General features: G+C 31.8%; 21 protein-coding genes across 31 annotated transcripts; 8 read left to right on the top strand and 13 right to left on the bottom strand.

The window, feature by feature from the left end:
* Nucleotides 1-6,723: 6,723 nt before the first annotated feature.
* On the top strand, nucleotides 6,724-11,860 carry LOC107432570 (plant intracellular Ras-group-related LRR protein 6). Its single transcript, XM_016043778.4, has 3 exons — nucleotides 6,724-7,123; nucleotides 7,970-8,139; nucleotides 10,659-11,860. Exons 1-3 carry the CDS (start codon nucleotides 6,896-6,898, stop codon nucleotides 11,341-11,343), a joined length of 1,083 nt encoding a protein of 360 aa, XP_015899264.2. The 5' UTR covers nucleotides 6,724-6,895; the 3' UTR covers nucleotides 11,344-11,860.
* Nucleotides 11,861-14,222: 2,362 nt separating this feature from the next.
* On the bottom strand, nucleotides 14,223-15,121 carry LOC107430952 (uncharacterized). Its single transcript, XM_048467549.2, has one exon. It carries the CDS (start codon nucleotides 14,934-14,936, stop codon nucleotides 14,409-14,411), a length of 528 nt encoding a protein of 175 aa, XP_048323506.1. The 5' UTR covers nucleotides 14,937-15,121; the 3' UTR covers nucleotides 14,223-14,408.
* Nucleotides 15,122-15,817: 696 nt separating this feature from the next.
* Nucleotides 15,818-21,039, bottom strand: LOC107431768 (pentatricopeptide repeat-containing protein At5g14770, mitochondrial). The gene is made up of 4 exons (XM_060812570.1): nucleotides 20,720-21,039; nucleotides 16,940-20,270; nucleotides 16,013-16,437; nucleotides 15,818-15,932 (listed from the first exon to the last, which is right to left on the bottom strand). The coding sequence occupies exon 2, from the start codon at nucleotides 20,185-20,187 to the stop codon at nucleotides 17,110-17,112; it is 3,078 nt and encodes a 1,025-aa protein (XP_060668553.1). The 5' UTR covers nucleotides 20,188-20,270; nucleotides 20,720-21,039; the 3' UTR covers nucleotides 15,818-15,932; nucleotides 16,013-16,437; nucleotides 16,940-17,109.
* A 1,401-nt stretch (nucleotides 21,040-22,440) lies between these two features.
* On the top strand, nucleotides 22,441-28,334 carry LOC107432184 (nucleotide-sugar uncharacterized transporter 1). Its single transcript, XM_025074095.3, has 8 exons — nucleotides 22,441-22,757; nucleotides 23,426-23,568; nucleotides 25,312-25,463; nucleotides 25,576-25,781; nucleotides 25,877-25,970; nucleotides 26,950-27,116; nucleotides 27,241-27,411; nucleotides 27,720-28,334. The coding sequence occupies exons 2-8, from the start codon at nucleotides 23,478-23,480 to the stop codon at nucleotides 27,991-27,993; spliced, it is 1,155 nt and encodes a 384-aa protein (XP_024929863.1). The 5' UTR covers nucleotides 22,441-22,757; nucleotides 23,426-23,477; the 3' UTR covers nucleotides 27,994-28,334.
* A 5,308-nt stretch (nucleotides 28,335-33,642) lies between these two features.
* Nucleotides 33,643-36,815, bottom strand: LOC107406783 (auxin efflux carrier component 2). The gene is made up of 6 exons (XM_048465449.2): nucleotides 35,411-36,815; nucleotides 34,875-35,169; nucleotides 34,642-34,727; nucleotides 34,381-34,538; nucleotides 34,153-34,229; nucleotides 33,643-34,064 (listed from the first exon to the last, which is right to left on the bottom strand). The coding sequence occupies exons 1-6, from the start codon at nucleotides 36,705-36,707 to the stop codon at nucleotides 33,998-34,000; spliced, it is 1,980 nt and encodes a 659-aa protein (XP_048321406.2). The 5' UTR covers nucleotides 36,708-36,815; the 3' UTR covers nucleotides 33,643-33,997.
* A 6,028-nt stretch (nucleotides 36,816-42,843) lies between these two features.
* Nucleotides 42,844-44,455, top strand: LOC107433611 (probable WRKY transcription factor 17). The gene is made up of 3 exons (XM_025066739.3): nucleotides 42,844-43,649; nucleotides 43,745-43,870; nucleotides 43,980-44,455. Exons 1-3 carry the CDS (start codon nucleotides 42,967-42,969, stop codon nucleotides 44,155-44,157), a joined length of 987 nt encoding a protein of 328 aa, XP_024922507.3. The 5' UTR covers nucleotides 42,844-42,966; the 3' UTR covers nucleotides 44,158-44,455.
* On the bottom strand, nucleotides 44,170-48,550 carry LOC112488953 (uncharacterized). The gene is made up of 5 exons (XM_048467292.2): nucleotides 48,083-48,550; nucleotides 47,263-47,646; nucleotides 47,014-47,139; nucleotides 46,710-46,913; nucleotides 44,170-46,612 (listed from the first exon to the last, which is right to left on the bottom strand). Exons 1-5 carry the CDS (start codon nucleotides 48,548-48,550, stop codon nucleotides 46,490-46,492), a joined length of 1,305 nt encoding a protein of 434 aa, XP_048323249.2. The 3' UTR covers nucleotides 44,170-46,489.
* Nucleotides 48,551-49,936: 1,386 nt separating this feature from the next.
* LOC107431048 (uncharacterized) lies at nucleotides 49,937-55,801 on the top strand. Of its 2 annotated transcripts, XM_048470351.2 has the most exons (13): nucleotides 49,939-50,227; nucleotides 50,932-51,044; nucleotides 51,399-51,470; nucleotides 51,549-51,662; nucleotides 52,598-52,651; nucleotides 52,730-52,792; nucleotides 52,941-53,003; nucleotides 53,700-53,864; nucleotides 53,937-54,092; nucleotides 54,730-54,798; nucleotides 54,924-54,985; nucleotides 55,112-55,203; nucleotides 55,475-55,801. In XM_048470351.2, exons 1-12 carry the CDS (start codon nucleotides 50,050-50,052, stop codon nucleotides 55,164-55,166), a joined length of 1,164 nt encoding a protein of 387 aa, XP_048326308.2. In that variant the 5' UTR covers nucleotides 49,939-50,049; the 3' UTR covers nucleotides 55,167-55,203; nucleotides 55,475-55,801. The 2 variants fall into 2 exon arrangements, with proteins under 2 accessions (XP_048326312.2, XP_048326308.2); XM_048470355.2 differs by lacking the exon at nucleotides 55,475-55,801 and having other exon boundaries at nucleotides 49,937-50,227; nucleotides 54,730-54,809; nucleotides 55,112-55,468.
* Nucleotides 55,802-62,579: 6,778 nt separating this feature from the next.
* On the top strand, nucleotides 62,580-70,014 carry LOC107433104 (glycosyltransferase BC10). Of its 4 annotated transcripts, XM_016044463.4 has the most exons (12): nucleotides 62,580-63,026; nucleotides 63,299-63,397; nucleotides 64,090-64,602; nucleotides 65,588-65,686; nucleotides 66,343-66,443; nucleotides 66,544-66,615; nucleotides 66,868-66,958; nucleotides 67,259-67,339; nucleotides 68,558-68,617; nucleotides 68,746-68,868; nucleotides 69,298-69,336; nucleotides 69,426-70,014. In XM_016044463.4, the coding sequence occupies exons 3-12, from the start codon at nucleotides 64,219-64,221 to the stop codon at nucleotides 69,552-69,554; spliced, it is 1,179 nt and encodes a 392-aa protein (XP_015899949.1). In that variant the 5' UTR covers nucleotides 62,580-63,026; nucleotides 63,299-63,397; nucleotides 64,090-64,218; the 3' UTR covers nucleotides 69,555-70,014. The 4 variants fall into 4 exon arrangements, with proteins under 4 accessions (XP_015899949.1, XP_015900088.1, XP_015899877.1 ...); XM_016044602.4 differs by lacking the exon at nucleotides 63,299-63,397 and having other exon boundaries at nucleotides 64,165-64,602; XM_016044391.4 differs by lacking the exon at nucleotides 63,299-63,397 and having other exon boundaries at nucleotides 62,581-63,026.
* A 2,776-nt stretch (nucleotides 70,015-72,790) lies between these two features.
* On the bottom strand, nucleotides 72,791-74,204 carry LOC107406936 (xyloglucan endotransglucosylase/hydrolase protein 22). The gene is made up of 3 exons (XM_048476244.2): nucleotides 73,766-74,204; nucleotides 73,463-73,656; nucleotides 72,791-73,319 (listed from the first exon to the last, which is right to left on the bottom strand). Exons 1-3 carry the CDS (start codon nucleotides 74,048-74,050, stop codon nucleotides 72,914-72,916), a joined length of 885 nt encoding a protein of 294 aa, XP_048332201.1. The 5' UTR covers nucleotides 74,051-74,204; the 3' UTR covers nucleotides 72,791-72,913.
* Nucleotides 74,205-76,405: 2,201 nt separating this feature from the next.
* LOC107432095 (probable xyloglucan endotransglucosylase/hydrolase protein 23) lies at nucleotides 76,406-77,822 on the bottom strand. Its single transcript, XM_060816099.1, has 3 exons — nucleotides 77,445-77,822; nucleotides 77,154-77,347; nucleotides 76,406-77,039 (listed from the first exon to the last, which is right to left on the bottom strand). The coding sequence occupies exons 1-3, from the start codon at nucleotides 77,658-77,660 to the stop codon at nucleotides 76,634-76,636; spliced, it is 816 nt and encodes a 271-aa protein (XP_060672082.1). The 5' UTR covers nucleotides 77,661-77,822; the 3' UTR covers nucleotides 76,406-76,633.
* Nucleotides 77,823-79,514: 1,692 nt separating this feature from the next.
* On the bottom strand, nucleotides 79,515-80,885 carry LOC107433023 (probable xyloglucan endotransglucosylase/hydrolase protein 23). The gene is made up of 3 exons (XM_016044294.3): nucleotides 80,520-80,885; nucleotides 80,210-80,403; nucleotides 79,515-80,095 (listed from the first exon to the last, which is right to left on the bottom strand). Exons 1-3 carry the CDS (start codon nucleotides 80,781-80,783, stop codon nucleotides 79,687-79,689), a joined length of 867 nt encoding a protein of 288 aa, XP_015899780.1. The 5' UTR covers nucleotides 80,784-80,885; the 3' UTR covers nucleotides 79,515-79,686.
* Nucleotides 80,886-82,434: 1,549 nt separating this feature from the next.
* LOC107432937 (probable xyloglucan endotransglucosylase/hydrolase protein 23) lies at nucleotides 82,435-84,022 on the bottom strand. Its single transcript, XM_016044197.4, has 3 exons — nucleotides 83,435-84,022; nucleotides 83,135-83,328; nucleotides 82,435-83,032 (listed from the first exon to the last, which is right to left on the bottom strand). The coding sequence occupies exons 1-3, from the start codon at nucleotides 83,705-83,707 to the stop codon at nucleotides 82,624-82,626; spliced, it is 876 nt and encodes a 291-aa protein (XP_015899683.3). The 5' UTR covers nucleotides 83,708-84,022; the 3' UTR covers nucleotides 82,435-82,623.
* A 1,165-nt stretch (nucleotides 84,023-85,187) lies between these two features.
* On the bottom strand, nucleotides 85,188-86,585 carry LOC107432789 (probable xyloglucan endotransglucosylase/hydrolase protein 23). The gene is made up of 3 exons (XM_016044017.4): nucleotides 86,191-86,585; nucleotides 85,901-86,094; nucleotides 85,188-85,796 (listed from the first exon to the last, which is right to left on the bottom strand). The coding sequence occupies exons 1-3, from the start codon at nucleotides 86,464-86,466 to the stop codon at nucleotides 85,388-85,390; spliced, it is 879 nt and encodes a 292-aa protein (XP_015899503.3). The 5' UTR covers nucleotides 86,467-86,585; the 3' UTR covers nucleotides 85,188-85,387.
* Nucleotides 86,586-88,278: 1,693 nt separating this feature from the next.
* LOC107431140 (aspartic proteinase nepenthesin-2) lies at nucleotides 88,279-89,671 on the top strand. The gene has a single exon (XM_048462569.2). The coding sequence runs from the start codon at nucleotides 88,402-88,404 to the stop codon at nucleotides 89,611-89,613; it is 1,212 nt and encodes a 403-aa protein (XP_048318526.2). The 5' UTR covers nucleotides 88,279-88,401; the 3' UTR covers nucleotides 89,614-89,671.
* Nucleotides 89,672-93,126: 3,455 nt separating this feature from the next.
* On the top strand, nucleotides 93,127-95,292 carry LOC112491717 (aspartic proteinase CDR1). The gene has a single exon (XM_025074081.3). The coding sequence runs from the start codon at nucleotides 93,311-93,313 to the stop codon at nucleotides 94,694-94,696; it is 1,386 nt and encodes a 461-aa protein (XP_024929849.2). The 5' UTR covers nucleotides 93,127-93,310; the 3' UTR covers nucleotides 94,697-95,292.
* A 3,600-nt stretch (nucleotides 95,293-98,892) lies between these two features.
* LOC112490182 (uncharacterized) lies at nucleotides 98,893-99,922 on the top strand. Its single transcript, XM_025069713.3, has one exon. The coding sequence runs from the start codon at nucleotides 99,055-99,057 to the stop codon at nucleotides 99,685-99,687; it is 633 nt and encodes a 210-aa protein (XP_024925481.3). The 5' UTR covers nucleotides 98,893-99,054; the 3' UTR covers nucleotides 99,688-99,922.
* A 2,444-nt stretch (nucleotides 99,923-102,366) lies between these two features.
* Nucleotides 102,367-108,367, bottom strand: LOC107408733 (oxysterol-binding protein-related protein 4C). The gene is made up of 7 exons (XM_048477065.2): nucleotides 108,131-108,367; nucleotides 105,002-105,157; nucleotides 103,696-103,941; nucleotides 103,454-103,550; nucleotides 103,017-103,308; nucleotides 102,815-102,917; nucleotides 102,367-102,691 (listed from the first exon to the last, which is right to left on the bottom strand). The coding sequence occupies exons 1-7, from the start codon at nucleotides 108,131-108,133 to the stop codon at nucleotides 102,437-102,439; spliced, it is 1,152 nt and encodes a 383-aa protein (XP_048333022.1). The 5' UTR covers nucleotides 108,134-108,367; the 3' UTR covers nucleotides 102,367-102,436.
* A 10,878-nt stretch (nucleotides 108,368-119,245) lies between these two features.
* Nucleotides 119,246-122,678, bottom strand: LOC125423367 (uncharacterized). The gene is made up of 7 exons (XM_048477157.2): nucleotides 122,376-122,678; nucleotides 121,886-121,952; nucleotides 121,267-121,386; nucleotides 121,103-121,181; nucleotides 120,690-120,776; nucleotides 119,891-119,953; nucleotides 119,246-119,654 (listed from the first exon to the last, which is right to left on the bottom strand). The coding sequence occupies exons 2-7, from the start codon at nucleotides 121,939-121,941 to the stop codon at nucleotides 119,577-119,579; spliced, it is 483 nt and encodes a 160-aa protein (XP_048333114.2). The 5' UTR covers nucleotides 121,942-121,952; nucleotides 122,376-122,678; the 3' UTR covers nucleotides 119,246-119,576.
* A 364-nt stretch (nucleotides 122,679-123,042) lies between these two features.
* Nucleotides 123,043-128,553, bottom strand: LOC125423365 (pentatricopeptide repeat-containing protein At5g57250, mitochondrial). 5 transcript variants are annotated; one of them, XM_048477140.2, is made up of 5 exons: nucleotides 125,141-128,553; nucleotides 124,470-124,748; nucleotides 123,954-124,048; nucleotides 123,786-123,859; nucleotides 123,043-123,430 (listed from the first exon to the last, which is right to left on the bottom strand). In XM_048477140.2, exon 1 carries the CDS (start codon nucleotides 128,453-128,455, stop codon nucleotides 125,207-125,209), a length of 3,249 nt encoding a protein of 1,082 aa, XP_048333097.2. In that variant the 5' UTR covers nucleotides 128,456-128,553; the 3' UTR covers nucleotides 123,043-123,430; nucleotides 123,786-123,859; nucleotides 123,954-124,048; nucleotides 124,470-124,748; nucleotides 125,141-125,206. The 5 variants fall into 5 exon arrangements, with proteins under 5 accessions (XP_048333097.2, XP_048333098.2, XP_048333109.2 ...); XM_048477141.2 differs by having other exon boundaries at nucleotides 124,515-124,748; XM_048477152.2 differs by lacking the exon at nucleotides 124,470-124,748 and having other exon boundaries at nucleotides 123,781-123,859.
* A 494-nt stretch (nucleotides 128,554-129,047) lies between these two features.
* LOC107427411 (subtilisin-like protease SBT2.6) lies at nucleotides 129,048-137,457 on the bottom strand. Of its 3 annotated transcripts, XM_048480669.2 has the most exons (12): nucleotides 137,146-137,457; nucleotides 136,474-136,526; nucleotides 136,032-136,258; nucleotides 134,789-134,933; nucleotides 134,292-134,686; nucleotides 133,459-133,554; nucleotides 133,291-133,363; nucleotides 132,589-132,874; nucleotides 131,332-131,657; nucleotides 130,658-130,925; nucleotides 130,081-130,362; nucleotides 129,048-129,674 (listed from the first exon to the last, which is right to left on the bottom strand). In XM_048480669.2, the coding sequence occupies exons 3-12, from the start codon at nucleotides 136,205-136,207 to the stop codon at nucleotides 129,268-129,270; spliced, it is 2,454 nt and encodes an 817-aa protein (XP_048336626.2). In that variant the 5' UTR covers nucleotides 136,208-136,258; nucleotides 136,474-136,526; nucleotides 137,146-137,457; the 3' UTR covers nucleotides 129,048-129,267. The 3 variants fall into 3 exon arrangements, with proteins under 3 accessions (XP_048336626.2, XP_048336611.2, XP_048336619.2); XM_048480654.2 differs by lacking the exon at nucleotides 136,474-136,526; XM_048480662.2 differs by lacking the exon at nucleotides 136,474-136,526 and having other exon boundaries at nucleotides 137,249-137,457.
* Nucleotides 137,458-139,152: the final 1,695 nt, after the last annotated feature.

Raw genomic sequence — 139,152 nt, 5'->3', positions numbered from 1 at the left:
AACGAAATAATGCTTGTGCCAGTGTCTTTCAATTAAGACCATTTTAATAACAACTTAAACTAATTTCATGTATGCAAAATATATATTTATAGCATCCAATAAAACTGATTCACTTGACAAATCACTTATACCTACCATTTGGAGCTAGAGGAAAAAGGAAAATTATTGTAAATGATAATATATATGTATAGTATGCATTACATTAATCAAATCCTAATAACTCAACGGCCATACAAACTTTTCTGTAACAACCAAGTAAAAGGCCTTATCTTTCAGAAAACAACTGAAAAGTTAAGCGCTCATTTTCTCTAGATAATGCCAGAGTTAATTCTCTACTAGGTTCTCAGATAATTTAGAGTTTAAAACCTTTAATATAATATTCCTCTTTGTTTGCACTAAGTCTTCTACCTTTGGATTGATTTTTATATACTTAATTGTCCTTCTATCATAGAGCTTTCCTCATCTCATTCATTTATTTATTATTATTATTATTATTATTATTTTTTGTTTTACTTGGAAATGTCATTTTCTAGAACAAAAATAAAGGGTCATAGACCTTAATCAACATACAAGTGGAAATTCTCCCATTTCTTTCTTGTCAATTTTATGTTCATATTAGTTTATACAGTGATATGAAGGACCTAAATGCATGAACTAGAAAAGAAATATTGGAGAGGCAAGAATTTCTTGAAAATGTAAATAATATATGTGACAAAGTTAATGTTTTCAAGTTCTAAATTTAAATCTCTATAGTTCTTATATCTTTTTTTTTATTATTATTATTAAAGTTACTAATCAAATTCAAAATCTCACATAAAAATGTACATTGTCATTAGATTATCTCTATAAAAATTAGGAAATCTCAACCTTATCCCGAATCTTTTTCCATTTTTCAAATCCAATTTCTTTTCTAATATTGTTGATAATGTTTTGTACTGTGAGGCGGCTTCCACCAGAAATCTAGCATAAGATTTTTTGTCTCTATGCGGAAGTAGGTTTCTGTTGACTTCATTTTTATTATTAACTATTTTTTATCTCATAATTTAATTCTTTCTTCCGTCTCTCTAAAATAAATGTTTATAGCATATACATCACGGACGAATAAAGTATAATAAGGGTGGCTGTAGGAGTTTTTTTATATATTATTTTCCTCTCTCTAATTGTGATTATTATCTTTGACTAATTAAGCATATTCTATGGTTAATATGTGTAAAGAAATTGACAAACTTTTCTTAAATTTCACCACGAAGAAAGATATGTCGATGGTGGGTGTATTTATATACATAATTTTTCAGTACCATCTCTGTACTATACAATATTATAAACAAAATTGGAAGAGAGAGTTGTTTGCACTTAATTGGGGTAATTATATGGAACTAATTTGATGAACTTTGAATCTTATATAGTATAGTATATTTGAAGAGTCAGTTTCTTTTTTCCCTTTTTTTTTTTTTCTTTTTTTTGAAGGGGAACAGTCAGTTTCTTAAAACAGTACCAACAATTCTTTGACTTGTAACCGTACGTCTTGCACGGACGAGACAATATTAATCTGACTTAATTAATCCTTATATATTTTATGATTTTAATTATATATTAATGGAACTTGGTTGTTTAGTTACGGCAGGTTTAATAAATATAACCTTAAATTAAAACATTGACTTATATTACAACTTGTACATGGCTGGTCAAACACTCTAAGAAATTATATGACCTCACTAATTGAAAGTAGAGACAAAATAAAATAAAATAAAAAATGAGACGATGAAAAAGAAGAGAGGAAGAAGGAATGGGTTCTTACTTTGATCACGTGGAATGTAGTTAAATAAAAATGGGAATTCTTGTTAATTCGTGTTTACCAACAAATCGATAAACCTTGTAATATAATATCTCTCATATTTAATATTAGTTTTGAAAGAGTTAATATCTTTGTCTCATTGTCTATCTATCGTTTTACCAATATCTATCTTAGAACGCGTAAGCAACAGTACCAAATACATTCTATATATCATATACTCAGGTAGGTACTAACTACTCAGTATATGCTTTTGATATCTAATATTGAATATATGTTTAAAATAGTTATATGCAAGTCTAAATTATATAATATATTAAAATAAGTAAAGGAAATTCAGATAATAAACTTATACGAGAATAATTTATACTTCTAGTTGCAAATAACAATATCCCTAGGACTTTAGGTAGGTTTGGTTTCATATTATTCTAAAAATAAAATATAGAAAACGTTGTCTTAAGGTATATCCCTGGCATACACCATTTTTTTGCTATCGGTGCAGATCAGCTTTTGCGTTCAATGCAAACACCCACACAACGCGTAATTCGTCACAAATATTATGGGTCCTAAATTTTATTATTATTATTATTTTATATCTTTAAACAATTTTAATGTGACTAGAGCTATGCCTTAAGAGCACAGAGCAAATTTTATTTTATTTTTTTGACAATATTATATTCATTATAAATGACAACATCCTGAACTTGGAAGGATATTTTCAATGATTTTATGACTACTACTTTTTTCTTTTTCTTTTTTTTTTTGTTTTTTTGTTTTTTTTTTTTTTTTGTTTTCAATATTAGGATTAGAGAATGGAAACAAAAGTTGGGGTGGTTCAAAGTCTGAATTTTTGTCCAAAAAATAATATTAGCTTTTGTCACTAGCTGTTAGACAACACAATTAGCGGCAATTTTAGAATAATCATGCTTACAAGATACGGTTTATTCGGCCGCATGCAATAAGTTTTTATTTTTTTCTTGGGACTTTTAAAACTCAATTTTCAGCCTAGCTAGCTACTTGAGTCTTGACACTTAAACCACCCTTTCCTAGGCTCTATACATTTTAAACTTTTTAGTTTACTTCAATTCAATTAATTCAAGTTTGAGTTAGTTTAACTTTTTAATTAGAATATGCTCCTTAACTTTGTCAGCAAGTACCAAACACTTAACATTTTGGCCTCGGATTTACTTAGCTGTGGCCTTGTTTTGTAAGCCTCTTTGCTGGAGGTTCTGTTTTTGTGTTTTTTCTCTCAATGAATGATCCTTTTACCAAAAAAAGAAAAGTACCAAACACTTAACACTAGAGCATTAATGTGTACATAATAAATATCATGCAACTTGCGAGCGTACGTCATGCGCACTAATCAAAGTTTACAAACAATTGCAAATACCGTCCAACAAAAATTTTGATTAACTCTACTAATTAGTTAAATGTTTTTTTTTTTTTTTTGTTATTCTTATTCAATTGTATAATTTTTCATGTTTTATAGATTTACATATAAAGAAAAGGAAAATTTTAATTTTTTTTTTCCCCCTTTTATCATCTTCAATTAAAGGTAATGATGGCCGGTTTGTCAAACTCATTTATCAAGGACATTGTCATTAAAGTATGGATGAATGAAGATCCATATATTTTAAAGTATCAAAGCATTTTAGAGGACGTTTCCTAGAAGCTCTTCACCGGTTCAACTTGACTTTCAACAATTAATTAATTAATATTTGATGATAACTTAACAAAAATTAATGACAAAAAATTAATTTATTAGATTTAAGGAACTTGATAAGATTTAAGATTAAACACCAAGTAATAATTTTTTATATTGTGTACTACAATAAATATCTTGAGAGATAGAATTAATAGAAAATATTGGTGTATACGTTAAAGATTGTGAGAGACCTTAGAATTTTTAAATGGTTTTATTTTTTTTTTAATCAAATTTGAAAGGGGTGACCTCATGGCTAGGTCTATAATAATAATTTTATTAGACGGACAAAATTATAAGAGACTGACAGATTAATATAATAATGGAATATCACTATTACAAGAAAAAGATCTTTCTTCACGATTAATAGTCATGAAAGAAGCCGCTGTTAATTTGAACATGCACAAATATGACATAAAGCATATATGTTAACTTGTCCAGTTTCTTGGGCAATTTATCTGAAGGAATCTTACAATATGACGCATCTAGCTGGTGCCTTATTAATCGTTATCAAATTACATAGCTAACTAACCTGAATTCTGTCTTATTCAAAATCAATGGTTCTTTTCAAGGTTCTTTTCTGAAGAAGTAAAAATCAATTAGTGAACAAATTTCCATCTTAAATTCTCTGTCTGGTATTATTTTTTAATTTGTTCTTATTTTTTTCTTTTATTTTCAAATATGAAATAATATTTTATCCCCAATTAAAAAATGACAAGTTACAAAAAATATATAGCATAGAACATAAAATACACAAACAATCATTGACCATTGACTAATATACCTTACAAGCAGACAACAAGCAATAGCTAGCCTATATATATTCCTGACGATCGACCCTCTATAATACAGCTATATATGCATGCATATATATATATATATATAAAACATGTTTTATATATTTCATTATAAGTCATTTGTCTTGTCTCTCAGCCTCTCAGGATACATACGTATAATATATGTATATAACCAAATCATCTAGATCTAGCATGTGCACTTGGAGTTTACGGGAGAATAGTATATCTCTCTTGTTAGACAACAAAATTTAATGTACGGCCTAACGAAACCATGTGCCATGTGCCATTGTGCCATTCGATTTGTTTTATTTTAATCTCTTACTTGAAAAAACGGGTTTCCTTTATTTGTTTGATGGAAAAAATATTAATATATAAGAAGATGCCGTTCATTATATTAATATATTATACGAACGACATGTCCTTATGTTTTTGGTAAATGTTTCGAATTATGTGTTTTGAGGGGAAAAAAACAAACAGAAAACAAATTATGATCAAATGTATAACATATAAAGATATAAGAGATACAAAGGTTGGATTAATCTAAAGTCTAGACAAAGTTGTGAAAGGAAAAGTCATTTTGATTTGGCAGGTTAACCTATATACATACACACATATATATATATATATATATGTTAAAAAAAAAAAAATCTGTTTTTAGTTTTGTTTGGGTTATATGATGTGTCCGGTTGGGCATGTTCTTTTATTTGATAGTAGGTAATGTCCCGACCAAAAAAGAGGTATAATTACGTACTGTCGGATTCTGATATTCTGAAATTTGAAAATCACTACCCTATTACCTTTCTTATGTTTCACTACCCTATTACCTTTCTTATATAAATCTGATATATATAACTAGGTTGCATATGTTTCACATAAACTGGACGTCCTCAGCCAGATAATGGCATTTTGACGAAGTAATAAAATGTGGTTATACAATTTATGAACAGACTTGTTAGCATTTTCGAACTAGTTTTGTAACAAGCACTTTATTTACATAATCTATAAGCTTGATTTTAGCTGTCCCTCAGAAACAGCCCAGTAAATTTCTCAAACAGTGCAGTCGAGTTCATGTGTTGTGTATGAATATGCAATTTCTAGCACATAATGTTTATAAGAAAGAAAGGATATATACCTTTTTAAGGATCACGCCTAAATCTTCTAGACTTTTTTTTTTTTTTTGGCCCTTTTTGAAACATTAATCTTCTATATATATATATATATATATATTTTGTTTTTCTCTTTTTATTTTATGGGAATTCAAACTTAAAATTATTATTTGAGAAGACAGTTGGAAATGACCATATGAAGGATTCGAAACAGGTAGGGAAATGAATTGTTATTCATTTTAACTATTAAAATGGATAATTCACATAATTTCAAAAGGTCTATTTTTTATATATTAAAAAAAAAATATTTGTGTTTTCTTTTGGCAAGAAATTATACTCTTATATTTGCGGTCTATTTAATTAATTTTGATGAGTCGAATAAATTAACTTAAGTAATAAAATCTGTTATGGAACCAAATTGTTTAGCCACATGCACTATGAAGAAACAAAGTATTGGCCACAACAAAAATTAGTGGTTAAAGATTTATATTTGATGGGTAAATGTTTTTGGTTATAATTAAAGCTGTTATCAGATTGTGCCCAATAACTCCTTTGTTTAAAAGTATTTTGTCACAATATCTTGTGGCTAAAAGTTTTTAACCCTACTCTCAGCAATAACAATCTTTACAGTTAAAATTAGTTAAAATTAATTGTTGTGGCTAAAAACTATTTATTTTGCCAAAAGTATTTTTAGCCATAACAATTCATATAGGGACTGAAAATCCCATGGCTAATGCTCCTTTTTGTTGTTGTGATGTTATGAAAAAGAACTGATGCTCAGAAGACTTTAATATATAATATATAGTTAAGTATATTCATACGATATTATCATAAATCCATTGGAAAATAATTAAGTCGAGCTTTAATCACAGTGTAGCGTAGATAGATCAATCAATTTATGGCCCTTACTTCTCAAAATTATAATTTATAGCCTTTTAGTGCATGAAATTAAATTGAAATACAAGGAATAGAATAAAAATTAGTTAGTCAATGAACCAAATCATGTAAATAAAAGAAAAAATCCCAAGTTTATAAAAAATAAAAAAATCCCAAGTTGGATTTGGTCCAACACCCAAATAATTAGAGAGAGGAGCGAGATTCGCGGTTGGCCGATGATATTCAACTGATAATGTGGGAGGGAGTTGACTTTCTCAAAGTTGGAGACTGGGCCACGCAACCCACCAAAGCATACGGCCTTGTACTTTTACGTAGTCCACGTCACACACACGTGTCACGTACCCACCAGCTTTTCCCATCCGTACGTCCTTGCTATCTCCGTGGATATATTTACGCTCTTTCTTTCTTTTTCTTTCCGAGTCCCAAACACCCACTTTCACACACAAACTATTTTTTCCTTTCTCTTTCTTTTTCTCTCTTTCATTTTCTGTTTGCTGGAACTTTTTTTTTTTTTTCTCCTCTCTCGTTTTTCCATATTGATTTCTCTATTTGGGAAAAAAAAAATTATTATTATTATTATTAATCTGGTGATTAATTCGAGATGATGTACGAGCATCAACAACAGCAGCAGCAGCTTCAACCTCAGCTTTTGATGAGAAAGAAAAAAGGTGTTAATAATAATGATAATGGTCATGAAAGAAGAAAATCCATTGAAGAAGAGAGGTTTGAAATTGTGGATTTGAGTGGCATGTCTTTGGAATGCCTTCCTAATCCTTCTCTTAATTTGGCAACTGTTTGTAAGCTCGATCTTTCCAACAACAATCTTCAGGTATATATTTAATTTCTTCTTTTTAATATCATTTTGACCCTTAATTGAACTAATTATTTCATCTTTGCTATGCAATTTTTTTTTTTTTAAATATTGATTTTAAAGTGAGAAAATTTACTACTCGACTAATGGAGGTTGTTAATCTAAGGATATATAGTAAAAATTCCTCTCCATTTTCCTTCATTTTCTCAACTACCATATGAGGTTTCAACTTTCAAGGAAAGAGAGAGATGGAGATACTGGCAAACGGATTTGCAATATTAGTATTATATTATTTCTTTCTTTATTTTTACAGAACCAAAAGAAAAGGAGAGCCTCAAAATCCTGATAACATTTTGTCCCTTATTCAGCTAAATGCAATTTCAGTCAAACCACAACCTAATATTATCACCTGGGCTAGCTTTATCAGATTGTGTATGGTTGGCTCCTTTTTTCTCATCTCACAAAAATACTTTATATCATATGGTTTTCTTATTCAGGAAAAAAATAAAATAAAAAAAATTCAATTCTCTTACTCATTTTTTGGGTATCTATTTCATAGTGGGATAAGCATCGTTAAGTATAAAATTTTATACCCATCATTGTCATCTTCTCGTTATCAGTACCATATTAAATGTTTTAGTTATTGCTATTTAGTCTTCCCTTGGCTTACCTGTCCCTTTACAGAATGCAAAGGCAAATTTAGCTGTTGCTAAATCTCCTATACATTTAAAAAAAAAAAAAAATCCCTTGTAAACAAAATTTGAATATTGCTAATAAATATTAATTTTGTTCAGATTGATTAATTAATAATAAATTAATATTCTTCTAAATTATGTTTATTTTTATTGTTAATTAAATCCACAGAGCATACCAGAGTCGTTGACAGCAAGATTACTAAATGTGGTAGTGTTGGACGTGCGCTCCAATCAGCTTAAATTCCTCCCAAACTCCATTGGCTGTCTCTCCAAGCTCAAGATTTTGAATGTTTCTGGGAATCTTCTGGAGTCCCTCCCCAAAACTATTGAAAATTGCAGGTTTTTAATTTCTTCTCACCCACTTTTATTCACATGCATGCACATACTACCGATTTTAGATTGATAAAGAAATATCACTGACCAAAAGAACCAAAAAAAAAACAAAAAAAAACAAAAAAAAAACATTGGTATAGAATTAGAATTCCATGTTTTTTGAGTTGTATATTGCTAATTAAAATCTGTGAATGAATAATTCATGGGATCTACTTTCGATCTGTGTATTATTATAGTATATTGTATATATTTATGTATCTATCACTAGCTAGAAATCCCATGACCTTGCAGAAGTTGAAAAGGATAGAAAACATTGAAATACATATATAGTTGATAACCCCATTCTTCATAAATAAATAAAATGGTCTTCCTCGAGTTAATTAATTCTAACAAGAAATAGTTAATATATAATATTATAGAGTGGGTTTGTGAATATAGAGCCCTTGAAAAATAAAAAAAAATAAAAAATAAAAAAAAAGAGTCTGGCCTCCTGTGAAATGGTACTAGTAAAATGGCAAACAAAATGATTTCAAACATATTTGTATAATCCTTTAATTAGTTAATAGGATCAAACCGCCATCATGATTTGATGTGACACTTTTGTGCATACTTTTTTTAAGGGAAAAAAGGAGATTGTATCGTTTTGAAAGAAATCAATATGTTAGGAAAAAACCAGCAAAAATCCACGGACTGGTTATATATAAATAATTTGAGAACTCATACGAGGCATATAATTTTCCAGATTCCAAATAGAACACGAAATGCATAAATTATAAGATATGAAAAAGAAAAAAAAAAAAAAAATATATATATATATATATATATAAATATATATAGATATATATATATATATATATATATATATATATATATATATATTACATGAAATAAGTTTTCAAGAACATAACATTTAAAAAAAGTATAAAAAAAAATTGCATGCTATCGTCAAAAATAGGATGGGGTGACCAGCTAGTTTTATATATAATCTTTTTGGTGTGCAAGTTTCTGAAAGTATGAGTCCTTAACATTTACAACGATGAAATATGAAATTGAGTTAACTGATTACTTATCTTTTTTTACTTGATGCATATATTTTATCTGAAAAATCTTTAAAACTTGATATGATGATTATTTTTCTCAATAAGATTATATATAAATATATATATATATATATATACTATTTTGCTAAAAAAATCAGATTCACTTTATAAAATAAAAATTTAACTTCAAATGTTATTTTTAAATAGTCAATTTTATTACAGAATAAATAATCTATGATGTAACATGTTTATAGAATAAATATGTTTATTTTAAAATGAAACGAATTTTTTTCGAAATAATGTTTGATATTAAATTTGTACCTTATAAAATAAATTCAATCTCTTTTGAGCAAGATTATATATGAAAATGCTTTTGTAATTCTATAGTTCATTAAACAACTTGCAATAGGGCAGTGGTGTAATTCTATTCGAGTTTAGTCAATTAGGTATAATAATTGTAGTTTGAATGCAAAAATTGAATGGGAGAAGGAAATAAATGGAATATAGATAAAAGTAAAAAATGTATTGAATGTATGAATAACCCCCCTTTATATGAAAAAAGTAAAGCACGCATGCAAATTGAACAAAGAAACGGCTGACTTTGAGCATCCCAAAGACTGTTTATTATCTCCAAGATAGACGAAACCCACTTTAAATTAGGTCAGCCTAGCTTTTCGTTGAGATAGTCTCAACGTTATTAATTGCTCATCTGCATATATATGCGCCTTTCTTTTTCCACAAAATGGTTCCAGTCACAAAACACCGCATTAATTCCTCATTTTTATTCAGTTATCTATGTGATCTGATCTTTTTCAAATTTTTATTTAAAAAAAAAAAATCAATAAACACATTAGATAATTCAATAAAAGCTGAGAACATCTCAAGGGATTTTTTTATTTTAAAAATCATCTTTTATATAATAAAAAATATTTTTAAATATAACAAATAGAATTTTTAAAACTTGTTCAACAATACTTTTTATATCATATTTTTTATTTTTATTTTGTTAATAGATATTTATTGTTATATTTATTTCTTTTCTTTTTTGTTTTTTGTTTTTAACCATAAATATTTTTAAATTATATTAATATAATATAATAATTTTGGAATTTGATAAACATTAAATAATATTAATATAATATTAAAAATAAAAATTATTTCTGGTTCTTTAAATTTGGAAAACTAAACCAATTCTATATTTTAAAAAATCAAAATATAGAATAGGTTGAAGTTTATTTTTAAAAATTGATTCTTAAAGAATATATAATGAACAAAAATCATCTTAGAAATGCTCTACTTTAAAACTGCAGACTTGAGCCTTTTTATATTTTTAAAACTACCTCTAAAACTTTTAACAAATAATATTAAATACTGTTTGAGCAACATTTATTATTTTTTAGTCGTTAAAACAGTATTATCAATTTTAGACAATAAATTGCTTTTTATTATTATTATAGTTTCATTTATAAATTGCAATGCATGCAGATCCTTAGAAGAGCTAAATGCCAACTTCAACAAGCTGAGCAAACTACCAGATACCATTGGTTTCGAGCTCACAAATCTCAAGAAACTCTCCGTAAACTCCAACAAACTCGTATTCTTACCGCGCTCTCTGAGCCACCTGACGGCTCTGAGAGTATTAGATGTCCGCCTCAACTGCCTCCGATCACTTCCGGAAGACCTCGAAAACCTTATCAACCTCGAAGTTCTCAACGTCAGCCAAAATTTCCAATACCTCGGCACCCTACCATACTCCATAGGTCTCCTCCTTTCCCTTGTAGAACTAGACGTGAGCTATAACAAGCTCACCAGCCTCCCGGACTCCCTAGGCTGCCTGAAAAAGATGCAGAAGCTCAGCGTCGAAGGCAACCCCATGGTTTCTCCTCCAATGGAGGTTTTCGAGCAGGGTTTGCATGCCGTGAAGGAGTACCTAAGTCAGAAGATGAATGGGGGCCACAGGACCCCACCTAAGAAGAAATCGTGGGTTGGGAAGTTGGTCAAGTATGGGACTTTCAATGGACATAGCAGAGCAAGTGGGTCCCGACGAGAGGAGAGAGAAGGTTTCATCATGCCCGAGTATCGTTCCATCGACGGTCTTGCTTCGCCCAGATATATGGGGATGTTCTCTCCTCGTCGATTGTTCTCTCCACGTAATTACTTCAGTAGATGAGGGGCAAAAGTATCCTTAAAAAGGGTATGATTATATATATATATTATCAATATTGTTACTTTTGAAGTTTGTATAAGGGTTAGAGTTTTGTGACAGCCAAGTAGGTATTTTGTGATGGTATATATATTATTATACTATATATATATATATATACATATAGCATGCATGCATAAGGAAAGATAGTTGATTGGTTAATTTGTTAAACATAGAATAATACCTATGTTGGGGTCTATTACGATGATATAGCTAGAGATCTATCTTTTTTTGTTCTGTAAATAAGTATCACATATTATGTGGGAAAATTTGTCCAATTCCTATGCAGTTTCGAATATTATTCATGTAAAAACAATTATCCTTTTGATAAATGGAAAATACCTTTCCTACTTTTATGCATTGGCAAACAATTGATGATGATTTCAATTTTGACTTGACGTTTGTGTTATGTTACAATGTAATTGTTTAATCGAAACCCAAATTTATACTCCTTTGAGAATTTGCTCTCAGTTCCCACAGTTTCACAACCACAATGCCGTTGTCTTCAAACGTAGCTACGTAGATTCCAAGATTGGCGTTGATTAATTCATACACAGAACGCAAACTTAAAAAACTTCAGTGAGGACTTCAAATCTTACTTTTACCAGATTAATAAAGTTCACCAACAATTGGAGGGACGCATTATATAATAAATAAAATAAAAAACCAAAAAACAGAAAGCAAAAAAAAAGAAAAACCAAAAGACTGCAAACTTATTGATCTTCAATTCTATCACACTCAATGGTAATGGACCTAGTTTGGTTGCAATCGAGAGCTATATTTATCACTTTAACGCATAACACGTATACATCTTACCTGAACAAGCAATAAATCTCACAGCCAAACAAACCATCAATCGGTCTAAAATATCAACTCAGTTCAATACACTAGCAACAATACCTTAGCAGGACAAAAGCCATTTCCCGAAGTGAATGAGAGAAACAACTAGCAATAAGTTTGATTATACGCATATGCATCAATTACAAGCGGTAAACAGTTTCGAAAAGAAATAGTGTAGTGAATGAGTGATGAAGACTAAGAAATCAATAACCAATGCTTAGAATGCGCAAATATCCTCCAAGGCTCTTAATTGATGTTTGTTTAGCAGGATACCCAATCCTTGTTTGGCTCCTAGTTTTTATAATTTCGTTGGGCTCCATAGCCTTTATGCTAGAAATACAACCACCAACACGTTGAGTAATAGGGAGGATTCAGAAATTCAAATTCATATCCCTATTATTTAGATTTTGACGATTGATAGAATTGAAAAATCATAATAGAGGCACCTGAAGGCCACGCTACTGCTCAGCCAAACCATTACAAGTAACTGACCCCACAAAAGAAAATTCGAATATTGTTAAAGAAGATAGACCTTCAGACAGACAACCATATCACATAAAAGGGAAAAGAGGCACCTAATTCCAATTAAAGCAACATGATATGCAATGAACAGCAGAGGCCAGAATGCAGAATTGCCCAAAGAGCATCTATTCTGGCACCAAAATATCACATAGACCAAACACAATATCCAAGTCATGATTACATTGAAGGGAAAGGACAAAAGCTATAAACCTAGTACCAAATTATGGATTGTAAAACATAAATAAAGTAGACATTACGAGCCTAAATAAAGGAGACATTACAAGCCATCCATCATACCATAAACACCAACAAATTTAACTTTGCTACCACAAACTTGTTGGTCAAATTACAAGCCTGTTTATGCTTAGGGATTTTGAAAGGCCGACCACAAAAGAGAGCTACTTGAACATATAGATACCAAAAGTTTGTTGAATCATTCTTTCAAATCCTATAACTGTTTACATGATATTCAAACAGACAATTTGACAGCTGCCCACAAGGAAACATTCCAGGGTATATATTTAGAGGTGTACCCCACAACAATAACTAACAATAGTCGAGGAATACAATATACATTAGTAAAACAAAGAAATGCTAATATATGCCTCTTGCAGGAAAATTCATCAAATTAGATGGTAGAAAATATGGAATCCAACAAACTTTTTGAAGCCCTCTAGAAGTATAAAGCACGTTGAAGTCTCCATTCAATGAAGAACTAATCAAGTATCTTCAACAGACTCTTTAAAACAAATATCTAAAATGGTGATTGAGCACAACTGCCCTTATAATGTAGAGTAAGGGTCTACTTCTCTACAAATGAAACAATAATGAAAAGAGGACTAATACAAAGAGTAAATGAGAGAAGAAAAGAGGAGGCGCAGTCAATACAAGATAAGAAACTTGGGCAATTGTCAAATAACAAGAAGGATAAGGAAAACAACCGATAACACTAATAATCTCACGATTTGTACTAGCACCGTTGCACCATGTTTAGCTTAACAACAAATCTTCACTTTGGCAAGAGGGCATTCAGTTAGCTCAGCCACTAAAATACTAATTTCTGACTATATTTATCTTCTTCCCTCAATTCTGTGGTGTACGTATTCATGAATGAAGCCCAATATCGAAGTCTACTACAATATATATCATCTTTAACTTTTAAAGGCGTCATTCATGTATATGCACACCGAAGAAATAAGGGAAGCAGATAAAAAAATAGTTATAAATTATTAATACAAAGGCTCAGCTAACTAAATGCCCCATTACCTAAATGAAGATTTGTCTTTAAAAGCAATTATTTCACTGCATTTGTCATAAAAGAATAATAATATATGACTTAATGACATTGCAACTATTCACATCTGTAAAGAAAAGAATTGAAGACAATTCTACACACACAAAATTTACAGTGCATGAAAATGGGTAAATTTTCAGGATAAGATCATAGTTTCAGTCTATCAGTAAGCAAATACCACAGACAATGATACAGAAAATTCTAGAAATTCAGTTAATTATACGCAAGTAAGCTTCGCAAGCCGATATATAATTCGTTTTCAAAATCTTACTATCTCTATCAAAATCCTAAAATAGCGAAGAAAATACTAAACAATAGGTCCAATTCATAATTTATGTTTATGTAAAAGTATGAAAATCGCATTAGAGCACGAATTTCAGCTAAGATATGCCGGGATCTTGATGCGAATAAACAGCATACTCATGACGTAGGCGATGACGACGAAGGATATTCCGGCGGAAGCGTACGAGATCTTCATTGACTTGTCGCGATTGCGGTCGAGCGCGAGGTCCATGAGCACAATGCCAACGCCGCCAAGCACGAACATGAAACCCGAAGACAGACCTTCGATGATGTACTGGCCGTTCACACGCCCAGGCATGAACACCACGGGTCGAACGGATCCGGTGACACGGTCCTGGGTCGACCCGATCCCAGGTGGCTCCACGATCACATCGTAGACGATGCCGGAAACCACCATGAAGTAGGTCAGCAGGACTAGTGCGTAGACGGTCATCGGGGAAGGTAAGGTTAGGGTTGGGAGCTTGAGGCGGAGGCGAGGTGGCCGGAGAAAGCTGTAGGGGAGGACACGGAGGATGTGGAAGATCGGATCCACGGAGGAGGATGCCGGGTCTCCGGCGCCGGTGGAGGTGACCGGAGTTTGTGTATCAGATTTCGGCGGCATTTTCTTGATGGATCCGATCCTTGAGAGGTTTTTCACTCTGAGTGAAATGGATCTGGGTTTCCAGTGAATTCGCACGAGTGAATTAGAGTTTAGAGTTGGGAGGAGTATAGTAGAGGAAAGGGTGTGTTTGGTTACAAAGGGAAGGGAAGATTACTTTCAGTACGGGAGTAGGATAATCCTATCCAGGCGGAAATAGAAAATCATTGCGAATTTTTTAGGTAAACACATTTAAATTTATTTATACTTGGATTCTATTGAATTCAAAATTTGGTAACAAAGATGCCCAAATTTATAATATTGGCATTACATCTGTAAATGTATCTACGAATAGTTGTTTAAATTTCTTTTAGTTTTTTTTTAAAAATTGAAATCTATATGAAAAATGACAATAATTGTCCGTTTTATATTTTAGATATTTTTTTTCTATTATTTAAAATTAATTTGTATGACTTTAAACATTTCAGTGTCAATATCTATTTTTCCTTCTCTTTCTCCTCTTCAAAAAGTTTTTACAGTTTCTATATTTTTATTTATTTATTTATTTATTTATTTTTAGTTCTGAAATCTTATTTACTTTTACTCTTTGACAACTTAATTAAGCACTTGCTTTCAAGTTCAAGTAATCAGATTTTCTTGAATTCTTTATTTTCTCTAATAAGAATATAAATTTTAATAGAAAAAAATTACAAATGACATCCCTTCATAGAAACAAAAATAAAAAATTTAATTCCTATATTTTTGAAGAAAGTGTAAAAGCCCGGACCTTTTCAAACCAGACATTCTTACCAGACTCAACAGGAAGCAAGAATAACAATTCAAAGAGCACATATTATTAATATAAATGATCAATATTATTTAACATAATATATGATTAAAATGTGTCTTTCTCGCCTAAAGACACAAAACTGCAGCTGGGGCACTGCTGCTGGGGGATAGATCCATGAAACCAAACTGGATATTGCTGCCAAGAAGAATTCATTGATGATTCTGTTGAACCTGTAATTAGAGCAAAAGTATTTCAGTTAACATTAGGCGCATACTGCCAATGAGAACCCTAAATCATAAGAACAGCTTACCAGCGTAGAAATAAAAATATTTTCCAAATCCATAACACAGAGAATCCCAAAAAGAACCAACGTTGACATCGTCAGGCACGGTTGACGTCCATCAACACATAAAACATGTATCCCATTCATAGATGAACAAGGTTTTATGAATTTTCTGTTGGAATAGTGACATCAGGTTCAAAAATAGCATTTGCACACGAAGTCACCAATGAAAGTTTTCGATGTTGTCAGGATTCAGGAAATTTATTCACTGTACAGGAGGAACTGATCATGTTTCAGTTGCATTCATGTTATTATCCTGTTTGACATGCCAAAATTCTGCAAAATGGGCTTAAGAAAAAGGTTACCATTTGTGAGACTTAAATCCACATGATGCGAAGTGTGGCTGTCCATCCAGATTTTGCTCCAACAAATTTGATGCCTTCCTCGAATACCTGCAAATCTTAACAGCCAATGTTTAAAATAATGCTGGATGGAATTACCTATTTATCTGTTGCAACATAAAGACAGATTAAATATGTAAAAAGGGATAAGAGAATATGTTTATTTTAAAATCACTTAATTCTTTCAAGATGAAAGTCTGGAATTTTAGATCATTAAAATGTACTAATACTTGCATGCACCAAATTTTGGATTCACAGATGTGGCACTTGCTGGATCTTACTTATCTCTGCATATAACCTTCATTTTGTTACAAAAATATCATGCTGCTTATCATTTGGTCTCCAAAACGTGGTTCCCATAGTTTTACTCTATTATAAGTGAATTTTTAGACTATAGACAAATGCTTTTTTGTGCAGTCATTTAAGGCAGCAAACAATTATCCTTATATAAGTCCAAATATATATATAAAGAAGTATAGATAATACATTAGTAATTTAAAATAGAGTTTCAAACAAATGTTCATCCATTAGAAATGTTTAGTTAGTTGCTTACCACATATAAGGTTCTTCGAGGACTTGGACTCCAATTAAAGAATAAGCTGCCTGCAGTATTCCATAATTTGACCATTGATCGAGTTTGAGTTGCAGGTCATATCATGATGAGTATTTGCTGTTTTCTGCTTCAATCCATCTATCACACATTCTTTGTCTTGTATAGTTTCTTCAAGAGCCTCTAAGCATCAGCTTTCTTTCCTGGCCTAAGACAGCACTGATGCATAACTGGGTCCTTTTGCATGGAGCATACTGTTTTTCCTTCATCTCTTCATATAATCTTTTTGCCTCAGCTTGATACGACCTTTTCAGCATCCTGTCCAGCTGTGGCTGCTTTGATAGTTTCCACCAGCCATAGATAAGTATGTCATAAGTTAAAGCGTTGGGATCTTTTCCTCTTAATTGCATTTCATTCATTAGCTCTCTAGCGTGGCCCATCTTTCCCACCTTAGCAAAATCATTGATAAGCACATTGTAGGTGCTTGTTTTGGGAGCAAAACCTTTATTTACCATTTCACAATAAAGTTTCATGGACTCCTTTTTATTTCCAATCTTACCATGACCAAAAAGCAAAGTATCATAAGTAGAATTATTAGGGTCATATCCTCTTTCTTTCATTTCACGAAATAATTCATCTGCCTCTCTCGTCAAAGCAGCACCTGAAAACCCCCGTAAGAGAAGATTGTAGGTTTCAATGTTTGGAGGAATTCCCTCAGCCAACATCTGTGCGTATGTAGCACAAGCCCTTGCTAGATGGCTGCTTTTACAATATGCGCGTATAAAGGCATTGTAAGTGGAAGTATCCACTAAAAATCCTGCACCTATCATTTCTTTCAACACTGAAGAGGCTTTTTTTGTCATCCCCAGCCTGCATAAGATAGTTATGAGATTCCTGTAAACAACCTCATCAAGTCTAAGCCCAAAACCTACAAGTTTCTCATGCATTTGCAAAATTACATCAGCCCTTCTACTCTTTGAAGATGCATCAAGAAGAGTTTTATGAGTAGTAGAGGTAGGAAGAGTCCCGATGAGCACCATGTGTTCCACCACATCCACTGCTTTATCACTTGCATCAGCTTCACAAAGACCTTTTATCAGATTGTTAAAAGTTGTTGTATTCGGCTTAAATCCTTGGGATTTCATCTCATTCCAGAGCGAAACAGCATCTTTTAAGCTCCCTTGTCTACAGCATGCATTAATCATGGTGTTGTATGTAGCAGCATCAGGAGTCAAACCCCACTCCCGCATTAACTCCCTTATCCCACTGTAGATGAATTGTGTTTCATTCTTTCCAGACCTCAACAGACCATTTATAAAGACATTGAATGTAACAACATCAAATGTTATATTTTCGTCTTTCATTTCTTGGAGCAAGTTAATAGCAGTTGAATCATTTCCCATTTTAAAGAAGCCATCTATTAGGGATGTGTAGTTAACATGGTCAAGCTGCAAGCCCCTGGAAGTCATACTTCTGACCAATTCCTTAGCTTCATTCATCCTTCTGCATCTTTTCAAGTTGTTGACAAAAGCATCAAGTATAAAATTGTTTTCCTCCAATCCTGTCAGTTTCATTTCCTTATAAAGATCGATAGCCATTTCTTGTTTACCTGCCTTGAAATAGCCATCAATTAGAGTTGCATAAACAAAAGCATTGGGGAAGATATTTCGCTGCCTCATCTTGCTCACTGCATTTATAGCTTCATGAAGCATACCTTTCTTCATATAACCATTTATGACTGAGGAGTAAGTAATGACATTTGGATCAATGTGTTTCTCCTCCATTTCTTGCAATATAGAAACTGCACGATTCATGTCTCCTAATTTGCAATTTCCATTTACCAAGGCAGAGTATGTGATACAGTTTGGAATCATATTAAGCTTCAAAAATGTCTGAAACATGTTCTCAGCTTCATTAGCTTTTCCAATCCTAAAGAGTCCATCTATCAAAACAGTAAATGCCACCACATCAAAAATAATGCCACGTACCACCATTTTTCCTTGAAACGTAAAAGCCTCCAAGGCAGACCTTGCCTTAAACAAGGAATCAACAAGGATAGTGTAAGAGACATGATTAGGATGTACACCCATTTCTTCCATTTCCCTAATTACTTTTTTGGCTTCAGGAAACTTCCTATCCTTGCAAAGGCTGTACAAAATGTAACTATAAGTAACTACATCAGGAAAAAGTCCGCTCATGACCATTTTTTCATACAGTGAACAAGCCTCCTCAAGTTTTCCTTGTTTGAAGTATGCATTAATGAGTATGGAGTATGTAGCCAGGTTTGGTTTTAAAGCTATGTCCTCATCCTGACTCCGAACCTTATCAACCAAGCAGCCACAACCTTCATCCCTCTGGGAGCCTAAAATCTCATCAAAAAGCCTCCTGGCCTTTTCAAGATCACCCATCTTGCAAAACCCATGAATTAGAGTATTATAACTAACTATATCAGGAAAATAACCCTCTCTATCCATATCCTCCATCAAGTTGAGTGCACGACTCATCTCTCCAGTTTTGGAATATCCACTGATCAAGGTATTTAGACCTATTTTATCCTTCGTAATTCCACCCCTAACCAAATAATACAAAACTTGTTCTGCATAATCTACAAACCCAATTTGGCAAAACCCCTTAACTAATATATTGCAAGTATAAGAGTCAATATTTATACCCATTTTCAGCATTTGAGACAATAACCCAATAGCCTGATAAGCCAATCCTCGTTTGCAAAAGCCCCAAATGACAGTGTTATATGTAACAGTATCACTTTCAGAATTTCTTAGCATATCCAATGCCATACCCAGCTTTCCCATTTTCAATAAAGAATGAACCAATATGTTGCGAGTGAAAATATTGGGTGCAACCCCACAAGAGACCATTTCAGAATAAAGAAACCATACCTGTGAGACCAAACCAGATGCATTAAATTCGTAAAGGAGTTGGTTCCACAAATGCATGGAGGGAACAAGCCCATATTTTCGCATAGAAGAGTAGGCATCTGATGCGTTGGAAAATCTTCCACATGCTAAGTAAAGTTGTATAAGGGTGCAAAAGAATGATGCATACAGGTGAGTCTCCGATGTTCGCATTTGCATATGGGTAAGAGAAAAGGGTGGTGGGCTTTGAGGGGGCTGTGGGTTTGTATGATGGTGATTGGAGCAGTAGTGTTTGGAAGATGGGACAGTTAAGGATTGAATCAGAGAAGAGCAGCAACGAAGGGCGGCCGTTGCTTGTTTATTAGAACACAGCATCTTTTTCTTGATCAGAATTCTATTGGTCTTTCATAGGCAACAACCACCACTACCAGTCCAGCTTCTATACAGAAAACAAAATCCTAGAAAATTCAAAACAGAATGAGTATCAGATTTTGGAATTTCACGTACTGCTAGTTCAAATTCTCCTATACCAGCATACTTGTAAAAATTGAATATGACTAAAACTTTTGAGCAGAATGAAGTCCAATAAGAACCTAGAAAACCATGCTTAATTGCTTATTCCCATGCTCCAAAAAGACATTATTCCAATGATCCAATCAAAAAGACAGCTGGTACGTTTAGGAACAGTGAAAATACATGGAAAAATCACAGAAAGCAAAAGGAAATCTGTCTGACTAATTGCAAATTTATTATTTTTGAACAGTGAGCCATGCCTAAATGCACTAAAATCATCAGAGAAAAGAAAAAGGGTTAGCTCAAAATGATACCAATCGGAAAATTAGAAAAAGGGTTTGCTCATATATGATACCAATCAGAAAATTTTAGTGTCTAAAGGCACTAGAATTACCAGAGAAAAGAGAAAGCTTCACCGGGACTACTGAAAATGGGATACAGAGAACAGCAATGGTGGTGGATTGGAAAGAGACCAGCAACGCCGACGGAGGCTTATCCAGGACTGAGAAGCGGCTTGGGCTGTTAATGGAAGAAATTGGTGGCCATGGCCGCCGCCGGGAGTTGGGTACGAATTGACGGTGACACAGAAAGCTCAAGGCCTTTCAATATTGGCCCAAGCATGGTTTCCTTCTATTGGGCTTAATAGCTTTTTCCCCTTTGGATTTGGGCTGCTGGCTTTATGGTCAAAAAATAAATAAAAAAATTGCACTCGAAGTCTCAAATAATGTTACAATTTTTCTTTTTTGCTAGGTACGAAATTGTTATCTATCTATGTGTATTTTTGAAGGAAATATGATTTTTCAGAAAGTATTTTCATCACTATTTTTTTTTTTAACACACAAAAAAACAAAAAAGCAAAAAAAGAAACCTAACATCTAATCAGTTGAAGTGACTTTAATATTACCTATCACATCCACAAATATTTAAAAAATAATATGTTACTCATTGAAAACGACCCATAGTTTTTATATTGTTCATCGTAAACTACCCTTGGTTTTTTTCATTTTTTTTTTTTTAAATGCCCTTTTTTTTTTTTGGGGATAAAATTTCAATGGATTAAACGTACAAAGCATAAATGTTTCTTCAATCATAATTTATAGTAGCAAGTAAAAGTTTTTTTTTTTTTACAGCACCATAAATAAAAGTACCTCATTGATCTATTGTATTTGTCTACAAGAAATTAAGAAAAAGCCTCCTTTATTTTTTTTATTATTATCTAATTATGCTAATTCAAAATTATTGATTACAAAAAACAGTTTTTTTTTTTTTTTTGGTTACCAGGCCATCGTAAAAGGACACGTTTCATTTCTATGCTTTCTTACTCTCTAAAAATAACCATAAATATTCATTTAAAAAAAAAAATAAACAAAGTTGTTAAAATATGTTGTTAGATTATCTTTAAAGGATAAAAAGGGATAAAATACCAACATTCTATTTTTTCCGAAGGAAAATAACAACTTGAATTATGTGTATATATGTATACGTTTTTTTATGTGTATATATATACTTTATAATTGGATAAATATATTCATTGGGTATGTAAGCAAGTTGAAAACAAGTTGATATTGTTTAATGTAGGATTTATCGTTTACTCCATATATTTTAACAAGTAAAATTCGATATGCACACAAAAAACAACTGTATATCACTTATCATAAGAAATTTTAAAATTTAATATACACCATTGTTTTCAGAATTCCAATGGCTTCTGCAATCAGAATTGTCTCTTTTTGTTTTTTTGTTTTTTTTTTTGTTGGCCGAAAGTCTTATACTTATCTTATGATGAATAAATAAATAAATCCCAATATATGACTTATCGGGCCAATTTACAAAGTTTGGATTTTATTTTGAAAAAGATACAAACAAAATAAGAAAGGAAAAATATATATATATAAAAAAAAAAGGGAGTGAAAATGATTTTGCTAACATAACAGCCAAAAATTTAAAAATAAAAATAAGGGGCGAAAAAAAGAAGATAAGGAAATTTGCTTAATTTAAACCGCAAAGCACAAGTAATGGATATATATAAGAATAAAAACACTCTTAACTTTCCTATGAACGAAAATGATTAAATATTTTTCTATAAACATTTTATTCTCAAAATGTTTGCATCGAAAAAGTCTAACTTGGTATAAAAACTAAAAAGAAAAAAATGATATACCAATAACCATGAATTTTCCAAACCCAAAAACAAAAATTATCGATTCAAAGTTGAAACATTTTGTATTTTCCTTGGTGGGGGAGAAAATAAAAACAGAAGTGTGTTTGGAAGCTGAGAAGCAATCACAAGTGAGTCAAGCGGTTAGGTGGTCAGTAAGTCACGAGAAGAGCAGAGAAGAAAAGCAGGAGGACCAAGAAGAAGACAATACATATGGTCACATGGACAAACATTTTTGCTCTGATAACACAAGAGTGGTCGCATTTTTTTGAGTGTGGGTGTTTTTTTTGCATTCGCTAAAAACCACCTTCAGATATTGTTGTTGTTGTTGGTGTTGTTATTGCTGTAAATGCGACGAACATAATCATCTGCAAACCCATTTTAATTTTTGGTCCCCCAAACCAAACCCCATGAGAAAAAAACAACCCCATGATGAAAACCCATTTATATTTTTCCTTTAATATTACATAAAAAAGACATTAGCAGCATTTCACATTTTTCTCTCCCCTGTTTGTCGGTACGAGACTGTGACTTTTTGTGCGTGATTTTCTCTTTTCTCTCTCTTTCTATCTCTCGCTGTCTTTCTCTCTTGGTCTCCGACAGCTTCAAATTTCCGCTATCACCGCTCTTAAACCACGTGTCCCATCCCGTTTTCGCTCTCTTTTTCTGCCTTGGGGACGGATATTTATTTAATTTCTTTGTTTTAATTTTGGGCAATTGTTAGTTATTAAACTTTAATTTTAATTTTTATTTTTTATTTTTTTGTCTTTGGTTTTTGGTTTTCTTATACTGTTGTTGTGTTTTTACTCTGCTTTGCTTCGGCAATGGTGGTTTTTCAGTTCTATTTGAACTTAGTGAGCTGTCTACTTTGATCACTGATCTATCTCTCTACTTATTTTTAACTCTTTTTGAGTTCTGGTTCTTTATTGGACTAAAACCCAGAATCAGAAGCCAGCTTCATTTTCTCTGAGAGAGTGAGAGAATTTTGAAGGGTATGCTGTGTAGCCGTAAAATGTTTGATTTCTTAATAAGAAAAGATGTCAGGAAGATTCTTAAGCGCAAGGATAGTGATGCTGGGGAAAAAGGTATGGGCTTGTTCACACTGCTTCTGCTACTGATACAGTGTTACCTCTTTTATGGCACTGCCTTCAATTTTCTCTGATTTATTCCATCTGTTATGGATTTACCTCCCATTTTTGGTCATTTGGGCATCTGGGTGTTATAAATCACAAGCTGAAATTTTCAGCAATGTATTTCTTGCATCCCTTATTCTTTTGTCATGAAGGGTTTCCTGCTTCCGTCTGAATGGGTGCCAAATATGCATTTGGTTGGTTATTGTTAGGGAATAATTTTGGAGTTCATGATTTTCTTTTCCTCATATCGTTCTATGCTTTCGAATGAATTCAAGACTTACTGCATTCTTTTCTGGTCAACTTCTTGTTTGCCTTTCTGGAAGTCATCCTTGGTTTAGGAATTCAAGACTTACTGCATTCTTTTCTGGTCAACTTGTTGTTTGCCTTTCTTGAAGTCATCCTTGGTTTAGGGATTCAATACTGCATGTTACTTAGACCTCTTGTTTTGTGCTTTCTTTAGCTAATGCGTTGAGAATTTATGAAGTCTATCATTTTGCATGTCCATATCTATGGAAAAATTTTCATGTATAGTTGATATTTGTGTTCTTATTAGATATATTTGTGCTTGCGTCTTGGAGATTCCCCCCCGGAACTGAAAATGAAAATCTAGTGCCTTTTACTGTTTGTGGCTTAGAGACTTCATATATTGAACTGGGTTATTGAATCTGGTTTTCTTTAAATTTTTATATTACTTATGTGGCCTTTCTATGTATATCAAAATATTTTTGCTATGTTGTTGAAGGGATATCAATGGAGACGCAATGTATTTTGCAACTCATATTTCATTTTGTTAGGTTCATTTGCAAAGAAGAGTCCTCTTTCTGACGTTTAAAATGAAATTTAGGAAGTCTATAAATTTGCATGTATGGATCTATTGGAATACCTCAATTGAAGTACATGTTTGAGTTTTGTTTGTTAAATGGCCTCTGACTGGAAGCTATATCTGAAAAAAGTTTAAAACTGAAAACATAAAACAGGACATCCAAATGAGTTTTACAAAAATCGTTTACAAAACGAGTTAAATTCGGGAACCATCAAGTTGGAAGATTTAAAATGCAATGATTTTTTTCTGCAAGTTGGAAGGTTAAATTAGGAAGCATCAACCAAATGAGCTTTCAAATAGTTTAGGTAAACGGTTCATAATGCTGTGGCTTTTACAACCATGACTCTGAGATGAATGTGTAAGCTGGAGATGTTGAATGATTAATTTCTTAGATGGAAGTCAGGTGCTAATATTTTCACTGGCTTTGCATTGTCCATGTCAAACAACTATAAAGTACTTTTGCTCATGAAAACCCTCAACCCCTCATTGATCAACTTTGTCTCTGGTAAATCCAATTTAATTATCATATCTATGTCAAAAGTTCATAAGTTGCTGGCAAGAATCAATATAATGGCTTTCTTTGAACTTAAATAGCAATTATGCCTCCTATACATAGTTTTTGTAACCATGACTAGATTTTATTGTGTATAGTTTTTGTACCCATGATTAGATTTTATTGTGTAGCAGCAATTATTTTTATTCATTTATTTTTCACGATCTTCGAGCACTTAGTTATTTGTACAACCTTATCATATGTCTCTATCTTTCAAATTGGATTCTAGTTCATATGATCAGTTTTTTCCAAGTTCTGAATCACATTAATTTTTGAAATATTTTATGCTACTCATTTTCATTTTTTCTCGTAAATTCAGGTAGAGCTCTAGAAGACCTTCGAGCCTCTCTTTTTAATGGATTTCGCTCATCTGAAGGTGCAAAGCGTCAGCAACAACGCATATGTGGGCCTGCTGCTGCTCTCACCTTCAATTTTGTGGTTGCTATTAGTATTATTTTCATGAACAAATTGGTTTGTATACTACCTTTCTATCTATTTAATCCAGCCTTAATTTCTAAGAAATAAGAAGTGGTACCATGCCAGTTGGTAACTGCTTGGCTTTTTTGTTTTTTTGGTTCTTCAGGTGCTTAAGAATGTTGGATTCCACTTCCCTATATTACTCACGTTTATTCATTATATAGTAAGCTGGTTATTAATGGCCATTCTGAATGCTTTTTCTATCCTACCCGCTTCTCCCTCAAAGACAACTCGCCTGTCTACTTTATTTACACTTGGCTTTGTTATGGCCCTATCCACTGGCCTTGCAAATGTCAGCTTGAAGTATAATAGGTATGTTATGTTTTTTCCATTTTCCTCAGTAGTTTAAATATATTTTTTTTCTTCTGAGCTCTAATACTAATATATTAACGTATATGCATCTGCAGTGTTGGTTTTTATCAGATGTCTAAGATTGCAGTCACCCCATCAATTGTTCTAGCAGAGTTTATATTATACAAGAAGAAAGTGTCTACTGTCAAGGTAACTGCCTTCTTTTTTCTCGTCTGTATGACTTATGTGTTTGATGGCATATTACAGTGTCACCCCATCCATCTGAAATGTATATTTTGTATCTTAGACTTCATGCCAGGTCTTAAAATGGATGTTGTCTATCTTCACTAAATGCAACATATCTAGTTTCGTCGGAGCCTCTGAGGGTGTAAAAAACAAGTATACCTATATATCTAATTAGTGCCACATATTTGTTTACATGTATTTAATTGACACAGATAATGTTGTAAGTGGAAACTCCAGATAGTATAAAAAATTGGCCGGGATGACTGTATAAAACAATATGTTTTAAAACGTTGCTGTGCATTATAGTTCAATATACAAACATGTGTATTTATATATTACTTCATGTAAAAAATGTCAAAACAAATGACAAACCTTTATCTGATTTTCAAAAATATTTAAGAAAAAGACTTATGTTGCTTATTATGTTTTTCATTTTAAGCCAAATGAAAATGTTTATTTCATCCACTTGATTCTGATATTAGATAAACTCTACATGAAAAGATGACATAATTTTAATCTAGATTAAACTTTTAAGAAATTGGTAGAGGACCAGTGAATTGTTGATTCAGAAATAAAAAACAGTAATAAAATTCATTGAATAAATGACTTTGTTTCACATTGAATATCTAATCATTTCTAAACGTTCATATTATTATAACATTAGATTTTAAAATGAATTTCAATGTTTATTACTTTATTCTCCAGTGGCAAAGCACATGTTCCTAATATATATGTATGTAAAAGCGTACTACATGCTCATGTTGGTATCATTTCAACTATATATACCCTATAAATGGTGTTTTCCTAAAATATGAGTACTCATTCTGTAGATATTATCTACTTGTTGCAATTTGACATACTTCTACTTCGTTTTATTATTTATGTATTTTGAAATGCCATTACATTATTAGGTTGTGATTTCCCTAACTATGAAATATTTCAGGTTCTAGCTCTTACGGTAGTATGTATAGGTGTTGCTGTTGCTACAGTGACAGATCTGCAATTCCATCTCTTTGGTGCTTGTGTGGCACTTGCATGGATAATACCTAGTGCAGTCAACAAAATCCTCTGGTCCAGTCTTCAACAGCAAGAGAATTGGACAGCTTTAGCGTATGTGATTCACATTTAGAACTCTTTAATTTCTATTAAATTCTCCTTGCCAGTTTTCTGTTCCTAACATATATATATATATATATATATATATGTATATTAACTAAGTTGGAGTGTCAAACAGGTTAATGTGGAAAACAACACCAATCACCTTATTCTTTCTGGTTGCTTTAATACCTTGGTTGGATCCACCTGGTGTCCTGACCTTTAATTGGAACTTCAGTAACACTATTGCAATTTTTGTGTCGGCTGTTCTTGGTTTCTTACTCCAGTGGTCAGGCGCTTTGGCACTTGGGTATGTAATTTTCTGTTCTTTTCTGTTCGGCTACACCATGATAAGGTCTTTTTTGTTTCTTGGTTGCGAATGCACCTTAGCCTCTAGATCTGCTTTTTAACCATGATAGTTATATAGCTTGTATAGATCTTCCTGCAAACTTGTAAGGTTTTTCTGAGTCTGTTTAAACAAAATTAATGAAATGGTGAACATGGTAATGTTTTACGAATGAAACTGTTGGAAAGGAAGCATTAGAGTTCAAGATATGTGAACTTCTTGTTTGGTTTTCCTTTCCTTATATTCTTTCTTTCTTTTGTCAAACTTAACAGGGCTACATCTGCTGTCACACATGTTGTACTTGGGCAGTTCAAAACATGCACCGTTCTTCTCGGAAACTACTATATTTTTGGTTCTAATCCAGGTACGACAAGTATCTGTGGGGCATTCACGGCTATAGCTGGTATGTCTGTTTACACTCACCTCAATTTGAAGCAGCAACCAACCAAAGCTTTACCTCGACAAGCCTCTTCTTTATCAAAATCTAAACTGAGTAAAGAAAACGGCAGCATAGAAGATGGAACTTATGGAAGGGAATCTGTTTAACAAAATTATCTGGTTACATAGGTGAAAAGAAAAAACCATAATAACTGACTTCACCAACATTTCATTTGATTGTTTCTAGGCATTTGACATCTGATCTTAGGATTGTAGTTCTATATATATATATATATATATATAATCCATTTGTCTAATGAAATGATCATGATTAGCAACGGTTGTTACTCTATGTTGTTGCCTGCTCGAACCGTGTTTAGTGTAGAGTCTGTAGGGTTATTTGCCACCATATTGACCATGAAATGATCATTGTATATATAATGAACTATTTGGAAGATTTTTCACAGGAATACAGCTAATTTAGGGTTGCTATTTTAGTTTTGTTTGAAGTGCAAGTGCTCTACATCTTTCTTGCTTAAACTTTCTAGTAACTTTGTCAGCACTGGCAAATGGAATTGTTCTGTGTTTCTCTAAATCTGAAATACCCTGTGCCAAGGAGCAGGTTTTTGTTCCATTGCTTTCCTCCTGGTAATCTTTCCATTTATTGAGCACGTATTTGTTTTTTTTTTTTTTTTGGGTTGACTCTTAAGCATGTATTTATTCTGTAGGAGATGCTATTTGGCTATTGGCACTTGGTAAAAAGTAAAAATTGATCCTTTTCAAGTTGGAGGTCAATTGAGCTTATTAAGAATCCCCTTTGACCCTTTTCTTTTTCTAGACAGAGATTATCATTAAACTGAGAATGTGGTATGAAAAATAGGGAAAATTACAGAAACACTCTTTTTGTTTTATCAATTTTGTAAATATATCATTATATTTTTTTAGCAATTATATTACCACCTCTCAATTTTTATTTTTCTTAAAATATACCCTTTTTATGCACATTTCCCTTTTAAATTTTCACACGTAAATAATCACATTAAAATATATATTCATATATAGTGTACAATCGATTAATACGTAATCGATATATACACATTCTTAAAAAAGAGTAACATTCATTTTCTGAAAATACAAAGGTATTTATGAAAAAGTTACTAAAGTGGAGAGGGTGCTCCCTTTGGAATTCTCCACTATTGGGCTGCTTGTTGTAATCCGTTGATAAGAATCCAAGACCTTCTTGACTCGAATTGGGCCGGCCCCTTGACACATGGTATAAAGATTATAATGTTGCCTTTTGGAGGTAAAGTAATCATATGTATATAATTATAATATTAAATACCACATAATTTTTGTTTTTTTTTTTTTTTTTTTGGTTTTAATTTACTACATATTTATAATATTATATATTAAATATGTAAAATACTACATATTTTTTGTTGGGACAACCAAGAAAAGTCATTATATGCATCAATGTTTTATAACTTTTTTATTTTTATTTTTTTACGCTGTTTTTATCTAAACATAAAATAATCGTTAAATTGTATGTCTATCTAATGGTTTCTATTGAATTTTTACACACTCATGCACAACTTTCTTTTTTATATACACAACCGGAACAATCTATAATGCTTACATCTTATCTTGATATAATTAAGCCTAGTATGAGATTTTTTTATTTTTTTTATTTTTTTATTTTTTTGTGGTTTTGTTTTGTTTTGTGGTTCTTAATAGCATATAACGCAAACAAATGGAAACCCAAACCTATAAGCACTTAATATTTAATTCAAATCTATAAGCCTACCTTGAACATAGTTCTCCACTACACCATTGAGTCGTGTTTAATGATGTTTATTCTAATGCATATTATACCATTATAATAATTGAAGAAATAACTAGTAGCTAGTTTGACCCATTTCAAATATTAGGTTTCACCAAAGTTGGTCCAACAACACATATATATTATTATAAGAATATTGAATATAAAATATGTCAGTTTTCAAAAATCAAGGACTAAATGGCTAATACAAGTACCTAGATGCCTAAAGTACATGAACATCAAATAATTAAACAATTAAAAAGCACGCAATTAACAAACAAAAAAAATAATAATAATATCACTCTGTTCACGGCATAGCCGAAATAAGTTTTAAGCTAGTTCACATATAACTAATTAATAAGTTTCTCCTTGCTCAGATTCAAAATCTTGATCAAATATATGATTTAACAAAACGTGTAATGACGGTGGTATTAAGGGGAAAATTATAAATCTTTGATATGCAGGGAATCTGTTTGACAAAACTGTGTCAATGAATTTTTCAAAAAATGGTGTTCGTGAATGTTTACAAGTTTTTCTTTCCAACAGGATCTCCAAAGCTTGATTTGCTGAACCTCGGAAATTGAAATCCTCATTAAATTAAGTTCTAATTAATCAATACCCCAAAATTGATAAACCCCAAGAACACTATAGCTAATAAGACTCACCCAACACCAACTGAGAGAGAGCCACATGGGCCAGAAGTCATGTTGTCAGTGGATGCATGGTGTCGGAGTTTCAGTTTGCAGAAACTTCACAACTTCTTTTTGTTTATTGAATGAGAAGTTTGAAGAAGATGACAGGGAAATTAACAACATTTTCATGTGCTCCTGTGCCTTTTTGCCAAACCTCTTCCAAAACTCAGAAAAAGGGACACCCTTTTGGCTGCATGCCCACGTGAGGTCGACAAAGCTTTAGTATATAATAATGCTAATGTTAGTCATAATTATACGTAAATGATACAATTTAATTAAATAATATAAATATATTTTATATATCCCTGAATTCCACGTATCAGGCATTTTCTTTTTCTTTTTTTTCTTTTTTTTTATTGTTTTGTTTTGTTCTTCATGCGTAGATTGCTGGCAGGATCATCATGATGTGGTGATAAGAGAAACCAAAACACATATGTACTGTTTTGATCTAATCCATACATATATATATATATATATGGTATTTTTTGTCATGTTTCAGCAGCTGATCGAATTATTTTTGTCAATTTATTCGTCAATTTGCTACTTGGAAACTTGTTAGATTTGTTTTACTAATAGCTAGATGTATTTTTTTCCCCCTTTATTTTTAATAGAATAGACAGCATCTTTAATTTTCTCCCCTTTTTCGATGCAACAAATTCGTTCCACTAAGTGAACAAAATATTTTATAATTAAAGATAAATAGAAACTTTATACTGAAAAGTAATACCTTGTCTACTTTATATATATATTTATAAAAAAATATTACTTATTATTACTGATAAATAATTATCACAATTTAAATAATTATTATTAAAAAAATTATTTTAAAAATTTTAATATAAAAAATTATTAAATTTATTATATAAAATAATAATCACCACCGGTACGATTTTATTCCTATAGTTAGTATGCGTATGTAGATAAGGTGTTTCAGAGTTATGAAAGAAAACTTAAATTTTACTTTTTGTGTTGAATTTTCGATTAGTCAAAGATCAGTTACAGAGTTTATCAATAAAATATCCACTAACAATGTGCCTGGTTATTCTTTTAAGAAAGACCATCGTATTTGTTTGAGGTCACATTCATATTTTATTTGGTCTTTTCCAATCATATTGCTGATGCTATATATAACATTTACCCCAAATTTAGATAATAAATTTGGTCCTTGGACATGAGTAAATGCATATTGTATTGCTTTACTTCTTTATATATAAAAGGCAACTCTTAGTATTTTAGTAAGGAATTCTTATTTATAATTATTTTTTGAATTAATAAAATAATATTTAAAATACTAACTAATGTGCATGTCATGTAGATCATAAGTAATGAAAATTATTATTTTAGAAAGGGGGATGCAGATCATGGTAGAAGGACTGATTCAGTGACTAGCTACAATACAAAGTATTTTTGTTGAATTAATTAATTATAAGCATAACACTCAAGTGTAAAGATAGATTAGCAAAAAGAAAACATATAACACTCTAGACAAACGCCAATTTTGTCTTTACCAATATCTGCATATGAAACTTAATTAGTTTTAAACTTTCTAATTGAGTGGTCTTCCACAAAATATCTAAGCCAAGTTCATCTATACCTTTTATGAAATCGATAAGGAATCTACCAAGTTATTAGATCCCCCAAGTTTTACCTAATGAGTGGTCTGCACAATATTCCTTGGCAAATTTTTTTTTTCTTGGACATAAGATTATCAAAATTTATTCAAAAACAAAAACATCAAAAGACAAAATATTAGCCAAATCTAGATGGTTAATTTATAGGGTCCCAATTTTCAAAGGTTGAGTGCCACTAAAGAATTCCTTTAACATCAATCCATTACACTGCTATATTAAAATTTTGTAGTACAGAGTAAAAAGTGCAAAACCAGTCCCTGCCATATTCCTTGGCATCTTGTATTAATTTGTTTGTATATTTAATCTATATATATTTGGTTGCATTTCATTTGAGAAAGTTTCTATGTTACGATTCTTATATATAGATACATACAGATATATATATAACGTATAACAAGAAAATTTAGAATCAATTTTTCCAATATTATGATGAGAAAAAAAAAATAAAAAAGAATTAATGAAAGTAGAAATAATTAATTAACTCTAAATATTCTTATTGAAAAAAAGCAATAAAAGTTTGTATACGTTGTAAATTGTAATCTTTTTAAATTTCGTTTTTGCATGTGCTATATATAAATTGTCTTCGGATATTTGTGATATTTGGAATCCTATATAGACAAAAAACTAGGAATCAGTTTAACCTAGTTGTAAATGTTTTACATGCCTATTGTCTAGTTGGGAGTCAAGCCAAAATGATGTACTTCACTACTTGCATTAATTTTGAGTTTCCCAAACCTGTACGTTGCGGTCAATTGATCAAAGCCGGCTATAGAAGACCCTATCTAGTAGAGAAACTTATTCATCCTTAGAGTCAAAGAGACAAATACTTTGGAATTACCATTCTATCCCTACATTCAAATTGAGAATTACCATTCTAAACTTTGGAACCGTAAATATTACATGTGAGTATCAAGTCGTAGTAGATATGGAGCGTACATTTATTAGTATTGTTATCATCAGCAAAAAATTTACTAAATATATTGTCCATTCAGCAGGAAATTGGCTATCTGATAATTAACAATATTGATATATCAAGTAGTATATATATGCATTAGGGATGAGAATCTTATAATTTTTATTTCTCTATCTCCATCCATTTCTGATTAATAATAAAAATTTTGACTTCTTTTAATAAATAATAATTTATTTATCTTTTTTTTTTTTCATTATATGTTTTTAAATAAAGTAATATTATATTGATGAGGGATAAAAATATATAAGAATATGAAAAAGAAAACAGATAATAAAAAACAATATATTATTCTTACTGAAACAATTTAATGGCAAAATTTATGCAAATTTTATTTGTTGAAAGCTTAATTTCTATCTTATATTGAATACCTAAATATTCATTCTTCCAATTTAATTAAAGAAGCATTTATTTGTGGTTTTAGATGCCCGTAATTCAATAAACATTATGCTTGAAAAACTGCGGCAACAAAGTCTAACTTATCTTACATGCACAAACTTTTTAAAAAAGTCCCTCAAATTTTCCACTTCAAATCCCAACAAATACAAATCATTAAAAAAAAAAAAAAAACGCAAAAAGAATTAAATGAAGTTAGGCGGCAGTAATATGGAGAGTGAGAGTTAAGTAAAGAAACACATTGATATTAATGTAACGAAACAACAAAACACAAACGTTTTTTTTTTTTTTTTTTCACCTTTTTTTTCTTTTCCTTTTTTCTTATAAAAAGTCCTCTTGCTTTCTAAGTCTCTTTTCTCTACTGTTTCTCTACCATGGGTAATAGAAACACAAAATAAAGTACAAAGTTAATTACTAGCACTAGCTGATAAACTAAAACAAAATGGCTTTTAAGAAGCGGCCCGGTGTCTAAATATATTTTATATGTTAAGACCCAAAGGTCACATGCAGAGGTTCATATAATTTGGTTAATGGGGCACTGAATCCAATGGCATATCTGTTTTACTAAAACACAATTTCCATCATATTCCATCCACCTAATCCTGACTTGGATTTACACTTCTTATATTTCCCTCTCTTTCTTTCTCTATCATTTCCCATAAAATTACAGCCCAAGCAGCACATAGTAGAGTATTGTTATGGGCAAGGCGACCAGCATTCCAAAAATGACCCTGCATATATATAATCCGAAATAGAGTAAAATTAAATATTAAAATCTCATTTCCAACCCAAATTAAATAGATATATAATTAAACTTACGCAGTGCTAAGTATGTCCGCATGGACATTGTATTCCTTGGCAAATACAAACGGGACTATTCCTTGTGGAAGAGCAGCCTGAAAAATTATAAATAAATAAATAAATAAATAAATAAAAAAAGGCAAAACCAATTTATTACTCTATATATATATATATATATATATATTAAAAATAGTTTTCGTTGTAAATTATTGTTTAAAAGACTATTTGGTAGATGGAAATTACAACCTGAACGATTGCAACATGTAAAAGAACCCCACGAATACCAATGGCAATGGCGCAAGCTGCAATCACTGCTGGACCTGTTAAGAACCTGACGGCCATTGAAAACGTTGCCACAGCTTTACCACAAGCTATCAGCCTTGGTTGTAAAGCCATGAATAAACCTGCAGTTTTTTATTTTGTAATTAATTATTTTTCATATTCAAATTGAGAATTATCACCTTAAATTAAATCAATTTCGTGGCAAAATTAAGATAAAAAATGTACCTAGACTGAACATAGCCATTCCAAGACCAGCATCAGATAATATTGAAATGGATCCACTCACAATTTTTGGCATTTGGACATCCAACCTGCATAACAATATTCATAGATTTCATTAAACCGAATCTATTTTTGCAATAACTTTGCAACTAGGCTGTTCTTAAATGTATGTATTTAAGATTTTGATAATGTATGATTAATAATAAGTAGAGAGAAAGCATAATAAAAATAGGTACTTGTAAGATATGAGGGACCAAGCCAAGCCAAAAAGACTTGAGTAAGTGTTGGGGTTTCTAATGAGCTTCCTCCAAACCATGATTAGTATAAGCCTTGTCATGACACTTGCAGGAGGCATTTGGTGCTTCTTTTGCTCTTCAACTCCTCCTCCCAACTTATCCCCTTTCTTATGGGGCTGGCAACTATATGGAGAACCACCAAGAGGTAACTTGGGTCCTTCTTGATCTCCATTTTCCAAATCATGATTATTCTTCCTTGCAGGACTCATATTCTCAATCAAATTTTCATGCATTCCTGCATACCCCCAAAAAAGAAAAAAAAAAGAAAGAAAAAGAAAAAAGAAAAAAAAAAGTATCAAGATTAATTAATTGTTTGAGCTGCTACCAAAAAGTGCTACAATAAAACAACAAATTAATATGATGTCATCTAAAAGTCAGTTATATGTCAGTTATGTTTGAAACTTTCCATGAAAATCAATCAGAACAAAGAGACAAAAAGAAAGAGAAAAAGAGGTGGTAATTTTGCTGAATTTTACCTCTTGAAGCAGGAGTTTCATGTTGAGGAACAGCTTTGGAAGAATCAAAATTGACATTGGCAGGAACCCCAAAGTCAGTGGAAACAGCTCTATTAACTGCATGTCTCATATTTCCTTCTGAAACTGGTGAAGCACTTGAACTCCATACAAACATATGGAGCTCCTTATTATTATTATTATTATTATTATTATTGTTACCACCATTGCCACCACCACCACTACTCTCTTTCTTCTTTTGTACTCCATTGCTTGTAGAACCAGAAAAAATGGGATTCGGTGGAGGATACGAATTAGGAACCAAATTACCTCCATTAAACAGCTCTCCACTCATGCTTCTCCCTCCTCTTTTCTTGTTCGCAGCTTTCAACATCTCTTCGTCGAAATTCGAAGTCCTCGGCGTCGCTCCTTTCGAAGATTGCAACGAATATACATCTCCTCCATAACCACCTTGAAAACTGTTCGTATATCCATGCTTAGGACTCGGAGCTTTACTAGCAAACATTGCATAGAAATCAGTCTGATTGAAGCTCGAAGCTCTCGGTGTCGGTTCTCTAGAAGACTGAACCGAATAGATCTCCACTCCGGTGAGGTTCGACGCTCTCGGAGTTATAGAAGTTATGGAATTCAATCCATGAGATTTGTTGAAGGAAGAAACCATAGAGGAAGCAGCTGATCTCCTCACAACGACATGAAGCTTACCGTCGTCGCCGATTTCGGCATCGGTTTGAAGAGGTTCGCGGCCGTTGAGCGAAACGACGTCGGAATCTACGCGGAAAGAGGTGATGGAACCGGCGGTTTCGGGGAACTGCTCGGAGATGAGAAGCTTAGCTCCACGGTATTCGAACATGAAGAGCATGAGAGTGTACCAGATCACACTCTGCAACACAACGATTTGAACCATGAGAGAGGCGGAGTCGTTTCCATACATGGCTTTCAAGAGAGGGATTCCCATGACGAGAGTGTTTGGGAGGGTGGAAAGCGAGAAAAGCGTGATCATCCATTCGAGGCTTCCGCGTCTGCTGAAAGTCTGCCAAAGAAACAGAGCTGCGAGGATGACGACTTTCTGAAGAGAATCGGCTGCTATGAACTTGTAGTTCATCGCGTATGGATCGTTCGATGATATAAAATGGAAAGACAGCAACGGGACAGCAAAAACCGCCACGAAACGGTTGATTCCTGAGCATTGATCCGGCGTGAAGATTCTCCACCACCGGACCGAACCGTATGCCAGTATCATTGCTACATACAGAGGAACAATCGCTGCCAGGACATCGTAGATATCCTTGCCGGTGATCATGGTTTGGAATATATTTCAAGCAAACCAAAAAAAAAAAAAAAAAAATGAAGAAATTGAAGAAGAAGAAGAAGAAGAAGAAAAGTGATACTTGTGAGTTTTACAGTCTCTCTCTTTTTCATGAGATGAAGAAGGTGATGAAAGAGAGAGAGGAAGTGCAAAAAGAAACTTTATCTTCTCTCTTATAGACAAAGTTTCTTTTTTCTTTTTTTTATTTTTTCTTTTTTATTTTTTATTTTTGGAGTTGAAAACAACAAAAAGTTCAATTAATATGATAGGGTCCCGAAGAGTACGTAGCCAAATGGTGTTGATGCAGTGACAAAGTTAATAGCAGTGAAGAAAGATATCATTATAAAATGAGTACCTGTCGAGACCAGAGAAAAAACAGAGATTTAAAAAAAGAAAAAAAAAAAGAAAAAGAAAAGGCAGATGTTAAATAAATTAAAAGCGGAAAGAAAATTAGTGGTGCAGATTTTACTTTCCAAGAGAGATAGCATGAGAATTTGGACTAATTTCATTGATTCAAAATCTAATAAACTTCATACTAGATCCTAAAAAATCTATTTAACTTTTACAAGTGGATTCTTTTTTACAATGTTTCTTAATACTTTGTATCTATATAGTATAATGTAAAAATTAAACGAGAATTAATTAAAAAATCCATAGCGAGCGGCATTGTAGTCGTTAAAGCACATGAAGGGGTTGGGGGGTTATGCAAAATTGAGTGATCTTCGGTAGCAGCAATGATCTGTCTAACATTTAATAAGCCTTCCGGGGACTCGGGCCCTGCACCACCACCACGAGCTCACCTTAATTTTTTAGGCCGTTACTCTCTATCTATCTATTTATTTTTTGTCTAGTTTTTTTCGTTTCAAACAATTAATATATATATATATATATATGTTACATGTGTTTACATTATATATGTAAGTATGTATTAATTTATTTCAAACACAAAACATAGGTAATATATTATATGTACGTGTATTTGATAGAAAGATGGAATATATATCCAGAACGTATTTTCTTTTTTATTTTCTTCAATTTCTTCAACTATAATATGTATAATGATTATTTCATGCCATTTTTCAAATGTTAGGAAAATGATATATGGACTGAAAGGAATAATTTCAAACAATTTATATGGACCTTTCTATATATGTATTTCTAGCTTGACACTTTTTTTGGTAAGCCTAGCTAGTCTTTATCTTTGACAAAATCAATTAATTTATTACACTAATTAAGTCGGTTTTTTTAATTGAGTAATCATGAGTTCGGTCAGGAAAAAAAAAAAGGAAAAAAAGTTGGTATGAGTTTTCAAAATCATTTTTGGGGCAGATATTAAAAATTAGGATTAGGGATTTTAATTAATTGAGGTTAGGTTACAAATTAACCACTAAGTGGTCCCCTAAGTGATAAACTAATAAAATTTAGGTTTGGGAAGTAAGAAAATACATAAATAAAACTTCGAAAAGGGGCATGAATTGTAAACAGCTCATTTTCTATTTTCCTCATTATTTCTTGCATATTTTGAATAACGATTTGAAACTTGTTTTGTAAAATGAATTCTTGTTACCAAAGATAAGAAGGTAAGCTGTTCATCCTAATTACAAGAAGGATCAACTCACAAAAGAAAAAAAAAAAAATTCTGCAGATTGTTTACATAATTAAATAATTTACGTACAATTTTACCACTCAAATTGTTCCTTCAAACATAAGCAAAATCAAAACCAAAACACAGCACCACAAGAATTCCACAAACAACTCATAATTCAAATACACAAAATAAATCAAACTTCAATAATTACCAAATCCACTAATCGTCCTTCTTAAGAAATAATAAAAGAGAAGAAGGAAACTCACCGGAGCATTTGTGGTTGCCCTTGAACCATCGAAGGTCCAAGGTGCTACCTCCATTACTAGGGGCTGCCAGAGGTTTTCTTGTCGTTGATTATTGTTTGATAGCTTATCAATAATAGTGTTATATTAGCTATGGCAGAATGTGAGAAAGAGATAATATGAGAATGAAAGGGTGGCCAATAGAGAAGCCGATGGAATATTAGGGCCAAAGAAATATCATAAGAAAGATCATAGAGTGACCAATACAGCAAGTGTTTGTTTGATTTGTTAAAAGCTTATTTAACAGCTTGTATCTTGTTAGGCTTAATTAACTATTAACTAAGGTTAGTTGAAAAAGACAGTTTTTTCAGTTTATTTTTAGAAGGTGGTAGAAGCTCAATCATATATTTCGTACGGTATATACAGAACAGCATTGTAAAACTGATTCATTCAGTTCGATCAAGATATATCAACTTAAAAGGCAAAAGGAAAACACTAGCTGCTTTCTAAAAGTGATATATAGATATAGATAGGGCTGGTATTATAGACGAAGTTAAGCATCATATGGTGAAATAATCATACACATTCATTAAATCTATACAATATGTACGATTTCACGACTTTAGATAGATGTTGTCTACCAAGTTATTGATGACTTACCCAACAATAACATTTTTGTATATAAGCAAATGTGTGTGTTTTTCACTATTAATAGGAAAAGACTGTCCTAAAACTTTATCTAACAAAGTTCAAACCATGCGTACGATTATACTAAATATATAGATATAAAAATATTTATAGATATCTTTCATTGGAAATATGAGCTGATCGATATCTAATCTCTATAATTCAATTAGATATGGGATTATAAATTTAGAACCGATATATGCAAGTATCATCTCACATAAAAGGTTTTTTTTTTTTTTTTAATTATTATTAAAATGTCATTGTTGGTGTATTATTTGAGACCTAAAAGTATTTTGTCAATGCTTTATGTCTAATGTTCTATTTCTGCTTTCACATTTTGGAAACGTTTATGCAAAATTCGCCTCACTCATTGACCTCATTGTATTATTATTATTATTATTTTGGTAATAAAACTGCATTCAAGCACAAAAAGGACCCACAAGAGGGCTTACAGGGAGAAATAGGAGCAAAAAACTCTGGAGGGATCTGATCAAGACCAGAACCCTCCCATGTACAATTCACACGATTTTTCAAATACCACCTAGCTATAAAATCAGCACGTTGGTTCTCTGAAAACTCGCTCTGAGTTAGACAACGTCCAACCGAGAATCCCATCCACTAGGTTTTATGGATCTTTGCATCCATTCTCTCTCTCATTCATTTTCCTCCTAGTTTCTACATATTTTTTATTTTTACGCTATACAAGTAGAGGCCCATAATTAAGGCCCAAATGAAGCATGGACTGTAAAAGATGTTGGGTTTAAGGATGCAATAATCATGGGCACAACATTTGTAAGTTCAAGTTCATAATGATTGAATTATGAACTTGGAACGATTGGCTCAAACATTTTTTTTTTTAATTTATTTTGAGAATATATTGGACCATGAGATGGGAAAACTGAAACTTGCTGCTTAGACATATTAAAAACTAATAGCTGAAAAGTTTAACTTGGTAGTTCAGGCTACCAAATGCCTTATATCAAATATTATTTGTTTTGTCAAATATTATTTCTTTAGAGAAAAAATGAAGAGGACAAAATGGAGAGTAGACCAATGGAAAATTATTCTAGAAGTTTAAACTGTTTGAAAGTAAGCAAAGGTCTATATGTTTAAACTGTTTGAAAGCAAGCAAAGATTATTTAATGGATAGTTAAAAAAAGAGCCAAAAAAAAAAAAAGACTATATAGTCTTAACACTCCTATTAGTTTTTTTTTTTTCAAAAAAAAAAAAAAAACTCCCATTGATATGTAAGTCATTTATTTAATGTATTTTTACATAAAAAAAAATAATTAACTAATTAAAATGAGATCCTTTTCAAGAAACTAATTAAAATGAGAGTGATAAGATTTGACACTTTATATAGAGGTTAAGGCTATGATAACATATTTTTCAAAAAAAAATAAAATAAAAAGGCTACAATAACAAATTGAATTATCCTAATTATATATATATATATGTTCGTTTACAAAACCAGATAAAAATTATTAAATTGGAAATATACATCTTAAAGTGTTTTTTTTAATTATTAGATTCAGACCTTAATTAGTTAGAAACTGAAAAATAAGTTGAAAATATTCTATATTTTAAGTTTCAAAAATTAAGTTGTTTAAATATTATTTATAATTTTGGCTACTTGAATATTAATAAATAAATAAAATCAGTTTTCGGTTTTCAATTTTGTTTAACATTTTTTTTTCCTTTATGAACCATTATTTTTCCCCGTATATTCGTATCTGTTCCTTTTTTTTTCTTTTTTTCTATCTGTGTGATTATCTCTTCTCATCGTATTCCTAAAAAATTTCTTTGTTATTTCCCTTATTTCATATGAAAAATTAATAATTAAAGAAAAAGCTAAATAAGCTTTATATTCGTTTTCTTCTAGAAAACTAAAATTGACCTAATCTTATGTTGTATAATTTTTAAAATAAAAATATATGGTATAAAAATAAACGATGTTGATGATGATATCGATGTTAATGGGCTCCCATAGTTTGACCAATCCCTGCCATTAAGTCCAAATAGCTAAAGACTACTCAACCTGCTGACCCCCTTCTTTCCATTCCACACGTTGAAAAAAATTAATAAATTCGCCACTACGTGTTAGGTCATGATCAGTCCACCTCATCAACCTCGTTTGACAAAATTATTTAATCAAAATGTCAACATTGATCACAATAGACATGTAGCCGTTGGATGATTGGAGTTTGATCCGACGGTTGTAAATGGCTTTCAAAAAAACAACAAGCACTAAAGAAACAGGTTTAAAGGGAAAATAAAAGTTGGTCAACAATTTCAAGTAAAGAAAGTCAGAACCTCCCAAAACTAACGCTTTAGTTTCCTGCTCCATAACGTTTATTTGGGTAATTAGGTTTCCAATCCAAGTATTTTAAAAATATTATTACTTTATTTATTATTGCATATGATGCTTCCCAAGTGGTCAAAATACAAATCGAAAGCGTTTTGTTTTTTTCCATGTTGCATAGTTGACTTCCTTTCCCACTTGCACCACCAAAAACGCACTCATTTCATATCTACTTTAATCTTCTTTTTTTCTTTTTTAATAATCTATTTATCGAATAATTTTGTTTTTAAAAAATTGAAAAACTTTTTTTTTTGATTTTGTAAATTATTATTTGGTATTAAAAACTCAATTATTTTTTAAAGTAGAAAATTTTGGATTTGTTTCTTTTCTTTGGTATCTTATTCATCTATTTTTTTTATTACTTTTTTTTTTAATGATATTCTTTTCAAAAGAAGTTCGAGTTGTAATGAGTATACAGTATATAAGATTCCTGTTAAAATTGGTTTTTATTTTTATTTTAATAAAGTAAAATCATTAGAAGGGAACAACTTTTATTATTTCATTAATTTTACTACACTATTATATATGTGAGTGGAGGAATCTGCATTTAGAATATTGAAACAATGGCATCCAACTTTCATTGCAATTGGCCTTATATTATTTCCTTTTATATTTTCTTATATTAAAAAAAAAAGATCTTCTAAAAACTTCAAATTCAATTCGAATTTAATCAAAATAATAAAAAAAGCATTGAAGTTTGACTTTATTGGCACGCCTTTTTAATAAACCAATCCCAATTAAGAGTTGACTTTTGGCAACCTTCTATATTCTCTACAAATGCCAGCCATATGACAACAAGATCACACCTACGACTTTTTGAATTAACTTTACCCCAAAAATATAAACCAAAAATAATAATAATAATAACTGCTTGCAATGAATCGCATAAAATAAAATAAAAGAGCATAGTGGCTGATTTTTGATAAATTCGTCAATTTCAACAATTTGAAAATAGTAGGAAATTTGAAAATGAAAAAGGAAAATTCAAAGAGACATACAGTGAGTGTGGTGGGGTTGTTTTAGTGCTTTTATTTTTTGGGGTTTTCCTGGGGGTTTCGTTGATCGAAATTAAGTGGGACCGACCACCCAACTTCTTTATAGAACTTTACAGCAAACCCCTATTTTGTTTTCTTCCATGCACTAATAATAAAAAATAAAAACAAAAAAAGTCTAACCAAATCTGCACCCTCTGATTGACCCGCAAAATAAAACACTCTTTTGACTTTCTGAAATCCTCCGTTTCCTTCTTTCTTTCCCACTCCGTTTCTTTCTTTTATATAACACCCCATTTTCCTTTTCTCTCAGTTAACCTTCGCTCTTCTTCAATCTTCAAAGTTTTTTTTTTTTTTTTTAATAAATTTTTTTCTCCTTTTAATGGCGATCGACGTTCTAGGATTTACCAAGATGGAAGATCATACGGCTATCCAAGAAGCTGCTTCTGCTGGATTGAAGAGTATGGAGTATCTGATCTGTGTCTTGTCCAATCAGGGTCCTTCTTCTTCTGTACAGCCTCAGATGGATTGCCGAGATGTGACCGATTTCACCGTCTCCAAGTTTAAACAGGTTATTAACATCTTGAACCGGACCGGTCATGCCCGGTTTCGCCGTGGACCCACTAAGCCGGCTTCTTCTTCATCTGATGGATCGGAGTCTCGATCTGTGAATCCGGACCGATCGCCCGTCGAATCCGAAACCGGTCTCACCCTGGATTTCGGGAGGACCAGTCTTGGAAAGTCCTCCAAATCAAATCCTTTTTCTAATACATCTGAGTCGCGTTCCGAATTTTCGGCGAGTCAGCAGCTCTCAAAGGAGTGCTTCAGCATATCACCCCCGATGTCATCTACGTCGTCGTTTATGTCCTCAGTAACCGGAGACGGCAGCGTTTCGAATGGTAAACAGGGTGGATCGAAGATCGTCGCACCGCCAGCTCCGGCAATCTCTGCTGGAAAACCGCCGCTTTCGTCATCTCATCGGAAAAGATGCCACGACAATGCTTTCTCCGGTGATTTACCCAGAAAAACAACGTCTATGGGCGGATGCCATTGCTCCAAAAGAAGGTACGTGTATATATCTCCACCCACGGCGCATTTTAGCCCACCCCCTAATCATCGTGAAAGCTAAGTTGTTTTTGTTTTTTTTATTATATGTTCAGGAAGAACAGGGTGAAAAGAACAATTAGAGTGCCGGCGATTAGCTCAAAGATCGCCGATATTCCTGCCGACGAATACTCCTGGAGAAAGTACGGCCAGAAACCGATCAAAGGCTCACCATATCCACGGTATAATCCGATTCCATTATCCAATTTTATACACAAACGGGTCGGCTGATTTAAAAGCCTTTTTGGAATTTGGATCTAAAATTTTCTGTGTTTCCTTTTGGTTTCGCAGTGGGTATTACAAGTGCAGTAGCGTGAGAGGTTGCCCAGCTCGTAAACACGTGGAGCGAGCTCACGACGATCCCGCCATGCTGATCGTCACCTACGAAGGAGATCACCGTCACCCGCCCTCATCGGTGGCGGAATCAGTCTCCGCTGGTTGCGTCGGTCTCGTTTTCCAGTCAACTTGATTGTGAAGGATAGGAGGGTATTTTTGGAAAAAAAAATTCCCCTCTATGATGTACTCAGATCGACGGTCTAAAAGCTAGCCGTGACATTGGGACCGTCCGGCCGACATGAGGTTGAAGTCACCCGACAAACTAAAAAAGAAAGTCAAAGAAAGAAAGAAAGAAAGTCAACTATACCATGTAATGGAGGTGCAGGGTTTTGTACGTAAATTTGAAAAGAAAGCGAGGACTGGAAATGGAATATTAAAATAGTTTTCCTATGCCAATGCCTTCGAATTGAATATATTTATTTATTTATTCATTTGTTTAAATTTAAAAATATTTTTTTGTTTTTTTATAAAAAAGAGAGAATTTTATGAGTGGGTGGAGATTGGATTCTGTGTCTGAAAATTTGGTATGCACGCGCAAAAAGTCAAATGATGAAGGTGTCGTTGTTGAGTGGGGCCGACCGACTCTCTGTAGATGAGAAATGAGAAATTGTGAATTTCCTTTTTTTTATTTATTTTCTGTTTGCTTAAATGTCGTTTTGTGAGATGATAGATGGATGGAGTTGGAGGGGTGGGACCCACACAAAAGAATCATGTGCTGGTTGACTGGGAAGCTGATTCTCTTCTCGGGGTTGATGGGGTCAAAAAAGATTAGGCATCGGGCAGAGTGGAATAGTGTTGACCATGTCATGTAGCCCACGTGATCTGTTGGAATATATGCCATGGCACGTGATTTAGTTTCCTATGCTTTTTTGTTGACAAGTCCAAAAGGCTTGTGGTTTGTTTTCGAGTGCATTAGAAAAATAAAATTAAAAAAAAAAAAGGGGGGGGGGGGGCATGTATGATATAAGTTTATTGGTCTTTGTATTCTAGATCTAAAATACTTATTTTACAAAAAAAAAAAAAAAGAAGAGAAAATTATTATTGAAGAAAAAATATTTTACATTGAAAAAAAGAATACAAATCAAAGGAAATTTTGTTCATGAACGAAGTCAAAATTAAACAATTCTACCCATCATAAAGAGTCAAAATTAAGCAAGACTTTTGAAAAGGTAGAAGCAGACTTTCTTCCAATACATCATGTTCACGGCGTGCGTCTTTGCCTTAGGAAATAATTTACCACAAGAACCTGCTATGTAGGACTAACCGATGCCCAGTAGAATAAAAGTCCAAGCCCTCCTTCCCAAGCCTCTTTTCATGAGAGCCTACGACTAAGTCTTTGTTAAGCTTTTGCATTTTAGTTTTTGATTTTTTTTTTCTTTGCATTTTCATCCTTAAAATTTTATTGCTATTATTATTATTTTTATATATTTTTAGCAAATTTGAGGCATATATAAATAATGTATTAAAATCTAGCAAATGTATTTAATATTTGTCAATTCAAAATTTTATTAATCTTATTGATCTAGGAATGAACTCCTACCTTAAAACATCGTCTTTCATCAAAATTGGATATATATTTGAAGTCAAAATACATTAACATAATAATATACTTTTTAGTAATTCAAAGTTCAAACTTTAATATGGATCTATGGAACTGGAATCATGTAAGAACTTCTTTACTTAGGAGAATATATTTTCCATTGGCAAGCTATGGCCATAAGCTTTTAAATCAGATGTAATCTTATTCAAAGTTTAAAGCAGATGTTACCAAAAGAAAAATTTTGAAAACCAAAAAGCAAATCAGGGAAAAAGAAATAATCAAAAGGTCAAGATCCAAATAAAGAAAAACAAGAAAAAAAAAAAAAAAAGGTAGTTTCATTTGTATTCTCTTCCAAGTATTGCATCAACAAATTTTTAATAGGTTTCAAACTGTTAGAACTGAGAAGCAATGAAGAGTCCCCCTATACTTCCTCAGTTGTTGCTACATATAATCACCACTGCAGCTTAAAAAAAAAAAAAGAAAAAAAGAAAAAAAAAAAGAAAGAAACATTTTGGATTGAAGTTTTCAGCATATATAATATACCAATCCATATAAAAGTACATAATAAGTTAAAATATATAATATTAAAGCATTTTTTCTCTGGTTTGAATATTCAGCAGTACTATATTATTGAAATTTTAAGTCCATGCCATTGAACAGCTCAAATACAATGACATATTCACTCCCTCAATTGTCCACCATTTTGTTCCAACAGTTCCTCATGTTCTTCACAAATTCCACAGGCACATATTCCAAAAAGTAGGAGAAAGCTGACAGCTATATGTATTATTTGTATGAAACAAATAGGAAAAAAAAAAAAAAAAAGAAGAAGAAGAAGAAGCCAGATACAGTAAACAATTAGACACTCAAAATCCGGATTAATTGCTTTTGTTTTCTAAAAGTTGAAGTATTCTCTCAATTTACCTCATGGTTGTTCCCCTTGGACATTGGTTTTGACCCACTTCAATACCAACGGGTCATCAACATGTAAGCTAGTAGGATCTGGTGTCTTCTTCAAGTCATCCAATGAAGGATTGATTAGTTTTTCCTGCATAACAAAACAAGTATTCATTTTAAAAATTCTTCATACATAGTCTAAAGCGACAAAATCAAATCAATCATCAATCAAAGGGGTTGGAAGAGACCGAAAGGGATATTAATCTCTCTTGTTTCTTGCTTCTTTCCCTTTTAATCAGCTTAAGCCTCAGTACCGAAAAGCTATATTGACGAAGAAGATCCTCATTCGACTCTTTTGATTTAGCTTTTGTTCCCTCTACTAACAATGCCCACTCGAAATCACGAAGACTAATTTCCCCTAATAACTCATCATCCGTAGCATCACTCACTCCCTGAAGTAATTACAAAACATCTTCAAATTAAAACAATTATTATTATATAAATTTTAGTGACATAACAAAATTCAAATAAAAGTAAGGGATGCAAAGAAACCAGTTTGTGTAATATTTCATCTATGGACTTAATCTTGTTGGCATTCATTTGCAAGAAAGCAATTATCCCAGAAAGTTTGTCTCTCACTGAATCATTTGTTTCTTCTTCCACATTGACAGGTGATTCCTGCATCAATTAAACAAAAAATTCGTTCATTTTTTATATAAATATGTAGAAAAACAAAAATTAATTCTCCTTTTCAAGCGAGAAAAACACTAGCTATATATATATATATATATGTCATATTACGTCAGCAAATTCATGCCACGACTCTTTCCATGACTCATTCCACTGTTCCACTTCCGATAGCTTCTTCTCAACTTGGTCATAGAACTCGAGAGTATCATCAACAATATAACCGCGTTGCTCATCATAGAGATCACCAAGTAGCACAAAATCAGACCAGCCGAAGGCTGAATTTTCAGAACAATTCCCTTCTACTTTTTTCTCATTTTCTTCCTCTTTCTTTTTGGATTCTTTTCCCTTCCCTTTTTGTTTCCTAATCTTTAAAGTATACTTTAGACTACAAGTTAAATCACATGCTCCAGATAGTTCGAGGTAAAAGCCAAGATTCTTACGTTGCTGCTCGTCCCCTAATATTTGGCCAATAAAATTCAAATTCAGTTTCAAGGACTACAATTGCAATAAGGCAAAACAACAAGGTAATCATATATATATAATCTATAGAAGGATAAATAATAAAAATTGACTTACCACCACGAGGATATACAACCAACCGAAATGGTGGTAAGCCAGCAACTGGTCCAAAAATTTTGCTCTCTAGACGCACACGTTCACGTTCACTTTCATGATTTTTCCACTGCTTCCTTAAGTTGCTTTTTCACAAACTTCCTAAACTTTGAGATGCCTTCTATTGTCCAAGTTAAATACCTCTCATCTACATTGGCCGGATAACTCTCCTTAATAGTGTGGAAGGAGACACCAATCCGTATAGAATCGGATATTAAATAACCTTGTTCTTCATTCAAAGCAGAAATATCCATGAACTCTGAAAATCCCAATTGGCTTTTATCTTCAATTCTTCCCCACTTTTTTTTCACCACAGAACCGCCCTTGCTATGGTTATTTGAAAAAAGCCAAGAAAATCTTCCAGACCCTCATAGGCTTTTCTCAAATAAAGTGATAGATATGTCACATCGTCATTCACTGAAGTCGTCTCACGAACTATAAGGCTAAGCTTAGACTGGCCAACAACAAAACTGGGACTAAATACATCCATAGCCCCTACATATTTTCTGAAATAATTAAAATTCTTCATTGTAAATGTGATCTCTCCATCAAAACCAGACTTAGACTCAGACTCAGGCTCTAGTTGGATAAAAGTTTCATCCAACATCCATGCTCTCACATTGATTAGAAGAGAATCATCATCATCATTATCCAAGAAACCTGAGGATGTGTTGGTGACATTAGACCTATCACCAAGACCGTCACAACCAGCCCGAGTGGCATGTAACACATGATCTCCACAGTATATCCTAGTAGACCCTGCCCAGCTGTAAGACTTGTTCTCCATGTCTTAGTCTGTTGAGTGTACATATTTTCACATAGACAATCCGGGTAGTCTTTGTATCCTTATCCTTGACATAGAGGTAGATAGGGAACTTACCAGAAGGATAATATTCTGATTCTGCTAGAATACAAATGGAATAGGTATGTCCATCTAATTCAAAATCTGGACTACCAATTGTAACATCGCTTCCTATTAAATTAAAATTTGGGATTTTCCAATAAGCTGTCCTGTCCCGGATTTCAATTGAACCTGTTGACGGCATTTTTTGTTGTTCCCCAAACACACACAAGAGAAGAGAAACAGAAGACGATGATGCAGACTGTTTTTGAAGAGAAAAATAGAGATAGGGCAACAATATGGAAAAAGTTTAATTTTTTTTTAATCAAAATATTAGAATATTAACCCAAAAAAAATAAAAAAAAAAGGATAAAAAAATTGATAAAACCATCGCCTCAACCTAATACGAGTCTATGAGATATTGTGGAAAAAAAATAAAAAATAAAAAAAACCTAATATGATATATTAGTTGTTTTGCATATTATCTTATTTGGTGATATGAATTGCTTTTTTTTTTCTTTTTTTTTGTTTTTAGTAAAAATATTTTGGAACCAATAATTTTGACTAAATCCAATTAATTATTTTGTTATAAAATTAAATCAATATCTTTTTTTTTTTTCCAAAGTGCAATATTATATAGGATTTTTTTTTTCTTTTTCTCCTGACCAATATATATAGGAGAATATAATTCAGCCAACTTAGTACACTTATAATCGGTTTTGATTATGATTACTAGAAAATTCTATCTAAGAAGAAAATATGGATTTTTTTTTTTTTTTTTGGATCCAAAATTTGGTTTTACTTGTAATATATATAGAATTACACCAAAAGTCTCGCCATTTTAATAAATTTTTGGATTTTAAGAGATCAAAGCAATTACAAATTATCTTGAACTTCCAATATTAACATAAATTAATTTGTGAAAACATATTTGTTACAGTTGTGAACGTTTAATGGATATAGTTTATAATTTAAATGATTATAATTAAATAATTTATTTTTAAAATTTTAATATAAAAATTAATTATATTCAAATTAAATTTATCATATAAACTGCTAATCATAATCAATTGATGATAAATAGAAACGTTATTAATTTATGGATCGAACAAAGAAAAAGAAGAATTTAAAAATAAAATTTCTCAAGCATCACATTCATTTAGACACCCAAAATTGATATGAAAACTTTCCAACTTTATTAAGAATTTCCTTACATAAAGATGTAAATATTAATTAACATTATAAATATATTATCATATTATTATTTTATTATTTTTACATTTTCCTTAGCGGGGAAGCAATAAAAAGGAACTTGGAATTATCAATTATGCGACGTTTCGGAGCGTACAAAACTGGTTTCACTTTTTGACTCTTAGTCTTCCTCTGAACAAAAAAAGACCTTCGTGTGTTCTTCCTAGTGAGTCCGTTTTGAGTTTCTTTCTCTAATGGCTGCCTCTAAGACTGAGCTTTTGGTTTTCTTCTCATTCTTAGCGCTAATGCTCACCATAATTACAGCAGAGCCACCACCACTTCGAAACGACGGCTCTTCTGCACTGGACGTTTCGGATTCGTCTTCTCTTGCAGCCGAAATTGAGCAACTCAAACTCAAGGTTTTAACTTTAGGTGATCACTACATTTTTTCTTAAAATCCTGTTTGGCTGCTGCTTTAAAAAAGCTGGAAATATAAAAGGAAATTTTTTTTGCTTTTTTTTGAATTTTGAATTTTGAATTTTGATGCTTTATTGCTGTATGTAGCCCGTATTGGTTCTTTTATGTTTTACATAAAACAAATGCTGATTTATTTATTTTGTTTAATTTTTTATTGATGATATTGTTTACATTTTCTTATGATGTCTGCGCCAACTCTGTTTTTGTCTTAATCGTTAATGATATTGAATGGAAATTAGAGCCTCAGAACTAAAAAAAGGATTGAGCTTTCTGTAGAATTCTATATGTATCAGAAATATCCTATGGAATTAATTGTTTACTTGTTCATGCTAGGCTTTGGCAAATTATCCTTATAATGTTAAGTGTCCCCCATGTTGACAATGTATAGTTGAGTCTCGGATTGATGGGTGCAAATTGGGATTTCATGTTTTTTAAGCTTTTGATTTGATAAAATGAATATGCCGTATGGTATTTTATGATATTCAAGAATACGCAATTTATGCTTATCAGAAAAATTGTGTTCTCAGTACGGTTTTATGTATTAATGTAGTGTCCTGCTAAGATAACTTGATAGTTAAGGATGAATGACTGGCATACTGCTTTTTAAATTAAGTGTCATGTCTGTTTGACTGAGTTGCATCCAATTTCCCATGGTGAAGAATTAAGCATCAAGGAGAGAAATCTTGAATCAAGAAGAAAGGAGGAAAGTGTTAGACAGATGGAGAAGATAAGTAACGAAAATTCATACAGCATTGCAGAAGAATCTTTCCAGGTGACGTTTCAGTTTATCTATTTTCAGGATAACTATGTGATAAAGCTATCATTTGGTTCCATGAAATTTGATTAAAAATAAGGAAAGGATGTGTTTGAAAAAGCTCCTTCTTTTCTTCGTTGGTAGGAAACTATGTTTTAGAGTTTTAGCTCATTTCTTTATCGATGGACTGGTGTATAGATGTTGACTTTAGAACTTTGATAGAATTGATAATGTCTTATGTCTCTGAGCAAAAGATTAGCCATTCTATAACATCGCAGTTTCATGTCTGTTTGTAGGACCTATGAATTGAATCCTTAAACCCCAACAACATCAATAATAATATAACTGTCCTGTCTTTTTGTCAATTAGCAGAAAGGATCTTTAGATGATAAGGAGCCTTTGGGTAGCAAGTTGCATTTGCAAGCTGTTGAACTTGAGAAGCAGGTAAGTTGTTCATGGAAACATAAGCTTCCTTTATTGTGATGTTTTCTTACATTACCAAGTTTTCATTATTTATGACAGGCTACGAGACTAAGGAAGGAATTAGAAATGCAAGATGGGAAAAAAGATGGATTAGAAGCCCAGGGTGAATTCACTGAGAAGAAAATTCACGAACTGAATTTGAAATTAGAAGATGTAATGCTTATCTGTGTTTCTCTTAATTTTTATCACTGTTTCCCCTCTAAATTTTTGCTAGTATGGTTAACGTGCTTTTCTCCTTACTTTGAACTTATTTTGGCTTTTCCATTTCCACATTCATGAGCAAATAAGGAGTTTAATCATAACTTGATGATAATAGTTTTACTTGCTATGTAAGTTTTGTTTTTCATATGTGCCTCAGACATAGCGCTTCATAGGTTTTATCTACAACATAGGTGGTGCGTTGTGTATAGCATTTACCCTTCTAATAGTGTACTACTACAGAGATGTTCAATTGCAGTTTCACAAAATAGTTGATTGCATCAATATTTAAATCTGACTGAGCAGGCTGTCAAATTATACTTATTAGTCTATAGTTACGGTATGCTTATGGCTTTTATCATCGTAATAGCATTGTAGGGATTAGATGTTGAGCATGAGCTTCATGTGTAGCACTATATGTCCTACTTTTTAACGTGGCTGACCCATCTAATCTAAATTTTACAGCAGTTTACCTTTTACTGATAAAATAAGATGCAACTATGACTCCTAACTTGACCTTAACCAAGTCATAAGACCATACAGAAAGCATGGAAACTGAAATATATCTAAGTGCTAAGAAACTTAAAAACACGTATTAACATTTTCCAACAACTTTTAAATTAGTAAAATAACCTTGATTACTAAACTTTAATAAAAACCATATACATATAAAATCTTAAAGAGTTACCTAGTACATTTTGAGACCAAGAGTTCCTGAAGGTTGTAGCAATTCTAGCTTTATCCTTGGGTTTATTAATTTGATGTTACTGTTCCAAGTGACAAGGTGCTATCACATCCATTGTATTTAAATTGTAGTGATCTATGATTTTTTTATGCAACTAATACTCGCTTGATAATTCAGTTTCTACATGATATTCTATTATAATCAGGTAAAAGAGAGGTGGCTTCCATATTGGCTATCAGTTAAGTTGAGCCAATTTCAGGTAAATTTTATGCGCTTGAGCATAAATGTTATTCCAATGGCAGGCTTCTTTCATTAGTTTTAAGACCTTTACATGCAGTTATACATTGTGACTTACTGGAATGAGAGTGGGAGACCAGCAGTGCAAATAGCAATTGAAAAGGTACATTTTCTTTGTTCTTATTTATTTATACAGGAAGCAAGAGGTGTCTCTGTAAATCAGAGTGGTTAATCAATTACATTTAACTTTTCACTAAATAATATCTTCAAATTATCATCATAATAATTATCTTTTCTTTCATGCTTCTTAGGCACTACTAAAGAAAGCCCAAGTTAAAGACTGGGTCGAGCTCCATATTGAAATGTTTGAAAAAGTAAGTTGTTACTGATGTTTATTTTTAAGTTCTTAATAAATGGTTTGCTGTTTTTGTTGCTTCATGTGTGTATTTGTTTGTTTCCTATATGTAAAATGCAATGCAGGGTGAATTCAGAGAAAAGGTTAGCATGAAACCTAGGCAAGAAAGTTGTTATTAAAACCTCAAAAATTTTCAATGTAAAAGGTAGAAAATAAAGTTTTGCAATGGGCTGAGTCCAGCTGAAGCAAAGATTTATTGTTGACATATATGCTGTGAGTTTGACCTGATGAGTTGACATATATAGCTCAGTTGGATTGCTTTTTGCAATCCCTAATAAGAAAAAAAAAAAATGATGTTTTTGATTATTTTAAGGTAAAGGAGTAAAAGGGTGCTAACATATCACAGTAAAGTTAGAGAGAAAAAACATTTTTAAATATAAAATTAATAGAGAACTTGGTTTGTGACTGAATGGTAAACAGAATTTATAATCTAACCTCCAGTTAGCTGAGTTGCAATTTGCTGAACTTTTAGCAATTGTTCAATCCATGCCTTTTGTGTATGATTTTGGCATCGATATCAGGTATATTGCATGCTACACAAGCCATATATGTAATGATTGATCTGATTTCTATTTGAAACAATTTCTAACTATTGATCTGATTTCTTTTTGAAACAATTTCTAACTATTTTAATTTTGTACATGTTAATTTGAAGGACGGGATTCCATTATTGAAGAACCAATGGTTTGCATGCTGTACGTATCTTGGAAAGGGTGTTCAACTACTAATAGTGAAAGCTGTCGATATTTACTGTGCATATAAGAGTTTTATGGAACCACTTGCTTTCAAGATTCTAAATTTTGCATATCCTTACATTCAGGTAAGCCTACAGTGAGATTTTTAACTTGCATAATTTAAAGAATGATCTTGTTGATTTTCTTCCTTGTGACAGGAAGCTAGGAAGCTTAGTGAGCCATACATACTTCAGATAGCAACGGTGATAACGCCTCATTTAGATCAAGTACATGCTGCCTTCAAATTGTATTCTGAAAAGGTTTTCCATGCATATGGAAGTTTCATAACGTCTTCAACTTTATACCATCATCAGGTAATTGATTCTTCACCTTTTCATTGTTGTTATGTCCATAAAATTGTTATGCGTTAAACAGTTTGAATTTAACTAAGCATTGCATGTTGGGTGATGCTGCAAGATATATGGTACCTCAGACAGTCAGACTTTTGATGGATGATGCAGGCGGAAAATGTTAGAACTTTGTTTTTAGAAATTCAAAAGTTAACAACAGGATGCCTGTACTGCTTTAAATATTGCCTCTAATTTGCTTCTTTAAGAAAGGACATAACACGTAGAAACTAACTGTAAAATTATGAAGGATTTAATAACATGTTCTTTTTCGACCATTTATGTGATCTGGCAATGAAACAGCTAATTTGTAGTCCAACCCCAGGTAAAGGGCATTTCTAGAAGTTATATTATGATAAGGGCATGATGGAAATCTCAGCTACAGCTTGATTGGGAGTATTAAGCTATAACAGATGTCATTCTTGTACTTTTTTTATTTTACTTAATATATGCTTCCATCAACAACACGTGACTGAAAGAGTTCTCCTACTTCTCCAAACCCCAATGATACATACTTACAAATATACATTATGTGTCTTATATTATAGCTAAATATATGCTGTTGTTTTGCACAAGTTTCTAATATTTACTTGTCTATGCAAAGGTCCAACAAATGCTAAAAAATAATGGATTGACGCGACCAGTTGCAACCATCGACCTTGCTTGGTTTGCGGTATGTATTGGGTAAAATAGTTTAATGTCAAGTGCTTATGTTTTCTTTGACACTTTTGAGAACAATATTATATTTATACAATTCATATAATTCTTGTGTTTTTTTTCTCTCCATCATTGTTGCAGGCCACTGCTTTACTAGCCCTGCCTGTAGTTTTCCTGTTTAAATTGTATTCAGCTAGTTTCAGGTTAGTTTTATTTCTACATGTATGTTTAGTAAATTTATGTTTCCTCTTTTTGTCTACCAAGGATAATCACATTCAAGTTGTAGCATTCATCCTTTCTAATTTAAAAACCACTTTTATTTTGTGCAGTAAAACATCAAAGAAGCGTATTCGTAGCTACCGTCGGAAATCACATAAACTGTAGGCCCGAATAGGGCTCATTCCGATGGTGAAGACAAGAGGTACTTGCATGCTAGTTTATTTGAATGCAAATTGCATCTGAACAACTTCTATGAGAAGTTCAATATCAACTTTGTACTAAATTCTATAATACCAGACCTTTAAAGAAATGCCATTCTTAGATGCATGATTGTATCTATGTGTAAAGCTTGCTTACCTTACTTTTGCCCATTTCATTTTTTTTGTCTGAGATTACCTTATTTTGGCCTATTTCATTTGTTGTCTGAGATCCTATTATTGCAAGATAAAATTCATAACGATGTGAAATTGTAGGATGAGATCTGAATTTTATTGAAGAGGGCGATTCAAAACAATGAATGGCTGGCTGCCACATGACAAGAAGGTTCCATATTGAGCACAGCGCGCCTGAATTAGTAGCATAACCATTTTCATGCAAATATATATATATATATATATGTATATATATAAATATATATGCTTTTCTCTGTTTTTTATCTTGTATAGTTATGAATATCAAATATTAAACACTAGGCGGGTTTTTTTTTTTTTTCTATATATAATTATTTATGATATTGAGAAAATATCTGGTTTTATGTGTACAGTTTTCAAATTTTAGTAAATGATGCATCTTCAGGAATATAATGTGACATTTCCCGAACAATATACTATATGATGGAAAACTATTACTTATAAATGACTAGTGAGGAAATCTGAAGCAATTGGATGATGCATATTTGTTTTCCTTCGATGTTACAGTTTCTGTGGCTTTTAGACCTGTTCAAGCTTTACTGCAACTTCAATTAAATAGCCATATAAAGCTTTCTGATGTTTATGTAATTATCCTATAATATAATTAAGCTTCTTTTGACACGATTAATGGGTCACCTGACCCTCACGTGTACGGCCATTTAATGGATCAATTTGCACCAAATTGAAAATTGATGTTCAAATCACACTCGAACAACCTTGAAAGTTTAAACTAGGAAAATGCAATTTACCCAAAAAAAAAATGATTTAGTTAATTTGTGGTACTAAGTTTATATTTAGGTTACCAAAAAAAATGCATACATGTAATATAAGTTTTAATTTGTTGAGAATATAATCTCCATTTTATGTTGGGCACAATGGTAAATATAAAGGTATTAATTCCATTTTTCTAATTAGGATTTTAATATTAAATCTTTAATTAAGGTAATAGCCTCTCTTTTTGACATGCAGTGATTAACTGTCGACATGAATCAGAAGAGTTTTGACTTTAACTTGGGTGATTAATTATACTCTCTCCTTTCTTTTTAATGAAAAAACAAAAAAACAATTATAGTCTATGGTTTAGGTGCCTTGCAAGACTGTTTTCATGTATACTTGTAGATGCTTTAATGCGGTTCTGACCCAATTGGTAGATTCAGTCTGGGCCTGATAGCCCATTTTCTCTGGTTCATTTGGGAAAAGATTGGGCCACATGATCAAACCTAGATTCTTGAATAAATCCTTGAAGATTCTTGTTGTTAAAACAAACAAACTCTATAGACCACCTTCCTTTAAAATAGTAAAATTCTCACAATAGTTTTGGCGAATTAATATAGAATGTATATATATATATATATATATATTGAAAGGTCTAGAGAAGGGTGTTTTGTATGGTCAAACTTTTTTTTTTATTTTTTATTTTTTATTTTTGAAAAGTTGTATAGCCAAACTTGATATTGCCAAGTAAAAGTTCCCTAAGAATAATAAAAGAAATAAATGTTAATTATGTAATATACTAATATTGAATGAGCATACCTGTTATCTTATCTATCAAATTGAATTTAAAAAACACCCATCAATATATAATTAAGTAAATTTTTTTAAGCAGCCAAAAACCTTGTATTTTATTATTTTATAAAAAAATATTTTATTATTATCTTTTATTTATTTATTTATTTATTTATTTATTTTTATTTTTATTTTTTGAGGAAAAGCAGCAGAAAACTGAGTACCCTAATTTTGTCATCTTAATTAGTGTGTGTGTATATATATATATATCATGGTACTTCAGCAATCTGAGTACATAGTATAATTTTAATTACTTTCTAATCTATCTTCGATCACATTTGGCACGTTGCACACCATTCTCACACATTTTAATTAAGATTAGGAATATCCTCACAAACCCTAAACTCCGGGCTTTTTTTGAACTCTCAACCTCAATCTCTCTCCAACACAAACGCCCGAGATCGGAGAAGAAGGGTGTTACAGTCACAATCCTTATAGATATTTATAATTTAATTATATATTGTTTTGTTAAACTGTTTCGTAGTAGTTAGTTTATGTTTTTCCTATTTTCTAACCATGATTCTATTTTATTGACCATTAAAGCTATTTTATAGATCACTGCTTATTATGATACACTTTATGCCTAGTTCTTAGGGATAATTTAGTGTATTATTCTCTACTTAAAGACAATCAAATGAATAAAAGAGGTGTGCAATATTACAAACCCATGTGTTTGCAAATTAAAAAAAAAATGGAAAAGAAATAAAAGAAGATAGAAACAAATTAAAATAAAGTAAATGACTGATTATCCCAAAAAAATAACGTAGTTCACAATGACGTCTACTGGTGATATATCAAAATCTTGGAATTAAAATTTGGTGTTGAAATCCTTCCTTCTTAATTTATTAAAAAAGAAAAAAAAAGTAAATGAGAGATTTATGTAATTATTTTATAAAATAATTTAGTATTTTTTTTTTATAAAAAAAAAAATTTGAATGTTTACTTTATTTGGAATTTTAGAACTCTATATTTTAGAATCTATGGCACCCTTATATAAGTAACAAATCCACACCACCACTTGTAGATTGGTGCAATTTGAAAAATCCGAGGCCTAATGGCCGGACTAGTCCCCACTCAACTTAAAAGGGACGGCACTTGCCTTTTCTTGTTTCCCAAAAGACTTTGTTAGCTGCTATTCTTTTATCAAAGCTTCATCCTTTGTCTTATTCAAATTGTACTCTATTATTTTATCCCTTTTAAAAAACCAACTTTTTTTTTGTCCCAGTATCATCATATGATTAATATTTTCCCAACAATATTCAAAAGTTTTGCATATAGATGGTGATTGGTGGATAATAATTTTCCTTCAGTCAATTAACAACCCATTTGACCTCTAAATTACCACCTTTGAAACTTCCCACATATATCACCAAAAGGTTTTCTGTCAATGGCTAAGTTTAGAATCAGCTTGAGCCGCAGCCTAATTTAATGACCTCCGTTGATTTATAGCACCCATATATATTGATCATTTCAGTCATTTGACCATGTCTCTTTCCTTGTTTATTGCCAATTATTCTTTTTGACACTTAACCTTGCAAAGATTGAGATTAATTAATTTCCATTATCTCTAATTTATATTGATTATCTTTTTCTTCAAAATTATAATAATAATATAATGACTATATGTTCATACTTGGGCTGGGGTTAATTCATGGGGTGGGACCTGGGAAGGGAGGATTTGGAGCAAACCCACGATATGAGATGCTTTAGTTGACTTTGTTGTTTATTTTTTTCGTGTTTGTGGGGGTTTATGGAGACTACTTAAACGTCCTTGCGCTTGTTTTCAAGCAAAATAAATAAATAAAATTTTTGTGCTTTATTTGGATGTCATACTAATTATGCAATCCAGACCTACAAATTCTTGTATTTTTTTAAAAATCTGTTAACAATTTGTTTGCACGTTGTTTAAGGTCTAACTAGGGTTAAGCAATGGGGTTTTAAGATATATATATATATATATATATATGTACATGACCATGTTTGCACGTTGTTAATGGTAGAAGCTCCTTTTATTGTATGTTGTTGATTATTATTGGTTTTCGACATATAATATAGTGTTTATTTGCTGCGGTCATTGGTCTTTGGATGTCTAGATTTGAGATAAAAATTCTATTGTCGTTTTGATAAAATATTTTACTTTAATCATATACTTTGTTTCTTTGAGCAGTCTGACTTTGGTTTCAATCAGTTAGGTTGTCGTGCATGTTTTTGCTTTTAATGACAATTGTCTACTTCAAGAAAATACATCTAGATATTTTATATTCTACGCAATTGTACAAGAATGGGGTACAGAAAATATTATTGAGCAAAAAAGCAAATACATAAAATCGTAGCCAAAAAACAAAAATGAAAGTTTGTGTATAGATATATATATACACGTGCGTCGTTGTGATTTGTTGAAAGGAACATATTGAAATTAATGTGGGGTTCAAATGCAATGTTAATTTTCTGAACAAAATATTGTATATTCACATGCAGGGTACGTATATAATATTCACATCCAATGTTCATCATGGAGAAATGAGGGGCAATTTCGTAATTTCAAAATGGCACAACCACGTCATTTCCTTGAAAATTGTCTTTTTGATTGTTTTGTGGCCGTTCAGGTTAAGCAATCCGCGACGACCCCCTTGACCAAACGGCCACTGCCCCTCTCGTTGAGTTGAGACTGGTAGAAGGGGAAGGGGTATTATTGTAATTACGGTCTTGGGCAGAGGTTGAAAATTTTTTGTTTCAAATCGTATGTACGTTTCGTATACATGAATAACAGGGGGAGGCATAAAATTTTTCACCCGTAGCTAACGAAACACCACGCGCAAATGTATCGCGTGTCTCGTACTCATTTTTGTTCTTTTGAAAAATTTCATTGTTAAATTTCTTTTATTTTTGGATAAATATAATTATACCTCTTTTTATTTTATTTTGCTCTTTTTTTTAATGGTTTTATTATAAAAAATATTAATACAGTTGCTTCATATTTCATTTTCTTTGGTAATCAAACTGTATATAAATGTATACAATTCTTTTTAAAATGATATTTTTAACCCCTTTTTTTTTTATCCATCTATCCAAACAATCTATATTGATTATTCAAATTTTATATTTTACTTAAATTGTTTTATTTATAAGTTATTATTACTTTATTATGTTTTCTTTATTATTATTATTATTATTATTTATTTTTTTAAAGAACTCCATTCTTTTTCTATTAAGGGATTTTGTCTAGCATTATAAAGTGGAGATACCATTGCTTGATCTTTCCTGCCTTCAAGGTTTTTATCGGATTTGAATTATGCTCATGAAGAGGATGGAAAACGTATATAACCCTACTGTAAGTGACTTTTTCAGCTGTTTTTTGGGTTATTTAAGCTTGGGAATAAAATCAAAATCCAGAATCTGGACAACTCTTTAATAAAGCTACTATATAAATTTTCCTAATCTCTCTCTAAGCCTTGCCAATAGTTTATAATCCTATATAATTCATTATGAGTTAGTTGAAGTGGAAAATAAAGCTACTATATAAATTTTCCTAATCTCTCTCTAAGCCTTGCCAGTAGTTTATAATCCTATATAATTCATTATGAGTTAGTTGAAGTTGAAATCCTTGGTAGATAATGGTTTCACTGTGGAAGATAGTGCAAATGTACATAAGAAAATTATAAGACATTGTAAGACAAGAGCGTCTCTTTACTAGTTATATGATATGGGTTTTAACTTGGTTGTATTTTTTTCATTCAATCCATGGGGAAACAAAGAAGTGCCATTGCCAGTTTGCTTCTTCATCCAATAAAGATCTCGAAGGTTCACCCATGAAGGCAAAGTTAAAGAATGGCATCTCCACTTTGTAATGCTAGACAAAATTCCTAACAGAAAAATAATAAAGTTCTTTAAAAGAAATTAAAGAATGATAGCTTATAAATATAATAAATAAAGTAAAATATAAAATCTAAATAATTAATATAGATTGTTTGGATACATCAAATTATGTACACTAAGAGAGACAAAAGTTGTCTTCATTGGACTGCAGATTTCTTACTAGAAGACATCTTTTCATACACTTCTAATTTTGACACTATTTCGTTTTTTTGAGCCTCTAAGAAGGCCAATAGGCTAATCTACATTGTGAGAAAATAGACGGCAAAACAAAGATCTGGTGGTCTAGTTGACCCACTTTTTTTACCGTTTTCGTTTATAATTTGTGTGACTCATGACAATGTAATGGAGAAAATTTTCTGAATCTGGGTTTATGTTGTTATTTCTTGTTTTTAGTTTTTAATGGAATCACAATTTTAGCAAAAAAGAAAAAAAATTGTAAGGAAACTATACTAATATTTTTAATAATAGAAATATAATATTGAAAAAAAAAAGCAAAATAAAAAGGACTATAGATGATATTTACCCTTTATTTTTCAACTTCATTAAAAGAAGAGTAATTTTTTGTTTTTGTTTTATTATGCTTGGCTACAAAAATAACATATATGTTTAAGCTATATATATCCAATAGTTTTTCTTTTATATAAAAACATATCCCATAGTTGGCTATACATATATATACTATATTCTTAGCTTTATATCAATTTTAATCAATATATGATTTTTTGTTTTCGGTAGGATAGTCCAGAGCTTAACATTGTTTTTTAGAAAATGATGGAAATTTAATCCCCAACTTCCAATATATATATATATATATATATATATAATATTTTTGAATTGAGTCCTCTATTTGCATATTTAATTAGATAAAGTAAACTTGATCGACAATGAAGATCAACAAAAATTAGATATGCATATGATTCAATTATATTTTTGAGGCATTAGTTTATAACTTTTAAGCTCCAATTAAATGGTAAATAACACTGAAATTATAACTCATAAAAGGAAAAAAAATTTCTGTACACAATGTATATCACTAATTCCAAAATATCTCCTCAACCACCAGTACAAAAATTGTTCGCATGATATGGTTTATTGCATTTTAGCCATATATATTAGAATATCATTTTTTTTTCCTTGTCAAAATTTATCTTTGAAATGGCAATGAATTCTTTAAACAAGAATAATAATATAGAGAAAATCTCATTTTAATATTTTCAAATAATTTTATATCATGAGTCTTTCATGAGAATTAATGTGAAAATACGTATTTATAATTTTTATAAAATTATTAATTTTTTAGATAATAATTTTAAATTCAAATCATATATCAATATATACATAAACATATGTATGTAGATATATATATATATATATATAGTCACAACAATACATTCTACTTAATTTTTTAAATTTAATATATAATTTTAATGTAAAATTGAACTCAAGAAGATAAAGTAAGAATAAGAAGGATTATCATCGCGTATTTAATACTAGATTTTGTTTCGATTAAGAGTATATTTAAAATATCCCAATCATCAACTATAGGCAAAATAATAATAATAATAATAATAATAATAACAATAATAATAAGGGTTAAAATAAATAAAAAAAAGAACGAAGGGATACGCGCACCGTATGCGCGCGTTGAATGCAGGGACAAGAAGTAGAAATTAAAAAATAAAAATAAAAATAAAAAAAAGGGGTCGCCGGCTGAAAGTGGGAGGGGAGTTTGTGCTGGAGCGAAGCCAAACGACGGCTTCGACTTCCAGAGACAACGAAGTTTTAGAGAGCGAAAGATAGAGATAGAGAGAGAAACACCAAAACGCACCAACAAACCAATCGTCTCAGGAATCATCAAATATCCAAATCAAAAACACCCCTTTAATAAATAAATATTAACACTTTTACCATTTTCTCTCACATTAACAAACTCTCTCTCTCTCTATCTCTCTCTTCCCTGTTTCTCTCTCCTTCTCTCTCTGTCTCTCTCTCTCTTTCTATCTCTCTCTTTACTGGGTCCTAGTTCTGGTCGTCTTCGTCTTTCTTCTCGTTGACGTGGTGCCCTAGATCTTGAAAGAACAAATTAGAAGAAGCTGCTTTTAGATTCCAGATCTTTGACTGTGTTGCCTTGAGATTTTGATTTGGAGATCGCTTTTTCACTTCATTTGATCAGGTAGTGTGCTTTCACTTTTTTTAATTTTTTTTTTAATTGGGAACTTCGTTTCTTCTTTCTTGTTTATTTGTTTTCTTGGCAACCAAATGGTGGGATATGGAAAATGGTGTTGGAATGGTTGTGGGGAAGGGGGGAGGACTTGGAGACGAATGGTTGACCAATGCTGTAATAGAATTTTGCGTCTTGGATTTGCGTTCTTTTTGGGTTAGATTGGAACTTACGGATGGTTGGTTTGACTTGCGGCACAATAACGCTGTTTTTTAATGGTATAGGTACTGTTTAGGGATATGGGATTCTGGGGGTTTGATTTTTCGCTCTTTCGGCCAGTTTCAGCTTTGAATTTTTCTATCAGAGTTTGCTGATCAAACTTAGTTCCGTTCCCTTTCCCTCAGTTTCTGCCTTGGATTCTATTTATTTATTTAATGGAATGCTTTTTTGGTTGCTATATTCGGAATTTCTTTTATCGACTTTAGTCTTTGTTTGCAAATATTCAGTTTTTATTTGCATATAGCCTTTTTGTTATGTTTGGCCGCTGAGAAAAAGGTGAGGGAAAATAGGAGGAAAAGGTAGAAATAATAAAAAATGCGTGTTACGGGGGTTCTCTTATTTTATTTGGGATTGTGTCACTTTACGTGAGCATAACACCTTTTCCGATTACTAAGAAAATTTTGATGTTGTTTTTTTTCCATTAATATACTTAAAAAAGTTTTGTGACAAAAACTTAAGAGAGCTGTCCTGCTTGAATTTTGCAAATTTGATCAAATTTCTGATTTTCCTTAATGTTAGATCGGTGTTTTTTTTTTTTTTTTTTTTTTTTTTTGGTTGGATAGAAGGTTCATTTGATTGAAGCTTAATTTAACAACTTTTGGAGTAAGGCTACACGATCTGCTATTGATCTTGATGCCCATACATGTATGTCTATGTGTTAAGTGGGATAGGCTCATGTTTGTTCTTGGATACACATTTGACAAAAATAAATTTAGGAAGTCTGATGCATTTGTACTTATCTTGCTTTTGATCTGATTTTGTTGCTTTTGATCTGATTTTGTTATGCATTTTGCAGAATTGTCCATCAATTGAACATTCTCTGCTAGGTTGTTAAATATTAATACCTTATCAAATGGTATGGTGGTAATAGGGAGAATGGGCAAGAACCTCATCTGGAGGTGAATTTTCGATGTATTTGTTGTAGATGAAGACAGCTCAGACGGGTCGTCTAGGCATGGGTGACATGCAGAACTTGCATGGGGCTCGCCATCGACCTCCTTTGAAGAGGCCTCTCTGGATAATTGTCTTGGTTTCGTTAATCAGCATCTTTATAATTGGTGCTTATGTCTACCCACCCCAAAGTAGTGCTGCCTGTTACATTTTTTCTTCAAGAGGTTGTAAGGCTATTTCAGATTGGCTTCCGCCTGTTCCCACAAGGGAATATACCGATGAAGAGGTTGCATCGCATCTTGTGATTAGGGAGATTTTGAATGCGCCTCCTCTTCAATCCGAAAGTCCTAAAGTTGCATTCATGTTCCTGACCCCCTATTCATTGCCTTTTGAGAAGCTGTGGGAGAAGTTTTTCCATGTAAGGTTTCATTGTCTTTTTCCTTTTTTGTTGGCCTGAACCTAACATGTGTTGTGAAGATTCAATGTATATATTAATATGATTCGTTAGTATCAGATCTTCTCCAATATTTCTTTGTTACACTAATTGCAAAGGACCAATTGATGTAGTGCTCCTTTGTATTTTAATGAGGATTTATGGAGCTTCCACTTACAAAATAATCCTAAGCCTATCATGCTGGTTGAGCATGGTATAGATTTTTGTTATTGATCCACAATTACGATCAACATTTTTGATATTTTATTTATTGTGTAGAAAAACCTATATATATGGTTAAGTATCTATGGTGGTTTTATTTTCCCTTTTTCTGGTCATCAAAGTATTTATAGGAGTAGATGTGAAAGTATCGTGTCAAATTCTTTGACATGATACAATTAGGTTCCTTCTTCACTTTTCCTTTGGTACCTAGGACTTTTTCTTCTTTATTTTGACATGTAGTGCCTTAACTAATATTCTTTTTACATTATTTTGCTGAGAATAAAAATGCAATCCCATAAGTACTTTAATCTGCTTATTAGAGGAGGCAATGTTTCTGATGTGTAGGACACTTGTATATTAAGATTGACAAGTGGCTGCTATTTAAGATATGTGTTTTGGGTGAATGGGGTAATTTGTTGGCTATATGAATCCTTTTGTTTAATTAAGTTTTGACAATTGGTAGGGTGCAAGCTCACTTACATGATAATGGGTGCTTTTATATGTTACATGGTAGTGATCTGTTATTTTACTTTTTATATATTTTTGATGGGATCGCTTTTATGTTACATAGTAGTGATCTGTTATTTTACCTTTTATATATTTTTGATGGGATCGCATGTTTGTTAATGGGCTATAGGCCTTGTAACGGTCAAATATTGTAATGAATGATTTACTCTGAATTTTAAGCACTGCTAGTCTGTTCAATTATCTAAACATATACTAAGCTGGAGCTTTTCGTTTGTTGCAGGGTCATGAGGGAAAGTTCTCTGTTTATGTTCATGCATCTAAGGACAAACCGGTTCATGTTAGCCGTTACTTTGTGAACAGGGATGTACGCAGTGATCAGGTCCATTCCAATGTCTCTGATTTAGCCTCTCTATTGAGAACGAAGACAAACTGCTTCTAAATTTAAAAAAAAAACCACTCTATGCTATTGACTGAGTTGTATAGAAATTTGGGGAACAATAATGACGAACTTCTAAGTAAAGATTTTACTGATGCTACATATTGAATTAAATAGCAGAATATATGACCATTCTTTATTATCTGTGTGTAAAACTGAATCTTGATCCACTTTAAATTAACAATTTATAATTGACATAATTGATGCCATTAGTCAAAATGTTGAGTTATGCAATGGTAAAGTTTTGCATGTATTGATGGAAAGACCATGGTGACATCTTAAGAAATGAAGGATCAAATGCGTTGTTTGAATTGTATATCATGTATCTTCATGTCTGCTTGTCAAATCTACTTAAAAATAATAAAACTAATGGATGAAATCGTCCTGTTAAAATTCTTTTTGGTTACCATAACTCTTATATCTATTTGGTCGGATTGATATTATGTCACTGCTGTCTAAAATGGCTGCAATTTGTTCTCTTCAATTAGTTGTTTTATACTTCTATTAGGGGTAGATGTAGTTACATATAAGAAAATCAAGGTAAATGGAGTAAGTAAAGTAAGCAGCTAAGCCAAGTTTGTAGTTTTTCATGATTGCAGGTGATATGGGGCAAAATTTCAATGGTTGATGCAGAGAAACGTTTATTAGCAAATGCTCTCGAAGATCCCGATAACCAGCATTTTGTTTTACTTTCTGAAAGGTGTTTAGATTGTCGGATTCTGAGTTCCACTTTGCTCTTTATTGTGATTACTATGTTTTTATCAATTTCTGATGCATTATTATTATTATTATTATTGCAGTTGTGTTCCGTTGTATAATTTTGACTATATCTACAACCATTTGATAAATACAAATGTCAGCTTTGTTGACAGGTAATTGCAATATAATTTTCTTATACAAGGTGATTCTGCTTTTAGTTCAATTGTATAGGTAGCTCTTCATTTGGTTGCAGTTACATTCAGAAGATGTTTTTACCTGGATTAAAATACAATTTTCTCTCTTTTACCTTAGCATGGTGGCCTATGAATATGAAAAGTTTTATCTTTTCATTGACTTGTGTCAAAACTTGTCTCATTGAATGAAATTTTCTTTGGTAAACATTGTTTTTGTTGTTTTACTATCAGCTTTGAGGATCCTGGTCCACATGGAAATGGAAGGTATTCGGAACACATGTCACCTGAAATTGAGAAGAAGGACTTTCGAAAGGGAGCACAGGTATTATTTTCATTATGTTGACATTTTGGATGTAGTTTTTGGTGAAGCTTGTTGTGTTGCAACATTAACAAATTACATTTTAGATGGTAGTCTTCTCCCACCCATATGGTGTGCTGAAAAAACCATCTATCTTTTAATTACCTTTGTTGTTGGTTTTATGATTGTGCTTTACCAGTAGAGCAATATTAAAAATGATGATAACAGTCTATACTATATGAGAATATTAGAGTAGATTTGAATCTGAAATAGCATAAAATTGAGGGTCATGATGTTATCGTTTTTTGTTTCTTAATTATGCAGTGGTTCTCAATGAAACGCCAGCATGCTGTGATAGTTTTGGCTGACCATCTTTACTACTCAAAGTTTCGGGATTACTGCAAGGTGAATTCCTTTTATTTGCGTTAATACATTTTCTGTCATGCTCTAGCTGGTTATGTTTTTGTCTTTAATTTGTTTGACATAGAGATTGTGTCTAGAAGTGGGTTATATTTGTTCTAGTTGATGGGTTCACTTGCATTTGACATGTCCAACAGTGGTGTTGAGATTTTGTTTTCTCTTACATAAGTTTATGATGTTTGGTCCCTTTTAGGGGCTTTTGTTTTATCTGTAAATAGAAAATTAAAGGAATTGTTGATTTATCCTAGACAGAGAGTATTTTCAAGGTTTAACTCAGTCTTGCGAAATCATATGGTAGAGGGTGATTGGTTCTCCATTTTCACAATTACTAAGGGAGTAGAGGGACCAACCTATGAGGTCTGCATAGTTGAATTAATGTGTATGATGGCTGTTACAGTTCTGATTAGGTTTATGTAGATTCTTCAACTGGTTCTTTCAAAGATTCTGGATACTTTTCTTGTGGTTGGGTTGCAAGATATATGGCACTAAAACAACAGTAATTATCTGTAGAGGTTTCTTCTTGGCTTTTGACTTCTGAGGTAAGGCGTCAGTATGGCAGATATTTAGTACAACATGGAAGGAATAAATTGAGGGTCTCCCGATTTGTTGGTATAAAAAAGAGTTGGAAACTTTGATGTGTTTCCACCATCGGGGAATTCAAGTTGTGGAAAAGCAAACTATAGGTGTGAGAATAGTTCAGCCTAACATTATCTATAATAGAGGTGTGATTGTTATCAGAGTCTTTCAAGGCATGGGCCAAGTGTGGAGTTTTGATGTGGAATGAGAGGGCTTTGACATTTGGAGGAGATGGGAATTGGAAGAGTGAGCTGGGGTGTAGATTGTAAGGGTGGGGGGGTTGGTGGTCTGCAGCTTAAAGGGGCCAGCTCAGCCGAAAGAGATGAGGAAAGAATATTCAAGGAGGAGGTGGTGTACTTGCAGTGGTTGGTGAGTTTATAGTCGAGGGATAGATTGTAAGGCACCATCATAGAACATTGTGCTGTTTTCTAAGCTATGTGCTATGTTTCAACATATAACACCTCTCTTTTTTTTTTTCCTTTTTTTTAACTCTTTTTTATACTGATAATAGCTCAATGCAAAAGAATAATCTGTTAAATTCAAGTTACACATATTGCCAAAATTGAATGGTCGTTACCAAGTTTGCTGCTGGTGGTATATTGATGTCAATGTTCTTGGTTATTACAGCCAGGTTTGGAGGGGCGCAATTGTATAGCTGATGAACATTATTTGCCTACCTTTTTCCATGTGAGTGTTTTTATTTTTTTATTTATTATTATTATTATTATTTTTTTAACTCCAAATCCCATAGTCAGCTTTACCTAATATTTATATTATTTAAACACTGCATAAATGTTATATCACATGTATTTCAGTTGATTGATCCTGGGGGAATTGCAAACTGGTCAGTAACACATGTTGATTGGTCTGAGAGAAAGTGGCACCCAAAGTCCTACAAGGCTCAGGATGTTACTTATGGGCTATTGAAGAATATTACGGTATGGTTCTGCTAATGTGATTAGTTTTCGCTTTGTCAGATGGCTGCAGCTGTGTGTAATTCAGGATATTTCTCATGTTCTACTCCTAATCTAAGTAATTCGCTTCAACTTCATTGTAGTTTTCCATGGTTCAACCTACCACTAATCTCATTATGTAGCGTAGCCATGTAGGAACAACCACCAGTTTTCAAGCCCTTACAAGAAGAAAAAAATGATGAAATATTTAGTGTGCATGTCCATATTCTGGCTCTTCTTATGACAGAAGTTGTTTAGTGTGATTGTTGGTTTCAGAAAACTAGGTAGATGTATCGATGAGATTTTGCTTTTCAATTTTTCTGACTTTAGTGGTAATATATAGATGTATATCCATATATATTATGGAAGTGTATGTTTTCTGATGGTGAAATTTGAATGGTGGTATATTTGCAGTCAATTCAAGAGAGTGTGCATGTAACCAGTGACGAGAAGGTATAGATTCTGAGATGCCTAATTTTCCGTTAATAAGATAAAGGTTTAGATAATATCTGAAAGAAAGTTCACTGCTTGGTTTTTTGCAGAAGGAAGTGCAAAGATGGCCTTGCTTATGGAATGGTATACAAAAGCCATGTTACTTGTTTGCGAGAAAGTTCTTACCAGAAGCTTTAGATAAATTGATGAACCATTTCGCCAACTATACAACAATTTGAGCAAGATATTTTTGACTCTTATTCTTTGGTCGGATAGACTGTTGCTTTCGGCCTTTCCGCTCCTACATCTTTGGTTTGCCATATATCTTTACGAAGATGTAAATTTACGAAATTATCATCGAGGCTTGATTGTCCCCTGACTGCATATCTTCAGTGCAAGGCTACTGTCAGAGCAGTTTAACTAGGATGGCCGGAGTCAGGCAGGAAGAAGGCTAACTAGATGGTAGTGTTGCTTCCATGGGGAAGGGTGATTTGTTGTCTCGATGACCCCTCCATTTTGGGCTTTGTTCTACTTTTTTAGAACAGAATTTTTGGGGGAACCTTTTACTGCATTTTCAATTTTTTTTTTTTCCCCCCCCCTTTTTGTGCTTGAACTTAGTTAAAGATGAGATGTGAAGTTGGAAATACAACACTTGAATAGCATCCTGAAATTCATGCACCAGTTTTATGATGTGTCTCATATTAATCTTGGTTTGGCTCTGTTTGCATAGAAATTCAATTGGTATAACTGAAAGAGAGGACCATTAAGTTGTATAGTTTAAGAAAGAAAAATTCAAATGAAAGAATGTTTCATGTTCTCGAAAAAAAATTATTCTTTCCTTAGTTTGTATATTTGAAGTTTTTTTTTTTTTTTTTTTAATGTTTTTTGGTAGACTCTAGATATAACATTTTCTTCGTAGTGTTTCTGATAACGGCCGTACAGGCATACTTAGAACTTATATATATATATATATATATATATATATATATATATGTATGTATTAGAGGTAAAATTCTTGTATCATCACGTACGAAATGAGCAAGTTTTAAGAGTTAGAAATGTTCAAGTAACAAGGATATAAAAATAAAAGTTTGTAGGAAATTTCATGTGACGGGATTAGAAATATAAAGAAAATTATTTTATTTTGTTTGAGTGTCTAGAAGCGGTCCTAATTTATGTGAGAAATGTCTTTGTTTATACAGTTATACAGATATTCAAGACCAAAAAGAAGGACAAAATTAACAAAGGTCCAAGAACTTTGATCATCTGAAAATAAGGCAAAAATACTGTAACAAATAAATAACTTAGCAGTATGTTTCCCACATCCTTTTGTCTCTTTACCTGTATTTGCAATATAGCAACTTTAGAATATATTCACATATTATTGCGACCAAGGAGATTATTCTAAAACGAACTATATTAAGCATTTTGTATAGAAGTGTGTTATAATAATTAAATAAAAACCAAAAATAGTTTAGAAAAATTGATGTCAAAGACCAAAACTAAATTTTGGTCTAAGAGAGAGAGTATTTTCAAGTTTGGTTATTACAGCCAGGCTTACCCTAGACAGAGAGTATTTTCAAGATAAACTAGAGTGATTGTTGGTTTCAGCCAGGTTTGGACCATTAACCAAAAATAGTCCACATATTATTGTCAAAGATCATAGAAGAGAAGGGAAAGATAATGTTAAAGGAATGAAGCTGCAGTGTAGGAGGCATTTCAACACACATATTTCATATGCATTATCATTTTATTAGAGCCTTACATTTCCTTGTAACACAGTTATTTTCTACATTTCCTTGTAAAATACTACCTATTCCTCTTTTATTTTCTTCTTTTTCCCCTAATCAAACTTGAAAATTCTCATCAGTTATCACCACCATTATCATTAATCATAATCAAAGGAATATTTTTAATGTTAATTAAGAAAATAAAAAAAGAATAAAATCAAGTCTTTGTTTTCTCAATTTGATTGGCTTAGGCATAAAATACATTAATCCAGTCTAATCAAGACGAATCCTATATATATCAAATGGAGTTTAAAATTCTAGAGAAAGAATAATAGTGGGGGAAAAATGTCCATACCATGCGAATAATTAATAGTGCTGGAGCTTCCTGAATATATATATATATATATATATATATATATATATATATATATATATTTTGGTAGAGGGCATAGAAGATATCAAGAGATAAAGCTGCAAGTAGGAAGCAATTTATTACACATATTCCACATGGAATATGATTAATGAGACTCTTACATTTATTTCCTTTTAAAACAGTTACGGCTCCAAATATTGTGTACGTTCAACAAAAATGGTACCAACTCCAAAGAAGAAGATTTTAGTGGAAGATGTATATTATCATGGTTATGACCGATTGCTCCTAAACGTATCATAATCAAAGTAAATTTCACATAACTTTTTTCCATAACTAATTAATTTTTCCTCCTCTTCAAACTTTTGGATGTAAATACATGAAAGGTTCAATAAGAATCCATCGATTATATACAGTGAGTTTTTTGGGGGGTGGTTACATTCTAGTGGTTGAAAATTTTTCAGCCTCTATAAAACATAATAATAATTTGTAATGACATAAAAGTATTCTGCTTTTTTAGTATTAGGTAAGGTTTCAATTAATGTTTTTACTCATTAATGACCTTTTTTTTTTTTTTTTTGGGGTAATACATTAATGACATAATTTGGTTCTATGAACAAGAGACAAAAATATTTTAAAACTTTATTAGGAAAAAAACATATTTAAAAAAAAAAAAAAAAGTAGTAAAGTACCTCTGGGGATTGTAGAAAGCATCCGTACGCGCTCTTTTATTTTTTTTGTTAAAGGTAATTATTAAAGGCAAGAAATGATGCACTTGGCCATTTGACTTATCCTCTCAAAATCCTTAATATTTGTTGGAAAAACATAAAAATAGCTGTATTTCAATTGATCAACATATCGTGGTGTGTTATTACCAAACAAAAAAGGAAAAAAAACAAAAAAAACAAAAAATCATTTGGTGGTGTGTGAATATTGGATCATTTTCATCATGAGAACTGCTACTCATCAATTAAAAAAAAAAAAGAAAAAAAGAAAAAAAAAAGAAAAAAAAAAGGTGCTGGTTGGTTAGAATGGGCCAGTGGGCTTTTCTGAATACTAATTGCAGATGGATTGGGGGAACCCAATGGGCCAATTTGGGTTTAGCCTTATGCATTAACATCTTTCCCTCAAAAGTGAGATCCATATTCTTAAAAGACATCTGGATTCTCAATTGGACTTGGAATTTTTTTTTTTTTTTTTTTTGAATATTGGGATTGCATATTCAGATTCAAAGTGTTTATGGATGAATTAGACTTGAGATTGTAATTCATAATGCCAATACAACATTACCATGCCACTAAAGTTATCCATTAATAGATGATTAATTTGACTTATATGGTTTTAACAAATCGACAATATTTCATAGATTTTATAGGACACATAAACAGGATTAAAATATTATAATAAGAACAATTAATTAAAGAATACACGAGAACATTTTAAAAAAGAAAAGAAAAGAAGAAGAAGTAGAAGACAGGATCAAAACTATGCGTATCCTCTAGGACAGTTTGCACTCTGGTGGAAACCCTTGAGGAAATCTCTTTGCATCGGCACAATAATTGTAGATCATGTAGTTCTTTTGCACCCATTTCAACCTTCCCTCACTTGAAGAATCCAACTCTTGGGAAAGCCATGCATTTCCGGTTGGAGTTGCCGACTTTCTACTACTAGTGCAAGAAGAAGCTCCAGAGGACCAAACACAAGCATTAATGGCATTGAAGTTCCTATAAGATGCAGTGAATGGTGCTTTGCTCCAATCAGTCTTAACCAAACCACCCCTTGTTGCCCAATCATCAGCGTTCCAGAGGCTGGAGTATATTCTCATTGGCTGGTTCTTTGGAAATGGAACACCAATTGATTCCAAGTTCTTGAACTTCCTTATTGGGATTCCATCCACAGAGAATCTAAAAAAAGAAAACAAACAGAGCAACAAAATATTAGCAACAATAAAAAAAACCATTAAGACTCAAGAAGAAAAATAACTGATTGGGATCGAAGATTTCTGGAGATTTGGGTTATAAAAAAAAAAAAAAAAAAAAAAACTCACATAATATGCTTAGGATTCCAAAGAACCGAATAGGTGTGGAAATCAGCAGTTGGGTCAAACCAAAGATAGAACTGTTGCTCTCTGTTTCCTTTGCCTTGACTAAAAACATTTGTATGAAGAATATAAGGATCACCACTCAGATTACCCAAGAACTCAAAATCTATCTCATCCCAATTTGACCCTTTTGATGATAACTGCAAAATATCAAAAGAAATATATAATTCATGATCATTTGGGCATGTAACTAGAATATAATTGAAGCAAAAGTTGATGGAATTTGGTGGTACATAAAATTAAGCTTACATAGTATGCTGTAACAGTGCCTGCAGAGTTTCCAGGGACAAGCTTGAGCTGCATATCAATCTTCCCAAACAGATACTCATTCTTGGATTGAAATCCAGAGCCAGAGAATCTGTCAAGAGAGAGAGTGAGAAGATCACCATTGTTGATTATCTTAGCACGGCCATCACCCCAAGTGATCTGAAAATCTTGGTTAAAGTTACCAGCTGAGGAGGAAAGCACTAAGGAAAGCCAAAAACTGACAAAGAAGATTAAGAACAAGGAAGATGATGAAGTGGAAAAAGCCATGGTAATGAAGGATATGAGTTTGATACATAAAATAGAGACATGGGTAGGCTGTATTTATAGGTGGGTTTATGATAATGCATAGGAATAAGGATGAGATTAGAGAAAAGATAATTGAGAAGGTCTAGTGAGCTCTCGGCTGGAACCAGCTGGGAGGAAGAGATTGAAAGAAGACAATCTGATGCTGTCAAAATCCTCCAACCAAAGCTAAAAGAAGCGCGATTGTTTGGCATTGATATTGTTATTCGAGCAAAGTATTATGAATTATGATGGGTTCGGTGGGTGTGGTTTTGTTTGCTGGACTTTTCCCAGCAGAAAAAGTTAAAAAAGTTGATCAACTTGATTTTGCTTTTACTATTAGTTTATGATATCCGTGTAGAGTATAGCTATTAGCTAGCTAGCCTCACTTGGCCACTGCCAACGCCGCCTTAACATATTTTAAAATATAATAATAATTTTTTTTCTTGTCCTGGGAGGAAAAAAAATAGTGTTCTGAAGTTGCTGAGAAAAATAGCATGTATAGCTGAAATCAGACAAGTTATTACGGTCTGTTTTTATTTGTTGGCCTAATAATCCATCCATGGCTTTGCCATTTGGTTGTGTTTGGTAGTATTTTACTCCTTTTTTTTTTTTTTTGGTATTTTTATTATGTATATACACATTTTTTTTTTCCTACTTCTATTAAAAAACAAAAAAAACTAGGTGCAAAATAACCATAACTTTGCTGATCTGCCAGACAAACAAGAGCTATACTAGAATCACCTTGGGCGTTCAAACTTCAAACTACAATAAAAATCAATTAATTGTATTAGCAAAGAAAAAAGTAATGAAGACTTCGGCATACGAGCTTTTATTTTTTCTGATATTTACAAGAGTTTTTTTATTTTTTATTTTTATTTTTTTGATGTAGCTTATTTGAACAATTTAGAAACCACAAGAAATTGTTGGTGGTTGGCCCAAGCCCACAAGGGGTTTTATAATACCAAGTTCAGACACCGTTACTCATATCAATTCAAAACTTGAACTAGGCATGTCATTTTGTGCAAATTTGACAGCTTCCCAATCTAAGTTTTCTGTTAAATTTATCCAAAAGTTGAAAATTTCATAAAAATATCCTAAAATTTTATAGATATGTCAAAAAATATGGAATATGGAATTTATAAAAAATAATAAAAATATATATAAAAAAATAAATTTTTTTATTAAAATTAGTTTATTTTTATTAAAATTAGTTTATTTAATTAATTATAAAAATTATAAAAATATCGAATAGATATTATATTTTTCTATAAATAAATTATTATTAATAAAAATATATCAAAAAATATATATTTAATAAAAATTACTTATTAATTAAGATAAAATAATTATTACAATTATATTATATTTCATAAATATCATTTTAATATTTATAAAATATTTAGATTGTTGAAAATTGTTGACCTTTTTCCCATTTTTAGATATAAAATGTAAAAAATAATTATTAAAAGATATATCTTCTTGATAATTTTTTATGTAATTATTAATATATCAACTGTAATTATTAATATATCAACTATAAAAATATCATCAATAACAATTCTATATAATATTGTATTTTTAGGTTATTATTTTTCATTCTTATATAATCAACTATTAATTTGTAAAATGAGATTTTAATGGATCCATTTTATACAAAATGTTTAGCAAGTATATATATATTTTATCAATAAATGAAACTTATCAAGGTTATTCAATTTAATTTACTTCGTTTTTTTTTTCATATTATTAAATATTTGAAAGATAATTAAAAGATAAAAAAAATATCATTAAAGTTAATTTGGTAAAATAATTTATTAAACATTAACAATATTTATGAAATTTTTTTATAAAAATAAAAAAATTTATAAATATCTTTAAAATTTCCATAGAAATTTCAAAAATTTATAGAAATTTACATAAAAAATTTTGAAATTTCAATTGTTGTTATGGATTTTTTAATCAAATTGTTAAAGATTTTATATGAATATCTTGATAGAAATTTCCATAAAAATTTTGATAAAATTTCAAAAATTTCGATAAAATTATAAGAATTTTATTTATTTTCATTTGGAATCTAAATATTTTTTCAACCTTAAAAAAATAAATTCAAATAAATTTTAAAAAAATATCGGATATTTAAAACCTTTGATCTTATCCAAGCCTCTAAACGTTTAATTCACATTTCTTCTTTTCCTTTTATATTTTAAACTTATTTATTTGTCTGTTTGTATTTCCTTTCTTTTTGATGGTCAAAGCATACGATACCAAAATTATTACATTTGAACATGGTAAAAGCTTGGATAGTATGCCTTTCATGCAAACAACATCATAAAGATGTAGTTAGAAAATCTCTTTCATAATTGTATTATTTAAAAAGTCAAGTTGTGCAACAAGACGACTTGAAAATAACAGATAAAGAATTGAAATCTGAGAATTAAATTACATACAAAATAGAATTAAACTGCATACAAAATTCAACATATATGGTCAGAAAACTGAGGCAAAGAATAAAAAAATTTATATGTGCAAAGTATAGAGGGCGATCACTCTTGCAGCTAGCCTCGCTTAGGACATGTTGCATTCTTGAGGAAAGCCTTGGGGGAATCTCTTTTCATCGGTACAGTAGTTATAGATCATGTAGTTACTCTGAACCCATTTCAACCTGTCCTGCTTTGTTGAATCAAGCTCTTCTGATAGCCATGGATTGCCGGTGGAGGAGGTAGAAGATGAAGAAGATGAGCCGCAAGAAGAAGCTCCAGAAGACCAAACACAAACATTGGCATTGAAGTTCCTGTAAGAAGCAGTGAAAGGAGCTTGGGTCCAGTCTGTTTTGACAAGCCCACCTCTTGTGGCCCAATCATCTGCATTCCAGAGGCTAGAGTAGATTCTCATTGGCTGATTCTTAGGGAATGGAACACCCTTTGACTCTGCATTCTTAAACTCTCTAATTGGAGTACCATCCACTGAGAAGCTGAAATAGCAGTGGAGAAAAACACAATATCAGAAACATAAACATAATGAAAAGTGATGTGGGTTTTCAATCAGTATGTATAAATATTTGAGACATATGTACTAGTGTACTTACACAATGCGTTGGGGATTCCATAGGATAGAATAGGTGTGGAAATCAGCAGTTGGGTCAAACCACAGGTGGAACTGTTGCTCTCTATTTCCTTTGCCTTGGCTGAAGACATTAGTGTGGAGAGTATAAGGATCACCACTCAAATTCCCCAAGAATTCGAAGTCAATCTCATCCCATGTTGACCCTTTTGATGATAGCTGCCAAAAAAAAAAAGTTATTATAGTCAGCATAATATGATCATTTGGGCAATTGTGGTTGTCAGAAATTGAATAGATTTGGCAAAGAATTACTTACATAATATGCAGTAACAGTGCCTGCAGAGTTTCCAGGGACAAGCTTGAGCTGCATATCAATTTTGCCAAACAGATACTCATTCTTGGATTGAAATCCAGAGCCAGAAGCTTTGTCAAGGCCTAGAGTTAGAAGTTCCCCATTGTTGAGGATCTTAGCTCGGCCATCTCCCCAAGTCATATCGAAATCTTGGTAGAAATTACTGGCAGATACAGCCATGCAAGGCCCACTAGAAGGGGTACTATCACCAGCATTGAAGAAACAGAAGTTGAAGAAGAAACCATGATGAAGGATTTTTGGAAAATAAAATGGAAAGCGAGATGGAGAAATATATTGTGAATGAGGTAGAGGAATTGTGAGGAAAATGGGGAAGGCATGTATGGGTTTTTATGGTGGAGAAAAGGAAAAGAAAAGGAAAGGGAAGGTTCAGAGAAGTGGGTAGCTGGCTAGTCAGGTCTAGCTGTGCATGGATGGTTTAAGAGCTGGCTCACTTTTAGTTGATTTTGTGGAATAAAATAAAGCAGATATTATTGTGTCCAAAAATCCAATTACAAGACGCGGTTTGATAGACCTCTCTGGATGAAACTCAGGAAAGCGCCAACATGGTGAGGCATATCTTACCAAATAAATAAATAATACATACATGGAATTCACCAAATAATAATAATAATAAATAAATAATATTTATATGTGGAAGTACCACGGAAAATTTGACTAAAGTATTATGGATCAAATAATAAAATATGTTCTGCCCAAGAAATGACAAAATATGTTCTGTCCAAGAAATGACAAATAATTTAAGAATAATTCATGACCATTACATTTTATCTATGCCAACAATTAATAGAGTAATTTCCATAGGCTTAAACTAAAATTTAAGTATATTTTTCGGAAGAATTTTTCACTTAATTTTTTTTTAAACAATTTTATCCTTGAAAACATGATATAATATCAAATTCATATTTGTTCTTTCTTTTTTTAAAAAAAAAATGATGAAAGTGGAAAACTAATTTTTCTGTGAATCATAATTTTCTTTGAACGAAATGGAATGAATTTATATATATATATATATATATATATATATATATTTATAATCAAACTCTCTTCAGAATACTCTTATGGAATTTTTATTAAGACTTCACTTACTAGTTTTGAAAAGATTTAAAACTATATTTGAGGTTTATATAAATCCCAATAATGTTTACTTTGCTTTTTAAAATTTTAATATTTCATTAAATTTATATAAATTCCTTTTAAAAAGATTAAAAAATTTAAAAAATTGATAAGTAAAATTTTAATAAGAAATTTATTAAAATGACCTAATGAAAAATGGAATGTTTATATATACATCCATATACTTATCTTTCTATTTTTATTAATTAATTTTTGTTTACTACTTTTTAGCATATTGACTAAAATGAGAATCAAACATATACATTATAGAAATTTGAAAATCTATGAAATTACATGAGTCACTCTTTAGCATTGTGAATTTTCGTCTTCCTAGTGATTCCAAACTCCAAATATAAGGTAATTTAACATCTTCCATATATATAAGCCGAGCTTTAACTTATATAAGCCTACAAATCCAACATTTTCTATTTTTATTTTACTTTTTGCAAATAAAACTTAGTGAATGGTAGCTGCGCCAATCAACTAAAGACTATGGGGAAAAAACAAAATAAAAAAGAAAGTTGAATGAAAAATAATGAAAGAAGTCAGATTTTTTCGTTAATGTTTTTCATGTTTCCGTTTATTGTATTTGTATACGAGTCAAAAATAAAAAATAAAATAAAAAATCAGTAAATTGTCTCGCGAAAGAGAAAACATATCAAGAAATTGGGCAAGGGTGGCAATCGGTTTGCATAATATATATATATATATATATATATATTATCTTTCAAAATCTCTACATATACATTTAAATTGGAGCTTCTATATTTTTATCCCCTGTTTTTATTTTTTCTGTTCCATGCATCAAATGCCAAAAATAATTTTTTTTTTGAACAAGGGTTTAAAAGCTATGGTTAATTATGTGTCACAATATGCCTACCAGTGCATAAAGAACAAAAATGAAACTGAAAAGAAATTTTCTTTTGTGATTTTATTACCAAAACTCAAGGTGTGTAGACAAGACAACTTGAAAATAATATAAGAACAATGAGATGTAAACAAATTACATACAAAATACAATATAGCCAATAAAAATCACAAAGAATCAAAGAATTGATAAGTTCTAATCAGCTTAGGACATGTTACATTCTGGAGGGAAGCCTTGGGGAAATCTCTTTGCATCGGTACAGTAGTTATAGATCATGTAGTTATCCTGCACCCATTTCAACCTGTCCTGCTTTGTTGAATCAAGCTCTTCTGAGAGCCATGGACTGCTGGTGGAGGAGGTAGAAGATGAAGAACCTGATGAGCCGCAAGAAGAAGCTCCAGAGGACCACACACAAGCATTGGCATTGAAGTTCCTATAAGAAGCAGTGAAAGGAGCTTGGGTCCAGTCTGTTTTGATAAGCCCACCTCTTGTGGCCCAATCATCTGCATTCCAGAGGCTAGAGTAGATCCTCATTGGCTGGTTCTTTGGGAATGGCACACCCTTGGACTCTGCATTCTTGAACTCTCTGATTGGAGTACCATCCACAGAGAAGCTGGAAATAGCAGTAAAGAAAAACACAATATCAGAAACATAGACATAATGAAAAGTGATATGGGCTTCCAATTACTATGTATAATATTTGAGAAATATGTACTAGTTTACTTACACAATGCGTTGGGGGTTCCATAGGATAGAATAGGTGTGGAAATCAGCAGTTGGGTCAAACCAGAGATGGAACTGTTGTTCTCTGTTTCCCTTGCCTTGGCTGAACACATTAGTGTGAAGAGTGTAAGGATCACCACTCAGATTCCCCAAGAACTCGTAGTCAATCTCATCCCATGTTGACCCTTTTGATGATAGCTGGGGAAAAAAAAAAAAAAAAAATTTAATTAGCACAATATGATCATTACGGCAACTGGGCTTGTCAGAAAAATTGAAAAGCTAAAAACTAATAGATTTGGCAGAGATATACTTACATAATAAGCAGTGACAGTACCAGCAGAGTTTCCAGGGACAAGCTTGAGCTGCATATCAATCTTCCCAAAAAGATACTCATTCTTGGACTGAAAGCCAGAGCCAGAAGCTTTGTCAAGCCCCAGAGTTAGAAGTTCCCCATTGTTGAGGATTTTACCTCGACCATCTCCCCAAGTGATATCGAAATCCTGGTAGAAATTACTGGCAGAGGCAGCCATGAAAAGGCCAACCAGAAAAGGAGTCACAAACACTAAAGAAGAAGCCATGGGGGATTTGGAAAATTGGGTAATTGAAAGAAGTGAGAGAAATGAAAAATTGGTAATTGAAAGAAGTTTAAAGGAATTGGTGTAGTGGTGAGGAAAATGGGTTAAGCATGGAAAGGTATTTATAGTGGAGAATCAGAAAATGAATGCTGTTGGGTTTTGAAGGAGAGGAAAAGTAAAGGAAGGTTCATATGGGTTAGCTTTAGCGAGTGCTAGCTGTGCATGGTTGGATTGAAGAGTTGGCACACGCATGACTAATTTTCTGGAATAATGAGGATGTTTGGTCCCAGAATCCATTATAATACGCGGTTTGGCTTTTCTAAATTTCTGTGAAAGGAAGCGCCGACATTGTGAGGCATGGTTCTATATTTTATTCTATCTTTTACCAAATAAAGAAAAGAAGCTAGACATATACACGTATACACGGAAGTACCACTGACCATTTGACTAAAACATCAGGATCAAATACTAAAATGTGCTCTGCCCAAAGAATCACAAATAACATATTATAATAATTCCTCAACATTGGAATTGATCTGTATGCCCGGTTGCCAAACATTAATAGAGTAATTAGTATTGGTTTGGACTAAAATTTTAAGTATACCTTTTTGAAGAAATTTGTCACCTAATTTTTTCAAAACATTTTTTTTCCCCTTAAAGTATAGCTTTGTATCAAATTCATAATTTGCTTAATTTTTTATTTTTTATTTTTAAATTTGATGAATGTGGAAAACTGATTTTTGTCTAATAACTTTCTATGAAACAAAATTAAATGAAAAAAAAAAAACATTATCCATGTTTTCTTTTTCTTTTCTTTTTTTTTTTTTTTATCCCTTTCATTTAAACTTTTTGATGATAAAAAAAAAGCATTGCTAGAATAAGAATTATATATATATATATATATATATACATATATACACGTATCATAGAGATTTGAGAATCTCATGAAATTACTTGTGTCATTCTTTTACATTTTGAATTTTCTTTTCCCTAATGATTCCGAATAAAAGGTAATTTGTCATCTTCGAAGTATACAAGCCAAGCCTAAACTAATAACAACCAGCCGACACATCCAATATTTTCTATTTTTATGTTAATTTTTGCAAATATAAACCTACTGAATGGCAGCTGCGCCAGTACATGAAATTTTAGAGCTTCAAACTAAAGACGAAGGAAAAAGAAAAAGGGAATTCAAGATTTTGGCTCTTTATGCTACAAGATTTCTCACAATAAAAATGACCTTGAATGAAAAAATAATGAAATATAGCAGTTTTAATTTATTTATTTATTTAAAACAGAAATCATAAAGATAATAGTGGAAAATAACCATATTATTATTGATTAAACAATTTGGCAAAACAAGACAACTATTTTTAAAAAAACCCCGGGTTTAGCTTAATAGCATTAGCCAATTGTTGATAATGTTATGGTTTTATTTATGGTTTATGCCTCCCCAAAAAAAAAAAAAAAAAAAAAAAAATCAATAAATTGTCTCACGAAAGAGAAAACGTATGAAGAAATTAGGCATGGTGGCAATTGGATATCTTAAGTTTGCATAAATTTGTTTTCCCTTTTCCTGATCGATCCATGCATATAAAACCTTTGGTCAACTAGTATTATAGTACACAATAAAGAACAAAATTCAAATTGAATCTGAAAAGAATAAAATTCTCTTATTACCAAACTCAAGTTGTGTAATAAAGCAACTTGAAAATAATTAAAGTTGTGTAGAAATTAGATACAAATTGCAAATACAATATACCCAAAAGAAAAAGAAAAGGAAAGTACAAAGAATCAAAGAATTGATAGATGCAAAATTAGTGTTGCCATTCCCTCTCTGCACTCAGGACATGTTGCATTCTGGAGGGAAGCCTTGGGGAAATCTCTTTGCATCAGTACAGTAGTTATAAATCATGTAGTTACTCTGCACCCATTTCAATCTGTCCTGCTTGGTTGAATCAAGCTCTTCTGATAGCCATGCATTGCTGGTGGTGGAGGTGGAAGATGAAGAACCTGATAAGCCGCAGGAAGTAGCTCCAGAGGACCAAACACAAGCATTGGCCTTGAAGTTCCTGTAAGAAGCAGTGAAGGGACCTTGGGTCCAGTCTGTCTTGACAAGCCCACCTCTTGTTGCCCAATCATCAGCATTCCAGAGGCTAGAGTAAATCCTCATTGGCTGATTCTTTGGGAATGGCACACCCTTCGACTCTGCATTCTTGAACTCTCTAATTGGAGTACCATCCACAGAGAAGCTGAAATAGCAGCAGAGAAAAACATTATCAGAAACACTAACATAATGGAAGATGAAATGAATTTATGGTATTTATATGTATAACATTTTGAGTACTACTTACACAATGCGCTGGGGATTCCATAGAATTGAATAGGTGTGGAAATCAGCAGCAGGGTCAAACCACAGGTGGAACCGTTGCTCTCTGTTTCCATTGCCTTGGCTGAACACATTGGTGTGAAGGGTATACGGATCGCCACTCAGATTCCCCAAAAACTCGAAGTCAATCTCATCCCAAGTTGACCCTTTTGACGATAACTGCAAAAACGAAATATTATAATTAGCACAATATGATCATTTGGGCAATTGGGCTTGTCAGAAATTGAGGCAAAATCTATTAGATAGAAGGCAGAGAACGACATACATAATAAGCAGTGACAGTGCCTGCAGAGTTTCCAGGGACAAGCTTGAGCTGCATATCAATGCTGCCGAAGAGATACTCATTCTTGGATTGAAAACCAGAGCCAGAAGCTTTGTCAAGCACCAGAGTTAGGAGTTCCCCATTGTTGAGGATCTTAGACCGGCCATCTCCCCAAGTGATGTAGAAATCCTGGTAGAAATTACTTGCGGAGGCAACCATGAAAAGGCCAACCAAAAGAGATATGGCCAAAACTGGAGTAGGAGAAGCAGAATCCATTGAAGCTTAGCTTGGAAAAATGGGTGGAAAAGGGAGTGAGGAATGTGGAGAGCAAATTGAATGTCTGCAACAGAAAAGTGATTGGTATGGTGAGGAAAATAGGTTGGCATGGAGAGGTATTTATAGTACATAAATACAGTGTTTGGGAGTGAGGAATGTGGAGAAAGCGAGAGAAAGGTTCAGGGGGAGAGAGAGAGAGAGAGAGGTGTGAATAGAGAGGTGTGAATAGCTGAGAGAGAGGTGTGAATAGCTGGCTCAGATCAAAAGCGTGAAAATGAATGAATTGGGTCTCAACACCGGCAAACGCGGTTTTACACCGGATATCTTTTAGGGACTCAAGTGCAGACAAAAGTGACGCTGACTGGGTATGGTCCATCTTACCAAATACACATTATTTAATGCTATTCTTAATTACCTAATAAATAAATAGCCAAAAGCATATTAAATTAGTAAATAATTAAAATAAAGCCAAAACAGACAGAATTAAACACCCATAGTAGTACGGAATACAGACTAGATAATTGATTGTGATAAAATAAGAAAAATATGTATTTAAAATTGAATAATGCTTAAAATCAACATGTTTAGCTATATCTGCGAGAGCAAACTTATAATATAAATTTTACGGCCAGAGGTTTTCCCCAAAAAAATAAATAAATAAATAAAAAGAAAAGAAAAAGAATTCTGCAGGCAGAATTTCCTATTCTCCATTCATAAGGTACACTTTATTCTTCAAATCACTTACTTTTGTCATTCCTATAGAGAAACCGACTTCAAATTTAAATGCCTTGTTTGGCATGATACCCTGACGGTTTGGACTCCGGACGACAGTAATGGATGAAATTTAGCTTTTTAGGAAGTTAATCTAATAAGTTAGTAGTACAAAAATAGAATCAAAAGTTAAAACAAATAGGACCTAAAGATAGATGAGTATATGACCTTTCCGATGGCTAAAGAAGGTACTTGCCCTTATTTGTTGCTAAAATTTTGACTAGGTTAAAGACTTAATATATATATATATATATATATTTTAATCTCCATTTTATCCATTTTCACATGTGTAAATTGATAATATACTTTTCTACATAATAAATTTTGTAGTTAACATGCCTTTCAGCAGTATCTTTATGTTTCTACTTTTCAACCACTCCAACTGGGTTGTTTTTTTTCTTTTTCTTTTTTCTTAAATCTTTTTTAATAATATATATTATTATTTTTAAAATTTTAGTCAATATGTTGACTGTTATTTAATGATAACAGAGTAGCAGCAGAAGGCATGACCTCCCTCAAGCACCGCCAAAAATTGAAAATGTTCCATGGGCTTGTTTTTACATGTTGGTTCTTATCTATCCAAGGTTTTTTTCCGTTTGGTGGTGTTTTTTGTTTTTGTTTCTTTTATTATTAGTATTCTGTCTTGTTTTTATTTTTGCTACAAAGTATATCAAGAAATTAGCTGCACAAATTAAAAGCACATACCAAGAATTAAATATAGAGTTTCTATTTCTATAAATAGTTCAACAATTCAAACTTTTTCACACGTTGTCTAATTAAAACAACTTGAAAATAATATAAAAAAATTTGAGATATGTGAAATTACATACAAAATACAATCTAGCAAAAAGAAGGCCAAAGAACCAAAGAATTGATTAATGCAAAAGAATAGCACTCCTGCAGCCTAGCTTAGGACATGCTGCATTCTGCAGGAAAGCCTTGGGGAAACCTCTTAGCATCAGTACAGTAGTTATAGATCATGTAGTTATTCTGCACCCATTTCAGCCTGTCCTGCTTTGTTGAATCAAGCTCTTCTGAGAGCCATTGATTGCTGGTGGAGGAGGTGGAAGATGAAGAACCTGATGAGCCGCAAGAAGAAGCTCCAGAAGACCAGACACAAGCATTGGCATTGAAGTTCCTGTAAGAAGCAGTGAAAGGAGCTTGGGTCCAGTCTGTTTTGATAAGCCCACCTCTTGTTGCCCAATCATCTGCATTCCAGAGGCTAGAGTAGATTCTCATTGGCTGACTCTTTGGGAATGGAACGCCCTTTGACTCTGCATTCTTGAACTCCCTAATTGGAGTACCATCCACTGAGAAGCTGAAATAGCAATAGAGAAAACCAAATATCAGAAACATGAACAATAAAGAAAACTGAATTAGCATGTATAATATTTTGCAAGATATATGTAGCAGTATACTTACACAATGCGTTGGGGATTCCAGAGGATAGAATAGGTGTGGAAATCAGCAGTTGGGTCAAACCATAGATGGAACTGTTGCTCTCTGTTTCCCTTGCCTTGGCTGAACACATTAGTGTGAAGAGTGTAAGGATCCCCGCTCAGATTCCCCAAGAATTCGAAGTCAATCTCATCCCATGTTGAACCTTTTGATGATAACTGCAAAAAAATATCATAATTAGCACAATATGATCATCTGGGCAATTGGAATTTTGGCAGAAATTGAATAGATTTGGTAGAGATCAAGTTACTTACATAATATGCGGTAACAGTGCCTGCAGAATTTCCAGGGACAAGCTTGAGCTGCATATCAATCTTGCCAAAAAGATACTCATTCTTGGACTGAAAGCCAGAACCAGAAGCTTTGTCAAGCCCCAGAGTTAGAAGTTCTCCATTGTTGAGGATCTTACCTCGGCCATCTCCCCAAGTGATATCGAAATCCTGGTAGAAATTACTGGCAGAGACAGCCATGAAAAGGCCAATCAGAAGAGGTATAACAAACAGTGAAGAAGCACTAGTTGAAGAACACATGATTGAGGATTTGGAAATGGGTGTTAAAATAGAAGAATATGGAGAATATTGTGATGAAAGAAAATGAATGCTGTTTGGAAGGAAGGAATTGGGTTTGTGGTGAGGGAATATGGGCAGGCATGCGAAGGCTTTTATAGTGAGTTTTATTGCGCAGTGGAGTTGGAAGTGGTTTGAAGGAGGAGAAAGAGAGGAAGGTTCAGACTCTCAGATGGCTAGCTAGAACTAGCTGTAAAAAACAATTGGGCCCGAAATTCAATTATTATATGACGCGGTTTTGCTTTTTTTATGTAGTGATATTTTTTAGGTCGATTTCCATATGACCCAAAACACATTATTATTATTATTCTTACCTAAAAAACCACAAAACCGACTTCCCCAGCAATTCCAATTGGAACAAACATACAACCGTATACGCATAGTATACTGCACCATGCATATTCCTTGAGCTATGGACTTGTTTGGAATGTGGGAAAATTTTCCTTGGACTTTTTTGTTACTAAATGGGCCTTCTTTGGATCCATACCTTTCGGCATTTTTGGTACTTCATTTGATTTGGGCCGCCAATATATTATCCATATATTCATACAGAAGATCAACTAGAATGTTACTTTGAACCTTATGACTTATTTACTTTAATTAAGTTGATATTCCGCTGAGATTATTTTATCTTTCTTCAATCATAACACCAATAATTTTTTTGTCAATTATTTACCAAAAAAATAATTTTTTGACAAATTTTTTTTTTTTCTAAACCAGTTAGAAACTATACTTCTTAGGCATTCTTTTGAGTACTTGATCTTTATGGGGCGGTAAAAGATTGTCTTAATTTTAAAACATCAACTGAATACAAATTGGACTTTATGAAACCTTCATTTTTTAATTAATTAATTTATTTATTATTACTATTTTTTTTTTGGTTGGTGGAACAATGAAACTTTAGTTTTGAATTTAAACATGGGTAGTTAAAAATATATATATATATATATATATAAAATTTCATGTAATTATACCATAAAGAAGGCAATTAGTTTTTATGAGTAGAATTAAAAATCTCATAGTTCAAAGAGAAAAAAAAAAGTTAAGAATTTCATTAGAATAACACAGCCAACATTTAATTAAGGAAATTAATGAAATTATGTTATTTTATTAAATATATATACCAAATTTGAATTTGAAATAATCTGTAAATTCTTGTTGAGTGTAATTCCTTATATATCATTAAATATATAATGCATTAAATGATGGTACTCTTAAATATTCCTAATGGATAATTAACTGCAATTGAACTCGGGGTATATTGTCAAACTAATTAAGACCTGACGTCCAATTAAATAATAATAATAATAATAATAATAATAATAATAAAAGAAACCTCGTTAAGGCCACCAAAAGTCTCATTCTTTCTATTTTTGTAACTTTTTTTTTTTATATTTGATTAAAAAAAATAAAAAACAAAAAGTGTTTCCTGAACAGATTAATTAAAAAGCAGATGAAATGGAAAGAAATTTATTATCGTTCCCCAGTTGTTATTTATTTATTTATTTGGTTCCTTCTAATTCCTCCAATAGTAGACGCAAAGGAAATATCCTAAATGTAAATTCCAATTCTAAAATAATATTTCCTTTCCTCTCTCAATCTTTATTACTCAGAACAGACTTTTTTCTTTTTCGTTTTTTTTTTTTTTAATAATAACTTTTAGCTGATTAAAAAACACTATTAAAAAATAAAAAAAAAAGGATAAAACCAAACAAAGGAATATACAAGACACAAAAAGCAACAGAAAAAGGCCATGGCGACCATCTCAGGGCAACCATTACTACTCTCTCTTCTTCAGTTCCTCTGGTCGCCGTTCTTAACCTCAACTCTCGCCGACCCAACAAAAACACCAAAACGACATGTCGTCAAAATCATATACCACGATTCACTTCACTCTCCATGCTACAATCCAAAATCCACTCCCACCAAACGCGCTCTTCGCGCTTCAAAACCTCGCTGAACCGTTTCATCATCTTAGCAGAAAAATCAAACAACAGTCACATCGCCGCCACGGACGACACCCGAGCCGACGTCTTTGCAGAGGACAGCTCGACACAGTTTATGGCCAACTTCTCATTCGGGGACCCAGCAGTTGCGCATCTCCTGACCATGGACACGGGCAGTAATCTGTTGTGGATCCAATGCCTTCCTTGCACCAAATGTTTCGGCCAATCAAGTCCTTTATTTGACCCTTCCAAGTCCTCCACATTTACGGCTTTGCCATGCTCTTCTCCCTCTTGCACCGTCTTACAGCCTGAACACAAATACGATCTCTCCGACAACTGCAAGTTCTCTCATGGATACTTAGATGGAACCTTAGCCAACGGACTTCTCGGAACCGAAATGCTTACCTTCGAGACTTCCGACGACGGACTAAGTACGATCAACGACGTCGTTTTTGGCCGTGCTCACAATAACGACGGTTTCAATGGCCAACCCAGTGGAATACTCGGTCTTGGACCTCCCAATCTCTCCTTAGCAACTAAATTGGCTTCCAAATTCTCTTACTGCATAGCAAATATAAGAGACCCTAATTACAGCTATAACCAGTTGATTTTAGGAGACGGTGAGAAATTCGAAGGCGATTCAACTCCATTGGAGGTTTTCAACGAGCTTTACTATCTAAACCTCGAATATATCAGTGTGGGTGGAAAAAAACTCGATATCGATCCCGAAACGTTCAGAAGAAAGCCGTCGGGAGACGGTGGAACTGTGATCGATAGCGGGATGACGCTGAGCTTCGTTGCTAAAGCTGGGTATGAAGCTTTGAGTGGTGAAGTTGAGAAGTTGATGGATGGATTCGTGAAGCGAGTGATGGAAACTGATATTCCTACGGCTCTTTGCTATAAGGGGGTCATAAGCAGAGACCTCGTGGGGTTTCTCGAGGTTAGTTTCGGATTCTCAGGTGGTGCTGAACTGAGTATGGGGACGGAGAGCCTGTTTGAGGAATATGGAGAAGGTGAGTTTTGCATGGCTGTGCATGAATCCATGAGCAAAAGTGATTTGACTGTCGTCGGGATTATGGCTCAACAGGGTTATAATGTTGCTTACGATGGTGTTGGCATGACTGTTTCTTTTCAGAGTATTGATTGTCAACTTCTAGAGGGATAGATCATAGTGTGTGACTTTTCATTTTTCTTGTTAATTTAAGGTTGTCAATTTTATTTTATTTTTTGCATGTTTATCTGTATGATTAATAAAACACAAAAATTAATTGAATTATGATTTTGACCTTAGAAATTATTATTATTATTATAATTTTGTCTATGCTTTCATATTCTTTATATTTATTTTATTTTAGTTTTTCTGTTATAGCTTTGCTTTGGGTGTGTGTTTTGGGGGGGGGGGGGGGGGGGGGGGGGGTGGGGATGGTGATTACTGGGGCTGTGTTTGAGAAGCAGGGGAAGATAAGTTAAAATTGCATATATATGTTAGCTGGAATAAAACATGTTAATATGCATAAATTATAGCTATGCATATAATGTAGTAAAACAAGCATTCCCAAATAAGATATTAGATACCGTTTTTAATCCATAAGAAAAAAAAAAAATATATGTAGTCCAGGGGACCAATGTCGATTAAGATTTCATAGCAGCCGAAGAAAATTAATATTTGAAAAAAGAGCATGTTTGGCTCAGTCTGCAGAACTTGGCAATGCATACCCTTTATTTGTTCTGATGAATATATATATATATATATATATATATATATATTTTTTTTTTTCACTTAATTTTTTCTTATTTGTTTAATTCTTATCAGCCAATGGCTCCAAAAGTTAGTAGTAGATAAAAATTAGGTTTATCCTATGACTCTGGATGGCCAATGAAGCAGAGTATTTGGATAGAATATACCCACTGTTGTGACTTTTGAATACATAAAGTTCTTCTGGTTTAATTTTATGGTAGTAACATTTCAATTTATTGCATAATTTTGCAAACCAAACCCAGGAAAATGAAGCAGGACAAAACAGGCTTTTTGTCAGTGACAAATTTTATTTCCACTTTTCACATGCCCTTACATGAATATTAAACCATATGGCTGTTCTCCAACCCATCTCTCTTTGCAAATCTTTAATGATATTCAATGCTAATTTTATTTGGTACATTTCTTTTAAGTGACATGTAGGTTGGTAACCTTACATACCTTGGATTTTGGTCATAAATGGCAATCCAAAACATGTACATCAAGTTAAGGAATTACAGAGGAAAAGCAGCATTTCATCATTGTATTGCATATCAAGAAACCTTTGCCTCATGGCAATTGTACCTGCACCAGTTTACTTTGTCCTAACTTCCTCTGCCTTCTCAGCCACAGCTGTTGGCATTGCCACACCACTGCTGCCACCATGGTATTTGTAACAGCTTGAGCAAATATTACGACCTGCATGGCAAAATCTTCCAGTTATGCCAATATATTATGTAATACTTCTAGTTATAAATAGGTTATGGGTTGCCAATGCAATCTGCTCTAACAGTCTACATTCAGCAGAAATGCTGACACCAAACCAGATATGTGATATTGACAACAGTTTAATGTTAAATGTGGAAATCAGTGCACAAAATTAGGTGTTTGTAAACTATATTTTTGAAAATCCTGCTGTATCACATATATAGTTATCTATATCCAAAGCCAAGCCTTTCTCATCCAGCTCAAACCATACCCTTGTTGCAGATCCCACTCATAATACAATAGTAGCAAGCAACTGAATAATTGCCATTAATTTTGAATAGAAGGTAAATGTTTGACCTATATATACATACACATATATATATGATTGAAGCCATAGTATCTAAGCCACCTAAGAAATATACATGGAAAGCCACCTAAGAATATACATACACATATTGAATATCTATAGCACTCAGGCCTCTTTTTTTTTTTTTTTTTTTTTTTTTTTTTTCTTTGTCACAATTTAAGTCCTAACTCATCTCCCATAATTTGTGAACCAAACACCTTAGCCACCTACCCTCTTGGTCAGTTTTGGTTCTGGTACTGATGGTATTGATTGAGATTTGAAATAAAGGCGGGGGAAAAAAAATCAGTAAAATGAAATGCAGGTGGAACAATTTTTTCCATTACTGGTGTGTAATTAACTAATTGTGCAACCTTATTTAATGTTCTATAAGTAGTTGTATATATAACAATTAGTGAATAACTGGCCAATATGCATAGTAATTAGCATGATATTGTCGTAAAGATAGACAAATATTGAGTCAGCCTAATTGATAGTCTGATTTAAGGGAAATTATATTTGCATCCATGGATCTCTCTATGCACTCACCGAAAAGTTTCAATTCCTAAAATTTGTAGATGAAATTGGTTTTTGATGTAGTAGGAATTGTTACCATGCATATAACGTAGTAAAACGAGCATTCCCAATTAAGAAATCAGAAGTGGCGGAGACAATTTAAGGGGGCCATGGCCCCAGTAAATTTTTTGATTTTTTTTTTTTAATTGCATATGGTATTTGTTTTTTTGTTTTTTGTTTTTTTAAGTAAGAAAATTATTTATAAATAGGTATTTATTCCCCTAATTAAGGTATTAGTTTATCTTTAAAAGGTATTATCTTATCTAAACAAGGTATTTTCTTATCTATATACCTTTCTATTTTATGCAAGCATTTATTATTCTAATATTATCCAAATTTTGGTATTTCACTTGTATTTTTTTATATATATATTACTTATTATACCGTTTTACAGCAACTTCAATGTAGTTAATAAATACATTCTCTAACATTGTCAGTTGTATTTTTATAATATATAGAAAATAGAATTTGTATGATGTCTAAAAACAAAAACACACATCTAAATATTCTTTAAAAAATATTGTACAAAATTATTGTATAGTTCAACCAATAATTCTTTCTGTGTTACTAACACTTAAATTATTAATAATAATGTGTGCTAGTAAATATTATTTTTTAAAACCTAATCTCTATGTGGTTCAGACCCATAATTTGAGTCTGTCTACAGTGTGGTCCTCCTAAATTACTTTTCTGGCTGGCCCTGAAAATTAGACATTGTTTTTAACCTATAAGAAAAAAATAATAAAAAAAAATAAAGAAAATAAAGAAGAAGAAGTTATCCAGAGGAGCAATGTCAATTAATATTTCATAGCAGCCAAAGAAAATTAAATTAAAAAAAAAAAAAAAAAAAAAAAAAAAAAAAAAAGCATGGCTCAGTCTGCGGAACTTGGCAATCTACCCTTGACTTTGGTCTGATGAATATATTTATATATATATATTTATCTTAATTTTTTCTTATTTGTTTAATTCTTTATCAGCCAGTGACTCCAAAATTTAGTAGTAGATAAACATTAGGTTTCAGCCTATGACTCATAGATGGCCAATGAAGCAGATTATTTTTTGATAGAATAAACCCATTGTTATGATTTCTGAATACAAGAAGTGCTTCTGGCTTAATTTTAGTGTAGTAACATTTCCATTTATTGAACATAGCAATTTTACAAACCAAACTCACCTCTTTTAATCTCATTCAGGGCAATCAAGCAGGACAAACAAGCTTTTTAAAAGTGAAATATTTTATTTTCATTTCCTGGTACATATAACATGCCCTTTACATGAATAATAAAGCATATGGCTTGTTCTCCAACCCACCTATCTTAGCAAATCTTTAATTATTTACTGTGCTAATTTTATTTGGTGCATTTCTTTTATGTGACATAGGTTGGTGACCTTACATATCTTGGCTTTTGGCCATAAATGATAATCCAAAACATATACCTCAAGTTAAGGAATTACAGAGCATAAGTATTTCATAATTGCATATCAAGAAACCTTGGCCTCATGGCAATTGTACCTGCACTAGTTTATTTTCTCCTTTCTTCATCAGCTTTTTCAGCTAAAGCTATTGGCATTCCCGCTGCCTCCACCACCACGAGGCCGAGAAAGCTGGTGGCGAAGCTAATTCACCGAGATTCTGTTCTACATCCATGCCACAACCCAAACGAAACCATAAGCGATCGTGCTGAACGTGCTATCAGAGGTTCAAACTCGCGCTTGGCGTACTTGCAGGCAAAGATGAAAGAAGCAACTTTCAGTGAAGATATACAAACTGTGGAGGATGATATACGGGCAAGTGTTATTCCCGATGAGGGTACCATATTCCTTGCCAACTTCTCCATTGGAGAACCCCCTGTTGTGCAGCTTGTAGGTGTTGATACTGGAAGCAGTCTTCTATGGATACAATGCCTACCTTGCACCAACTGTTTGCATCGACCTGCACCAATCTTTGACCCTGCCAAGTCCAAAACATTTGCTAACTTATCATGTAATAGTACTCTTTGCAACAATCTTAAGCGTTGCCAATGCGACCAATTTAACCATGCCTCATTCAAAATAGAGTATGAAGATGGAAGCAACACAAATGGAACCATTGCTCGTGAACAACTTGTCTTTGAGACGTCTGATGAAGGTATAGTAATTTTGCCCAATGTAACATTTGGTTGCGGTCACAATATTCAAACCAGACAAAGTGGAGGAAATTGGACTGGAGTCATGGGACTAGGGACTGGAATAGCATCTTTGGCCAGACAATTTGGCAGCAAATTCTCTTATTGCCTTGGCAACATAAGTGATCCTTTCTACAACTATAACCACTTAATTTTGGGAGAGGGGGCAGAACTTGAAGGCTATTCAACCCCTTTTGAAACTTTTGATGGGCATTATTATGTTACTCTAGAGGGCATTAGTATAGGGGAGAAAAAGCTTGAGATAGATCCTGATGTATTTGCAAGGACGAGTGATGGCGGTGGGGTGCTCATTGACAGTGGAAGTACGGATACAACACTAGCCTATGAGGCTTTTACATCACTCGCCTACGAAATAAGCAGTTTCATGGATGGCATACTGACCAGAAGTAGAGACGAGGATAGGAGGTGGGAGTTGTGCTACAATGGAGTTGTGACTCGAGATTTAGTGGGTTTTCCAGTTGTTACGTTCCACTTTGCAGGGGGAGCAGAGTTGGTGCTGGACCCTGAAAGCTTGTTTCATCAGAGAACAGAGGATAGATTTTGCATGGCTGTGGACCCTGACAGTCTAGGCAACGACTACGTTGTCACTCCTACCAATATCATTGGAGTAATGGCTCAACAAAACTATAATGTGGCTTATGACCTTGATAAAAAGCTGATATATTTCCAGAGGATAGACTGCGAGCTTTTGATTGATTAGCTGATGCCTCTGGTGATCTTATAGAAAGCCAGAATTTTTACTTTTACATTGGTGCTCTTTTTTATTTTTCATCATCAGCTCAAGTACCCATATTGGATGAAGCATATCTACATACACATGAAGTGCAAAGAGACATCAATGGTATTATGTAACATTTTGACCAAATATTCAACATGCATGCCAAAGTGTTCCTTCCCAACATATTATGTAATAACTCTAGTTACTCAGCACAAAAGGCTGACACCAAACCAAAAGAAAAGGTTTAAACTGTTAAATGTTCATAAAACTGGTTGTCTGTAAACCAAATTTAAGTCAACCATTTTCTTCAAAAACTGCCTTGATCAGTATCATATACACGGATGCTTATATCTAACCTCAGTAGCCGTATTCAGTATCCACCATACCCTTATTGCAGAACACACTTATAATACAATTAATTGTTGTAACCAACTGAAGAAATTGATGTTATTCTTAAAAATAAAAGAGTTGGGCTTACGCCAAACCTAAACAAAACCCAAAAATCTGGGATTGGGCTGGCGGCCCTGATTTCCATATTGAACGGTGGTAGGTTAACAATATTGGCACATTACAATAAATTGAAAAAATAAATTTATCGGAGACAGATGTCCCTCTTTCCATGGATGATAAAAAAATGTCTACTTGATAAGACTTGACTTGACTTGGTATAGCCACTATTTCAGGTGGTTATGATAACATTTTGTTGTTTAACATAAAGACTTGGCAACTTGGCAAGTTTTAAAGAGCAAAACGATAATTGCCACTAATTTAGTATAGAAGGTCAAAAATATAAAGTGAGCTTTGATACGGTGAGCACTTTATGGTGAGCTTTGATACTTATCCCCTAACCCCTAAAAACTTGGTTTATTCTTTGTTTTTCCTCCGCATTTTCCCTATTTTTGCTTTAACATTCTTGTTCTTCAACAAGAAAGCAACTTCTGCATATATATGGTAATGATGATTTATAAAGATATATATGATTGTAGCCATAATACTTAAGCCACCTAAGGATATACATTAGTCATTATAGATTATGAATCGATATAGCACTCAGGCCTCCACTTTTTATTTGTCACCATTTAAGTCCCAACAAATCTTCCATAATTTGTGAATCTCACACCTTAGCCACCTACCATCTTGGCCCCATTTGGTTCTGCTACTGCTGGTATGATTGAGACTTGAAACAAAAAGAAAAAAATAATAATAACCTGAAAATGAATACAGGTAGAACATTGTTTCCATTCATTGTGCAACCTTGTTTAATGTTCTGTGGTTGTATAACCTTTAGTGATTAACTGACAATTATATATATATATATATATATATTCAGCGTGACATTGTCAGATACACAAAGAGAGAGGCAAAGAAAACTGAATCCTTTAAAGCCAATAAACCAGTATTATGCAGTAATTAAGCTATTTGACAATCTTTTCCCTGTGTTATATTTTTAAGTGGAAAAGAGCATATGCAAAATCTAAACTTGGGAAATTGAATTTGGTCCGTCTACAAATATATATTTCCCTATTTCAAGTTTGTTAGAACAGAGCCTTCAAAAAAAAAAAAAAAAAAAAAAAAAAAAAAAAAAAAAAGAAAAAATTTTATAAGACCAAAGAGAAGAGCAATTTTTTTTCTTTTCTTTAGAATGTTATTATATGTTGTCCTTGGAAATTTTAATTAGAAAGCTTAGATGACTATTTTCGCCATTTTGTGGGTCAACTGGTTGCTGCAAATAAATAACAGTCAAGTTGATGAAAAGGCTGAAAGTCAAACCATGAGCTGGATGTTTTGTTTGGTTGTTCATGTGCATTTTATCTTACAAGAAATGTTTTCTTCTTCTTCTTCTTCTTCTTCTTTTTTTTTTTTTTTTTTTTTTTTTTTTTTTGGAATTTCTTTTGTTTTGACTTTCCCTCTTACTTGCCTTCGATTCAAGCAACCCATCATCTATGGCCAAGCAAACATGTGGTTATTCTCTAGTTGACTGTTTTCTGCAACAAATCTGATAGAACTATAAACACATCGTATTTAGCAATGGATTAATGGCTTTGCATATTAAAATGTTGTGGTTAATACCTTATTTTCTTGCTCAATAACTTTTCTTGATTCTTTATTTTTGTGCTCCTTTTTCTTTGTTTCTCTCTTGGTTAAGTTGTATCTTCTATTAGGTTTACAGTTTATTTTTTTCCATGCTTTAAGAGTCAACAAATTTTGTTCCATAAATTCCATTCCTACTCAACTGCTTCAACTACAAGGGTCCTATTCACCCGACGTCAAGAAAATAACACCACACCCTTTTTGGTTACCATTTCATACTACTTTAAACCCATTTGGAGAAAAGGTAGTGTCATAAAATTAGGTTGGTCATAATCCCGGAAAAACAAAACGAAATATTTTTATTAATTTCAGACGTGTACAAATTGTCTAGTTATACAATTTTTAAGACCACCTTGTGCTGCATCATTAAAACCTAATCATTTAAAGCACCCATAAATTTCCTCTCAACATTAAATCCCAAACTTATTGCCAAAAAAAAAAAAATATATATATATATATATATATATATATTAAATGCCCAAATCCTTTAAAATTCAAAACATGAAAGAAAAATGATTTTCATCCTATACTAGAAAGGTTCCTTGGCAAATTCCCACTTGAGATTGACAGGAATACTCATCACAATTCAGTGACAAAAACTATGGTTTAATTTTATTTAAGCAAAAAAGTATCAAGTGTAAATTTAATTGGCACCTCAATTAACCATATAGGGTAGACCTATCCATAATACAACTGCAACAACATGAACCCAAAAAAAAAAAGATATAGAATCTGATTCAATAGATATTATCTTCAAAGTCTCATATGAATTCGTCAACACGTTTTTGGATAGAAAGACCTTACTTCCATGCGCTTGATTCCAAAATTTGACAGAGAAAGTCTTTTTTACTTTTAAGTAAACGATGCTTGTTTTATTAGTGAGCCGTGCTGATCCTTTTGCTGGAACACTGGACCAACATAGAAAATAGAAGAATAGTACAGCTGAAAATTACACTTTTGAAATCGACTACCATTTGCTCTGCATCAAAGACAAACTCCCTCTTGCCTAACATAATTATAATTATACTACTTTCAAAAGCAGTATAGTCTACCAATATATCTATAAAAAATATATATATATATTATTTATTATTTATTATTTGATTTGTTTATATGTAATAATATTTATTTTTTTATTATATTAATATGTTAATTAATTAAATAATAATATTATATTTTTGATAAACATATTGATAAATTAAATGATTCTATAATATTATTCGTAATTAAAGTCACCTTGATTTTGAATTTATATATATATATATATATATATATATATAATCATCTACAGTATAAATATCCTTAAATTTTTAATTTGTAAATACATATCAAACAATATATTAGGTAATACTATTTTCAAATAAAATATTTCGAATAATTTAAAAAAAAAAAAAGGGTATGTATGTGTATATATATATAAATTGGTCCTACAATGGATAATCCATTCCAAACTATTGCAGTGATTGGTCGTTGCCCCATTCCCCACGTACGGAGTATATGTCAAAAGGAGGTCATGACGAGACATCCCAAACATCAATTTTTTCATGACCCAACTCGAGATTTACATGGGTCATTACAAATATTTGTCCCCTAGATTGACTAATTCAACATTTATAACCCAGTAAACAAGTTACGTTTTACATTGTCCAAACTCCTCCATCAGTGGTAGGGATGACTGATAATTAAATTACCCTTTTCTCACGCCTTTGAAAAAAAAAAAAAAAGAAATTTTACTTTTGTACAAATATATATATATATATATATAGTCCGTCTATAATATGGACAGTATTCATGTGGACCACAATATTAATGATGATTTTTCATATTATTGATGATAATTTTTAAAAAACCATCGTTAATACTATAAAAAATCATCATTAATACTGCAGTCCTCATACGGACCATTCTCATCATAGAATTTCTGTATATATACATACTAGATTTGTAGACGTGGGTATATATATTTATATATATATATTGATAACTCTACGTATATTTAAACTAAACTGTGTACTTTCATTAATAAAAAAAATAAAGTCAACTGTGCGCAATGTGATATATAACTTGCACAGCCCCACAAAATAATCTTGAATGAAATCCCAATAAGTAGTTGGTTAGCTACCCCCTCGGTTCAAAAACACTTTTAAATAACCCAAACATATCCCTTCCTCCCCCACTAGTCTTCAATTTCAGGTATCTAAAATTCCTGGTATCCGATAGAGCTAGAAACATATTAAAAAAAAAAAAAAATGGGAGTATGTTTCTCTTGCAGATCATCATCATCATCATCATCATCATCTTCATCTGCAGCGGAGAGTACCAGCACTGTACGTGTGGTTCATCTCAATGGCTATGTAGAAGACTTTGAGCAACCAGTTTCGGTTAGCCAAATTACAGGGAAGCCTTCAAAGCATTTTGTGTGCACTCCTGCTCAGCTTCTATCTTCAGGGTCCAAACCCTTGAAACAGGACGCTCTGCTTCAACCAGGCCAAATCTATCTCTTGCTTCCTTACTCTGCCTTACAAGCTGATGTTTCACCACTAGACTTGGCCTCCATAGTTAGGAAGCTCACCTCAGCGGCGAAATCTAGCCGGAACAGTGGTAGTGATTCCCGTAAGTCTCCCGGTTCAAGTCCTTTGCGATCACCACATGGTTCTAGGCCGGCGTGGAATTCATCTTTATCACCGTCTAGGAGTAGTCCTAACCGGTTTGCAGAGCCCGAGTTTGGTTTGATGGGAAATGGTGGACAGAGGTCGTGTAGAGCACGTTCATGGAAGCCTATTTTGGACACCATTAGAGAGAGATCGTTTACCAGGAGGAGTGAATCGGATATTCAAGAAAGAGTATTTGGAGCCATTGAAAAAGGTAGCTTAGCTAGCTAGATATTTTGGTCAGGGTAAGGTATGGTACATATTCTTGTGAGTTAAATTTGATCAACGAAAAAGCCAAAAGAGAAGAAATTAACCTAGAGATACTTTCATGTATTGTATACTGGATGGTGTTTGGTTAATGGGAAAATGGTGAAATGGGTTTTCGATGATCATTATTAATTTTCATCTCCTCAATTGGATTGTTTTATACTTTCTTTTTTCCATTTTAGAGCTTAAAATTTGATTCTTTTTCTTGCAATAAGCTCTTATAGCCGAGGTTTAGTTTGAAGAGATTAAAATTTCAATAATGACCTCTCTGTTGTACCTGGATTTAATTTCCTTGGTTCTTACTGTATTTGGTTCATCGAATCCAGGATAGCTCTTTGAATCTTTACAAATGTCCAATCAAGCATCAGGAACAAAACGATGTCACCATTCCACTATTTTGATATGGAAAATTAACCAATCTCACTTGAATTGATAGCATAAAAACTCGAACGGTATCTCTTATAGTTTTCATTAATCACATACCATTTAAATTCAAGGATTTATAATTACACCCAACATTAAAATTAAACATATGTATTATTGAATGTGTTTATAAAAATTTCGTTTTATCATTATCATACCATATAAAAATTAAATCTATTTATGAAATATTCGTTTCATATCACATCATATAACAGTTAATTAATTTTCCTTTTCTCCATTTAATTTTGCTCAAATCATGACAATATTTAAAAAAAGGAAATTTTAACTTTTCAAAAAATACTTCCAAGATGGGAAAGAGAAAAATGATGTCTACCTTTTGTTTTAGTCTCTCATATTTTTCAATGATAATAATTAAGGCAACCTGTGATAACCTTAAATTGGTTTCAACAGAATAATGTGAAACTAAAATTTTAAGGCTCACCAATTAGGTTTTAGATCATTAACGACAATTATAATTAATAATAGTCTGTGAGCTTTCTAAAACCAATTTGAATATTCTACCATAAGCATAGCCAATGTTCAACAAAGTTAATTATTAATCTAATTAACCTCAATTAGTACTCAATGCTAGCTAGCTAGTCCCCAACTTGTCGTCTCTTGTATTATATTTTCTTTCTTTAGTTTTTCGCATGCTACTAATTTGAAACTAATTTTATTATTTATACACGTAGCAACAATATTTTGTGTGTGAGGAGTGGTGTGTGTGTGTGTGTGTGTGTGTGTGTGTGTGTGAGGACACACAATCTAAGCAACAATATTTTGCTATTTAAATAAAACTTGAATTATCATTTCCCTACCATTGTTATTTTATTTTTATATGAGTAGACGATTATAATATCATCATTGTTGTTTTTAAGTTATATATATATATATATATATATTTAACATAGGGCAAAGTCAATGGTATTATATTAATATGCTTAGACTGAAGCTTATTATAATCATATGAAAATTAAAATCAGTTCTTACATATCTATTATCGAAAGAATAAAAACCTTCTATTATTTTAATAAAGAAAAAAATATTCATTTTTAGAAATTCTCAACCTAATCGTTTCGGTTTTTTTTTTTAATTTTCTTTTATATTTTTCCCAGTAAGATTGCATTGCAAGGCTTCAATAACAATTATTATAATATACTAAACCTTAATGGTAAAACAAAGTGGCACACTATGATAATTTAGACAATACCAACTGCTAATAATTAATCGGGTCTCTCTCTGCCTTGGCTCCAAACAGACTATAGTTTCGATAATGCCCCACTAATCAACAATGTTATTTCAACTATAATTCTTCCTTAATTGATAATGTTTCTTCATGGTTTTCCCATTTGTCATAATTTTGATGGATAAAACCAGTCACTTGCTCGTTGGTTTCAAAATACAAAGGATAGAGGCAACCTAGGTAGGTTTAGAAGAAATGTAACCACAAAAATAAATAAATAAGGAAAAAATAGATTTGCACTTTGACTTAGAGACAGATATATAACAAGTTTTAACAGAGCAATGAAATTGATTTAAAAATAAAATAAAATAAAATAAAAAGTAGATAGAAGCAAGAAGCAGCAGTATAAATATCAATTACTTTACCAATTCTCGGATGCCAAACTAAAATAATAATAATAACAACAATGATGTCGGTGTATAGTATTAAAATCAATTTATTTTTTAGTAGATAAACTACCGACAAATTTATTGGTCCATATCTCAACTTTATTTGAAAATACTTCCGTAAATATATTATTCTTACTACATACATCAAACATGTAGTGGGAAGAAATGTGGGGATGATTAATTGGTTGGTGTGCATTCAGATCTCCTAATAATTTCTCGGAACAACATACAAACATTTTAAAGCAAAAAATTTATTAGCAACAACCTCCAGATCTAAATAATAGCGACAAATTCATCGCACATTTATATGATCCAGCGACCCCACGTAGACCACATCATTGACGAAAACAAGGATTTCACTGCCCACCAAATATTTGCCTAATTGGCTGAAAGCAAATTAGCACCCATGTATATTCATTTTTAATCATTTTTTTCAGCGAGTTCACACTTATAGTTTATGACCATTTGTTTTTTTTTCACCCGAAAAAGAATTTATTTTCAGTGTGCTGAAGACTTTATTCTAAAACAGGTCAAATTTTGGCTGTTTGCAGGTGGGGTCGGTCCTTCAATTAAGAACATTCTCAGGAGTATCATAAAAACCAAAGAAATGTCTAAATATATTAAATTAAAGTATGTTTAATTATACAAAAAGTCTATATTAAAGTTGGAAAATAATGGGAGCTGGTGGAACTTTCATCCGAATAGGTAAGCAATCCCACCCACTTTCATTGCTGTAAGAGACAGTGAAATGCTTAGGAACCCAAGTTTCCCCCTTTGATTCTCTTTCTCTCAACAGCTCTCTCTGCTTTTCCTCAACGGCTGTCTTTGCTTCTCTTGCTTTTGCCCAATCTTTGCTTAGAATTCCTTGGCTAACCTCACTCCAAACTATAGCTGATTCACTTGGCCATATTTCCTAACCATATGAAAAACATTCACTCATTATTTTGATTATCATAGATATCCGAGTATTTAGCATATTTGATCGGATAGTATTGAAAGTTATTGTGCAGAAGAGATTCAATAATCAATTAGTTACCCTTTGATCCTTGACTATTGGAGTTTTAAGTCCTGAAATGGTTTTTTCTGCATTGTATATTACTTCAAATTTCCCACTGTTAATATCCTTCACTGTTACAGTTCTGCATTACAAGAAAAAAGAAGATAAAAATTATAAGCCATAACTTTAGCAAAACCGTTGAGTTTAATATATATATATATATATAAGAGGAATGAAGGACCTGTCCCATTGACCGTCAATCTCGAAAAGGGGCCTCATTGTCGATGTTTCGAAGATCTTTCCTTTGATTGATCTATGGCCTCCTCTAAGCCCAAAAAAATATTTGCTACCATAGTCTAACTCAGCAGAAAGTCCACTTTCATGACATTGGATTGTATCTTTACCAACCCAATCAACACCAGGTACTGGAAGGAACTTGATCAGAAGTTTTGGGGACTTCATTTCATAAGTTTCTCCATGATTCAAAAGTTTAAGCAGCCTTTTTCCTCTTACCTCAGTTTCCACTTTAGTACCTGCACGGTTAACAATAACATCATCCAACCAAACCAGAGTAAGATCCAAATATATATATATATATATATATACACTTTATACAAACATAAACACTTTAAAAAATATATATCCTTAAAAAATAGTAAAGTAGTAAATTGAAAGTACCATAGAATTTAGGATTAGGATGTTGACACCATAAGAGTTCAACATTTTGTTCGTCATCAGTTGCATGAAGGGCAGTGACTGGTGGATGATGTGAAATCTGCAAATGGCAGCCACACACACACACAGAGCGGATTTGAGTCACACCAGCAGTAAGGATTGCAAGATTTAAGCCTAAAAAGGCTTAATTAATTAATTAATTAATTAATCGAGAATTAGCGAAAATGAGATAGGAATTAGTGTACCTGCTCAACAAGAACATTGAGGGAACCCCTTGAGGCATGGTGAGTCTCACCAAGAATGGGATTGTAAGGAGCAAATCCGAAATTCAAAGGACGCAATAAAGAGATATTCCATGCTACCACTGCACAGAACCTGTCTACTGGGTTATTCTTGTTGTTGCACCTCTCTAACATATCATTGTTCACACAGTATAATGGTTCACTGAAACACTGCAGCTGTGACTTTGGAACGTTGAAAAGAGGAGGCAGCTGAACAATGACAAATAAATAAATAAATTAATTAATTAAAATTTAAACACCTTAATGAGAATTCATATTTACGCTCAGTGCAAATATATAGGATTTGATAAATTAGTATGGTAGGAAAAATAACCAAGAAGCAAAGGAAGCATACAGGGTAATAAAGAGTTTCAAGAAAGCTAAATGAAGGAAAATTAATGCAGCCAAGGAAACATTCACAATGTTTGGAACATATATTTCATCACTTTTGCAGCCAGGTGAAAGATTTGATTTTAAGATAATCACCACTTCATTATAAGGATTTTGTTTCTTTTATACGTTACAATCATCTATTTTTAATTGAAATTTTGTAAATAAAAAGTTGATTTATGTTTATTTAATTTAGAAATAGTATTGTATAAGGAGAAAAACTTTTCAATGGGAAAATTGGCCCAGCCCATTAAAGGAAACAAAATGATAAGACATGTGGGCAAGGATGGTCTTTTCCTTTTTTTTAATCCCTTGGATGTGGGCTACGGATGTTGGGTTCCTAGTGTAAAAAGGCTTGTATGAAACTGGATCAATATTTTCATAATAAATTAACAGTAAGGTATTTAGGAAAAATAATCCAATGCAATAAACAAATAACAAAGGTTCAAAGTCTGAATCCCCATCTCATAATAAAAAACAAAAAAAATTGCTTATATGCATCTTTTGAATTTGTACATTTGTTAGTAATGCTTAGCTTTGAATTTCACGCTCCGTATATATAGAAATATATATATATATATATATATATATATGTTGATTCTATAAATCTATTATATATTTCATGATATTACCGATTCCATTATATGAATCAAAACATACGTCACTTCATTAATGTCTTTATTTATAATGTCTATGTCATTCTCCAAGTCCAAGATGTTGCTTATGATATAATATCGTCCGCGTTTAATATTGTCCGTTTTGGATTTAAAATGTGCAATATCATACTAATGCAGCGTCATGACAGTCTGTCTTTATTTTTTTATTTTAATATAAAAAAAAAAAAAAGTATTAAAGATGAATAAAATAAGTAAAAACTTACCTGCATTCGAGTGAGATCTGATCCTGGCCGTACATTTGTAAAGAGACTTAAAATGCGTTGAATCAGATTAGGAGGTTTGTGATCAACGTCTGATTCCCCTTCTATTGAAAATGGTTTCGTGAGAACAGCCGTCCGCTCTTCCTTACCTTCGGTGACCTGCACAACACCATAACATTTACTTTACATTAGTTAATGCAAAACTTCATAAATTTCATAAATAAAAAACATGTGAATTCCACATGACGTATCGACAAGACGCTCGCGGTCGCACTTTGCTGCTTGAAGCCTCAAATCAGTATTCATGATTCATGAATCGGTAATAAATGTGATATACCACTTACCAAGTTTCTTTATGTCATTTTCTCACCCAAAACACAAATATAATAAAATATATATATATATATACATTTTCTTTAAAAATAATAATTTGATATTTGAATGTGGTGTTTTCATTTATTTGTCTTGCCATTTTTTTAAATTAATCGATTTTTTTTAATACCTTAAATTAATCGAACTTAAAAAAATGTTTGGTTAATTTTTTATTAATCGAATAATAGTGATACAAAATAAATAAATAAATATTTTATTTTTTTAGATACTCTACCATTCAAATCATTATCTAAAGTTTGACAGTAGCATCTAGAACGTATGTGTACCAAATATATTTTGGATTTAAAAATTACTTACCAAACTTATCAGGTTTAAACAATTGGACCTAAATGCATGCGTGCATTCTAAAATAATAGAATTGTATATATGGAAATTAAGATATTGTTTTCTTTTCTTTTTTTTTTTTAAAAAAAAGGGAAAGTAACTATATGGTAACAAGAATACAATACTATAGACCTATGCGATGGACTTTATGTCAAAAAATAAAATAAATATTCGCCAAGATTTTAAAACAAGTGGATATTAAGAGAGAGTGAGATTAGTGGGCATACTGACAGTTGAGAAAAATAAGGAGAAAATGGTGAATGGGGATCAAACGTGATTCCTTAACTTGATTGGGCAGAGGTTATTTTATAAGAGAAATTTGAAAAATAAAATTTAGGTAATTTGAAAAATAATATTTAAGTATCAGGATTTGTAAGTATAATTACAAATTGTAATATACATTGAAGAAAAGAGAAAATATATATAGCAAAAACGAAATTAAAATAATAGATATTATCTGGTTTTTATGGTTTATTTTAAAATTTTAAGAATAAAATCTGACCAAAAAAACAAAAAAACAGAGTTACATACCCAAGTCTTAAACATCTAATACTATTGTTAGTTGTCCACAGCTGAGCAATGGTCCCGGCTAACTACTGTCAGCCCCCAATGACCACTTGAACTTGGAATTGACAAGAACAAAAACAGAAATAAAAAATAAATATGGTAATTGATTTTAAAAAATAAAACATTTTGAATTATTTTTAAATTATATAATTATAGTAATAAAAACCTTAGCATGTAAGTATAAAATGTCCATGTATTGTTTTTTTCTTTGAAAAAAAAAAAAAAACCTTTTTTTTGGTTAAAAAAATATCCATCTTTCTATTTACCAAAAGAAAAATATGCCATTTTACAAATAATTAGGCAAGCCAAACAGGAGGTCATAGTCATTAACATAGTAAAAAAAAACTATTGTAATGATAAAATAATAATAATAATAATAATAATAATTAGAATCAACTATAAGCCGGCTGGATAACTTATATGTATGCATATAATCCAGAAGGTTTGGATAAAGGAGTAAAGAAAAAAAAAAATTTCTTCGAACTGTCGGCAAGCTAATCCTTTTTATGGAAAATATTGCTATCTGTCACTATTTATAGAATTTCTGTTAATATAGTGATTGTAGCCTATAACATTTCTAAAAACTATATGTGAGTGTGAATCTATGACAGCTGATCAGCTAATTAAATTGATGTGTCAGCATGTTGGACCCTTAAAGAATCATCATCGTTAGTGACACCCACATCACAATTAGGATTTTGGCTTCCAAATAGACTTGACGCAAATGACCACAAGGATAATAATATGCTCTGCTTAACCGACACTAAATAAATTTATCACTATCACTAATTTAATTTTTTTTATAAAATAATGTAAGTTCCCCTAATTACTCCAAGTGACCAATCAAGTACCAATGCTCAAAAGAAGGATTTTTTTTTTTTTTTTTGGTTCATTTAAAAAATCTTTTACAGAAAAAATTCTAATATTTTATTATTAACGATGAAGAAAATATAAAAAAGTATTAAAAAAAATTGTTTCCTTTTTAAATGAAGATATTGAAAAACAAAGTCAACAAGCTTGGCTTCCAAAACACAACTTGATCATATGTTATACACTAAATTTGTTGGTTAAAAAGTGTCAAACCTTGGGTTATTAAAAATAAAGGTAGATGAATAAAATAACAAATAAAAGAACTGTTTCTTCGTTTGTTGGGTTTGAAACGAAATTAAGAAAACAAATGAAGCGCATGTCCATTATTGGTTTTGCGTGTTTGGAATAATATTTAATACCAAATAACACTAGCTAAGGTACGCATAAGGCGTATGTTATCCTGTCTTACCAATTAAGAAAGAGGAAGAAATTACCCCAAAAAAAAAAAAAAAATTAAGAAATAGGAAGAAACCCAAAAGCATCGAAAAGGCAAAGATGCTTTGCCACCTACGCCACCACCACCAACCAAAATTGCTTTGCCTCTCCAAACTCGCCCATTTAACTTCCCATTTTCACATTATCGACGTCATTTTTAAATTACGAGATTCAAAACCCCCCAAAATAAAAAATAAAAAATAAAATGAATATGATAAACAGGCTGAAATAAAAAATTCGATAAATCGCAAAAATCGAAACAGCCGGTTCACTTGCCGGAATCTTTTGTTTTTTTTCAGTGAAAATGAAAAATAAAAGTGGAGGCTTGTACGAGAAGAGATCATCGATACGGTATTAATATTGGTTTTGGTTAATTAAGAGAACAAACATAATTCAGAAAACACAGTCGTAACACCTTAATAGTACCTTTAAATGGAAAATTATAAAAGAAGAAGAAGATGAGAGAAGAGAAAGTCGCATGCAAATATAATATATTGATAAGAGAGAGAGAGAGAGAGAGAGAGAGAGAGAGAGAGTACGTACCATTGGAAGAAAGAAAGGTTTTACTTTAGCAAAGGTGATGCAGAAGCAGTGCTAGTGAGAGAGAGAGAGAGAGAGAAGGCAATTAAGGGCTGTATCAGTGAGGATTGAGGAAGGTGTTGCCTTTAATTTTAGGAGTATGCAAAGAGAAATTGAGGGTGTGTCAGCACCTTGTTTGGCTTGCTTCCTTTTGTCACGCGTAAAACCCTCTCCTTTATAGGCTTTGAAGAAAGAGAGGCCCAACTAGATTATTAATATATATATATATATATATATATATGAGAATTCTTCCTAACTGTGCTGATGATTGATGCTTTTTCAGATTTCACTTATCTTTAAAAGTTAAAATATAAAATTATTTTTAAAATTTAAATGAACTAAGACATAATTCATTTGAGTTCCAATATATTACCTAATTTATTTTAACAGCCAATATATCCTTTTTTTATTTAAATTATTTTTTAAATATTATAATACTAATATAGAAATTTATAATATATTAAATTAAAATAATATAATATTAAAATAAAAATAATTTAACACTCTTAAGTTAAATCCAATTTTTATATAACAATATAAATAATCCATTCAAATGATTTTTTAAAAAATTAACTCGTTAGCATGAGATAAACAGATAATCTTTTATTCTATCTAGCTTCATCTAGTTATATACTTCTATTGTATTTATTTATTTATTTAACTTTTTTTTTTTTTTTTTTTTTGGGGGGCTAGTTTTTAGTTATGCTATAACAAATAGAGATGGCAACGTGACAAAGCCGAGGCGGCTTCCGCCCATTCTCCGATTACAGATGATGCGGCTTTAGGTTGGAGTGGGTTCCACCATATCCCGCCCCATTTTCCTATTTATTTTTAAAAGCTTTTTAATTTATAAAAATATTAAACAATTAGTTTATTTTAAATAATATTTTAAAATATTGTCATTTTCATTTTATATAAATTTGTATATATATATATAATTTATAATAATAATAATTTTATTTTATATAATATATATGAGATGGACATGTAGTAGGGATAATGCTCCCGACCGTAATTTGGGACCAATGTTTATTCTCTATCCCCACCCCACTGCAATTAATAGGGAAATCCCTGCCCTAATATGGTTGAGCGGGATAATGCTCCCGACCGTAATTTGGGACCAATGTTTATTCTCTATCCCCACCCCACTGCAATTAATAGGAAAATCCCTGCCCTAATATGGTTGAGCGGGATAAATTCTCATTTATGGTATGCCTAGTACTAAATCAGTTATTTTATTTGTATATTTGAATAAAGTCGCCTTTTTATTACTTTATCTGTCAAATTTGACTATTGTCTCCTTTCTGAGTTTTGTGGAAATTTTTATCCAATATCCTATACAGTTTGATTTTTTATTTTATTTAAATATAATACAGTTTGATTTTATACTGTTTTAATGAAAAAATAAAATAAAATTCCCCTATTTGTCCAAAAGGTTTTATTACTTATTTATTGACTTTTCTCTAATAAGTTTTATTTCCGCCCTTCGAGATGAACATAAATGCTATTTAAGACTTGTTACTGTTAATTACTAACTCCTTCCAACTTATTCTGAGTTTTTTTTGGGTCAATCTTAGTCCTATCACCGACCATGCAAGACAAGTCAGAACTGCAGGGAAGGTCGGCCATTTTTTTTTTTTTTTTTTTTTTTTGAATATGGACTGTCGATCATGTTACTTTGTATACGTTCAGTATGGTTGAGATTTTTTTTTCTCTTTTTAAGAAAAATTGAGTTTACGAGGCGCAACTGTTTATTTTTTAAACCCAATATATTATTCCAAAAACAAAAACTAACATTCATTGTTTTACTGCTTTTCTTTTTTTAAATTTTATAGCTCATCATACATGTTTTCTTAATTTTGTAGGTGATTTAAATCAAAAATATATATTTATTAGAAATTGATGAGAATTGAAGAAGATTCGTTGGGAGTTGAGTGACAACTTTTCCATCAGATCTGATCTGCATAAAACAAAAATACGATAAAAATAGTTCAGTATTAGCAAAAAGTAAAAATATAATTAAAAAAAAGTATAATAATTTTATAAAAATTAAAATATTTGTTAAATTTATTTATAAAATAATATATATTAAAATATTATTATTAACTTATTTATATAATTTACATATAGATATATTATATTGTACATATTTTGAAATTTTTTTTAATTATAATCAGTTATTTTTATAAAAAATAAATACAATAATATTTATTTATAATAAAATAAATTTCAATATAATGTAGTATGTATTTTAAATATTTAAAAAATAAATATTTAAATTAATTAATTAATTAAAAAGTAAATCAATTAAAAATTATCTAATTATATTATTTTAAAAATAAATTAAATAAATATTTTGATAATAAGAAAAGTAGAGCTAGAAACACTTGCCGTGAATGATTTGGTTTTAAAAGTGGAACAGAAAATAATAATAATAATAATAAATAAATAACCAATAAATGCAATTGACTATCTGTCCAAGTAAAAGGACACTGACACTGGTAAAGAAGCAATAAACCTCGCTATATTTGTATGTCATTGTCCGCCTAACTTTTCTAAGTACCGTCTGTCATTTTTTATTATTATTATTTTTTTTAATAATGGAAATAAAGCTTTCTTCAAATCTACCAAAAGGTACTTTATGTTACCAAAATTTCTATTTTAGCGGTTTAGCTTAAATTATGGACAACAAAAGAAGGTTTACTACAAGATAATTTTTTTATAATTTTTAAAAACAATTTATATAGTAAATGTTGTTTTATATATTATCATTTGAAATATATAAAAACCATAAAATAATTTTATATAATATTTTTAAATTTAAAATATTTATAATTTATAAAATTTTAACTAAACTAAAAAATATATATATTTTTTTCATAAATTGTTTACAAATTAAATATTATTTTATAAAAAAAAATTTAATATTTTTGAGCGAACCTAGAGTCATCAAAATTCTATAATTTTTTTTTTCTGATTAGAACATTTTTAGATAATGAAAAAATATATTTGTTAAAGTATTTGATCTCAAAATTATAAACCTCTCTAAAGATATTCAGTAACATATTTTTGAATATATTTGAAATATTTAATTATATTTTTTTTAATATTTAATCACATATTTTTTTAACATATTTAAGATGTTCGTATCTGAAGATGTTCAATTCTATACATTTGAATGTATTTGAGATGTTGAATCACATACTCTTAAAAACATTTGAGATATTCATATTTAAATTAATTTGATCGCATATTTTTAAATATATTTAAAATATTCAATCATTTGAACACGTTTGAAAATTTCAATCTTGTACTTCTGAATATAAATATATTTAATTAATAAATATTTTTAATAATAAATTTAAATCAAGATAAAAACACAAATTTATAATGAAATTGTATAGAGTTCATTTGATAATACAATTAGAACTTCTCTATCTACAATTCATAATATTTTTTTATCTTCTTTCTTTCTTTGGTAGAATAATGTTCTTTACTTTATGTAAAAGTAGAAACTCACTTAAATACATACAACGTCTTAATAATTGATCATAATTTAATAGGTTAGCTACTCCAAATTTGATGTCATTAAGATCAACTTCGTTTCTCTTCCATACATATATATATATATATATATATATTTTAGGGCAAGCGAGTCAGACATATTGTTTCCTGCATGATATAAAAACAAGACTAAAAAAAAATAGTAATACACAATTCTAATATAATAGGCCATATTGCTCAGTTATGGTGGATTAGAATTAAAAAAAAAAAAAAAAAGGCTTATTGAAACAATGGAATAAAATTAATGAAAATTTTGTTGCTCAGTTACGGTGGATTAGAATTAAAAAAAAAAAAAAAGGAGGCTTATTGAAATGCTGAAATAAAATTAATGAAAATTTTGTGTTTTTTTTTTTCCTTCTATATTTACAATAATGCTAGAGTTATCAAAATAATTATTAAATTTATTTATCAAATAATATGATAAATATATTTAAATTATATAAATATATCAATTAATAATATTTTAATATATATTATTTGATAAATATTTTAATATTTTTAGCATTACTGTTATATTTAATATTGAGTCATGTTTTTGCCTACGAGAAAGGTAAGCAGTGTAGTCCATTTATCAATATAAATAAGCTCGGTGAAAAGAGTGACCCAAAAAAAAAAAAAAAAAAAAGAAAAGTTGAATTGCAATCAGACCAGAGCCCATTCGGAAAGTCCACAGAAGGAAAAAAATTACTAACGTTTGTTGTATTTTTATGGTTATGTTGGTCAGTAAAGAAGTTGAACGAAGAAAAAGGTTAATTCCTTGTCTGGCAACTAGTAAAGTATGAAAATCTATACTTTTGAAATTTTATTTTCTTTTATTTATTTATTTATGTTTGGATGGTTATTATGAGATGGGGAAGAGTAGAGGTAGGAAATTTTCAAATTTTTAGAGAAAGTAAGCCTTTGTTTGGAATTGATTTTGGAGCTACAAATTTGTTTATCAAATAATCTAAAACTATTTTAAGTTTACATAAAATTTAAAAATTCTAATTTTATAAGAATTTATGTTCTTTAACAACTATTTTTTAGAAGCAATAAAACACTAGCTTTTAATATTCTGATTTTAGCTATTTTAATTATCTATAATTAAAATATCAATTTTATCCCTTATAAAAAAAAATTCATATCATTTTTGTGCTATATTTATTGTTCTTTTGTACAACATTATGATCAACATTTTTTATTCTTTATTTTTTTTTCATTTACTATAGTGATTATTTTTTTTTATCAACATTTATAATAGTTGTGATGGAAAAAAAATTTGTGTTAAATATTTAGTAATATATATTATATTATATAATAAAAATATAATTCTACAAGTAAATATATCATAAGAAGCAATATATTTTTTAGTTATTCTATGTTGTAATATCAATTAAACACTATTATTTACTAAATACTTAAAGATTTTGAATCATACAACAATTATTAAATAATAATTTATCAAATACTTAAATGATTATTTATGTAACTGTTTTTTTGCAATACAACTAACTTTAATTTTTTTAGAAACTAGATCAACACCGAACTAAGCCTAAGTAGGAAATTAGGGGGATGTATTCAATTTAAAATTTGAAGGATTTTAAAAGTCTTTTAAAGTTTTGAGGTATTCGATTTAGATTTTAAAGGAGTCCATACAAATCTAATGATATTCAATTCAGATTTTGATGGATTTTATAAAAGTCCATTAAAATCTAGATGTATTCAATTAGAACTTTATATAATTCTTTTAAAATCTGGTGGTATTCAAAAAGTCATTGATTTTAAAAGACTTTAAAAAATAATGGATTTTAATAGATTTGAAAGGATTTTAACAGGGAAATTGTGAAGAAAATTGTTAATATGAAATCCACCTTTAAATCCAAAGATTTCATTGGATTCTTACAAAATCTTTATGGAGTTTGTAGAATTCCATAACAATTCATCAAATCTTTGAAAGTCTATAATTCATTTTAAATCCATCAAACTCTAAATTGAATACATCCCTTTTAGTCTCATCCAAATATGTGTCATTTTTGAGATTTTTTTAAGGAAACTAGAAAATATAATTTTTTTAAAACTAAACAAACTTATCCTAATTTGTAAGATGAAACTTAATTTAATTACTTTCAAATTCTAATATTTTTATCACTAACTAAACAATATCAGAAAAAACCTAAAGAAAAACAATTTTTTTGAAACTAATTTTTCAAAAACCTGATTAATTTAAAAAAAAAAAAAAACTTTATAAACTAGTTAGGACTTTAAAATTTTCAAAAGTATTGTTACAATTACCTATTTGAAAGCCTTTTCTAGATGTTCTTGACGTATCCAACAAAAAACTTGAAGATGTGTAATTTTGAAAGTTATAATTTCTTTTTCCTTTTAATGTTTTCAAAACTATCATTCTTAGTCATGTACTTCTTTCTTAGGCCTCGTTTAAAAATTGAAAATTTTTTAGAGAGACTTATTACCAGATAATATTAAAGTTTGTTTGGCTGTGTTTTTTTTATTTTTTATTTTTAAAATAAAGAATAAAACTAATTTATGTTATTTTGAAAAAATAAGGAGGATTTGGCAATCTAAGATCTCAAGCTCATTATGGTGTTCTAAGATGCTTGACTGGTTCAAACTGTCTCAGGTATTTCGCCATTTGAATGGTTCCATGTGTTGAGCCTGTTCAAGTGTCTAGTGCCCAATATTTACAAAACATTAATAATGAAAATTGGTTTACAATAAACTAATTTATAAGAAACTGAATATTGAAAATTAGTTTTTTTTAAAAGATTGATACTTTTCAAATAGAATTTTTGGATTTAAAATCTCCATGCTAAAATTATCAAACCTAAGAAAATTTCACGTTCTTAAGTTTTATTTGGATAGTATTAAAGTTAATTGGAATTTGAATTTCATTGGAAAAGAGAATTTTTTGTTTTTTATTTATTTTTATTTTTTTTATATGTTTGAAAAAATTTAAAAAATGAAGTCAATTCTATAGAAACATAAAAAATGGAATAGAAAGTAATTCCTACTAAAAAAATATTATTCCCAAATCAGATTGTTCGGTGGAGTTATGAGCGAACCGAAAAGCTTAGATTTTTTTTTCCGCAAAAACCAAAAAGCTGGCTTTATTACCCAAAAAGGAAAAAAAAAAAAAAGGCTAGTTATTGATCATTCCTACCAAAATATATACATATACATATATATATATACATATACATATATATATATATATATATAATATCTCTGGCGATCGCTAGTCCCCGGATCCATTGAACTTTATTCAACTACATTAGGTAACAAAATTGAATGAATTATGCCCACGGTGTGTCTTTATATTATTTCCTAGTTTTATTTTTGTTCTTTTCCCATCAGTTTATATTTCTTGGTTTTTTTTTTTTTTTTTTTTTTTTTTTTGGGGGGGGGGGGGGGGTAAATTCCAAGAGTTTCTTGTTGGCCAAACTGAAAGAGGCCAATTAATGACACAGAAGATAAGATTTTTTTTTTTTTTTTTTGAGGTATAAAATGTTAGGTTTTGATTTATAATTAATGAACAATGAATGGACCATCATATATATCTGCAATTAAATGATTCATCAAATGTATGCATGATCCATGGACGACCTTCGTCCTCGTAATTTCCTCCACACACAAAATTAGCCACTTTTCTTTTCCATGTTCATTTCATTTGGCAGCTTCTATTTTTTGCTTTCTCTTTCAGATGTCTACATTCCCATTTCAACATCTCAACTGCTTTCATCGCTGTCCATTTCTGGTTGTTTGGTAATTTGCAATTAAAATTTTTTTACCATATAACAGTAATTAAATATTATCATTAGCCAATCAACTTGTCATGTTATCATGTAAAGTCACCGATGACTCATATTATTTTTCATAAATATTTTATGTAGAATCCAATTTCATATGGAACACGATGAAAATTCTCCACTTAAAATGCCAATATACGGAATCCCAAAAGCATCACATCAAGTCTCTTTTAAATTTTTCAAAACTAGAACGAATTAAACTGGATTTAAAAATAAAAAGAAATTGGAAATTGTAATTGATCTTAATAATTGAGACTATGAATAAAAAAGAAACATGATCCCATATTTGAACTCTTTATTTGACAAGACGAATATGGATGAAAAAACATATTGTGGGCATTTATAATCTAAACTGTTTTGCCAAAATTACGTAATATCTTCATGAATATATATATATATATATATATATAGATTATATACAAATTACTAAAATAAATATTTTATTTTCAATCTGTCTACACGTGTTACATGGAAGACTTATATGTCATTTCTGTCAAATCATAGCATAATATTTATGAAAGTTAGGCATATACCTTAAATTTTCATTATTGCTAGAACCACAAAAATGTTTATAAAAATTATCAATTAAATAATTAAGTGAATTTTTAAATAAGTAATTGAAAATGAACTAATTAAATATTATTATATTATTTATAAACAAATTTAATAAATCTAACCAAAAAAAAAAAATTTCTGTATCAGTATATAACTATATATAATGTATTTGAATGTAATCTTTTTTTTTTTTTTGGGGTAAAAGATGAATATATATAAATATATAGTTTTGGTTTAATTTGCCACCTAGCTTACCTTATAAATATTGATATGCCACATTTCTGAATGGGGGCCAAAAAACATAAAAAAAAAATGCAGAATTTTTTTTAAAAGAAAATTATATATATTATATACAAATTGATGGTGATGGTGGTGCCTTTTATTTATTTATTTTTTTTCAAGTGTGGCGCAATATTGGAATGATCATATTATCATTCGTACGGTACTGAAACTTATAAAGTTTTATTTTTATTTTTTTTGAAAATCTAAGAAAAGGCTTGGATAAGACTTATAGGATAAGCAATTGTAATCCAACATATGAAAAAAAAAAAAAAGAAAAAAAATACGGATTCCCCAAAAGAAATTGACAGGTCATCCTAGGTCTTAAAAAAAATTTAAAAAAAATGATTTTAATGAGAGCAGAAATTCTTCTAAAATATAAATATGATAATAATGTTATCTACCAAATAATTAATTGGCCGCCGTTTCGGACAATATCGCAAAAGAGATCAGGTTGTTTTATAGGCATCCTTACTAACAATTATAGTCAGAAAGCAATAAGATAGGAACATAAATCTATCAACCAAAACAATAAATAAATAAATAAAGGACAGAACATAATCATATAATCAATTTTTTTAAAAATATGTTGTAAAATCCATATAATATTTTGATATTTTACATAATTTTAGATAGTTTGTGCTTACATGTTATGCCTAATTATTGGTTCGTGCTTATATGTTAGACATAATTATTGGCTATTATACGGATGTTGGATACTGTAATATAATTGTTCTTCATGTAAATGGTGAACCTTAATCATGAAGGTGATTAATTGGTTGTAGTACATATCTGAGCACTTTAGCCTTTTTTTTTTTAATTACAAAATGGGAGTGCTAGTACTAGCGCTTGACAGAGGTGCTCCCCACCCCCCAAAACCCACCCAAAAAAAAAAAAAAAAAAAATGATCCAAGTAAAAAAAAAAAAAAAAAACCCATTAAGAATTCTTAATGAGAAGGAATTATTAATGAGCTAGAAATATAGAGTGGACTACACTAATGATCATCAACATTATGACAAATAACTTCATTCAATGTTTATATATAGAAAATGCATGAACAATAAAATAAATGGTTTCAACAAAATGGAGGACCATTTGGCTAGCATCCCATTTAAGTTCCTTCACCTAAAATATATGAGACATTATAATGACAATTCAAAATTAGCAACATTTTGCAATGCTTGTCAAAGGAGATTTATATTATGAAAAGAACAGTACGAGAAGAAATTTTAAAGGGAAAAAAAAAATATATATATATATATATATATATACACACACATGCACATATAATCCTACTACAGAGAGGATCAGATCCTTTCTATAGTATCTTTCTATAGCATGGGAAGTGCACCCAACTTCAGGTAACTTGAAAACCAAAAAAAAGAAAGAAAGAAAAAAAAAAACCCATCAAGATTGATAAGGAATTATCAATGAGCTAGAAATACAGGGTGGTGGACTACACTACCAATCACCAACCTTATGACAAATAACTTTATTCAATATTTATATACAGACAATTCAATATTTATATACAGACAATGTATGAACAATAAAATAAATGGTTTCAACAAAATGGAGGACCATTTGGCTAGCATCCCATTTAAGTTCCTTCACCTAAATAGATGAGACATTATAATGACAATTCAAAATTGACAAACATTTTGCCATGCTTGTCAAAGGAGATTTATATCACGAAAAGAACAATACGAGAAGAAATTTTAAAAAAAAAAAATATATATATATATATATATATATATATATATAGAGTTTCGCATAAAGAGGATCACGTAGTTATGATAATATGAGACGTGCACCCAACTTTAGACAACATGCAGAAAATTTCTATCATACAATACGTTGTTTAATATGGAATATGCACATTATAAAGAGAACTCCTTTTTATAGTAAAATTATATGGATATTTTGCAATATGTTATAAAATGCTAGTCTTGTATAGATATTTGTGCATTCTTTTGCATATTTAACATTCTACGAAATATGTTACGGAATGTTAAGCATGTATAATTCTCTTTATAAAGTGCTTCCTAGCAGACTTATATATATGTATATATATATATATATCTATAAATATAATATAGTGAATTTGACATATATATCTATAAATATAATATAGTGAATTTGACCTCTTTAATCGGTCATGCTACATTACCATACATGAATGTCGGAATAAGTACCCGTACAAGTTGTATAATTTAATATTATAGTAATATATATTAATTTTGTAACCCAAAATATATATATATATATATATATATATATTACTATGTCAAAGTAGTCATAAAGACAACTTTTTTCAACAATTAACTTTTCTCTTTGTTATTTATTATTTTTCTTTTAATTTTTTTTTTTAAACTAATCTCCATCCACTTTCCATTTCAAAAACGTAGTTACACTCATCAGTATGTCAAAATTTATTTTGAATGTTACCTACTCAAAAATAGTGACAATAATACAATAAAATGATATTTGGAAAGGGAGAGGAATTAGAATTCTATGGTCAGGGACAGGGACTTATTCACTTTATAAAATTAGAAATTTTTATGTGACAACAACCAAGTATTGCCACATCTTATTCAGGGTCTAGATTTGAACTCATAACTATCATTTTATTTAATAGTTAAACATTTATCATATAAATATTATTACATAAATATTATTGGTTTAACTAATTAATCCAAGATTTCCTGATATGAGACTTATTTGGGAGATGAAATAACAAAAATATAAAAATAAATAAATAAAAAGAAAGCAACACACTAAATCAGATTGACAGGTCTAAATCCTTTGTATTGGATGAGTGCAAATAAATTGAAAATTGAAATAAATAAATCTACAAAAAGGATCATAGAAGCACCATTTGACATATAGCTTTTCTTTTCAAGGAAAAAAATATGATAGAAAACTAGAAATCAAAAACAGACAAATAATACAAGTTTTCCAAACAAAACAAAATCATTTTTAACTTTGATTCCAGTTCTAGATATGAAAAGCAGACTACAAATACGGCAGGATTTTTTACATGGTTTATGAGCTGTGAGCTAATCAACATAAATAAAAATGCCTATGATCTGGTAACCTGGCAACAAAGTGGACCGGAAATTCTCCACTGATTCTGGGTTGGGAATCATTCCCTGAACCTCACCTAAGTAAAAATATACGGCAACTGGAACTTTGTCCTTCACCTTATTTACTTTGGATCTGATGACCTTATGTTATGGCGCTTGAAAAATTCTCTAAATCCATATGCACTAAGGTCATAATTGAACTGGAAATACGGAGATAAAACGAATCAGACAACACTTTAAATTGAGGAAAGAATTTCTTCTTTAATAGAAAAAGAGCCACCTTATGCAATCACTAAATTATGTATGCATGTAAATAAAGATGTGTATTCATAGACATACCATGCATAGCAAAACTATCTGATTTGAAAATGACTGCAAACAATTGGTCATAAAACTATCAATGACAAATCATAAACAAACAAGTTCTTCAACTTACAGGTAGAACCCTGACCGAGTACTTTGTTACATTTGAATCAGCAAGCCTTCCTTGGTTGGATGCCTGCACCAGAAAGATATAGATCACTAAGTTCCAACAGAGAGATGAGTAGCAGCATGATGCCTATATAATATCTCACATCTGTATGAAAATTTAAATGAAAATATAATAGAATTGAACTTTTAGAACATGTCCACAAAGCATGCCATGCAATGAGACTCTCTCATTCTGAAGTTCTTCTCATCAGGTTCAAATTTATACAGAATATTGATAAAAACATAACAATACTCAGATTCTACTATGGGTCCATGATTTCATGCCTTCAACACTTGCTTTGATTGTAAAGCCTGGTTTCAAGGCTAATGTAATCATAACAACTGGAATTCGAGAATTTTCTCCTTTTGTACTACTCCCAGAAAAATCCAAACAGGGAAAAGAAAAGAAAAAACTCCACATGGAGGTAAAATTAACCCATATAAAACCACATCATCTGTAGCACCATCCTTGTGCTCTTATATATATCATAACATTATCATCTTTCGTACAATTACATCACCACAACCGTCACAAAGCACAACAATGATCATCCACCCTCCATGAAACCATGCAAAAATCCTCACCTTATATTTCTGCAAAATCATTGCTACCACCATACCACTGGAATGATATTTTGTCACTTCAATTTTTATCATTTGATTTCCCCAGTAAAACATATTTTACATCATTAACAGTGTAAAGACAAACACAAAATGCATGCTTGTTTCTTTAAACAAATAGCCACAAGAAGTGTTGTTCTTACTTGTTCCGGACTATGAAAAATTTCAACAAATGGATACTCCTTCTTTTGCCGCGAAATACAGAAACCAGGATATTTTGGACATTCAACCTGGAAATTGCGAGCACAAGGAATAAGGAAAGCTAAACAACATTAACGTAGTTGAAACTAGTTCCCGAAACTATTAAGTGATTTGTACAAGTACAACACCGTCCACTTCTGTAGTGAAAGAATTGTTCTGTATTGAAGATCTGGAATTTCCATATCCATTATGATACAAACATTAATGCAAAAGAGTGTTTCTAATTTTTTAGGACCATAAGCTATATTTTTACATTCATAATATGGCAAAATGCTCTATAGTGGTAGCATGGCAGTGACATTATTATTTGGTTTAGAGATGCATGGTAAAAGCATCACAAAAACAAAAAACTTACACGCATAAACTTCACGTGAGGGTAAAACTCAGCTGCTGCTTCCTCTATCACTCTATCAAGATGTGTAGTGAGATTACACCTGCATTACACCAAGCAATTTGACCTTAACAGTTGTCCAAAGAGCTAAAGGTGGAAAAAAGGAACATGAGTCAACTCCAAATTACCTTATGGTAAATGCAACAACTATAGGATAGCCTTCATGAAGAAGTTGGACAAACTCACGTTCTGATGTAAAATGAATAACCCGTGATGGCCCAAGATTCTTTGGGTAACCAGTATAATACCTTATATCACCCAAAAAAAAAAAAAAAGAAAAAAAAAAAAAGGTCAACAGAAGACATACTTACATAAGACAGTAATACAGCACCAATAGGTGAATGTACAGATAGGATCGCATCGTTGAAATAAATATATCCCACCCATGTACATTGTATAACCTAAATTGATCATAATTTTATGTATATTTCGACAATTTATTATTGCTCAGAGCAATATTCTTGAAGATAAAACCGCTTTTGTCAATTGTCATGCATACGACAACAAGATCTCAAAAGGCATCCTACATATTTAAAACTTAAATAAATGAGTTTAAGAAACAGCGAATAACAAATTTAAATTATGATTTAGAGAAAAAAATATATATATAAATAACATATACAGATACATTTTAACAGTAACATAGAAATAAACAATTAGCACAAGAGGAACAAAACAACTGTTACAAGGAAGACAAATAGGAAATGGTTTTGTTCCTAACGCAAACTGCTTATGCATTGTCCTTACTTGCATGATTCTCGGAGATGGTTGATCATTCTATCAAAAAACGCTTGCTCACCCATTTTCAAAATTCCTGCGTGTTAAATTCACAGTATATACCTTACCACCCAAGTGCTAGTGAATAAAAAAAGCAGCTCAAATTTCCATTTACAAATCTCAATTTTTGTAAAAACTAAAAGACTAAAAGAGAAACTCCCCCATAATATGTTGCTGAAGCGAAAAACACAATACAGTGTTTCCACAAAGAAATCTTTGGGGTTTTCTGTCAAAACACCAATACCAGACCTTCCATGAAAAAACCAATTTTGAATATTAAACCAAAAAAAGAAAAAAAAAATTAAATCCTTTTCAAACCTCTTCCATGAAAATCAGTTTCTTCAGGAATATTAATGCTGAAATTATTTTACCTAGGGAAAACACTAGGACTAGGAGTGAGTATCACGATTTTATGCCAATTTTTTTTTTTCTAAAATAAGTATTTTCCCTTAAAACTCACAGATTTGAGATTTATTCAGCTACAAGGACTCGGAAATGGAAGAACTCGGAACCGAAATGGTAATATCTCGGACTTCTGGCAAATGGACGCTTCTTTCCCCCCAAATGCTTGAGATGTGTTAAAAAGCTTTCAAGAAAATAGATACATCTTCCGCCGGATTTTTCGCCGTTGATGCCGGAATCGGTTGAAAGATTGATGATCGGAACGGAGATTGGGAACCGGCGGTTGGAGCAGCAGTCTCTGCGTTGATGATGATGATGAAGAAGAAGAAAGAAGATGGGAATAAGCAGAAGCTGCGGTAACTGGGTTTTGACTATTTTGACCATAAACCCACAAAAGGGCCAATCGGATATTGGGCTTAATCTTGGGCTTGGTCTTTGTTTTAGGTTTGGGCTTTAATTCAATTGATATGGCCTTTGAATAAATTGACAAAATTATAATAAGTTCATCAAAATCATTGATTGCTTTCTTCTTCTTCTTCTTCTTTTTGTTATTATTATTATTATTTTTTAAATTTCATGGTTCTTGAACATGCTCAATTCTCAAGTGTACTTTTTTATTTGTTTTAGAAAAGATGAGAAGGGCATTGATGCAAAATGGAACAGCAGTATGATAATGATAGAGAACAACTTCATCACGAATGGTTATAATATCCCAAACATGTGAGTGAATGAAACTTAAAAAGAGTTTTCCCCATTATACAAGTCATCTTTACAGCTTAATATATTTCAGACAAAATACACAAAACTCTTTATCTTATTCCTACAGATTACAAAGAATATTACAACCCATAATAAATTATTGTTTGCATCTCATAGCTGCCACCGGAATCCTCACCTTGTGCCGTTTGTTGCCTTTCTGAATCAGTAGGTTCCAGTCACAGATCCAACTGTGAGCATAACTGAGAATTTCCTTGATCCACCTGGTTTCAGAGTCATTGCTCGAAATGTTGGCTTCAATGGCAATGGCTGGAGCTATTCTAGTTGTGATTACATAGTTTCTTCCTCAGCAACATTTGTAACCATTTGCGTCCAAGAAGACAGAAGAAATTGTAACTGTTAAGAGTAACAAAGGCAAAACAGGAATCTAGTCAGTTTACCTTTGCACTATATGTTCATTTGATCGACCAAAAGCTTCTCTAATTATCATATGGGAGAAGATGATTTCTTATTGTCAAGGAATTTCAGAACAATAAATAACAGATCACGGCAATAATTTATTGAATAAAATGACTAGGTACAGAAAGATAACCATAAAATAGGGAAATGGATGAGCTAATATGTTACTGAAAGTCTGAAACTACAGATTATGTATACACGCGCATAAAAATCTATAAATAAAAAAAAGAAACAACATTATTAGCATCCAACGAATTCCTAGTACTTTCCCAGCCCTTGGATTATACCTTACCTGATCAATTGCAGCTACTACATCCGCATTAAACCATCCAAACAGTCTGTAAGAGAGCTCTATACATGGCAATCCTGAAAATGAATATATGACAGTGTCAATTAAAAGTAACAATAATATTCACTGCTTTGAGTAGTTCATCATCAAGTAGAGGTTACTACTCCTCACCTTGCACGTAGAGCCATCCCACTTGCTTTCCCAAATTCATGCTGTGAATTCTGACAGAAATTCGATTATTACCAGATGCAATAGCTGCTATGTGACTGGTAGATAAAAATAACAAAAAGAGGATGAATTATCACATCAGATATAAAGAACTTTCAACCCACACAGCAGACAGGGCAATGAAATAGCTACTCACAAAAACAAAAGAAAAACTAATGCAGCCAACTAGAGGGACATGAAACACTTTAGAATTATTATATTTATCCTTTTACTAATAAAACATTTAATTTTCCATATTTCTGTAAATGCTTGCCTCGTTACTATTCTTCTCTTCTAAAGCTTCAAATTAATTGATCTCAATAAATATTTCTTATTGTGCAAATAAATCTTCTTTATAATTTTCATCCTAGTAGAGTACATGTTTTGCTAATGAAGTAAAAACTCATGACAAAAACATAAAAACTACAGTAAAGTAAACTAATACTGTCAATATCCTAGAGATGAGTGAATAAGTAATACCATTACAAATGAAAGTTTACTAATTGGTTAGTCCAACATCAATACCATTCACCATATTTGGCCATGTCTACGGAGGAGAGTCGAAATTGTTTCTTCTTTTGCAAAACTTCTTCTATGTCTACATCTATTCCCCGCAACACAGACCAAACCAGAGGAATTACAAAAGTATGGGCCCCAACTTCCATCTCCATCACAATCCAAATCCAAGGGAGATGCAAAATCAACTTAGGATTAAAGGCTTTTATCCCTCTAAGGGTCTAGATCATTTCACATTTCCCTCTGCAATTTGGAATATAATGATACTTTAGCGAACATATTGCAACTTGATAACAGTACAAACATCATTTCCCAGTGTATCTTAAAGAGGTTAGGAAAACATAAGATGTTAGCATTCTGTTTAATCTTTGTCATTCACGGTACAGGTATGTGCTCAAATGAAACAAGATAGACCAAGGCAAGAATCGCAGTTTTGAGATCATGGTATTTATTCTATTAGTTTGTAACAAGTTGTGCATGCAAAATAATACATGAACCAACCACATTTTGCTATATAACATATGCCACAATGATTGTGATGTCAGATGTGACCATCCACAATGCATACTGCAGGACTGATAATAGTTATCCAACTGAAAGATCATAGCAGATTTATCAAAAAGAATAGTATATACCTAAATGCATGGCTCTTTGTCCCAAACCAAAGGGAAAGCAGTTCAACCTTATAGGCTAATTCCAAACTAGGACAGTATTTTTTTTGCAAGTTGACTAGCCTCCTGTAGCTCCCCTCTTAAACAAAGTGAAGCAATTCTTGAATAGTAGGAGTCGAAGTCATGAACTAGAGATCTGCTCCCTACATGGCCACTGTTTTTCACTTGCTTATTCACATTTTTCATGTCAGAAAATCCAAAAGATAAATCGGTTTTGTTGGGGAAGGTTACAGACTTTGAATTAACAGTACCAAAAGTCTCCCCGTCATAAAGTTTGTGTAACATATGTGATCCATCATGATAGGCATGGGACCACCTACAAGCAGGGTAAAATATGGAGCCAACTCCATTAAGCACAGTAACTGCTTCTACAATGTTTCCATGGTCACGTAAAGAGTCGAGCAAACTATGTGAATCTGTTTCTAACTCAATATCAACTCTATTTAGAAGCTCAATAACAGACTGGGAGTCAAGCATTTCTCTCAAGATTTTCATGGCTTCTTCCATCCTTCCTTTGCCACATAGACCTCTGATTATATACATGAAACCCAAGAAATCAGGTGATATACCTTTCCTCTTGAAGTTGCGAAAAAATTCAACAGCCCCTTCCAAATCACCTTTTCGGCAACAAGCATTGATTAAAGCACTAACAGTGAATTCATCAGGCTTAAGGCATTTTACCTCCAAATCATCAATCAGCTTTAAGGCTTCCTCTACTTGTCCAATTTTGCAATAACCATCAATTAATGAGTTGTACACATGTGTATTTGGTTTAGAGCCAATGAGGACCATCTTCTCAAACAACTTCTTGGCATCTAACAGAAACCCCTCTCTGCATAAAGCATCGATTAAAGTACCATATGTGATTTCAGAAGGAGCCAAACCAATTCTCTCTAATGAATCAAATAGCTGAAAGGCTTCAACAAGACAACCTTGGCGACACAACCCATTTATAATTGAATTGTAACAGATAATGTTTAGCGCAATACCCTCACATTTAGCAAATTCACAGACATCCAATGCCTCGCTGATATATCCTCTCTTACAGAGGCTATCAACCACTTTTGAATAATCGAACACATCCATAACAGGTAGGTTACCTCGAGCCTTCATTACAAGTTTATGTACATCCAAAACTCTACCATCCTTTATAAGTGTCTTGAAAAGAGAAAGCGGTAAAACGATAGTCACATAGCTGTCCTTCATTTTGTCTAGGAAAAATAGGGCACTACTAACATTTTCTAGACACAGATAGTATGCTAGAATCTTGCTTAATCTAGGTTCAATTAGTCCATACTCTTTCAAAAATTTATTCAAAAGAAGCAAACCTAACCTTTTTCTTCCATGAGCAATTAGCTGTTTTATAAGTAAATAGTAAGACTTACTAGTCAGAATTGACATTTGCATTCTCATTATCATGAACACTTTGACCGCAACCTCAGGATGACCTCTCTTGCACAGGAAACTAATAGCATTATTGCATATTAAATCAGACACTTCTAGCCTCATATTCTCCAATTGGAAAACCAAATTTGAAACCCCTGCTGCACCCCTTTCTTTGAATATTGCCTTCATTAGTATCATATAGATACCTGCATCCAATGCCAAACCTTTCTCATTCAGTTTAATGAACATCTCAATAGCCATATCCACCATACCCTTGGTGCAGAGCCCAGTGATAATACAATTGTAGCAGGCAACTGAAGAAATTGATGTTCTTCTAAAATCAGCAAATATCTCAATTGCCTCGTGAATTCTACCTACTTTACAATACCCATCAATCATTGTACAATATGTAACTGAATCAGCAAACAAGTCCATTTCTAGCATTCCCTTGTAAAGTAAAGAAGCATCCTCAAATGCTCCCACCATAAATAGAGCTTTGAGAAGCACATTACACATAACAACGTCCATACAGACTCCAGCTTCTTCAAATCTCTTCTTCGTTTCCAAAATTCCTGGGATGTTTTCTTCACGGATGTACCCATGTAATAACGTAGTATAAGTTATAGTATCTCCACGTATGCTCTTCGAGACCCGGACTGCCTCAGATGTCCTCCCAAACTTGCATAATCCATTAATCATAGTATTGTACGTAACATTGCTTGGATTAATCCCCCTCTTCTCCATTTCATTGAGCAGACAGAAAACACGATTAAAATCTCCCTTCCTGCAACATCCATGAATTAAAGTTGCATACACAAACTCATCCAATTCAATCCTCAAATCTTCAAGAATCTTTAAAAAAGAAAATGCCTCCTCCAATTTTCCTTTCTCACAAAATCCCAACATGATGGCAGTAAACGTTACCAAATTAGGTTCTAAACCATCATTGCTCATCTTCTTTAGGAAACCAGCAGCCTTTTCCACATCTCCTAGTTTGGAAAGTCCATTAATCAATATAGCATAGCTAATATTATCTGGGCTTATTCCTTTTTCCACCATCTGTTTCTTCCTCCGGAACATCTCCATCAAATCACCTTCTGAAATATACCCACAAATCCAGCTACTATAAAATACAGCATCAAATGCAACTCCTTCCTTCTCCATTCTACGAACTAAGCCATTAACCTCACTCACTCTTCCCGACTTACAAAGAGCACCCACAAGAGCAGTGTAAGTCACAACATTAGAACGAATAGCTCCTGAACTTATGGCATTCTCGAAAAACCCAACTGCCAATTCCGGCTTCCCAATTTTACAAAACCCGGATATCACCAAGCTACAAACAAAATTGTTAAATGGGTATTTGACTCTCTCATCTGTCATCAACTCCAAGACCTCAATCACCTTACTCATATCTCCCTGGGAGCATAACCTATGAATTAACGAACAAAATGTGAAAGAAGAAGGCAAAGTACCGAGGTTTCGCAAGCAATCCTGCAACACCAACAACGCCTTTTCTGGGTCCATTCGGTGGATGCAAAAGCCTTGAATCAGAGAGTCCCACATGCAATCTCTCGGAAAGTTTGAAGCTTTCACCATTTGGGTCTTCATGAAATGCTCTGCTTCTTCATAATGGTGTGATTTTAGGAGAGCCCATGTAAAGAATGAGTGTGTTTGTGAATTGCCACTGAATTGGTTTGATTTCATTTGAGAGAAGAAGTGAATGATTAGCTTCGGTCTGCGTGTTTTGGTGAGAAAGTACAGGAATTTGTTAATGGATTTGACAGTGGGAGTGAAACCACTTTTCAGCAAAGTCTGAAGAGGTGGGATTTTCGTGAATTTACTACTGAAAGAAGAAGAAGAAGAAGAAGAGAGAGGACGATGTTTCGGCATTTCAAATGTTTTCTTCTTGGTTCTCCTCCTCAAATGCTCAGAGAATGTTATCGTACTTTATAGCTTTCGGGACTTCAAATTCAACAGGCTTTTTAGCATAATTTAATTATAATTTTTTTTTTACTTATTTTTGGATTTTTATTTTAAACAATTTCCACCACCGAGCCCAGATTTTGGTAATTAAACCTGAAATTGTATCTTATATTTATTTTTACTTTCAACATTTTTCTGTCTTTAAAAGTAAATTAACTTCTTATTTTTATTACCGTCTTTCTAATAAAATAGTTGATAAGGATTTTTTTTTTTGACAAAATAATTGATGGGGATTTTTTTTTTTTTTTTCTTTTGGGACAAAATAATTGATGGGGTTGGCTCCAAGCCAAACTTCTTATACTTCGAAGTTGGAATGGAACCCAACTACCAATGATCGACCTTGTTTTAATCCTCTCTGAGTAATTTGTTCATGTTCCAATCATTCATGTACTACTTTCTGATTTATTTTATAGTACTTGAGTTGATAATGCTAAATTCTGTGTAAATTTTTCTTTGTTTAAAAGAGATGAAATGAGCATGTAAGCAAAAGGAAAAAAAGTTGCAAGGCAGAGAAGAACTTCATTATGAATGATTATACCAAATTACTAACAAATTAGCAAAACTTATAAGTGGATGAACCCATTATACAAGCCATCTTTACAACTTAATATATTTCAGACAAAATACACCTAACCTCATATCTTATTCCCACAGATTACAAAGAATATTACAACCATAAAAACCCTTAGTATTTTCTTTTTTTAATTAAGCAACCCAAATTATCGTTCGTATCCCATAGCTACAACTGGGATTCTCACCTTGTGGTGTCTACTACCTTTCATCAGCACCTCGCCAAAACTGTAGGTTCCAGTCACAGATCGAACTGTAAGTGTAATTGAGAATTTCCTTGATGCACCAGGTTTCAGTGTCATTGCTGGAGGGTTGGCTTCAATGGCAATGGCTGGAGCCATTCTGGTTGTGATTACATAGGTTTCTTCTTCGGCAACATTTGTAACTGTTCGAGTAATAGTTTGAGTTCGGACTAGATGAGCAACGGTGATTGATGGGGTGTTGAGATTCCATGGATGGCCAATGGTGAGATTGCAGGGTGAGTTGGTGTAGTTCCTTATCTCATGAATATCAATACCAGGTGTTGTGCACAAGAACCCCAAGTAATCTCCATAACCTAGATACAAAATAACAAGAATGACGCTTAGGAACCCCAAGTTCACTTCTCTCCTGAACTGAATTACATTACAAAAGAAAGAAGAAGGTGGAAAAGTGGAGCGAGAGAGGTTAAAAGGTACCAGAAACTATCTTGACATTTTTCACAAAATTGTGGTATACCCTTCTTGTGTCAATGAGTACACTTAAGAAATAAAAGCGTAGCCCATTCGATTTGCTGACATTTTAATGCTTATTTTTGGTGGGTGCACCCCAAACCACCAGACGATGCATAGAAATAGAGAGCAAATTTATCTCTCTATCACTTGACCTCCATGTTTTGAGCCAATAGTTATTCAAATTAATGGGAAATCATTTCAACCCGATACAAACAGAACAGATTATAAAGAGTAGAGAAAAATATGCACCTGCATCAAAGATGAGTCCAGGATCTAAAGCAGCTCTTGGATTAACATGGCCACTCCCATAATCAAAAGGTGTTGCAGTGACCAACTTCATGGCTTCAGTTTCAGAATATTGTTGTGCTTGAATAGGTCTTCCTGCTCTGTCCTCCGTGGTTGACGTTGTCATCAATGCTGATTTGATTGCAGCTGGGCTCCAGTGAGGGTGCTTCTGCTTTATGAGAGCAGCAATTCCTGCTATATGTGGTGCAGCCATGCTAGTTCCAGATATCATGGCAAATCCTTCTCCTGCTCAATTAATTGATAAAAATGTGAGGTCATTTCCAAATGTATAAATTTGGCTTCTATCCACTATACCCATGTCTTGAACTTTTTGGAGTGATTACTATAAATAGTTGATAAATTTCACCTTTTTACTTCCAAAGTGCCTCATTTTAATCTGAAATTTCAACACCTCAACGATCTATCCTATCCTTTTATTTGGACTATGTATAATGAAGAACCCAATATTACTAAATGTCTTCCAGAAGTCTGAAAACCAAAATGAGAGGGAAGAAAATTTAGGACTCAGTTGAATCTTTACCAACATAATTAGGCTCGTCTGTTCCATTTGGTGACCAAGCAGCCCAAATCAAAGAACCAGGAGCTAGGATATCGGGTTTGAGAAGATCAGCATCTTGGAAGCTGAAATCTTTAATGTTGGGCCCTCGAGCAGAGAACAATGCCACCTGCGGTGCTGATTTGTGGAGTATAGGCATCAAACCATCTCCAATGCTGCCTATACTTTTGAAGCTTTTGACTCGTCCAGTCCAGTCTCTTGTTGTAGTGATGTTATAGTAGTCTATAAGATCCTACATAACGTCGATGCCAAAGAACCAGGCACCAATCACATAATTGTAAGTATAGGTGTGAGCAAGCAAAGACAAAAGATCAGAAGGGTTAGAAAAGCATAGTAATAAGCAGTAACAGATAGTGGTTATCCAAGGATCAAACTCAGTTGAAAATAGACATGTCAAAAGTGAATTTAAAATGGAGCAGCACTAATGTCAAATTCGGTTGTAAATTTTCTTTAACCAGTAATTCATTTTTTGATCATTCACTTTCAACATATACAGGCTAGCGTTTAGCCTTATCAACTCCACTAATGCCAAAACATATCAAGAGACACTTGGAGCATGTTTTAGATTCTGTATCAATATCATTATTTCCAAATTAGAGGAAATCATTCACTAAAGTAGTTGAGTCAAGATGGGATACCATTGACTTGCTGACATCTGTGATAAGGATCCCAGGAATGCCCACAGGCACAGGATCAAACTTTGTTCCAGGAGAAACATTTTCCACGACAAGAACAAAGCCAATTGCACCCAGACTCTTTGCTGTTTCTGAGACCTTCTTTATTGATGCAGTACCAACAACAAAATTGAAGGAATAGCCGCAAAGAAGAATGTTCCCCTCTACCAAGTTCTTGTTCAGAACTTCTGGCTTCTGGCAGTCTGAGGGGCTATACTTCATTACTGATGAATCTAGCAATACATCATTTGCAGCAACCATTGTGTAGGATCGATTTCCATGTGTAGAGGCTACGAGTAGCAACAGTAATTCTTATATTAAAATATACCAACACCAACAATACAAATAAGAATTACTGCAAATTGCAAATGATCTTAGAAGCCACGACCAATAATTAGCAAATGGATCCATGTGGAAATATAGAACTAAAACTGTATACAACAAAACCTTAATCCCATATAATGTCCAAACCAGTAAAATTTTGTCTGAGAAAATATTATGTCTGCAATTTATCTGCTGAATAAATGAGTAATACAGTTCAGAACTAAGAAGTTTGTTCAAAACTTTAATAATAAGTAAATTAGAAATTTTATCAGAAAAATTTTATCAGACAGAACGAGTAAAAGAAAAGGAAAATTCTTAAAATACTTTTGATTGTGCTTCTACATGCCAACAAGCCACATCTCGTTGAATTCTTATACATGTGCATATATTGGCATTAAGATTAAACAAAAATTTGTAATTTTTACAAACAAGTTTCGTAAAAAAGTGAGTAAGTACGTACTAAAGATCTGCATTAAGAATACAATATTGCATTCCTTTTGCCAACAAACAACTCTACATAATATGGAATTTATATGTCCCTCAGCTAACCAATAACTAATAAAGCAAGCTTGAATCATTATGAGGAATTATCTTTATAGGAAAACCATACTGAACAAGTGCCAAAATGCCTCATTCATCTGTTTCAGTCTAACTGAATCAAAATAGCAAATACCCACAAGAACCACGTCATTCACCTAGGTACCAACTCATATTGCACATTACCCTTGGTCTATAGAAGCAGAGGTATCAAAGACTTGAAAAAGAGTATGGATGACCGCAAAAGGGAAAGAAAGTACAAAAACAGTGAGTGGTCATACTCATTCATTAAACAACAATCTATTTGAATCAAGAAAAGTTTTATCCCATAGGTTGAGTGGTCAAACTAATAAAACTTACGAGATAACCCAAGCCCAGGTAGGATTTTTCCATTTCCAAGCGTTAGATGATTTTTGTATCTGCGATCATCAACTGCAGCAGCCACAGATGCTATCCAAGGACTATAAGAAACCAAAGTTTTCTGAAAAGGACCTCCATTCCCTGCTGCCTGAGCAACAAATATACCTGCTTTCACAGCTGAAAGAAGAGTAGCATCAAAAGGATTCAAATAAGTAGTCTTGGTAGTAGCTGGAGGGCTGTTCGGTCCCACCGAAAGGCTGAGTATGTCCACACCATCATATACAGCCTGTTCAAGAAATTATTTCTCGTAAGGATCGGTCTTACAATACATAAACACCTTTAGTACCAACCTAAAAGAAGATAGGATTAACAGAAAACCAAGAATCTATTCAATTTATCTGTGATTAATTAGTAGCACTATATATTCAATCAACCAAAACTTATCTCGTTATCACATGGAAGAAGAAGATTTCTTTGTGTCTTGAAATTTCAAATCACAACAGAAATTGTTCCCAGCAATAATTTAAAAAATAAATTGTCTAGGGACAGAAAGATAACCATATATAACAAAGATTAGCAACATGTTACTGAAACTACAGATTATATCTACATGCATAAAATCTATACATACAAAAGAAACAAAATGACTAGCATTCACCCACTTTCTTGGTACTTTCTCAGCCATGGGATTATAGCATATACCTGATCAATTGCTGCTACTACATCTGCAATAAACCCTCCAAACAATCTGTAGAGAGCTTTATACACCGCAATCCTGAACATGAGTGTTTGTCAGAGTTCCAATTAAAAATAACAATAATTTTCACCACTCTGAGTTGTCATCATTAAATAGAGGTTACTATTCCTCACCTGGCACGCGGAGCCATCCCACTTGCTTTCCCAAATTCATGACCATGCATTCTGACAGGAATTCCATTATTACCAGCTGCAATAGCTGCTGTGTGACTGGGAGACAAAAACAAAAAAGGAGAGGTGGAATTACCACATCAGATAAAACAAGTTTCAACCCATGTCTGAAGACAGGGCAATGAAAAAAAAAAAAATCAAAGATATAGGTGGCTGTTTAAATTGGGATTTAAACAAAAGAAGAACTAAGGCAGCCAAGCAAACTAAAGGGAAGTGCTTTTGTATTATTAATTTATCCTTCTACCAAGAACACATTTCAGATTCCATACTTCTTATGTTTGTTGTTTGAACTAAATTACAATTTGAATCCATTGGTCTCAGTAAATATTTCATATTGTATAAATAAATCATCTTTATAATTTTAATCCTAACTGTACATGTATTGTTAATGAAGTAAAAGCCCCAGACACAAAGATACTAAGTTATCTACTAATACTGTTAGTATCCCAGAGAGGAGTGAATAGGTCAACATCAATACCATTAAGAGTTTATTAATTGGTTATCCAACATCAATACCATTCACCATATTTATCCATCTACGGAGGAGAATTCAAGTTATTTCTACCTTTGCAAGACTTCTATGTTTCCATCCATGTCATGCAACATAGACTAAATTATTGTAATTATAAAAGCATGGGGCCTAACCTTCCATGTCCATCACCATCCAAAGGAGATGCAAAATCAACTTATTTCTACTTTTGCAAGACTTCTATGTTTCCATCTATGTCATGCAACATAGACCAAATTATTGTAATTATAAAAGCATGGGGCCTAACCTTCCATGTCCATCACCATCCAAAGGAGATGCAAAATCAACAGCAGGATTAAAGGCCTTAGCCGCTATTGCAGCCTTGGCAAAATGCTGGGCTCCAATTATTTTCCCATTACAGAAGTCCCTCTTAGTGTCTGGATCAATTTCACATTTTCCTCTGTACTTAGGAACAGGTCCATATGGTTCAGTACCGTGGGTTGCAAAGCTTGGATGGTGTGGGTAAATTCCTGAGTCAACAAACCCAATCACAATGTCCTCTCCAGCCCTATCAAAGCCACCTCCTGTCGGCCATACTCCAGTTGGGAGTCCCAAAAACTGTGGGGTGTGGGTTGTAAGTTTCCGGACCTTCCAGTCTCTCTCCACAGATTTCACACCCGGAGCACGTCTCAAGATCTCTGCCTACTAATATGAGGGGATTGAGTAAGGGAATGAGAATGCAAAAAGAAGAGATGGAACTCAAACAACTAATAGCTTCAAAGAGGAAGTATCCATGGATTCAACCTGTTCAGGAGAAATGTGAACTGCAAAGCCATTTATAAGATGACGATAGCTGTAGAGTTTCTCATAGGTTCCCCGATCAAACAGCATTCCTAGAAGCATGTCATGTTTGTTCTCTAGGTGACGGGCATAGGATGTGACCAAATCACTGAATGAAGCCACAAGGAAAAGAGTAAGAACGTAAAATATCAACTATCAAAATCTCCCCTTTGGTGAAACAATTTGATAATTCCACCATAGTTATAACAAGAACATGTCATGTTTAACAGCAGTGGCACACTTCAAGATTCTGGAATTTCACATGATTATATTATGATACAGATCAAATAATTATAGAAATCACTTCAAGTTTGAAGATTTTTACATGGAAATCCTCAGGGGAGCTGAAGACATCTAGTCAAATTTGATTTTATTAACAGACCATAAGAAGATGTCTCTGATATATTTACTATCGTAGGAGATAATAATTACCAACTAGGTAAATAATTGAGCTCAATGTTCATGTTTTGTCGAAGGCCATTATAACAGTTTTACAAGTAGATTGGCAATTTGAGAAAGTTACCTAGAGTATAGCTCCTGAGTAGATTTAATAATTAAAAAGTCCTCCAAGAAACTAATCAGGTGATATTCAAAATCTTATTTGAGCTATTTTGCTTGGAAAAAATACTCATAAAATACAAAATCTCTTGATTACTTGATACAGTTAGAAAATTAACTACCAGGTTAATTCAGTTAATTAGAAATCCAAACACAACTATTTACCCAAGCTAACAGTAGGGTAGGAGTTACTTCTCATCAGCTGCACAAAATCTGAAACAATATTTTAACTTCGGCTTAGTTCACATTTTATACACCCAGCTCCCAAGCCTACACCATGGAATTTGTTTCTAAATAATTTGACATTACATGTGCCTGTGCAGAGTCAATCCAATAATCCTTATGGCCCAACAACATTCCAAAAATATTCAAGATAAACCAAAATCTGAAAAAGATGTTTCACAAATCAAGACCCCACTTAGAAAAGACACAACACCGAAGACATAGATCCGAAAGTTCCATAAATTATTAGAATGTGGCCAAGGCAACTCAGGCTGGCTGCCAATTGGCTGATTGCGATGTACGTATATACATATTTTATACATACAGTCGTAACAACATATATACATACATACATGCATACATACATATACATGCACATAAATATATGCGATACATACATAAATGAGAGGGTAGACATTGTGAATACCTGGTGGCATCAATCTTTTCGCCAGATTCGACAGCAGTGGCTTCAAATCCATCAATGTCACCTTTGTAACTTATTATAGGCTCTCCTTCAATGGTCGCAATGTAAATCTCTGCTTTTGAAAAAGCTAACAGGGCGAGCACTAACAAAGCTGAAATTCCAAACTCCGCGGCCCTCATTTTTTCAGATTGTCAAACTCAAACTTCAGTAGTCCACAGTATCCACAGTATCTGTTTAATCACAGTCACGAACAGTATCATATTACAAAGTTGATCATGAATGTTATCATATTGCGAAAGACAATTAACATTGAAGATGATGAGGGGCGAAGCTAAATTTTTAAGTAAAACCCACTGAATCAAGCCTGAAAAAGAAAATTTTTATTATTGAAAAATCAAATAAGCAGTTATTTGAGACCCAAGAAGACAGAAAATCGCCACCCAACTTGATCACAATCGTAAAGAGAAGTAGAGCCAAGTATAGAAACCAAACAAGATCCTGAAAAATAAATAGGAAAAAAAAAATGAAAACTACTAAAAGCACATGTATAGAAACTAAATTTAAAAAAAAAAAAAAAAAAAGAAAAAAAAAGGAAGAAGAGGAGCTTTCTTAGTGGCAAGAAGATCAAGTTGCTCAAGAACTTAACCGAAAAAAGAATGAGAAAAATGAACCAAAAGTGGAAAGAAATGGCAAAAGAAGAGCCAGCAAGTGAGTTAGTTAGTGAGTGAGTGGGTGAGAGAAAGCAGAGCAGGTCTCTAATCAGCCAAAAAAAAAAGAGCTTCAACAACACAGAAGAATCACCGAAAAGCAAGTCACTAAAAAAAGTTGCTTCCAATTACTAGAAACCCATCCATTTGCTGAAATTACATCTAACCACCCATCCAAACAACAAAAAAAAAGAAAAAAAAAAGCATGTGAAACCAATCCAAAATCAAATCTCAATCCAAAAAAATAAAAATAAATAAATAAATAAGTAAGAAAAAGCAAACACTTTTATCAACGATCCAAGCAAAGAATAGTCTGCCACTAAAGAAGATCGCATCAAACCAAAAAAATCAAAATCAAATCCAAAAACTAAAAAAATTAAAAAAAAAAAAAAACAGTTTCTCTCACTTACAGAGATCCAAAGAAACCTCAAGTAGAAGGTAAAGCTAGATTCACATGGAGCTGAATAAAAGAGAAGTAAAAAAATAAAAAAGTAAAGAGAATGTAGAGCTTGCTTTAATCAGATAGTGAAATGTATTTGCCGGATCGGAGATCTAACGGCCGGCATTGGACGGTTGAGAATAAGAAAGTTGAGTTGGACTGTTATGGTGGTTTTTTCTTTATTTCTGAGAGCGACGGATGGAGAGGTAGTTAGGGTTCATAGCTTTTTTTTTTTTTTTTTTTTCAGGTGAGAGTGTGAGAGTGTGTGTGTGTGTGTGTGTGTGAGTGAATGAGTGAGGAACAGACAGGAAACCGAAGATGATGGAGGGACTCATTTATAAAATTCATAAATATTCCATTTTTCGAATTTATATAGAAAAAAATATATTTGGAATATTAAAATTTATTTTTTTTAAAATAAAATGGGATTCGAGGAAATTATGAAAAATAAAATAATATAATATTTATTTTATTTTTATTTTTATTATTATTATTTTTTTTTTTGTTAGCATTTTGAGGTGTTAACGGAAAGGGCAAAGACGGTGGTAGAGAGACATTCGCGCGCGTAAAATTGTCGGACGGTTTTAACGAAATGACTATATTTTCCCCACTGTTTGCTGTAAATGGCAGTATAACACGGTCTTTACCAGTGTTAGTGGAGCGGGTACGGATTCGGCCCGACGATTTACGCGTGTCCAGATATTAATATTGGGTGTTGGATCAGGACCTGAAGGACAGGGATTTTATTTTGTGTTTATAAAACTTTTTTTGGCATTTTCACTCTTACAAATAATAATAAAAAAAAGAAAATTAAATTTTAAAAACAAACTTTTTTTGGGCAAAAATTTTGTTTTTAAAATTTAATTTTCTTTTTTTTATTATTATTTGCAAGAGTAAAAATAGTATTCTTCAGTATCACTTTGAGTGACACGGACAAAAATTTATTCCATTTGTATCATGTACTTTTTTCTTTTTCTTTTTTTGGCAAGAGATATATAAGATATTCTTAAAATTTTGAAATAGGTGATTTTAAAGACTTAATAAATGTCGTTAAATTCTTGCTAAGTTAGTTTATTATGATTTAATGGTTTTTTTTTGTAAATGAAATTGCGAACTTACTAAAAAGAAAAAAATGAAGTAGTGAACCGATCTTAATTAATAGGATTCGTAAGATTACATTTTTAAACTATCAAATTAGTTTATTATAAGTTGTCCCCAAAAAAAAAAAAAAATAGTTTATTAGAAAAAAAATTTTGGCAGTAGTTTATTAGAAATTAAATTTGAATTATATTATACTGGGGCTCCTTTAATTTATTTTTATGTGTATGTCTCTCGTTAATTTTTTTTAATAACTAATGCTGTTATATTTCACTTTGTATGTGATATTTGATAAACTAATCTGGTGCATGATTCTATATATCTAATTTTCTATAATTTTTTTATTAGTATAATTGATTAAAATTTAATATGAGTCATAAATGAATAAATTTTTTAATGTCGCTTGCTAATCTTTCGGTCTATAGACCCCATTTCAAGAGAAAAAAAATTATATGAAATTTATGCGGGTCAAAAGTGATTAATGTCTAAGATTAAAGTTCAATTAAAAAATTTACTCAAACTTGGGAAATTTGGTCAAATGGAAGAGAAACCGTGTTCTTGACTAATCTACTTTAATTTCTTTTATCTTTTTCTTGGTTCCTTTTTAATGTAGGTCCAATTCCCTTTGCGTATAATAGTTTTCAGCATGGACATTGGTATCACATCAAAGAATTAATAATAGTAATTATTGTCATAAAAGTAATAACTAATAGCATAAAGTAGGGAAAGATGATTAATATAACTAATAATTAATTAATGACACACCTTTTACATATTTTGTTAATTAATATATACTTATGCTATTAATTTTATAATCATATATAATGTATATTTGTGATGAAGCATCCCCACAGAAATTAGAATATAGTATCAATTAAAA

This window comes from Ziziphus jujuba, chromosome 1, assembly GCF_031755915.1.
Source record: "Ziziphus jujuba cultivar Dongzao chromosome 1, ASM3175591v1".
Lineage (NCBI taxonomy): Eukaryota > Viridiplantae > Streptophyta > Magnoliopsida > Rosales > Rhamnaceae > Ziziphus > Ziziphus jujuba.
Note: the sequence above shows the minus strand (reverse complement) of the source record. Positions and strands in the feature narration are given on the sequence as shown.

Bases quoted from the DNA above. Each gene is read 5' to 3' on its own strand.
- LOC107432570 (XM_016043778.4), top strand. From the start codon at position 6,896: ATGATGTACGAGCATCAACAACAGCAGCAGCAGCTTCAACCTCAGCTT. The intron at 7,124-7,969 runs GTATATATTTAA...TTAAATCCACAG, and splicing joins TTTCCAACAACAATCTTCAG to AGCATACCAGAGTCGTTGAC. The intron at 8,140-10,658 runs GTTTTTAATTTC...CAATGCATGCAG, and splicing joins AAAACTATTGAAAATTGCAG to ATCCTTAGAAGAGCTAAATG.
- LOC107430952 (XM_048467549.2), bottom strand. From the start codon at position 14,936: ATGCCGCCGAAATCTGATACACAAACTCCGGTCACCTCCACCGGCGCC.
- LOC107431768 (XM_060812570.1), bottom strand. From the start codon at position 20,187: ATGCTGTGTTCTAATAAACAAGCAACGGCCGCCCTTCGTTGCTGCTCT.
- LOC107432184 (XM_025074095.3), top strand. From the start codon at position 23,478: ATGCTGTGTAGCCGTAAAATGTTTGATTTCTTAATAAGAAAAGATGTC. The intron at 25,971-26,949 runs GTAACTGCCTTC...GAAATATTTCAG, and splicing joins AGAAAGTGTCTACTGTCAAG to GTTCTAGCTCTTACGGTAGT. The intron at 27,412-27,719 runs GTATGTAATTTT...CAAACTTAACAG, and splicing joins TCAGGCGCTTTGGCACTTGG to GGCTACATCTGCTGTCACAC.
- LOC107406783 (XM_048465449.2), bottom strand. From the start codon at position 36,707: ATGATCACCGGCAAGGATATCTACGATGTCCTGGCAGCGATTGTTCCT. The intron at 34,728-34,874 runs GTACCTATTTTT...ATTGTTATGCAG, and splicing joins TGGTCCCTCATATCTTACAA to GTTGGATGTCCAAATGCCAA. The intron at 34,065-34,152 runs GTAAGTTTAATT...ATATATATGCAG, and splicing joins GCGGACATACTTAGCACTGC to GGTCATTTTTGGAATGCTGG.
- LOC107433611 (XM_025066739.3), top strand. From the start codon at position 42,967: ATGGCGATCGACGTTCTAGGATTTACCAAGATGGAAGATCATACGGCT. The intron at 43,650-43,744 runs GTACGTGTATAT...TTATATGTTCAG, and splicing joins TGCCATTGCTCCAAAAGAAG to GAAGAACAGGGTGAAAAGAA. The intron at 43,871-43,979 runs GTATAATCCGAT...TTGGTTTCGCAG, and splicing joins AAAGGCTCACCATATCCACG to TGGGTATTACAAGTGCAGTA.
- LOC112488953 (XM_048467292.2), bottom strand. From the start codon at position 48,550: ATGGAGAACAAGTCTTACAGCTGGGCAGGGTCTACTAGGATATACTGT. The intron at 47,647-48,082 runs GTTCTGTGGTGA...TTGCAATTGTAG, and splicing joins AAATAACCATAGCAAGGGCG to TCCTTGAAACTGAATTTGAA. The intron at 47,140-47,262 runs GTAATATGACAT...TAATTGATGCAG, and splicing joins CGTGGCATGAATTTGCTGAC to GAATCACCTGTCAATGTGGA.
- LOC107431048 (XM_048470351.2), top strand. From the start codon at position 50,050: ATGGCTGCCTCTAAGACTGAGCTTTTGGTTTTCTTCTCATTCTTAGCG. The intron at 50,228-50,931 runs GTGATCACTACA...CCCATGGTGAAG, and splicing joins ACTCAAGGTTTTAACTTTAG to AATTAAGCATCAAGGAGAGA. The intron at 52,793-52,940 runs GTACATTTTCTT...CATGCTTCTTAG, and splicing joins TGCAAATAGCAATTGAAAAG to GCACTACTAAAGAAAGCCCA.
- LOC107433104 (XM_016044602.4), top strand. From the start codon at position 64,219: ATGAAGACAGCTCAGACGGGTCGTCTAGGCATGGGTGACATGCAGAAC. The intron at 64,603-65,587 runs GTAAGGTTTCAT...CGTTTGTTGCAG, and splicing joins TGTGGGAGAAGTTTTTCCAT to GGTCATGAGGGAAAGTTCTC. The intron at 66,959-67,258 runs GTATTATTTTCA...TTAATTATGCAG, and splicing joins ACTTTCGAAAGGGAGCACAG to TGGTTCTCAATGAAACGCCA.
- LOC107406936 (XM_048476244.2), bottom strand. From the start codon at position 74,050: ATGGCTTTTTCCACTTCATCATCTTCCTTGTTCTTAATCTTCTTTGTC. The intron at 73,657-73,765 runs GTAAGCTTAATT...GATATTTTGCAG, and splicing joins GCACTGTTACAGCATACTAT to TTATCATCAAAAGGGTCAAA. The intron at 73,320-73,462 runs GTGAGTTTTTTT...TTCTTTTTTTAG, and splicing joins TGGAATCCTAAGCATATTAT to ATTCTCTGTGGATGGAATCC.
- LOC107432095 (XM_060816099.1), bottom strand. From the start codon at position 77,660: ATGGCTGTATCTGCCAGTAATTTCTACCAAGATTTCGATATGACTTGG. The intron at 77,348-77,444 runs GTAAGTAATTCT...TTTTTTTGGCAG, and splicing joins GCACTGTTACTGCATATTAT to CTATCATCAAAAGGGTCAAC. The intron at 77,040-77,153 runs GTAAGTACACTA...CTGCTATTTCAG, and splicing joins TGGAATCCCCAACGCATTGT to CTTCTCAGTGGATGGTACTC.
- LOC107433023 (XM_016044294.3), bottom strand. From the start codon at position 80,783: ATGGCTTCTTCTTTAGTGTTTGTGACTCCTTTTCTGGTTGGCCTTTTC. The intron at 80,404-80,519 runs GTAAGTATATCT...TTTTTTCCCCAG, and splicing joins GTACTGTCACTGCTTATTAT to CTATCATCAAAAGGGTCAAC. The intron at 80,096-80,209 runs GTAAGTAAACTA...TGCTATTTCCAG, and splicing joins TGGAACCCCCAACGCATTGT to CTTCTCTGTGGATGGTACTC.
- LOC107432937 (XM_016044197.4), bottom strand. From the start codon at position 83,707: ATGGATTCTGCTTCTCCTACTCCAGTTTTGGCCATATCTCTTTTGGTT. The intron at 83,329-83,434 runs GTATGTCGTTCT...TCGTTTTTGCAG, and splicing joins GCACTGTCACTGCTTATTAT to TTATCGTCAAAAGGGTCAAC. The intron at 83,033-83,134 runs GTAAGTAGTACT...CTGCTATTTCAG, and splicing joins TGGAATCCCCAGCGCATTGT to CTTCTCTGTGGATGGTACTC.
- LOC107432789 (XM_016044017.4), bottom strand. From the start codon at position 86,466: ATGTGTTCTTCAACTAGTGCTTCTTCACTGTTTGTTATACCTCTTCTG. The intron at 86,095-86,190 runs GTAAGTAACTTG...ATTTTTTTGCAG, and splicing joins GCACTGTTACCGCATATTAT to TTATCATCAAAAGGTTCAAC. The intron at 85,797-85,900 runs GTAAGTATACTG...TTGCTATTTCAG, and splicing joins TGGAATCCCCAACGCATTGT to CTTCTCAGTGGATGGTACTC.
- LOC107431140 (XM_048462569.2), top strand. From the start codon at position 88,402: ATGCTACAATCCAAAATCCACTCCCACCAAACGCGCTCTTCGCGCTTC.
- LOC112491717 (XM_025074081.3), top strand. From the start codon at position 93,311: ATGGCAATTGTACCTGCACTAGTTTATTTTCTCCTTTCTTCATCAGCT.
- LOC112490182 (XM_025069713.3), top strand. From the start codon at position 99,055: ATGGGAGTATGTTTCTCTTGCAGATCATCATCATCATCATCATCATCA.
- LOC107408733 (XM_048477065.2), bottom strand. The intron at 103,942-105,001 runs GTAAGTTTTTAC...GTCATTGTTCAG, and splicing joins CAGATCTCACTCGAATGCAG to CTGCCTCCTCTTTTCAACGT. The intron at 102,692-102,814 runs GTAACTAATTGA...TCATATGGTTAG, and splicing joins CAATAGTCAAGGATCAAAGG to GAAATATGGCCAAGTGAATC.
- LOC125423367 (XM_048477157.2), bottom strand. From the start codon at position 121,941: ATGGGTGAGCAAGCGTTTTTTGATAGAATGATCAACCATCTCCGAGAA. The intron at 121,387-121,885 runs GTAAGGACAATG...GGGTGATATAAG, and splicing joins CATCTCCGAGAATCATGCAA to GTATTATACTGGTTACCCAA. The intron at 121,182-121,266 runs GTAATTTGGAGT...GGTGTAATGCAG, and splicing joins GTTGTTGCATTTACCATAAG to GTGTAATCTCACTACACATC.
- LOC125423365 (XM_048477140.2), bottom strand. From the start codon at position 128,455: ATGCCGAAACATCGTCCTCTCTCTTCTTCTTCTTCTTCTTCTTTCAGT.
- LOC107427411 (XM_048480669.2), bottom strand. From the start codon at position 136,207: ATGAGGGCCGCGGAGTTTGGAATTTCAGCTTTGTTAGTGCTCGCCCTG. The intron at 133,364-133,458 runs GTGAGGAATAGT...ACTCATGTTCAG, and splicing joins GGGATGGCTCCGCGTGCCAG to GATTGCGGTGTATAAAGCTC. The intron at 132,875-133,290 runs GTATATGCTATA...TTTCTTGAACAG, and splicing joins TAGTAGCAGCAATTGATCAG to GCTGTATATGATGGTGTGGA.